Source organism: Ostrinia furnacalis, unplaced genomic scaffold (genome assembly GCF_004193835.3).
Source record: "Ostrinia furnacalis isolate ACB-3 unplaced genomic scaffold, ASM419383v2 OfSCF7574, whole genome shotgun sequence".
Lineage (NCBI taxonomy): Eukaryota > Metazoa > Arthropoda > Insecta > Lepidoptera > Crambidae > Ostrinia > Ostrinia furnacalis.
The window spans coordinates 306,618-450,796 of record NW_021137813.1 but is presented as its reverse complement, the minus strand read 5'-3'; the positions used below and the strand labels follow the sequence as shown (position 1 = coordinate 450,796).

Here is a 144,179-nt window from a genome sequence, read left to right as displayed (position 1 = left end):
GGTATTTAATAAACATAGATTTCAATGTCCTCTTTACGAATTTCAACTTTGCGACCTCGTATGGTTGCCGCAGGCTCCGCCATATTGAAAAATTTATTGAGAATCAAGAAAATCATTCGTAAATTAATACAATGGGTGGGTCTGGCGGAATAAAGTGCTTGTAAGCGCTTATAAGCGAAATGGCGATCGCAAAGCGGTAAGCGCTTTCACTGCTGAAAAAATGAATGAAACACGTCACTATTGAAGTTAGCAAATGTTAGTTAACGTCCTAGAGATTGCCATTTTTCTTATGAGCACTTTTTTTCGCCAAACGCACCTATTCACGCCCGTATTCACAAACATTAATATGAGGTTTCACAGTGCGCGTGGACGCACAGGGTGACACACGAACCAACGTTGCGCGTTCGATTTGCTGTTTCACTTAAGCAAGTATCATTTGTGAATACGGGCGTAAGTATTGTTGTTATGTGACCCTCTGTGAGAGAGACAGACAATTTACGACTTCCAGGCATTCATCCGATCCAAAGACAATCAGTACTACATTGTAGAGCTTTATGGTGCACAGATCTAACTGTCGGCAGTTAAACCGCCGTAAACGCGGCAATGCGTGTCCTTTTACGGTTTGAATTCACTTTACACACTTGAGATGTGAAGGATTTATGTTTTGGGAAACACCGTGTGATTTTAGAGCAGTGTCGTGGAAATCCCATCCCAACTAATATTATAAATGCGAAAGTCTGTCTGTCTGTTACGCTTTCCCGCTTAATCCTCGCAACCGATTTTGATGAAATTTGGCATAGAGATAGTTTGAGTCCCGGGAAAGAACATAGGATAGTTTTTATCCCGGTTTTTGAAACAGGGACGCGCGCGATAAAGTTTTTCTAAAGTTAGTAATTTATATAAAGAGAAGAAAGTAATTTGATATAAAATGTAGGTACAAGGAAGTTTTGGTTTTAGTAAAATAATAGGTACTTGTTGTAAGTTAGGTTATGATCTAGCAAACATACTAAAAATATTCACTCAGAAATTTTCAAGTCCAGATTGAGATTACATAGCTAAATACTTACATGCCTATGGGCTGATTAAATTGCATGGTAAACACAGAATTCAATAGCAAGATGCAAGTTAAAATTTAGTTGTTAAAGTTTAGTTGTTGCAACATGTGTTTTCATGCAATTTAATCACTTAAATGAAAATAAGACTTGCTTACTTACTTTACAACTTAATACGTTCAGCCTTATTGAAAAGTTTGTATAACATATTATTAGTTAGTAAAATTATTAGTGGTTAATTGAGGCAAAGGTTTTGGTTTTCCTTAATAAGCTAACTCATATTGCCTTTCATGATACATGTCAAACAATTGAAACAATAGAGTTGTAACTACCCATTTAATTTGTAGCTGTTTCGTTTAGTTCGGGGCTAAATTTACACGGTCGGTCAGGCAAATGAACGTGACTGAATTGTCAATATTTCATTTCATCCCGTGTTGGTATTCCAAAATGTAAGCTACAAATTAGTTCCTATTTCAAATTTAAAGTCAACAATCTTTTTGGCAGCTTAAGGCCCAATTCAACCAAACTTTTATTCGAGAATAACTCCTGCCCCCCTAGACAAAACGCACTTTTTGATCGAATCGAAAATCGAATCCGTCAAAACTCCATACAAAAAAGGGGCTTTTCGACCACTTTTTGACTGGTTTGCGATTAAAATTTGCACTTTGTCTAGGCCCACTGGTATCTGGCACATTGACAGTTTCAGTATGGGAAATAATAATAATGTCATTGTGTCAAAACTGACGATTTATTCTGAGATTATTATTATTTACTCTTGTTTGGTCGAATCCACCCTAAAGAAGATAATACAAGACCTCAAACTTTCGTATAAAAAATAAAGAATTTCATAATTTAAGAACCATTTTAACGTAAATCGAATAGTTGCAAGCACGATTCAGCTAGTTTACTACGTCGTAGTCATTGTACTACGGCCATGCTACGGCGTAGCTACGACCGCGACGTCTCGTAGCTTCGTAGCTACATTTCAAAGTCATTTGCTACGGTTTGTTGCACTTACGAGTCTCAAGTACTAAAGTTTTTTTAAATATTCTAATGGTCTAACTTTGCATTTCTACGATCAACAATACCTCTTTCTTTATTTGTTTTATTTTTATGATTGTTTTTTAAACTTAGCCAATTGTTATTGTAAATGTTAAGCTTATTTTTTTTTAATAAGGCTGGGTTGCACCATTTTACATTAACTAATAACAAACGTCAAAAATCTGTCAAACTTCATACAAAAACACCGGTTATGGTTATAGTTATGGTTAAAGTAACCCAGCCTAAGTCGATCCAATTTTAGTGGCAAATGTAATGTAACACAAATCTTTACATAAAATTAATTGGATTTAATCCAAACGGACGAAATGTGGCGATTCGTCGTTCCAAATCATGTAAAATTAACATACAAATCCCAAAACGTTCAAATTAACATGTATACAAATACCTTGAGGCACGGGCATAATTGAATCGAAATCCAAACCCTTTGATCGATATCCGTTTACAATTCACATAAAGGGCAATACACACACGCGTAACGTAAAACGGAATAGCAGCATGCTTGTTACCGGCATGTGCAAGTAACTGGCCCAATTTGGATACAGTTACAAGTAATTTTGGTCCTTGCATGCCTGTGTGCTTACCATGGGTTTACATTATAGGTCTCGCTCAAGACGATGACCTCTGTTTGCTGAGCCACACGCATCACGATATGCAATCCAAAATTGATGACCTACATCGAGAGGCGGGCATCACGGGGCTCAAAATTAACTGCCGGAAGACCCAAGAGATGCGATCTGGAGTGAGGAATTGCACACCATTACGGATTGGTGCAGAGGATGTGGAAAGTGTCCACAATTTTACCTACCTCGGGAGCGTCGTGTCAGAGACTGGAGGTACCGAAGAGGACATCACTTCGCGCATTGCCAAGGCTAGAGCCACCTTCGCACAACTTCGCCCCGTATGGCAGTCACGGAAACTGACCCGAAGGGTCAAGATCAAAATTTTCGGGTCCAACGTTAAATCCGTGCTGCTCTATGGGTGTGAAACGTGGAAGGTCACCAAGGTCATCTCGCACCAGCTGCAGGTCTTCGTCAACCGCTGCCTTCGCCGAATTCTCGGCATATACTGAGAAAATCTCCAACGTCGAGCTATTGGAACGCTGCCACGAAATTCCGATCGACCAGCAGATCAAGCGCCGCAAGTGGAACTGGGTTGGCCACACTCTCCGAAGGGACCCCGATCACATCCCCAAGCAGGCTCTGGATTGGACCCCCAAGGAAAACGCAAGCGTGGTCGCCCCAAGCAAACTTGGCGGCGCACTGTGGCAGACGAGGCGAAGAAGATCGGCAAGACTTGGAGCGAGATCAAACACATAGCTCAAGACCGAACGCGATGGAGGACTGTTGTGGACGCCCTCTGCCCCATCTAGGGGACATAGGACCATAAGTCAAGTAAGTCAAGTCTCGCTCAACTCATTGCCTGAGGAATGAGAGCGGCACGGGAGTGTGACATTGACATTATGACGTGGCACAGTATACAAATCTGAAGCACATTTGAAGTCTCGCTGAAATTTAACGTCGCAAAAATACTTTCCCGCGCCTCTCCCATACCTCAGGCACTGACTGAGTTAAGCGACCTATAGACAAATAAACACTTTCAATTTCTATAGTTGTGCTCGCTAGCGATTGCGTAAAAATTACATGAAATGTATGACGGAATTTACAACGCCCCTAGCGGTTACTTTCATGAACTAGGGTCGTATAGATTATTTGACGCACTCGTTAGCGATGACGTTTAACGTTAAGTCATAGAAAAGCTTGTGTGCAGCTACAGCCCCCTTAGACAAAACGCACTTTTTGATCGAATCGAAAATCGAATCCGTCAAAACTCCATACAAAAAAGGGACTTTTCGACCACTTTTCGACTGGTTTGCGATTATAATTTGCACTTTGTCTAAACCCACATGCATATGTATCGCCGCCTTAATAGACATGTTGACACCACAGTCAATTGACGTACTTTTTAAAACTGTCAAAACGAAACTCTCCCATAGATTTTGTATGGCACTACAAGCAATTGACGTCACTTTTTTCTTTCAACTCAATTAAACTACTTTTTTCAATTACAATGCGACCAAAAATCGTAATTTACAGGTAATTTAAAATAAATTAAGTTTTTAAGACCAGAATGAAGGGTGTTTTTAAAACAGTTGCGGTTTCGAATATTGGGGTTTGGTGTCAAACTGTCTATTGCTTGTATAATCTCTGAAAACGTATAGCAAACAAATCTCTCGCATTGGAACAAAATAAATACATGTATCCAGATCTTCGGGCTTCGGCTTCGGGCAGCATCCAGAGGCTTCGGGAATCTCGCACTCTCGAAAAAGGTTAAAATCGTTCACTCGTCGTAACGTATTTAACTTTGGTAATCCGGATGTGTTCCTGCCGAAAGTAGGGGTGACAATTTTTTCTCATCAAAAACTGTGCTATTTAAAAACTGTGTCATAGTACAATCTAGCTTTTTTCACGTAGATTTCGATAAAAAATCATTTTTATTGAAAGAAATTAAGAAAGAAGGAAAAAATTACATGCACTATTAATACACATATTGAAAATGTTGGTACCAAATTGGGCTGTATTCAAATAGCCAAAATGGCTAGTCATTATCTAATAGAATGCTACATAACATAACGCTATATATTTCACAGAACACATAAAAGCTTTAAATCCTACTTACTTTATATTTATTATGCCAAAAGTTCCCATTAGTTATGTATTTCAACGTATTTAATGTACGAGTAAATATTCCTTATCACAGGCCTAATTTGATATTTCTTATTTTATCTGATCAAGTCTGTCTGTGTGTGAAACGTTGTAAAACACACTAATTTTGGGACAGTTCAAATACGAGGTCTTTACGACAAACCGACAACAGATGAAACTCGTAATTTTTCCCCCAAAGGTCACAAAGCGCGTTATATTTAGCATTTTTATGTGACTCATCATATCCCATAAACATGCGTACCGGGACAATAATACCTTTGAATGTTAAATATGTTTCGTATTAACGATGATGAATGTATAAATATCTGAGTGAAAAGGGTAACGTTGTTTTTATGTTATTTTATGTTTTTAATCATTGTGTTGGTGTTTACGGCGTAAATAAATTGATGTATTTTGAGACAGATTAACGAATTTCAATCTTATGTAATTTTAGGCTACAGTTTAAATTATTTGTAAAGGTTCGGCCAAACCAACGCGACCACACGCGATCAGCCGGCGTGCAGCGATGGCGACCAGACTTAAATGCATTGATCGCCATCGCTGCACGCCGACTGATCTNAGCGATGGCATTTGATCGCGTTGCTTTGGCAGATCCTTAAATAATTGATCTTATAAATCATTTGAGAATTTTACTTATATTCGAGAACTTAAAAAAATCATAAATCATTAACTTTGCGTACCTACTTACTTACTACATTCATAATTAAAAAGCTTAGCGTTAGCCATCAGCCTTTGCTATAATTTTAGTAGTTTCTTTAATAAAGGTTTTTTTATAAAAGTTATCAGTCAATATCGACTAGTTAATCAGTATATTTTTCCTGGTATTTATCGAATCAAATAAAAAATAGACCTCACAGACGCAGTCGCGGCCGAAGCCTGGTTTCGAAAGAAATTTGGCATCCCTAGCCGAGAGAATCGGTCGAGCACCCGCAAGCGTTATCTTCTCGCTCATTCCCACTTTCCGCCAAGTGAAATTTTATTTTCCTAACTTTGTTTCATAAGCCAGGGCCATATAATCATCGGCATAGAAAACGAGCCGTCCAGAACGTATCTCGAAGAAATAAAGCCTATTACTGCCTACACAGCACTTACTGACGACTGTATACTTGATACTTTGATACGTCAGCTTTTCTACGGTTCATTCGTTTACAATTAAAACATGATGATTAATTTGTTAAATGTCGTGTTAGATCTAATAAGGATGTATGTTGTAAAAGGTTTGAACTTTCCACAACAATTTGGCGTATAACACATTATACCCTTGTCACAATCAAACTTTGTTAATCCGTCTTTGCTGCAGAGACTTCAGATATTATTAGTTTGTACTCGTGAGCCTCAAAAATGAATGATAGTGGAAACGGTTGCTGGAAACCAAATGATACAAAAGTGCGATTGAATTGTCATAAAATAAGATCAATGTTGGGACTTTACTCTCGTCCGTTGTTGCATAAGCAAAAGGAAAGCTCAATGGTTAAAGAGCAATTTAGTCGACATTAAACTTTTTTGTATTATTTAAATGAAAGAACTTCAGGTAAATCGCAAATAACCGTTATAATATTGTTCTTAATCGTTAATTACATATTCGAAAATTTAATAACTTGAAATCAAAATCAAAATCAAAATTATCTTTATTTGTTTAGACTACTTAAATTAGTACTTGCAAATCGTCAAATGCTCTTTTAGGGAGCCTATACATCTCTCATTCTTTTTTTGTCCTACGTTACGTTTCACAAATTTTAATAACCTTGGTGATTAAAATTTGTGAAACGTAACGTAGGAGTTTAATACGGCTTCCAAACAATTGACAATTTAACGTGATGTAATTAAACCGCTTACTCAAGTTCATCGACCCCTCATAGAGACTATCTAACAATCGCCATACCTTTGAAAGCGATTCGCCATCTAATCGTCATGAGCAAACTAATAGCCGAGCTTAATTTTCCGACCTGGACACGTTTACTAATTAACAGCCAGTTGGTGCCGTGCCAGATGCACGATTATCCGGAGATAACTATAGGTGGGCGTATTTAAACTAGAAATTGGCATTTATGGCATTCGGGTAGAGTGAATTTAACGTATTATTTGGAAGAAAGTCTGCTACATTTTCGCGAGAAGCGAAGTTGGAGCGAATATTTACAATAAGTGACTGAAAACGGTCAAGAAAAATATTCGATATTCGAATTCAACTAATTTTGAGGAGACTATTCCCTCTTCTTGTTGATTTAACCTTTAATAGTGCCAGCTTATTCAGCACCGAGAGAAATTTAACTATCATTAGACCCAAAATATTGTACCTTTCTTTCTTTCAAAACACACATCTCACATATTAGAAGACAGAAAGAGTTCGAAGAGCTATAAATGGCGATGAAAAGCCAAAAGTAAAAATAGACTTCGCACAATTCATGTTTCCCTCGAAATTAAAAATAAATGGCATTTCTGTATTCGTCATAGAATAGTTATACGAGTAGTTTGTAAAATACCCAGGCCAATTACAAGTCATGATTGTGGTTGGTCGTTTAAGAGCATAGAGCTAGAGAGTCCATACTTTTCATAAACATTGAAATAATTTTAATGTAACCAAGTTGCCGTCTTTTCAATTCGCACGTTCTCTCATTTCGTTTTATTTTCCTTAATATCCCACAACTCGCCTTAAGTATCCAAAAGTGAAAAGTCGCAAACAAAACAATAATTCAACGAATTACCCTATCACATCATAAAATCGCAGAAATGTACCGCGATAAAACAACTTTTAAACATTAAACGAGAAACTTTTTAAGTACCTACGTTCGACTAAATTAAAATACGGGATACTTTATTTTTTGTTTGAAACTTTTGCTAGAAGTTTTTCTCTTCATCTCAATATATCTTGCTGACTTTATGTTTCCAGTTGAAGACAATATTATTTCCACGTGTAGGTAGAGCCTAATAATCCTTAATGGCCCTATTTTTTAAGAACCTTACAAGGTGACCTATTATTTTATTCTTCTTGCGCATTAAATGAAAACGTTCATATTTTATTTGGTTATATTAATGTATAATCTTATTTACATGTTAAAAAACCGGCCAAGTGCGTGTCGGACTCACGCACAAAGGGTTCCGTACCATTGATTTATGAAATTGAAATATATTTTTTTTAATTTGAGTTATTTGTATAAAAGATTACGCGGTAATAAGCGGTTTACAATTTACGAGGTATTAAAAAAAAAACTACCTAGATCTCGTTCAAAACAATTTTCGTTGGTAGTTTTTATAATAATGTACATCAGGGGGGACCACCTTTTTTCCACTTTGTAAGCGTCTGTCACGCAAACTATTCGGTTTAGAAAAAAAGTATTTTAGAAACCTCGATATCATTTTTGACACGTATGTGTTTGATGAAAAAAAAATTGGATTTTCAGTTCTAAGTATGGGGAGCCCCCAATATTTATTTCTATTTTTTTATTTTTGCATCAAAATCTTAATGCGGTTCACAGAATACATCTACCTACCAAGTTTCAACTGTATAGCTCTTATAGTTTCGGAAAAAAATGGCTGTGACATACAGACGGACAGACAGACAGACGAATCTATAAGGGTTCCGTTTTTTGCCATTTGGCTACGCAACCCTAAAAAACAAAGTACGCACGAAACACTATCAGCCGAAACTATACAGATTTTTGGCAACTCTTTTAGTTCCGAACAATACCAAATACCACAGAATAAATACTTATGGTAACTAACCCTTTGTGATAAAGTATATGTACTGGTATCTAAAACTCACATTTTACTTTTACAACAGATTTCATTTAGGATTACTGATATCTATACTTATAATAAATCGGTAGAGAGGTCAATTCTGTACATGAAATATATTTTCAAAATAACTATCAGGGGGTGATTAGTGATCGATACTGATGCCAAAAATGCAATCAGTAAATTTTTTGTCTGTCTGTCTGTCTGTCTGTCTGTATGTTCCTTATAGAAACAAAATCTACTCGACGGATTTTAACGAAACTTGGTACAATTATTCTTCATACTCCTGGGCAGGTTATAGTATACTTAGGAATTCTCACGGGAACGGGAGTTAGCGGGAAAATACATTTGTATGAAAAAATCTAAACCGCGTAAGATAGATGAAGGGGGTAAAACGGGATCCACGCGTACGAAGTCGCGGGCGGCTGCTAGTAATAAATATAAGTCTACATAAGATTTACTATACTTTTACAAACAGCATTTAAAACAGAACGATATTTTTGTAATTTAGGAGACAGAATACCAATCCTAATCCTATCACCTTTTAGGTAAATGCGGCTGAGCCCAAAATTATAGCCGAAACTGAAACAGTCATTAATGTTACAAAGTGTCCGAACCCTTCGGCGATCTTTCATTGATCGCCTAAAAGCCTTTAGTTTCAACTTGAAATGCGAAGTGAATTTTAATTAATTCTCAAAATACACTGTAGACTGGAGAAACCCTAGGACGCTTTCTGAGAAAAAAATCTCTTTGAAATTGCGTTATTTTACACTAATAAAATATAGTTCAAACCACCGAAGGAATTTTCCTGAAATTCGGCAAGCAGGTAGTTATTATGATATACGCATCTATTAAGAAAGTATTTCCTAAGTCACCCCCTAGCAGGATAAAATTTGAGTCAACGTGAGTGAAACCGCGGGCAAAAGCTAGTCTAAAAGAGTCGAGCGCGTTTTAATTTTCAACAAAAATGCGTACGCTCATCGATGATCCATAAATTACGAAGCTTAAATGTACGCTTTTTATTTATCGTCCGTAAAATGTAGTGATAAAATAAATACAATACACTGAAAATTTTTGGCTTACAATGAGGGAGGGAAAGGCAAAAAAACAAGGTGAAGTTTCCACCTCTACAGTATCCAGTATCTGTTGTAAATTAAACGTGGCACTAGCAATTACGTTACACAGTTATATTTGCGTTTATTGCTATTCCGTTTATGATTTTCGTATTTATGGATGGACGCGTACTCTTCTGCCAGAGCATGTTGTTTTCGTAGTATGTAGTATTTTGGCGCCCAACGTGGCAGACTTACGTCAGAAGGCATAAATACAATTTGAATAAAAAGAGACTCTTCTAACAAAAATTAAGGTTCATGACTGCCGCATCCATTAATTCTTGACAAGTTCCAATTTTTTAGTTAGATCTTAAGAGAAAAAAAAATCATCTGCAAATCCTTGGGAAATAAACAAACATTTCCCACCCATAAGGAAGGTTATTTGTAAGCACGAACCACCAAGCCCGGCGACCATCGCTAGCAGATATTGCAGTAACATTGCCGATAGATGGCGTTGGGTGTAACTTGACTCGCGATTCGATTTTTTCCAGATTTACTAATACCACAGAATAATAAGTACTACGTACAGAAGTTTTACTTCGCGAAGGTATTTAAAAAAATGTATGCTCAATGTCATTAACAATATGGTGTAATTTAGCCTGTCTCAAGAGTCAAACACAATTTTGTTGACAAACGTCAGTGATCGGCACTGCGCCGAAGCTATAGGGCTGACTTCGGTAAAATGATGTGACGTGAGGTGCCAAACTGCGGAAAATGGCGGAGAAAATACATGATTTAGCATGAATTATCATGAATAATATTAACGACTCATTTACCTCTCAGTGTCTTGAGGCAACTTAAAAAAGTACATTCTGTGTTTTTATTATTATTTAGGCAGTTACATACTGCACAGTATTTAGTACACCATTTTCTTTATTTTCTTCCATCATACACAAGAATACGCATGCGTGTGTCAATGTTCGCTCGTATGTGAGGCCTTGTCGAATAGTATCCTGTAGGTGGGCACTCGTGCGTGTTTTGTTTTCGATGTAAACTCACGGAGATGAACAGGCCTGGAGATCCAAACAATTCGAGGTGCTTTTTTCTTTCTTTTCTAATTTTTGAAAGCACTTCTCTCATCCTTGTGGATGTGAGTGGTGCCAGCAGTGCCTAGACGAGTTCCATAACTCATTCTTAGGGACGTACATAGGGATGGTTAGGGCGTCTGTTCACGAGCCAAGGCATCAAGCCGAACCGAATAGAAACAGAAACGTCAACACACGCCCTTATGATTTCCTATAATATTACGATAACGCGAACGTAATATAATAATTTCATGCGACTATTACTGATAAAAAAAATTGATATAGGTTTTTTTGGATTGGAAAAATCGTCATAATTATACAGTACTAGCGGTCGCCCGCGACTTCGTACACTTGGACCCCGGTTTACACCCTCAGAAGTGGAGTTTCGTAAAATCCGTTCTTAGCGGATGTCTACACCCTATAAGGAACCTAAACCTGCCAAATTTCAAGTTTGGAGGTGTTACTGTTTCTGAGATTTCGTGATTAATCAGTTAGTGGTATTTCGCTTTTATTTAAATTATGACTATCGTAATGTTTCCATCGTTTCGATAGAGTGAATCTTTCAGTTAACAGAACAGAAAACTATAGCTCCTTAGGGAATAAACTATAGACCAGTTTACTTTAAACTCGCCCGAAGATAGCCTGAACTGTATTACTTATATTGCACACTTTAAAAGTAGCTGCAAAACGAAGAGCTACGTGGACTTTCTTAAACGTCAGTAGGTTTTAGAAAATGTTAAAGTCTGGTGCAGACTGTTTATCAGCTTACCTGTGAAATAGAGGATTGTACAGACACTGTCTAGTACTAGCCTAATGCTGCCAGTATATTTTAAACTAGCGGCCGCCCGTGACTTCGTACGCGTGTATCCCGTTTTATACCGCCTTCATCTATCTTACACGGTTTAGATTTTTTCATACAAATGTTTTTTTCCCGCTAATTCCCGTTCACGTGGGAATTCCTAAGTATACTATAACCTGCCCACAGGAGTACGAAGAATAATTGTACCCAGTTTCGTTAAAATGCGTCGAGTAGTTTTTGTTTCTATAAGGACCATACAGACGGACAGATAGATAGACAGACAGACAGACAAAAATTTTACTTATTGCATTTTTGGCATCAGTATCGATCACTAATCACCCCCTGATAGTTATTTTGAAAATATATTTCATGTACAGAATTGACCTCTCTACAAATTTATTATAAGTATGACATGTAACTGTAACTGTGTAAATGTACAGAATTGACCTCTCTACAAATTTATTATAAGTATAGACTAGGTGATCGCTATAGTAATTAGCCAATGCATAGTTATTGGCCAACTTGCCTAAAATGAAAAGAAACAAGCCTAATGGAAGTTATTAAGAGAGGAAAAGAGACAAATATTTTTTCTGAGCAATAAGCAGTCCAATGCAGTAAATATTTTTGTCTCTTAACAATCCAATATGCCAGTAACTATGTACAGGCCAATTACTATAGCAATCACCTATGTCGTGTTAAAAATAAAGTTTTAAACCAATTAAAAAGTTAATTTGTACATCAAACGGAGTAGGTATATCGTACATCGTATTTAAGAGTCCCCGCAGACCAGACTTTTTATCGCCTGATAAATTGATCGATTTGGACAATGGACATATTGTTTAAATATTAAATAACTAACCGATCAAACTATCGGCCGACGAAAAGTCTTTAGTCTGCTGGGACTCTTAAATACCGCATTCCTATTCACCCTATATTATTAGACCTTATAATAACTCAATGGCGTTTCTAAGTACACTAACTAACCCGTTTGATGTCTGACAATGAGCATATTAAGGGGTTAAAGCTTATATTTTCTACGAACACAATTTCAAAGTTCTAGTTTCCTACTAACAATAGCAAGTAATACTCTTATGTTTCTGTTCTCATGTTGATTTTGGGTCCTCGGGTAAAGGAAGAATAATTAGTAGGTTTAAAACTTTAAAGTATTCATCAATATCATCATGATAAACNTGATAAACTCTTATCGCGTTTTTAGACGACAAATCTATGGACTTATAAGATTTTAAACTTTCGTGTTCCATTTCGACTAAAATAGAAAAACACGGATCTTAACGCGAGGTTTGTTAATGAGTTACATTATGTACTCATAGTATACATAGCAGCTGAAACGTCAAGTAAGTACATAATGTAACTAATTAAAAAATTTCGCGTTAAGACCCGTGTCTTTCTATTGTAAATCTATGGACTTATCGCGCAAAATAGATATCTCAAACTCCATCAAATAAATTATTCAAATCGAGTTTTATTATATCTTTTTGCTTGAAAACAAGGCATACATTTAACATGGTTGGATGCTACGAAAATTCACATTGTGGGTGAAAGTAAGTACTTGAAATAATAGAGATGAAACGGCGTAATTTATACAAATAACAATACCTAACGTATCTCAATAATAATGTTTTTATTCGGCGGCGCCACCCGGCGCGGTAGGCTTTGGAACTACCCATCCGTGGGGATTCTATTCACGAGTTTTTCTTTCCGAGAAAACTCTAATATACCTTTTTAGATTAATTAGCCGTTCTCGAGAAATGATGATTAATAATTCCCATGAAATGTTTTCTACTTATGTACAAATCTCAGCAGAAAAATAAAAACGGCGCATTGTTTTCACCCGACTGTGCCAGAAAGAGGGTTAGTTTTTAAGCTGCATATTTTTACCAACCTATGTCCCACAACTGAGCAAACGTTTCACCAAGATCCTTCCAATTAATAACTTTTTAATACAAATAATTTATAATTGATGTTACTTATGTCAGCCATGGGTCTTTATCGAATGGAAATTTTTTGTACTCATTGTCTATAACACACAATGGGAAATAAATCTCCCAAATGCGACAACGGTGGAACGGTTAATAATGCCTAATGTCTACAATTAATTACTAAATTGTAATTCGCACAAAGTTATCAAAACATTTTCGTTAGTTAATTACGTAACTTATTTACGTGAGTAAAACTTATCCCCCTTATTAATAAAAAGTTACACCTAGGATGAACCTTGGATTAAAATGTCATTTCCATACTAAATGACAATTTAAGCCAGAGTTCAACTACTTAGGGTGTAACTGTTATCAATAAGGCCCTATGAGTGTAAAGGCGGCCTAAGAAATTGCGCTCGGCGGCCGTTGCCGCTATTTCATAAGTTTCAGCCAAATGAAATAATTAGGACTAAAAATTTTAGGCATACCGAAGGACACCCGCCAGCCATTATCCTAAATTGTAATTCCGTCTATGTAACCTCTCATAGTCACAATAAACATCAATTTTATAGGTGAGTTTAATCAGCTTACTAATACATTTTTGAAGCACTTCTCTCATCCTAAAAGATGTTAACAGTGCATAGAAGCATAATAATAAGGTTAGGCTGAGTTGCACCACCTAACTTTGACCATAACTATATCGTTATCCGGTGTTATTTGTATGAAGTGTCAAACTCAAGAAGATTTTTGACGTTTGTCAAAGTTAAAGTAAGATGGTGCAACCCAGCCTTAAGCCTTGATCACACGTACCGAGTAGTCGGGCGAGACAGTGCTCTCGGCCGAGTACTAGGTGCGTATGAACATAGCGCCTTTTGAGACAATATAAATGACAGAACCTGGCAACACTCAAACTGTTACCAATTAAAAAGCTGCGAAGCCGTGAATGTTGCATGAAAGATCTACCTATAAGTCCTCAAAAGAGAAAGAAGTGGGAGCACTTTGTGAACAAAGACTCCGCTCGATGTCTCAATGGCGTACAACTCAGCCCTGGTTCAATCTATTAGAGTTGTACTTTTTAGGGTTCCGTACCCAAACCCCCTTATTAATAAAAGTTACACCCTAGTTGAACACCGGGTTAAGTTGTCATTTAGTATGGAAATGTTAATTTAATCCAGTGTTCATCCTAGATGTATTTTATTAATAAGGGGGAAAGGGTAAAAACGAGATACTAGGCTGAGTAGCGCCACCTAACTTTAACGGTAACTATAACGATAACCGGTGCTTTTTGTATGGAGTTTGACAGATTTTTGACGTTTGTTAGGCGGTTATCACACTGCGCCGCGCTCCGCCGCGGAGCGCTTCATTTCATATAAAAAATAACGCGCGCAGACGCGTTGTCAGTGTGAAGTGCCGCGCGTGTTTTCTATACAAACTGAGGTACTTGCATACAATGATTAAATTTGTCGTCCCACGTTCCGCGGCGGAGCGCGGCGCAGTGTGATAACCGCCTTAAAGTAAGATGGCTAAGAAGCCTTAGACCCGGTTTTCACCAAGGCGGAGCGGAGGAGAGCGGAGAAGTGTCGGGCCGTAAAATTTTTCTATAGAATTTGACAGCGGTGGTGGCGCGACGTGGAGCGGAGCTATGCGGAATGAAGCGGAGAAGTGGAAATAATGAAATCTGATTGGTTAATCAACACACGTGACACTTCTCTGGTACGCTTCGCTTTGGTGGAAACCGGCCTTAGACTTCGCTGTCTGTCTGTGACAGGAACTTGACTCTGTGTCTCATGAACCGTGATAGCTAGACAGTTGAAATTTTTATAGAAGATGCAGGCATTTGTTGCTGCCATAACAACAAATATAAAACAGAATAAAATAAATATTTAAAAGGGACGCTCATACAACAACAAAAGCGTAATACAGAACCCTTCGTGCGCGAGTCAGACTCACACTTGGCCGGTTTTTATTTTATTAGTAGGTACGTGTCTAGTCCTACGTGACGAAAAGTCTAAGTCTATTACTTATTTTACAGTCTAGAACGCAATTTAGTTATTAGCTTGTGTTGACTTTACAGAGGTTAGCTTAAAGTTTTGGAACACTGCCAGTTGTATGTGTTATAGATATGAAATTACAGAATAGACAATAGTTTTCTCTTAATTGTCTTTGTACTTTTTTTTTATAATTGTATTTTTATATTGCACTTTGTTTTTTTTTAAGTTGTCAAATAAATAATTTTTCTTTCTTTCTTTCTAGTTGTTCGAATAGAAGAATAAATACTGTAAACATATCATATAATTTTGGCACGCAACATGGCATGAAGAAATCCTGTAAACTGCAAGGGATTACAGAAAGTATACATTTTCTAGACTCTAGAATCTGGAAATTGGAATACTTAAACGTTTACTAATGGCGAATTCCATCCAACTTTGTAAGATCAATGAATTTTCAATCCAATGACTTTCGAGAAACAATTTCAATAAAAAAACTTTTCAATTAACCAAATTACCGATTAGCAATTTCACTATGTAGCCGAAAGAATGTATCTGTTGTAGAATAATGTCTCCAATGTTTTTAGAATAAACAAGTTAGACCTGAAATTTTTAATAGCTGCTGCTATAGGTATTTTAAAAGCCAATTCATTTTATGGCGTATTTTAATAGATATATACTAAATCCGATAATAATTAGTAATATAAAGTTTAGAACCTAATTTCCAGTATTAAATAGGTAGGTACTTACTCTAGTCTGCGATGAAAAACACAGACGAAGTTAAATGTATAATGTAAGAGCTACTTAGTTAAGAGACGATAGTTTCAAGTTTATTCATCAAGATTTAGTTGTTCTGGCTGGCATAGCAATGACATTTGGTCGAACTACCCTTACATTCCAATTTGTACCAGTCTCACACTTGTGACTGCCACAAATTGTGGTTATGTCATTCGTCGTGCTTCTAGATTGCGACTTGAACGTGGCCTCTCTACCTTAAGTGAAAAAATAAGTAGCTAGTGCCCGTTTCCACCATCAATCCCTAATTTTTAAGTGGCCCCTATGATAACAAATGACAGGATTTTTTTTTACATAGGGGTCACTTAAAAATTAGGGATTGATGGTGAAAACGGGCATAAGACTCATAGGAAAATCTGCGGAAAACTAAGTCCAGCGCTTAACTTCAGATCTCCTTCAGTGCGCCTACCATGAGTTTACGTTAGGTGTGCTCGCTAGCGAGTACGTCAAAAAAATCTATGAAGATTTAATTTCTTGAAAGTAGCCGCTAGGGGCGCTGCGCAATATGTCATACATTTAATGTCCCTTTTTTACGCAGTCGCTAGCGAACACACCTAACGCCTAACGTAAACTCATGGTAAGCACACTGATTTATAAAGCCTGGTCCGTGAGCACGTAGAATTTTGTCCAATGACCCCAAGCTACCCATCCTTATCGCTCGCGCGTAATTTATTATGTTGCTGTTGCGCTCGCACACTCACTGCGGACGCCCGTCGCACAGTCGCGACAGCAATATAATTACGCGCGAGCGATAAGGATGGGTAGCTTGGGGTCATTGGACAAAACTCTACGTGCTCACGGACCAGGCTTTAGACTCTGTCACGTCATAAAATGACATTGTGAACCCTCCCGCGTCACTTTTATACCTCAGGCACTGACTGAGTTAGCGAAAGACCTATAAATAGATATATTCTCAGAATTATTCTCCTCATGTTTTGTAAACATCTTTTATGTACTTTGTTAAACAAAGCCTATATAACTCGAACTTTAACAAAGTAAATATGTGACATTAGCACTAAGATATTCAAAGGTTACACAGTTACGGTAGTTACAGGTAGATTTACTTTGGTTTAGTTATTTTATACACCAATATTGTAAGGGGGAAAGATTTGATTATTTTTTGTATTGAATAAGCTCTGGAACTACTACACCGATTTGAAAAACTCTTACAACATTAAAATCATACATTATTTCTGATAAACATATGCGGTACAAAGTTCGCCGGGTCAGCTTAGCTTATAAACACGATAAAACAATCTGCCCAAAATGGCGCGATATCTTCTCTCTCATTCATACTCTCAAGTTATGACAGAAAAGAAGGAGGCGGATAGAAAATGTCATTACAGCTTTTCCAAGTCGGCCCCTGAAATGATGAAACCAAACAAATACTGGGGAGAAGTTAATAAATAAACTTGCCTAAGTCGTAACTCAATGAGGCTGGCTCAGATATCCGCGGGGATCATATCCTTGGCTAACTATTATCGAAGAAAACTGCTAAAGCTATGTTTTCAATTTATACCAGCGTTTGGAGACTTTTTATTTTTGGTTTTTGCTTTAACTCTAGAAACGTTACACTTCGAAATATTCTAGTAATTTTCACTAATCGTATCTTTGTATTAATTTTGACTGATTGGTAATTTTTTTTATAAGGCGGAACCAATTTTGACTGATTGTTTGCCGTCAAAAGTGGTTTTGACCAAAAAGCTGTTTTGACTAACGCCCTTGATCAAAACCACTTTTGACTGATTTTTGCAGCTAAAAGTGGTTTTGACTGAATAAAAGTTTTGACTGTACCTAACATACACAGGTTTCCTTTTTCCACTCAAAGTTTATAGTTCACTTCTAAATAGCAAAAAGTTTAGCTACAAAAATTTTCGAGCACAGTTTTTAGGTTACAGGCTTAAAACAACCTGAAATAACTAGAATTATTTTGTTCATCGTTCGCCCATCGCTTATCCCAACTGAAAGAAAGAAAGAAAGAAAGAAAGATATATTTATTACAGTGGACATCACACAAATAAGGGCAATTACATAGACATGACAGTGGCACATAATAATAAAAGAAGAAAAAATAAAAACAAGAGTAAACTGAGCAGTGCCACCCATTCACCAACCAGATGCCCACTGCAACGGGACCCCACTCAGCATATGCCGTGGCCCACGGTGACGAAGGCCACGGCGCTGGTTTTCAGTGTGCCCCATGCCGAGTGAGGGTCACGGACCATTGGTAAAATAAAATAAAAAATAAAAAAGCTGCACAAAATTGTCTAGATAAACATACATAAATAGTAATATTAGTGCACAGATAAATACAAAAGGCGGGAAATCGGTAAGGATGATATGACTACGTTTATTAAGAATACTAATGAAAAGAATACTAATAAAAAGATAAAACTGTTTGTATAGGTGTGTGTGTAGTAATTGTGTTAATGTGTAATATTCGTAAAGAGTGACATTGTTACGCGTTGTTGAGTGTCTCGACGCCCGCAAAACCGGTTTGTGCAATCGAATGATTGATTGCGCGCGATTCGACAATTTAGTTCATCCCATATTGTTCCGAGCGTTACACGCGCACCTACAAACAAAAAATAAATAAAAAAATAAAAAGTAAATAAATTCCAGCAGTATTGGTCGTCTAAACATATAATTCAATTTCAATTAGTGTCAAATATATAGTTATGATGTCATTAGAAATAAAATAATAATCATGAAACAAGTATTTAATATGGTGTTACAATGGTGTTACAAATAGCATGTCCGGAGAGAAAAAATTTCAATTTCAACTGAACACAGGAAGCTTTTATGTTACTTTTTAGGTTAAAAGCTAAAAACCTGAAATCTATATATTATAAAAGAAAGTCGTGTTAGTTACTCCACTTATAACTCAAGAACGGCTGAACCAATTTAGCTGAAAATTGTCAGGGAGGTAGTTTAGAGCCAGGAGAAGGACATAGGATACTTTTTATCCCGTTCGAAATTAAAAAAAAGTCTGCTTATTTATTGCCATTAAGGCGGAACTAAGTTCGCCGGGTCAGCTAGTAACTAATATAAATGTTCATCGTTCATCGAGTTATGTGTGACGCTGACAGCAGGCGAGTGTAGAGAGTGTGAGACATTCGCTGGCGAGCACACCTAACGTACGTAAACTCATGGTAGGTACACTGATATGTTTCAGCCCCCTTAGACAAAACGCACTTTTTGATCGAATCAAAAATCGAATCTGACAAAACTCCCTACAAAAAAGGGGCATTTCGACCACTTTTTGACTGGTTTGCGATTATAATTTGCACTTTGTCTAGACTCACTGATTTATTTTTATTTATTTGGAAACTCAACAGCTTGGTCGACAATTTACATGTTATAGAGTAGTACATTATATGTATAACTCTAGCCAATTACAGAGTCTCACAGCTAATTTAAGTGTGTAGGAACAACAGAATAAATAATGTAATTTGTTATTTTAGGTTAGAAAAATACACAATAATGCAAATAAAAAAAGCACAAAATAAAGCAAGATGTGCTAGCTGGCGCATGGCGAGGATAGAAAGCTTCTAGACAACAGGAAATAGAAAGACGAAGGTGTGATGTTTGGATTTCAGAATAAAAGGATAAAAAAAATTTAAAAAGAACGAAAACCGGCCAAGTGCGAGTCGGGCTCGCGCACAAAGGGTTCCGTAGCAGCAAATATAATAAACTTATTATGTCAATTTAATCAACCTATCTCAAAAACNGAAGCAGGTTCTCGAGAAAACTAGAATAATTTGTTTGTTACATAAAAATAAATTCTGATATTGATACTTTATTCTAAAACCTTTTTTATCATTCAAGTAGGTCAGACTAGTGGTATGTTATGAATAATTCATTTTTAATTGTGTAAAAACTTTTTAACAGATCCTACTTACTATTTATTACATCGATTTTAAAGAACAGAAACATCACAGTGACAAATGTCGCGATGATCGCTGATCGCTGCGTGCAGACGCTGCATAGATCGCCGCGACCAATGACAGGACGCGTTGATGTGAACACATCGCTACAAATTCATACACGCTGTCTGGTCGCCATCGCCATCGTCATCGTGCACGCCGGCTGCACGCGTTGGTCTGGTCTTACCTTAACGCCCTTGATCAAAACCACTTTTGACTGATTTTTGCAGCTAAAAGTGGTTTTGACTGAATAAAAGTTTTGACTGTACCTAACATACACACACAGGTTTCCTTTTTCCACTCAAAGTTTATAGTTCACTTCAAAATAGCAAAAAGTTTAGCTACAAAAATTTTCGAGCACAGTTTTTAGGTTACAGGCTTAAAACAACCTGAAATAACTAGAATTATTTTGTTCATCGTTCGCCCATCGCTTATCCCAACTGAACACAGGAAGCTTTTATGTTACTTTTTAGGTTAAAAGCTAAAAACCTGAAATAACTAATATAAATGTTCATCGTTCATCGAGTCACGTCTGACGCTGACAGCAGCCCGTAAAGCTGATGCTAGGATTATACAGCCCACAGGATAGAAGAAAAAGTCTGTAAAACTCTACAGATTGTATCCATATTGTTACTATAGGTCTACCTTAGGTCGATTAGCCGGTGGTGGAGGCCTGGTGTGCTGTAGCACAGGGTATCCTAGTACGGACACCAGTCTCTACGAAATACTTATTTTTGTTCCTTGTTGTTATAATTTACCCGTTACAAAATGTTACTTTATTTTGTAAAGAGAGAAATAAAGTTATTATTTATTTATTACTAGCTGACCCGGCGAACTTTGTTCCGCCTTAATGGCAATAAATAAGCAGACGTTTTTTTTATTTCGAACGGGATAAAAAGTATCCTATGTCCTTCTCCTGGCTCTAAACTACCTCCCTGACAATTTTCAGCTAAATCGCTTCAGCCGTTCTTGAGTTATAAGTGGAGTAACTAACACGACTTTCTTTTATATATATAGATTATTATTATTTATTTATTACCTTCCCTGGATGGATTTATTGGCGGTCAAGCTGTAGATCCTGGCTACACAGTAGTCGCAGTGGTGGGAACGAGAGGTGGGAAACAGTCTTTCATAGGTCTGCTGCTTAACTCAATCAGTGCCTGAGGTATGGGAGCGCGCGGGAAGGTGTTTTGACACGTCAAACGTCAGCCAGACTTCAGATAATAATATGTTTCAGCCCCCCTAGACAAAACGCACTTTTTGATCGAATCAGAAATCGAATCTGTCAAAACTCCATACAAAAAAGGGGCATTTCGACCACTTTTCGACTGGTTTGCGATTATAATTTGCACTTTGTCTAGACCCACTGATTTATTTATTTATTTGGAAACTCAACAGCTTGGTCGACAATTTACATGTTATAGAGTAGTACATTATATAACTCTAGCCAATTACAGAGTCTCACAGCTAATTTAAGTGTGTAGGAACAACAGAATAAATAATGTAATTTGTTATTTTAGGTTAGAAAAATACACAATAATGCAAATAAAAAAAAGCACAAAATAAAACAAGATGTGCTAGCTGGCGCATGGCGAGGGTTACCTACGTAAGTGCGACAAACGTTACATCGAATTTTGTTTCTTCGAAAACCTTTCTGCGAAGTTATTATACTGCGACGCCTTGTTATATCGATGCCTTGTTACTGCGATGTTACGTTACATCGAAAAACTTTACTGCGAACGATTTTACTGCGAAGCCTTCTTTATTTGACTTAGCAGATAGATAAAAAAATGAAATTACATACATACATACANTAGTTTCCGAGTAAATCGGCTGTGACAGACGGACAGACGGACAGACGGACAGACGGACAGACGGACAGACGGACAGACGGACAGACGGACATGACGAAACTATAAGGGTTCCGTTTTTGCCATTTTGGCTACGGAACCCTAAAAATGATATGCATGCTTTTGACGTCAATATGTCAATGTCACCCCTCCCGTTCCGCTCCCATACCTCAGGTACTGACTGAGTTAAGGATAGACCTACAACTTCTCGTGGCTTTGCTCACGTGAGTTTTGGTCAGCCACAAAAAATATTTTGGCGCACGCGAACCCAATCAATGGCAATAAGTGGTGACTGAGTTTGTTCCGGCGTTTCTTCTCAGCACTTGCCATATGTTTGTCTCGAAGCGCTGGTAGGGCCCAAAAGATAAGGAGACATGTAAAGTGCCCCATAAGGGCTACCTTTTCTTTTTTTATTATTTTCTATTGACGTTCATAAGTGCCACTTGTGGTCTAAACTGAATAAATATTTTTTGATTTTGATTTTTTGATTTTGAATCAAAACATATTTCAGTATCATTCCCTGTTTCATCTGTGTTAAGGTTTATTTTAGAGCCAAAGTTAGCTTTTGTTCTTCTCCTAAATTCCATGTAACTCTATTCCAAAATTCATAAGAGTCTTGTAATGAAAATATAACAGAATATGAAATTGTTCGCATTTCTAATAATAGTAGTACGGATGAAATACCCAAGCCTGAAAAACTATGTAGGTGTNATGTAACGTTTGTCGCACTCACGTAGGTAACCCGCATGGCGAGGATAGAAAGCTTCTAGACAACAGGAAATAGAAAGACGAAGGTGTGATGTTTGGATTTCAGAATAAAAGGAAAAAAAAATAAAAAAAATTGATATGTATGCTTTTGACGTCAATATGTCAATGTCACCCCTCCCGTGCCGCTCCCATACCTCAGGCACTCACTGAGTTAAGGCTAGACCTATAGCTTCCCGTATTGCTCACGTGGGTTTTGGTCAGCCACAGAAATTATTTAGGCGCACGCGTCTCCCGATCAAAACTTGTTTCAGTGTCATTCCTTATTTCATCTACGTTAAGGTTTAGTTTAGAGCCAAAGTTAGCTTCTCTTCTTCTCCTAAACTTAGCTCTATTCCAAAATTTACCAAGATTCTTTCAGTCATTATGAAAGTATGACAGAGAGAGTTGTTCGCATTTCTATTATTAGTACGGATGAAATACCCAAGCCTGAAAAACTATGTGGGTGCGTAATCCGTCTAGAAAAAGATATTTATTATTTTTATAATTAGTGTGGGACGAGACTTGCGATACTTTAACCCCCACTCTTCGTTATTGATTGGAATTACGTAGGTTCAATCTCTTCTGAAAATGGCGCAAAAAGTTAATAATATAGGGGAAAAGATTTAAAAGGTAGAGGCGAGGTCTACACTACGAGTAGGCGTTACTATTTTAATATGCAGGGTGGCCCAAAAATAGCGTGCCAATTTTAAGGAGATGATAGATAAATGGATAAAAATCTATACAAAAAAAACGTTTGTAAAAATATCACCATTTCAGAGATACGATTTTTTTAAATATTTTTTTTAGTCCCCAATTTTGAGGAACAAGGGATTGTTGTTCCTGTGTGTACAAATGAGCAATTTTCCAAGGAAGAGTAAGTCTTTCTCATCTTCTTCAGTTTGGCACGCTCTTTTTGAGAAACCCTGTATAAATCAAAAAGATCGTATCCATATTAACTTATTCCAACAAAATATCCAACTAACAAATTCACAGTGGCAAATGTGGCGAGGTTTGCCAACTTTTCACAAAATGGTAACACTCAACGAGTCATAAATCTAACATTCGAAACAGCTTCTTTACTAGCACTTTATAAAAATTAAAACAGTGTCATAACATAAACATAAATAATATTCTATTCTATTCTATTCTATAACAATATTTCATCAGCACTTTACATAAAACAGACACTGTTAAAACTAAACACTGTTTTGTCTCCCTATTTCTTATTCACATTGACATTTGATTTAATCACTGTTGTTTAGGAAAAAGAAAACGTTTTTGATCAAGTTTATTTTTTAAGATACCTAGGTAGGCATATTTTTATATTTTCGTCCATGAAAAAGGGTACCGAAAATCTGTCATCTTATTTTCAGTGCCTATTTTGAATTCAAATGGGTACCTTTTACAAGATTTACCAAAGGAAATTGTTCCATCTTTTCTACATATTTCTGGCGGTTTGATGATAAAGGATTACTTCAAATGAACACATCCCGTGTTGCCTCGAAGCGACCGAGAAGCTTTATCATAGCCCAAATTGAACGCCCATCACATTAATGATGGGTCAAAGTGCTAAATCATATAAATAGCGCAGATGTGCAGAAAGGGTGAAGCTGGAGTAGAATTTTAAATAATAATAATAATAATAAAGCTTAAAAGATGGCGATGAAGAGATTGGTAGTTCAGGGCCAGGTGGAAGGCAAGAGAGTATGCGGTCGATCCCCAACCCGCTTGATAGATGCCATCACAAAGGCCACTGAGTCCACTATGGTCCAGTGTACTCGCGACGCCACTAACCTTCAGAAATGGAAGCACATCGCCAGGAGAGCTACCCTCGGAGATGACAACGAACACCCCACCGTGTTACTCGTCAGCGCAACCACGACCACTCTGACAAGAGTGCCCGACTAAGAAGAAAGTAACATAGCACATAGTTTCAAGTAAAAATAACATTTTCATACAAATAGTTTAGTTAGAACCTGCACACATGTAAGACACAAGATTAATGAAAAAAATAATATGTATGCAACTCTTTAAAGAGTCAGCCTGCTAAAAACTCAAACCTGAAAATAAGACTTGTAATTTACTTGGTAGGCTTACGCTCTAAAGGCGACGCTGTTTTAAGTAAGTAACTACTCGTATACCTACATTGGTCTGGCTGACTTGTTCGCTCTATGGTACAAGAGTCAAGACGTAATTGGTAAGAATGCAATTAGTTGTGTGCCTTTATGGTGAACAATAAAAAGGGGCCAAGCTAATACTATGTTTATTAGACAGCCGGGGATTACGCGTCTCGGAAGGGCCAATTGCCTTGAATATTCTTTTAACTCTAAATTTAGAGAGTTTAAGGGCCTATTATATTTTCCCTTTTCTTTTTAAGCAACCTCTAAAAATATCTGTTAATTCAGGCGTTATGTTTCAGGCGTTATTCAAGAATAATATCGTACATACAATACATAACTCATAAAATCGGTGGTCGAAAGTAGTGAGATTATTAAATTTTACATTATAGGAAAGAAAAGGTAGGTTAGACGGTAGGAAAGGTAGGACACACACGGCCACACTGTTAACTATCCATTTCCGTTTTTGCTCTCGCTGTTATCAAATGGTGATTCTTTGCGATAGAACGAGACGACATGATAGACAATGGATAGTTAACACTGTTGCCGATGGTACATACTCGTCTTGTAGGTACTTATGTAGGAAATTTTCCTGATTGTAGGATCAAGAAATGGCATAATTATATTTATTGGCCGTATCATTTAATTATTCTATTCTTGCTTGATCAACGTTCAATGAAACACGTCCTGAACACAATCCAGCCCAATAATTTCTCTAACCTACTTCCATTTCTGATCGGAATAGGCAGCGCCTGCTCAAATATATTTGCAAAGTTAATGATTCGGTAAATGTACTTTACAAATGTAAGGCGCTCGACTCGCGGTGTAATTAAGCAGTCCTGAGTGTTTGTGTAGGATCATTAGATCGCGTTACAGTTAATTGAGGTGAACGCGAGTACAAGAGCTGTGTAATGTCAAAATGTAAGCTAGTGACAGAAGAGGAAATTACAAAATAATATCGCGTTGTAAAGCACACTGTGAATGAAAACATTGCTGTTGAATTTAACTTAGGAACCTGCTCTAGCTTGTACTACAATTTAATACATACATAATAATATAATGAAGAAATAAAAAAAAATATAACATTTTATTGCTATTTTAAAATGCAAAGCTTCATCTTTGGATGGTTAAAAAATCTTAAAATTATAATTCCCATCTCCTACTTCTTTCACAGTAAAATTAAATCCAAAAGTACCGAAATGGTGCGATTTAATATCTATTATAGATTTAGATAAACAAATAAAAACAATACTCTCTAGCGCAAAGTAAGAAATTGCGGCTATAAGATTTCAAAACAAACTCTACAGGGGTCGAGTTGCCATCTACAAAAAGAAGTCCCGACAAAGCCAACAACTTAGTCCCCAAAATTGATCGTTATTTAGGAAGGTGTGTCCGAGATTGTTTTTCCCAGCTATGACAAAAAGCCAGATAAAATCCGGATGGAAGGCCAATACCCTGAATGGGGGGAAGTGGGAACTCAGCAGTCGTGTCGCTTTAATGGGCTGGACTTAATTTTGTCTGGCAATTCCCGTCACTGACAGCCCGAATGGGTGAGGATTATTTTTGCCATTTCAGNTAACTTTTATCGCCATAATTTTCCTATAATGTTAATCTATTCTGACGTATAAACAATAATACTGTAAAGTTTAATCAAAATCCGTTCAGTAGTTTTTCTATGAAATAGTAACAAACACTCTACTCACAAACTTTCAATTTACTATAAGTTGGATAAGATAGTGTTTGTCCCACTGATTGATTTTATTTATATGACGAAACACGTCCCATATCCAATCCCAGTGACCCTTTCAGAAGATCAAACTGTGGGACCCCATAAAGGACTCGTAACCACTCGGACCTTCCATGTTTAGTACCTTTCCGCACCTTTTAGTACCTTTGTGTAGTACCTTTTGGTATTATCGGCCGATACGGGAACCATAGTGTATTAGAAGTAAGTTTTAAAGTTAGGGTTGGGAGTCGGTTTACTTAGTCCGTGATTTCGCATACGTAAACAGTTAGATAAATACTTAAACTAGCGGTCGCCCGCGACTTCGTCGTTCTTCGTCTTGGATCCCGTTTCCGATCCCGTAAGGGGGTACCCTTAGGGGCTGAATATTGCAAAATCCCGTCTTAGTGAGCACCTAAGTTCTTAAAGGATCCCCCATGCAAAATTTGAGACTCTTAGTACTTTTAGTGTCTGAGATTTCGTGATGAGTGAGTGAGTTAGTGACCTTTAGGTGCCTTTAGCTAGGGCTTCTCTAACTCGTCTGACGAACGTGGGTTTGGAGAGTGTAGGCCAAATCCTGCACTTAACTCTGGTATAGAGAGTAGAGACTAGAAAAACTACCGCAGTAGAGACTAGAAAAACTACCTGGTGATAAAATGTTGTTGTTACTGTTATTGGCTATACAATCAGTATTTATTAATTAATAACTAATAATATCTAAGTATAGTAGTTGGTTTCTATAAATAAACATTAATAAGTTCTTGAGATGCCACAGTTTGGCTATACAGTAAGGACCTACCTAACTACACTCAAAATACTCAATTCATACATGATCATGCATAATAAAATAAATGATAATGTAACGGAAATTCCGTCACAAAACTGAATACTCCGATCTAACTTCTGAAATAAGTAGTAACGTAAGTAATCTTACAAGTTACATTCAAATTAAGTGCCAGAGCGCGGTTAACCATTCAAGAGTCTGCTTGAATCTACATTTTGAAACTGTTGAATCGCGACGTTCTATTTAAAGGGAATGACGTAAGTTACATGAGGTTACACGAGCTCTCTAGTTGAGACTAGTTTAAGGGCGGAATATGAACTTAGTTGACTTGTCAAATAGTTGATTTGACTAGTCACTTGACCATTGACCAGGCGTGAAGCTAGAAAAAGCTATGTGTGTAATTGCGTTAACGCACTCAAACATCACCGCGTTCATATGAGTAGGTAGTTCCATCCAATCAGCGTTTTGGAGAACTAATGCAGTTTTAAAATAGGCATACTTCTTTTTACCTGACTGCGGCGGAAGGAGGGTTATGTTTTTAAATAAAAATGTCGACTAGTCTAAACGAAATGACTAAACTAGTCACCGTATTTTAGTAGGAACCTACATCTCTACTACGAGTATTAACGTATGTAAAGGCAGGGCATTAACCTAATTGAAGTACATTAAATACAAAATTTAAGATTTATTTAAACCTCTACGGATACGAGTAGTTACTTTCTTTCCACTATTGGCAACTGGATTTGATCGATACCTACTCATCTGTGATTCGTTATGGTAATTATATCATGAAATTGTATACCAATTATGAACCACACATGGTTTCCCAGTATCACCGGTTATCCATTACTATTCCCATTTGTCAAGTGCTGTACCAGCTATCAGCCACCTACGACTTCAGCGAAATGCACTATCGCATATAAGTATGTATCTAACCCCACTAGAACCACAATATAGGGGTAGAAAAATTTCACTAGAATCCGCTTCTAAATATGTCGAGCGTGCAGTATCTTACTTTGGCTCATACGGACGACGGCACTTCTTGCTGAAACCTACAAAAGCTACTGCTCTAGCTAGAGTTCCAAACAATCCGAATTACAAGAAAGGAAATCTTAGAATTTAAGTCCGTTTTTCTCAAGGATACGAGGTCTCAAGTTTAAAAGATTTATACTTGACTTCAGTCGTTAAGTTCTGGAGTGGAGGATACGCACCGGAAAGCGCAGCGTGGGACGTCCACCGACAAAGTGGACCAAAGACCTCATAAAGGTAGCAGGAAGGCGCTGGGTGCAGAATGCTACCAACCAGTCAGTGAGGAAATCATTGGAGAAGGCCTATGTTTAGCAGTGGACAATGCTGTGTGGCTGAAATGATGATGGTGTAAGACACTTGAAAATTGTAAATAAATAAAGCTCTGCAATCAAAAGATACAGCTATACATGAAAGGCACATTAATCAAAACCTTTACAATTATATTTCTCGTCGAGTTACCAAACAATCCATACCCTTGAACTTAGATTGCTTATTGAGAAGTGCCTTAATTTAATATTTTCCGTCCAAAACAAGGCGATTTGTCTAGGTTTTCTCTAACGACGTTGAAAAACATGGAGTAAGCCAATTACTCGCTATATGACGAGTCTGGAACTTGATTACTTGTTATTTGCCATAACTATGTGTTCCTATTTGACCTTTGTTACCTGGTTAAGGCTACGTTCACCATCACTGAGTAGAGGAAAGACATGTTGCCTTAAGTCACCATGTAGCATCGAAACCCTGACACTGACAAGACTTTGATTTGATTTCCACCAAGGTGGAGCGGAGAGCAGACGATAGGAAATATGTATTTTGAATAACCAATCAGATTTCATTATTTCCACATCTTCTCTCGTCTTGTCTCCTCTCCATTTTTAAATCTTCTCTGCTCCGCTTTGGTGGATAACCTGCCAGCTTCATCACTCCACTTCGACTTGGTGGAAACCTGGCCTTTGACACTAAATTACTTCTTTATTCAGTCCTAGATTCTGTCCTGTATTGGTCTAAACGAATTTCAGCCAAATAAAATAGCCTCCATCATGCTTGAAATTGAATACGGACCTTAGGCCTGTTTTAAGACACGTTTAAACTTGATTCAAACTCAAACAGAAGAGTCATTATAATTTGAAAGATTCGTAGTGAAAAAATATTCTTCTCAATGAACCTAAAATTAAACTTTTCAAGACCCCTAGGCTTTTCCTCTTCGTTTCTCGTTAACTTACTCATAATATCATTTCAACTTAATATCAATTCATTTTATTTGATTAATGAGATTCATAATCATTAAAAATGTGCGCCCTAGCATGATCGGAAAATGCTCGACGAAACCAGTCTCAAGTATTTACTTACATACACACCCTTACTCGATTTAATGCTTTAAATATTTTACACCTGTTTTCTTNCATTTCAGTTCTATCAGTGTTTTATTAACCTTGATTTAATTACTTGTCGAAGATATCCGATGCTGAAATTACGAGCTAAATCGTTTAGTCACTTTTACTACTCGTTTTAAGTAACCATTAAAAACTTAATAAAATTTTTGACCGCATTATTCTAGCTTTAAAGAAAAAGCTTTAACTCGCATCATCGCCCACATTAAATTGAATTTGTCACTGAAAAACCGACTTACTTTACTTATCGCCATAATTTTCCTATAATGTTATTATATTCTGACGTATAAACAATAATACTGTAAAGTTTAATCAAAATCCGTTCAGTAGTTTTTCTATGAAATAGTAACAAACACTCTACTCACAAACTTTCAATTTACTATAAGTTGGATAAGATAGTGTTTGTCCCACTGATTGATTTTATTTATATGACGAAACACGTCCCATATCCAATCCCAGTGACCCTTTCAGAAGATCAAACTGTGGGACCCCATAAAGAACTCGTAACCACTCGGACCTTCCATGTTTAGTACCTTTCCGCACCTTTTAGTACCTTTGTGTAGTACCTTTTGGTATTATCGGCCGATACGGGGACCATAGTGTATTAGAAGTAGGTTTCAACTTTAGGTTGGGAGTCGGCTTACTTAGTCCGTAATTTCGCATACCTAAACAGTTAGATAATTAAACTAGCGGCCGCCCACATCGTCGTTCTTCGTCTTGGATCCCGTTTTACCCCCTTATTGGCTGAATTTTGCAAAATCCCGTCTATGTTCCAAAAGGAACCCCCATGCAAAATTTGAGACTCCTAGTACCTTTAGTTTCTGAGATTTCGCGATGAGTGAGTGAGAGAGTCAGTGACCTTTAGCTTTTATATTTTAAAAGAATAGATTCCTAGCTAGGGCTATCCTAACCCGTCTGACCAACGTGGGTGTCGAGAGTGTCCAAAACCTGCATTTGACTCTGGTAAATTAGAAAGAGTCGTCCCACAGTAGAGACCAGAAAAAATACCTTATGATACTGTTGTTGTTGCTGTTATGGGCATCAATATACAATCAGTCATTATGATTAATAATTAATATTATCCATTTAAAGTTGTTGGTTTCCATAAATAAATAAATAAGTTCTTGAGTTGCCAGTTGGCTTGGTATTAAGGGCCTACCTTACTACACTCAAAAATACTCAATTAATACATGATCATGCATAATAAAATAAATGTTAATGTAATGGAAATTCCGTCGCAAAACTGAATACTCCGATCTAACTTCTGAAATAAGTAGTAACGTAAGTAATCTTACAAGTTACATTCAAATTAAGTGCCAGAGCTCGGTTAACCATTCAAGAGTCTGCTTGAATCTACATTTTAGAACTCTTGAATCGCGACGTTCTATTTAAAGGGAATGACGTAAGTTACATGAGGTTACACGAGCTCTGTAGTTGAGACTAGTTTATGGGCGGACTATGAACTTATTTGACTTGTCAAATAGTTGATTTGACTAGTCACTTGACCATTGACCAGGCGTGAAGCTAGAAAAAGGTATATGATTGTGTTATCGCACTCTAAACATAACCGTTCTTATGAGTGGGTTATTTATATTTATCTTTTCTATTAAAATGCATTAGCATTTTTGAGAACATAATATTGCAGTTTTCAATATAGAGATGGTCCTTAGAAATATCGACTGACTGGTCGATGGTTGAAATAATACCTACAAAACTGACTAGAGTAACTAGTCTCCACGTGTTAGTACCTACATCTCTACTACGAGTATAAAGTATGTAAAGCCAGGGCATTAACCTAATTGAAGTACATTATACAAGATTTAAGATATTTAAACCTCTACAAATACGAGTAATTATACTTTGCACTATTGGCAACTGGATTTGATCGATACCTACTCATCTGTGATTCGTTATGGTAATTATATCATGAAATTGTATACCAATATTATGAAACACCCACGGTTTCCCAGTATCACCGGCTATCCATTACTATTCCCATTTGTCAAGTGCCCTTCCAGCTATCAGCCACCTACGACTTCAGCGAAATGCACTATCGCATATAACTATGTATCTAACCCCACTAGAACCACAATATAGGGGTAGAAAAATTTCACTAGAATCCGCTTCTAAATATGTCGAGCGTGCAGTATCTTACTTTGGCTCATACGGACGACGGCACTTCTTGCTGAAACCTACAAAAGCTACTGCTCTAGCTAGAGTTCCAAACAATCCGAATTACAAGAAAGGAAATCTTAGAATTTAAGTCCGTTTTTCTCAAGGATACGAGGTCTCAAGTTTAAAAGATACAATAGTCAGACTTCAGTCGTTAAGTTTTGGACTGGAGGCCACGTACCGGAAAGCGCAGCGTGGGACGTCCACCGACAATGTGGACCGAAGACCTCATAAAGGTAGCAGGAAGGCGCTGGATGCAGGTTGCTACCAACCGGTTAGTGAGGAAATCATTGGAGAAGACCTATGTTTAGCAGTGGACATCCTGTGGCTAAAATAAGGATGATGATGATGATGATGAATCGTAAGACACTTGGAAATTGTAAATACCTAAAGCTGTGCAATCAAAAGATCTATCCAAATAAGGCACATTAATCAAAATCTTAACAATTATATTTCTAGTCGAGTTACCAAACAATCCATACCCTTGAACTTAGATTACTTATTGAGAAGTGCCTTAATTTAATATTTTCCGTCCAAAACAAGGTGATTTGTCTAGGTTTTCTCTAACGACGTTGAAAAACATGGAGTAAGCCAATTACTCGCTATATGACGAGTCTGGAACTTGATTAGGTACTTGTTATATGCCATAACTATGTGTACCTATTTGACCTTTGTTACCTGGTTAAGGCTTCGTTCACCATCAGTACCATCACTGAGTAGAGTAAAGACATGTTGCCTTAAGTCACCATGTAGCATCGAAACCGTGACACTGACAAGACTTTGGTTTGATTTCCACCAAGGTGAAGCGGAGCGGAGACAATAGGAAATGTGTTTTAAATAACCAATCAGATTTCATTATTTCCACATCTTCTCTCGTCTTGTCTCCTCTCCATTTTTTATTCTTCTCCGCTCCGCTTTGGTGGAAATAACCTGCCAGCTTCATCGCTCCACTCCGACTTGGTGGAAACCTGGCCTTTGACACTAAATTACTTCTTTATTCAGTCCTAGATTCTGTCCTGTATTGGTCTAAACGAATTTCAGCCAAATAAAAAAGCCTTTATCATGTTTGAAATTGTATACGGACCTTAGGCCTGTTTTTATCACGTAAACTTGATTTAAACTCAAACAGAAGAGTCATAATAATTTTAAAGATTCGTAGTAAAAATCTTCTCAATGAACCTAAAATTAAACTTTTCAAGACCTATTTTTCCATCTTCGTTTCTCGTTAACTTACTCATAATATCACTTCAACTTAATATCAGTTCAATTTAATTTGAATGAGGTTCATAATCATTAAAAATGTGCGCCCTAGCATGATCAGAAAATGCTCGGCGAAACCAGTCTCAAGTATTTACTTACATACTCGATTTAATGCTTAAATATTTTACACCTGTTTTCTATAGATCATTGTACCCTTTATTCTTATCATTAAAACACAAATCGCCCAATAACAAAAGAAGCTTGTCTGCTCAAAGTGGTAGCCAGTTTAACCAAGGGATTTTGAGCAGGGTTTGAATCCATATCCCTTGCTAAAGTTCCCGTATGCTTGATCAAGACTTTCACATCCCACTATTCCCTGCATGTGCAGACGCATTAAGATCTAGAGCTAATGTACCATCGAGCGTGACCGTACTCGCAAAGAATTCGCCGCTCGTCGGATAATGGAGCTTGATTTATCCCCCCTTTCATGAAATTCAATTAATTGTGAAAGAGACAGCCGATATGTAGTGTGCAATTAAATGCTCCATCTTTCTTTGTAATGAACACCTTAGATTGCCAGCAAAGACTTATTGATTTGAACTGACTTAGCCGTATTGCGTTGAGCAATAAGAGATAAAGACCGAAATAAATCTCAAATATCGATTTCAAATGACGTAATCGTATATCTGTGTCAAAATGTGAATCATAATCTCAACTAGAGAAAAAATATTTTAAAATATAGGTGTATAACAGCTTTCCGCAGTATTAAAGTTTTGTGTTTATTAGCACCAACGCAACGCTCAAAGCTGGATAGTATTAAATTTATTCCTGCGGTTTTTAATTATTTTAGTTTATTATTTACTTAACTAAACTGTAGGTAACAATAAGGTTTAATAAATATAGTGTATAGAAGAGCGGACCCTCCTTACACAGGAATTTTTTTCTTAAAATGGAGGTTCCAATAATAGTTAATTAATTAAGAAAAACCTTGTAAACAAAATATTTTTTGTTATTGTTTTGATTCTAATTACAAGTGTGAACCTTATCGTGAAGGTTCATAGAGCGATAGGAAAGTAATGAAACATCGATGGAGCGTGACTGTACTGAAGAATTTTCCGCGCGTTCGACGATGGGTAGAATTAATCCGCCCTTTCAAAAGTCAATACTGCGAGGGCAGACAATAGTCCTTAAATTAATACTTTCACCATAGCTGGTTGCTGTCAGATATAGGAATCAGGAAAAAAAAATTTACTGTTGACCAAAAAGGTCGGCAAACATTCCTCCAAGCCCAGGGCAAAAGAAACATAACTCAGATTTTAGAGAACGTATTAGGCATAAACAACAGAACAATAAATGTATTACAAAGTATTGTTATTCCCAAATTAGGTGGCAAACAATACGTTATAATAAAAATACTAAAAAATACTTAGTTGCTACATAAAATCTCGTTCAAGAACTTCCTGTAACTCCTCGTACCTCCAATATGCAAATCCAAAGCTGGAACATTTCTTTCAACGCAAGCAATTTTATTAAAACTACATTTAAATTTGCATAGCATAAAAACTCTCACAATGGGCGAAACTACTGCAGGTAGGCTACACTTTACTTAGGAAACTACGAACGACTAACTCTTACGAATTCCACATCAATTCAGTAGGGGAATCCCCGCTCCATGCATTATTTTGTCGAAGTAGATCGTTAATTTGCATCCAAGAACGAAGGGCTGTGTTAAGTTCAAATGAAAATAGTTACGTAATACTTATTTACATCTTAGCTCGCGTATCTATCTATGTATTATCGTGATCGGAAACGCCTACATTCTGACGCCCACGTGTCTCACTGAAAATAGACAATATTTATGTAGCCAGAGTGTTGGCGGCGATCGTACTTTGTCTTTAACACAAAAACTAAGTATTTTCATTTAAAATAGTCTATTGAACTTTAAACTGTACAAATCTATAGATTCGTAACGTCAGTAGGTGCCCACGGGCCCACCTACTGAAAATCAGTTTCAGGGCTGTACACGTGTATGTTTCGATTTTTACAGAGTGGGCGCCTTTTTGGCACGACACTGGGTCCCTAATTGTTGTCTGTCTATGTTTATTGTCTATTTTTATTTATATAGATTGTATTTTGTTTATTGTATTTATTTTTGTCAATATTTTTTCTATTCTAGAATCTAATATAGTCCAATTAAGCCGTGTCAGATGTCTCTAGCGACTCATTAAGTCTGTCTGACACCAAAATTGTGATGTAAGTATGACCAATGACACACAAACAACCCACGGCCATGTGATAGAAGAATAGTTTGACTTGCACTGAGACTACTATGGCAAACAATGAGAAGCATTAATCTGGACTACTCCCACTGCTCACACCGCTGCAGCGCTGCAATTCCTGTGTAGCCAGGATCTACAGCTTGACCGCCAATAAAAACCCAACTAGTAAAGGTCAAGTTTGAGGGGGAAGTTAAACTGTCATGGAACCTTTAAGTTGTAAGATGTGAGTCATTATCATCCTTTAGTTTACTATCATCATCATCATTTCAGTCATAAGCCTCCACTGCTGAAGATAGTCCTCCCCAATGATTTCAAGCGGCCTGCATCCTGAGACTTCCGGCAACCTTTATAGACTTAAAGGTCACCATCCTGTAAGCTAAGTTTAGTCTAAGAAATTCGATTTTACAAGATCTGTAATTAATGAGAGACAGCTTAGGTAAATACATTATTATCTTTTAATTAAGATGTTAAAAACATAATTATTTGCATATAATATAGAGATATCTAGCTCTATCTGTCTCTCTCTTCACACAGAAGCCATGGCTTAGCAAGTCTCTACCACCATTAGAGATATTATCCACGTGGATTTGAACTTTATATCTTTGCTGCAAGGTTCATAACGGCATTGTCATTTGTTTTACCACCAAATGACAACGCCACATAGACAGGGTGATCGTACCACGAATTGCAAGTGATTTCATCTACCATTCTGAGTGTGAACTCTATCGAAATCTGACAAGTTTTAAGGATTACTTGATTTCCCAACAGTTTAACTATTATTAGCATCTTTACTGNCTTTACTAGACCTACTGCTATACGATCGTGGTATAATAAAAACAGTTAACAAATAAGTAAGTAATCAATTTAATGGTCAATCTCATAAAATCTCGTATGAATGAAACTCGCAGAAGGAAATTACGTAACGATATTACTTATCTTATTATGTATTAGTTGTATTCAAGGGTATTTTTTTATTTAGAGGCAGGTTAGGTAACTATAACTTTCATTCAAATTCTGTGGGCACATTAACTAGTAGTTAATTAAGGGTATCAATTCAAAAAGAATTGAAAAAGAACAAAAGAAAGTGACAATTTTTGCATGATGGACATTTTCAGATCGCAAAAACAATCTGAACAATGCATTGCAACCTCCTTCAAAAAGTTCCAAATTTAAAACAAACAAACTTTTTAAATGACCTTCAAAAACGTTCCTGAAAAAAGTTAAACTCACCTTATGAAAATACCCCATCAATCTCTCAATCGCACTTCTTATCCCAGCACCGTCACTCACATATTTGAATTAATTTACACAGTTTGGCGTCTTAAAAACTTGCACGAGTTAATGACAAATATAATTTCAATACAAAGTCGCGACATTTAATTTTTCACTAAAACTAAAAATTATCTATGGCACTTTTACTTTTTAAATTTTTAATCTGCGGTTGGCGATTCCAAATTTGAATTTCGCGATGGCGGGAGTGTGCCGGGAGCCCGCGCGGTTCCCTCCGCTTGTTCCAAACATTTTATCACACTGAATGTTGGTGAAATCTGCCATTAGGGACGTCCCGCAAATCGACTGTGCTGCACGTATTATTTTTATTGCTAAGCGAGATGGAGTCGTTATCAGTGCATTGTAATCTATGCTCAGCTTGTAGTTATTACCCAAGTTTTCTAATCTTAGCAACGCTCTCTTGTAAAAAGAACACCATGTTCTTTCTCTATCGAATGAAGTGAAAACAGCACGGTGTTAAAAGTTATAAACTAGATAGAGATATCTCCATCGGATTCAGATGGGTTAGTGTCCTCCGAACATCCTTTTCTTATACTTAGTAAAATCAGCCAGCAATCTTCTATCCAGACTGGAAATAGCCATTTTCTTCATTTAGTGCGGTTATAAAAAACCTGTTCTGCCTGCGTGTTGAAAGGATTTTTTATTTTAGTGGATTTATTTGGTTTTGTGTATTTATTTCTACTAAGAACACCGAATAAATATACTTCTCTTTGCCTGTTATGTTTTACTAAAACAGTTAAGTTAAGTGTTAAGTGTAATTTAGAACTCATGTTGAAGCAATTCTTCTACTTACTTCTCTGTACTCATTTCAACAATTATCACATCGATAGTTACGATAAAAAGTAGGCAAAACGTCAAAATCTATCGACATCGAGATTTGCCACGGCGCCTCACTAAGCCAGCCCGCCACGCATCGTCCGTACGGCCAACAACATTGGTCGGCGTCACGCATGCGCGGAACGTGTTTTTCACGCAAACTTAAAATCTTCACTTGACTGGTACTCTTGTAGATACATCTGTGTTAGAAATAAATCTTGTGGGGGACCGAGCATTTGTGAAGTCTTGCGAAAAACATCCAAGATATCCAATGTGTAGTCAGCAATATTGGTCTGCATTCCGAATTTGCGAGATTGACGGAGTTTGCATTATTGCATTTTCCATTTTTTGCGGACAGTTTTAAAAAACGGATAGTCAAAAGAATAATGGAAGTGGTTGAAGAAGTGGAACTGTAAAGTTGTATATTCGAACCTGACTGTAAGCCATTGTCAAGTTACACCACTACATAGTATAAAACAAAGTCGCTTTTCGCTGTCTGTCCCTATGTACTCGTATGCTTAGATCTTTAGAACTACACAACCAATTTTGATGCGGTTTTTAGAGTGACTCAAGAGGAAGGTTTATAGGTTTAAAACATACATATTACAGAAGAGAAAAGCCGGGAAATTCCATTGCAACCAAGAGAAGCCAGGGCTGGCCGCTAGTAGTTTAAATTACTAGTCAATGGATGCTACGAGACTACGACACTACGACGCTACGAATAATCGCCTGACTACGAACGCTACACCAAGTCAAGTGGTGGTAGGGCAAGCTATATTTGAGACGTGTATAAGTGCCCTGGAAAGGGCCTATGTACTGAAAAACTATTTGAATTTTAATTTGACAAGCTAAGCCATAGCATCATACTCGTAATAGGGATGACTTTGCTGCAAAACGTAATAGATATTCCGATGACCTATCGTAGCTGTACCTACCTATCTACGAGTATACTTTACTAATATTAATAAGCTGAAGACTTTGTTTGCTTGACCGCATTAATCTCAGTAACTACTGGCAATTTTTAAAATTATTTTTGTGTTGTATAGCCTATTTTATCAAGGAAGGCTATATGGCTAAACATCACCCTACAGCCAATAGGGGCGGAGTAGTAAAGAAAAATGTTGCAAAAACGGGAAATATTATTCAAACTTTTTACGCGTACGAAGTCGCGGGCAAAGCTAATCTATGTATAAGACAGAGTTAATTCTCATCTTAACTTATAAAAATATCTCTAAAGTTAAAAGTCAACATAACGTTGACAGACAAGGAGCAACGTCGGCATGATATTTCTGCATTTACATAACTTGGGAGTGAAAATACCTTAGGCTAAATTCTCCTAAGTAAGCAACAGAAACCGTCTAATAGCCCGGTTTTATATTCTGCTCAAACTCAAAGAAAAGTGGTTGTCTGATTGGGTATTACAGTGCATTTTAAATGTTATTATAGTCACACAGAATATTTTATGCTTTAAGCTCCAATTTGAGATTTGAAACCTTTCAGTTGCAAACGTTTATTGATAAATTTATATTTTTATAGGACAGGAGGCAACGAGCAGACGGATCACCTGATTGGTTAGTGATTACCCCGGGGAAGTTAATTAAACTATTTAGGTATTTGATTTCATTTATTACCATCGACGTAATTCAAATTAAAATTGAATTTATGAATTTTCATCTTATTTTCCACATAACCTCCTGAGACCCCCGGTGTCACTCGTGACACTCGAGTATATATTTTTTTAACAGCGCCATTTATTGGTATTTATGAAAATTAATAAAAGTGTGTGAAACGTTGGAATATGTCACATATCCAAAAAATTGCTATGCCTCGTACGAAAGGGTTTTTGATTTTGTAAACATTAATTGAAATTTTGAATTCGCGCGACCTCCGACATGACACATTCCAGGAAAAGAAAATATTATTTAAAATAAGTTTTTTGCTATTGTTTTGTGTTTTCTGTGTGCTACGGCAATATATCTCTCAGATTGTGTGATAAAACTATTAAAATGTTTCTATTGTAATAAGTATTTTCGTCAATTAATTCGAGTGTCACTGGTGACACTTTGGGCACTCGTGACTTGAAATATGGTCCTTTTTAGGATTGTCTGATGGTAACGTAAAGTCAATGCTATGCAACTTTGATGAGACAGATGATGAAAAAATTGATGCTCCATCCTCAGATCAGACCCTGGATATCATCCAAGACCAGAGTACTTGTCAATACCAATCAAATGATNCCAGTGGTGCAGGCCGGTGGTGCAAAGGGTACAAAAGGGATTGGGTATTACAGTGCATTTTAAATGTTATTATAGTCACACAGAATATTTTATGCTTTAAGCTCCAATTTGAGATTTGAAACCTTTCAGTTGCAAACGTTTATTGATAAATTTATATTTTTATAGGACAGGAGGCAACGAGCAGACGGATCACCTGATTGGTTAGTGATCTTCTTCTTTTCGTGTCGACAACAAACCTACACAGTGTCAGCCCAAAACTCCGCTTGGTTAGTGATTACCCCGGGGAAGTTAATTAAACTATTTAGGTATTTGATTTCATTTATTACCATCGACGTAATTCAAATTAAAATTGAATTTATGAATTTTCATCTTATTTTCCACATAAGTAGGTAACTTGTCGATTGATTGTCAATTCTTTCCTAAAAGTTTATTTTGACCCGCTTCATGAAGTAAGTGATACGATTTAACTGAAATTTTAAACGCTAAAGTAATAAGTACTTCTGGGAGGCATTTTTTTGTCTTTGGCACTTAATTTAAGCGCTCGCAGTTTGCTGAACTTCAGCGAAAAAAGCTCTGAGCTCAAACGGCGGTTGGTTGCAGTCTGCTATAGGATACTGGTGAGTCTACATTACTTAAGGCTGATTTAAACGTGTTAAGTTGATAAGTAGGTAATTAAATTATAACTTAATTTTAAATGATCAAATTGCATTAAACACGAATTAAATTCTGAGTTTACATGCAATTTTATCACTTAAAATTAAGTTAAAGTTTAGTTACCTACTTAACTACTTAATAAACGTGTAAATCGGCTATACTTGAGTGACAATACGAAGTGAATTCATAGCTAGCTATGTATGATATGATAAAGCGCAAAGAAGGTTTATAGAAAAAAACTTATTCAAAACTGATAAGTAAGTATTTGCTAGAAACTTGTTTTCAATTGCAAACGGGAAACAATCCAGAGTGAATGGAAATAGAATGGGAACGTGACTAAGATTTGTAACATAGGTAGAGGCACTCGAAGTCAGCCGAAGTTGCCGAAGCGGAGCCCTCCGAACAAGTGCACTCTTGAACGACCTCATTGCATCGCAGGAACTCTGGAGACTGCTGGATGAACTCTGAAGGAGTTACTATGTATGAATTTTTATCCTCAGATAGGTAGGTACTTGTAACTACTGGTTTCTGAATCAGATTTGTAGCTTAAGAGCTCTTCTACATAATATTTATGAAAGGAAAACAAAATTCAGTCCAAAATCCTTATAAATAAGTACAGATCAGATCGGTATCTACATGAAATTGATTTTAATTTTAAACTAAAATGGCAACCACTTGGCACAGGTTTCGTACCTAGAGTCTAGGTTATTTGATGTATGTATTATAATGAACTTAATATGAAAAGTAGGGCCTTAGTCATAGTTTTCTAACTGGCCGATTCAATGACTAAGCGACTGATAGATCAATTCATTATTATCTACTTAGGTACTGGGTTTTGCCAGCAGCTTTGTGCGATTTCGATCTGTCACAGTCATCATGGCGCGCGTGACTTTCCAAAAATGTGACAAAAACTATCTTGTTGTTTTTCTTACTCTCAAAATATTTCTATATATTATTAGTTTCGTTAGAGAAAGGAGGTAGGGATTAGTAGGGATTATATCATTGAACTCCTAACAAGATGGAGTGGTTTTTCCATTGCTTTCATTTGCCTTAATCAATGGGGGATGGGATTGGCAGGTAGATAACTAAGTAAGTATTTTCACCGAAGCGAGCATTCCTAAAGAAAGTTTCAGAAGATAGAACATTCCAGTTCCCTGCGTAGGTAGATTACTAAGTAGTAAAAAAGATCGAACGATTCGCTGCTGCTTCTATTATGATTATGAAAGTTTTATTGCGTCACTACCTGTAATAACCTGGAGGAAAACCGATCCTTAGCTTCGAAGTTGAACTCGTCCTATTAAGATTCATTTCGTTGTCGTTGTAAGTCCAAAGACATCTAGATCGTTTCATCTACGAAGACGCGCCCCACCATTCTTCCGCTAATGTTTGAGTGTTATCGGTACACGCTACATTATCCATGAGTTTACACGCACACTACAATAATGACGCTCGGATTGCTCGGATCAAACTCCCCGCATCCAGCGCTTCCCTCGACCAAAAATTGGTGGGGCGCGTCTTCGTGGATGAAACGAACTATACCACGTATGTATACCTACATGTAGCGGAATTTTCGTATGTTCGAAAGGGGGCGCGTCTCAAATAAGTTTGGGAATCAATGCTTTAGACAATCTAAATACCTAAACGGAACTTAAAGGCATGTACTCGTATTCATTAGGCATCATTTGTTGATAAACACTGTTTATAAACTGTTCATAAACAATGTTTCATAAATGTTTCATCATCTCCGTAAACAGTTTATTAACAGTCCATAAACATAGGTGATGAAACATTGTTTATGATATATGTTGCCGTGCTCCCCGCTATGAGTGGAGAGCAAGTGTGGACGGCACAGTTTCAGAAATCTGTGTTTATGGTAAACTTGTTTCACACTAGTCATAAACAGTTTATCATCAAATGTTGCCTAATGAATACATGGCTTAAACGGTAAGTTTCTACGAGTTCTTAAAACCAATTTTATTTCTCGCAAATCGATCTCAATCCGGGTATATGACCTGGGCATGATAGAATTAGCTGTTTACTCTTATGCCTTCGATTCGATGCTTCCGACGAGCAAAATGTGCCAATATTTACTTATCCGACTAAGGGAGTTTGCGACAGTCTACCCGCATTTAGTGCCCGTAGGTCCTACTAACTAGGTATTTGATAGAGGTGCTTTATTTAAGGCAGTAGGTACGTATTAGAAAGACATAAATGCGCCTATGTCATGAAATAGGTCATTAAGTATTGCATTTAGGCCCCGTGCAGGTAGTTAGCTACTAAATACCTACTAAGGTAGAAGGTAGATAAGTAGAGCCTTTATAGGTGCTTTTTATAGCAGTATGTGCCTTAGCAAGATGTAAATGTACCTATGTAACTAAGTAAATAGGTCAATTAAGTATCTTACATAGAACTTTAAGAATATTTTATTATCAACATAGAATTGTGTCTTTTAACGTTTTCCTTTTTGACACTGAAATGGCAAAGAACGTTTCCACCGGGAGCCCACAAATCGTAAACAAGAGGGATGCCACCTCCTGAAAGTGACAAGCGCGTAAAATTTGATTAACGACTCAAACAACCTCACAAAATCTGCGCTTGTTTTGTACAAAAATGCTTACAAAACGAGGTTTTATTTGGTGTCGGTGATGTGTATACCTACTGTATTCTTATAGTTTCTATCTGGATGTACTTATTTTGTAGCTTAAGAACACGTCCCGAAGGCGCAATCGCACATTCGATTCTATTAAGGTGCATAAGAATAGGTATTTACAACAACAGCTTCTCAAGCTAAACACTGCGTCTTATGTCCCTACCTAAGTAAGTACCTACTTGTAATAGGGGCAATTTTGCCAGATGTATAGTGTTGTGTCTGTACTTACTTGCACTTACCTACATCAATTTATCCTCCACAATCACGGGAAACTACGTCGTAGTCAAATCTGAAAATATTGCTATAAGATAGGACAAGTTTCGCCACCTAGGTACTCGGTACATTCTAAGTTGTAACTAAGTATCATGTCTTGTCTTTCAAGTATTGTTATGGCGCCACATAGGCGCGTGTGAGAAATACCGGGGCTTATGAGATTAGCTGAAGGGGAAAATAGATGTTACTAAGCGGCAATCAGAGAAAACACGCAGAAATCACATCGATCTAGTGATTAAACAGTCCTAAAGTATCTACTTAATTACTTAGTATGTAATAAATAGAGATAATCATCTCCAAGGGGCCAACTTTCATCGTGCCTTCCGAAGTACGAAGTTGGACACAAAATAATTTCAAAATGGCCTATTCACTGGCCGGCTCCCCGACAGGTCTCAACGGGTTAACTAACTTCGATCGAATTGCATAATTTATTACTTGGACGGCCACCTGGCCTGGTGGTTAACCTAAAGTACTACAAGACCAGCTGCGATTGCAGACGAATCCAGTTGAAAATGATCACATCTGAGCAACAATTGGCCAGAATGAAAGTGTGACGTAACATTACAAGGATTACCTAAGGGTGGCCCCGCGAAACTAATGCAGTCTAATTTTAACTAAGAAACAATGATTGCTCAAGCCCTAACTGCCCAAATATTTCGTAGTTATTACACATTAGCTGAACTTTTTCCTCTGTGTCATTGTGCATGACTTGGGTATGTGTAGGTACTAAGGTACCTAATATTTTCATCTGACTTCAACCCAGGCAATCCCAGAAGGCTACCCTCTGCAATGATGCTGGAAATTGATGAATCTGCGCAAGTTGATTTGCCATGCTCCTGCATCCCGTAAGCATGAGCGGTAGTCTGTGTACCTACCATGAGTTTACGTTAGGTGTATTCGCTAGCGAGTACGTCAAAAATCTCTATGAAGATTTTGTTTCTTGAAAGTAGCCGCTAGGGGCGCTGCACAATATGTCATACAATTAAATGTCATTTTTTTACGCAGTCGCTAGCGAGCACACCTAACGTAAACTCATGGTAAGCACACTGACTCCATGCTGTCTCTACATAGAGGGTTAATATCTGACATCTGTGGTACTGGTAGGCAAATGGGTAGGGGACACGGGACTCGTAACTCCTGTGTAGCCAGGATCTACAGCTTGACCGCCAATAAAAACCTAATCAGTGAATGTCAAGTTTGTCCCGGGGGAAAATTGCATTGGACCCGCAACGAAATTAATCAGAAGAACATAGGAGGAGTTCGAAGTTAAGGTTCGACTTCCCTCCATTGCAAAGTATTTAGGGGAGAGTGCTTTGAGATTGAGACACATGAATTATTAAAACTGTAGTTACATATAAACGGACGATAGCGCCTTCAACAGGCCGCGAAGTGATCGCCAAACAAATGGCACAAGCTGGAAGCGACGTCGCGCGATAAATTCCCCTTCAGCGATTTGATTTACGGCGCAAAGCTCACAAAACACACGCCCGCTGTGCTAACATGCTTATAAAATGTTTTATGGATCTTTTACTACTATCATTACATACGTAAACTACCTTACTACTTACCTGATACTTCTTACCATTTCGTAAAAAGGCAGATCTTCTAAAATTGTTTAGAGCTTTTTCAGGTGAGACGTTTTGAGACGGACGTTTGTCGTCCGTTTGCAGGACCGTTGAAATAGCCCTTATACTTACTCATACACTGCTGAACCACGCTGAACATAGGCAACCCGACGATTCCGTAATCACCGATCGGTAGCGGCCTGTATACAGCGCCTTCCTGCTACCGAGATCGTCGGTCCACATTGTCCAGCAGTGAACGTCTTATATGGCTGAAATGATGATGATGATACTCAAACATCCAAACGGCGAATTACAGCCAACAGATTAATACTTAACCACTGTAAACTATAATAATCACCCTGGATACAAAGCCTATCTCTCTACCTTCGACGGTTTGGTCCGTAGGCTGCCGAAGGCGAAGTAGCAAACATAACACATTTTTTTCCGCAACCTTCTCAGAAAAGTTTTAATCTATGGCTCCGAACTTTTATTTACTTTGTTCCATCTGGCGCCTCTTTAGACTCTCTTTGTCTGCAAGTTATTGAACCTATTTCAATTTCAAGTTATTATCCACCACGTTGGGCGCCATTTTCAAGAATGTTTTTTAAGACTTTATTTTCCCCATCAACATTAATGTCTATAAGGAAATCATTCAAAATGACCCCAGTGGCAAATCTGCCGTCCGTCCAGAGGGTCCTTAAAATAAAACTAAGTAGATAATTGAAATTGTTGTCATTTATTAATATCAATTAAAACATCTATAGCATAATTATGTTGTTATAGGTATAGGTATAGCATATTTTTTTAATATTGGCAACGACTGGCGTCAATTCTTTGTTCAACAAAGGCTTAAAAATTTACTTGCTAAGGAATTTCGATACATTATTTTTCATAAAATTTATTTTTTAACTACATAGATCAAACAAGGAAAGAATAATGGTATTTTTTTCTCTAAAAAATCTATTTCTTGTTTATTATATTTATTTCTAGCCAGATCGTTTTAAATCTACCTCTATACATTACATTATGTTTATACTCAACTAATAAAAAACATAGATCTCAAGTAACGGACAATAGAAAATTATCATCGACTTAAAAAGTAACAAAATGAGATTAAAATAGAGACCTCTATCACGGAACTTAGTTAAATTGGACCCAGGGTCTCAAATATGGCCATAGCTGTACCTGTATAAAAACCTAAAAGAATTCCTTAATCGTTTAAATCTCATAATATCATAATGAATTAGGAATGTTCTAAAATACTATTCATTGTTTACCCGAAATAAACACTGTATACCTGATGAAACGTTCAGTTTCATTCCTTACGCTAAGCGATATGTGTAGCAGATCTTTTTTCAACTACGATTAATAGACAATAACACAAGTTCATTTAGAAGACATTTCTTCTAGCAATATAATACCTGTATTTACAAAAAAAAATTATAATTGATTTGAATGAATGCAAGCGCCATATTTTAGCGCAAGAAATTACATAACTAGTTAAAAGAATAAACAAACTGTACCAAATAACATCAAAGTGCCGGAATTTTTATTTAGAAATCGATTACTTCTATTAACAAAAAATACAGTTCTAAATTACTAGTTGATATGTCTAATGGATCTTGACAGGTAGCGTTGGGTGATTAAATTTTTTTCCTCCTCTTTTCTGGCGTCGTTTGGAAGATGGCTTCGTCAGCGCGGATGAGACGATTGACAGCGCGGCTCAACGACACATCTGTCACCAGAAAGCAGACAAATAATCAACTAAACTCAACCGACATTACTTTGATTTACATCGACGATATTATTATATTTTTCTCAAACTATTCAACTCATTAGTTCTAATAACTTTTAGCCAGCAAAACGTTTAATAAAATATCTAAGAGTATTGCTCTAACATAAAGATTTAAATATACGATCACGTAAGCAGATTGTGTAAATTTAATCACCCATTGCAAGCTTGTTAGTTAAGATGAACGGTTATAAAATGAAACAATAAAATAAATTTTTGGAAAATTCTTTTTAATGTGATAGAATTTTAACAGTCCACTTACATTTTACTAGATTTTGTAAAACAGTAAAATATACACAAAAAGATAATTTTCAGTTCGAAATAAACGCTCGAAAAGTTTTAATATTTCAGAGATCATGTCAAACGGTTTGACTATTAATTTGTTTTAGTTTATAAATTATTACTTTCTTAGGCAGTGTTTGAGCAGTTTTAGTTTTGAGAATCCATACATTATTTATTTTAAGTTTATCAATTTATCTGCCACTTTTAATCTTAGCCTTTTTGTGCATATTTTACTTAAGTTTGTATAACTATTTACATATTCATAGCAGCTATTATGAAATTGTACTTATGAAAAGGCATCCTTATTATAAAACGTTCCAAAAATACTAAAATCATTATCAAGATATCCAAAGTTTTTAAAACTATTAAAAATGAAAAGCATAAATTATGAATCGAAAAAATACTGAAACAGAAACAAACAGTCAAATTATAAAGCATTGCTATTGCATACTTCTAAATTATTTTTTTAAATAGCAAAGAACTTAAGTCTTTCAAACCTAAGATAATTAAACGTATAACTTGATAGCAAATATTGTATTATAATTTTTTATTCCTAAGGAAACACGACATATTTCGGATATTTTTTTACAGACTCATTTGCTATCAAACTATAATAATAAAATCATTTCTACACTTGCAATTATCTAATTCCAAAGGCAACCTTATAATATAGACCTACACAATAACAAAAGGTACCTTAACCCTTAAGTACTGCGGTATATTATTGTACTGTTGCCTCAAGTCAATTAATACTAAATAAATTATCAGTACCATAACCCATTACAATTTTAAATAACACATTTATTAAAATCAGTTCACGAGCACGTATTTCAATAAATATTATTTTATAATGAGCAATATTTTGCCAGTCTTGTCAGCGTTAATAATAAAACTAACATTAACGCTTCGTACTCTAAAAACGACGTTCAAAATTTGATTGAACCTCAAGAATATGCCTGTGATAATTAAACACAACTCTGTTTCTAGCGCAGTCGGGTAAAAAAGATGGCAAGTTCTCTTAAAACCTTTTTTTCTCTTTTCTTTTGGCTACTTGAAGCTTGTTTAATTGAAGCAGAACTGTAGAAATAAGCGCACTCGTGAACTGCCATATTTGCACCTCTCAAGCCTATTTAATTTATTATTATAATTTTACTTAACTTTGTTTTTTTTTTCTTAAGATACGTCAAAAAGTAAGACTTGCATTTAGACGATAACACAAATTAAAACAAAGCTTCATTAATTTAAAGCGCTGACAAAGATTTAAAACCATAAGAATGGGGACTAGATTTTATAAGTCGCATAATTAAAATACTATAGTAAAATAATGTTAAAACGGATGCAAAATCATTCATAACTGATAATAATAAAATTAGGTTGCAAGACATTATTCATGAAAAATTACATAAAATCTTACATGTTAAGTAATTATCTTTCAATTCCGTCCCAATGCTGCTTGCATTTAATATTTGAATTTTTAATAAATATTAATAATTTAATATGAACACATTCAAAATTCTCGCAAAGAATAGACAAATATATTTGCCCTTTAAATTAATCAGTGGGCCTGATTCAACTATAGAGGGAAACCAAAATATTAAAATGATCATATTAAAGCATTTTTTCTGCGTATTTTCAACCTCTTCAGAAAATTTCTCTTCTCATTATTTTTTGAAGGAAAAAATTGATACATTTAAAAGAACAGAATCAGGTCCATTGTGATGTGGTAGATTACTATTGTAAACTAACGGCAGGCTACAACCAAAGGTAAAGTAACGTCTTCAAATTCGCGTTGTCTCATGCAAAAATACAACACGATTCAAATATTTGTGTATTGCTCAATCTTTTTTCTTGTGACGAAGATTAATCTTTTATACTGTTAAAAATATTTGTTGAAGAACAAAGTTTGATATTGACCTGTATTTTGATTATGGAAGAATTCGTTTGGTTTGGAAGAATATTGGTGACTGTTAGTGCGTGTGAGTGTCAATGAATGTTTCGTATAATAATATGTGTTGTGTAGTATGCCCGGTTTCCAATAAAGCGGAGCGGAGCGGAGAAGAGAGATGTGTCTGGCGGACGAATTTTTCTATAGAATTTGACAGAGGCGGCGACGCGCGGTACGGAGCGAATAGGAGATGTGGAAATAATCTGATTGGTTATTCAAAACACTTCTCCGCTCCGCTCCGCTTTGGTGGAAACCGGGCCTTAGTCTCTCGTGACTGTGTACAAGTGTAAAACCGCAGATGAATAACTGCACCTTAGACGTCAGTCAGTATAATAGGTTAGTTTCCTAAAAAATAATCTAGTCCGCCAATTAAATTATTAAAAAATATTGGGCACGTATTTTTTTAATTGTCAATCAAACAAGTAATTAGGAAGTTATGATGCGTTAAGTTTCGCGTGACGTCACTAGGCACTCCTCTAGAGACCATGGGCCTCTTACGACGTTTGACGCGCTTTATCTCTTTAAATCATTATTTTGAAATAGCAAAAAATACGTGTCGAGTATTTTTTGATAAGTTAACTGACGGACTAATTCAAACTTGTTTTTTTATTCAGAAAACATCCCTATTGTATGTGTTTGTGTGTGAGTTTGTGTGGTTACCAACCGGGCGTGGTGTTGGCGAATATTGGACACAATCAAACAAGTTGTAAGGGATTTATTTTTTGATAAGTTAACTGACGGACTAATTCAAACTTGCTTTTTTATTCAGAAAACATCCCTATTGTATGTGTTTGTGTGCGAGTTTGTGTGGTTACCAACCGGGCGTGGTGTTGGCGAATATTGGACACAATCAAACAAGTTGTAAGGGATGTATTTTTTGATAAGTTAACTGACGGACTAATTCCAACTTTTTTTTTTAACATCCCTATCGTATGTGTTTGTGTGTGAGCGTGTGTGGTTACCAACCGGGCGTGGTGTTGGCGAGGCGTCGCATGCGGCGCGTGTTGCGGTCCTGATCGCGGATCTTTTTCTCCATTTCCGCGTTAGTGAGTGTCTCGAGGTGTGGCGCCCACTGCTCCGCCTCGGACGGCTGGCGGTACGGCGTCTGAGAGATGTTTGTTGGACATCAATTATTTAATTGCTAAGCCTAAATGGGTAACATGATGTACTGGATAATATGATAACCACATCTTGTAAACATTCATGAAATGCAATAAATACATTTTGACTTTGACTTTGACTTCGGTTAGAGTATAGAATAAATTATAGGGCTGGCGTGCAGAGGTTCACCCTGACAAAAGTCAATTTAGGTGTAGTCCTCGTCAACTTAGGTTACTTCTCTACTTTTCGTTACCTCCTTGCACGAAAAATTGAAACTTATCAATATAAAGAAACATTCGTCGTCCTTGAGCACTGTCAGTTGGCTAGAACAGCGGTTCCCGAATGGTGGTCCGCCGAACCCTGGGGTTCCGTGGAAAATATTATGCCNATTATCCCACGTTTCGTGACCGACGTTGTTCGCTCGCACCGACTTGTTTACGCACAAGGGAGGGGCGGGCGTGCGGGCGGAGTAGTACGGGGGTTCCGCTAGGAAAAGTATAATCAATTAGGGTTCCTTGGCAAAAAAAAATTGGGAAACCCTGGGCTAGAATTCGTTTCGGGGTTTTGCCCGTCGATCTACTATTAAAAGTTCATGATGCATCTATATGTAGATAATGAAACAAAACAGTATGATATCACCTCAAATTCGAAGCTGGTCTTCCGTGGAAAAATATACAAAATGAAGGATGTACCTCAATGACAGGCAGCGGGGCTTCGCTGAATGCGTAGGTGCGCTGGTGCCAGCCCAGGTGCCCGCGGGCGCTGTACGCGATGACGTCACGAGCTCCTTGCAGCTTCATAGCGAGCTGTTCTGGAATGTTCTGAAGGATGTACCTCAATGACAGGCAGCGGGGCTTCGCTGAAGGCGTAGGTGCGCTGGTGCCAGCCCAGGTGCCCGCGGACGCTGCACGCGATGAAGTCACGAGCTCCTTGCAGCTTCATAGCGAGCTGTTCGAGAATGTTCTGAAGGATGTACCTCAATGACAGGCAGCGAGGCTTCGCTGAAGGCGTAGGTGCGCTGGTGCCAGCCCAGCTGCCCGCGGACGCTGTACGCGATGACGTCACGAGCTCCTGGCAGCTTCATAGCGAGCTGTTCTGGAATGTTCTGAAGGATGTACCTCAATGACAGGCAGCGGGGCTTCGCTGAATGCGTAGGTGCGCTGGTGCCAGCCCAGCTGCCCGCGGACGCTGTACGCGATGCCTGTCACAAACTCTCCGCCCAGTCCAAGCTCAGCACACAGTTTCATAGCGAATTGCTCTGGGTTGTTTTCTTTCTCCGACATATCCCATTCCACCTGAAGGATGCAAAGATTACTTATGCAAAATTAGGTTAGATTAGTATTTAAAATGTGGTTAACCACATTTTATACATTTTGCGCAAGTTGACCTTATTTTGAACATTTTGTCACAGAAATTTCAAGTTTTGGTATTGATCCTGTGAAAACGATGTTCGGATTTTTTACTTTCCAGATTTTTTACTCAAAAGGCTTCAACTCAATATAATACTGTAATGATTCAATTTCGAAAAAAATGAAAAAATTGTGTCCAATATTTTTTATTATGTCTGATGGACATTTGAAAGTTTTATTTAATAAACAATAATTTTATAATATATTGACATAAAATGAATTGACTAAATAGAATTTCGATTTCATTACCCAGTCATCATCCAATTTGGCTGAAACAAACAAACAAATAACATAAATAAGTTAGACAGGTACTTACTTGATCAACCAAAGATGTATTCCCAACGTGTATGTTAAGTTTAATAACCACTCTCTGATCAGACTGCTCCTCGAGGATCGCTGGTGGTTCGCTCGGGAACGCTTCTATTTGCTGCCTGATGGACGTGGCTATGGCCGGGATGAACGTAGATGTGTTCAGCTCCAAGTCATCACACAACACCTCGGCAAACTGTTCGGGAGTTATTATTGACTCTGGAAGGAACATAGCAAATATAAATTAAGATAAATTTTAATGTTTTTGGAGACATGTATGTTTTTAACAGAATTCTTATTTTTTTTGTGAGGAATTTTGATGTTGTTTAATTTCTCATAGCAATTAATTTCCTAAGTCAAAATCTATTCATTTTTTTTTCTTATTCAACTACAGAAAGAAACAAGACTCAAGATGTAGCTAAAGTGTCAAATTGGTCACTTAGGACAATCAACACAATCTTATAGGAAAAAAATGAGAGCAGGAAATAATTTAATTTAACTACAGATACAAAATACTCATGCATACCATTTTTATTCCAAGTGAAAGTGTCTCTGAGCTTTTGTCCCTCAATCTCCATGTCCAATCTGATGGGTACAAGAATCTGCTTCTGCGATGAGTTCTCCAGCATCGCTGTCATGTCGGTGTCGTCAAAACACAGCGGGAATGTGCGCACCTGAAATAGACTATGACTTAACACTTGGTTTCGTAAAGTCAGTATTCAGTAAGCAAAACATTTCAGAGATGATTTTACTAACTCATAAACAAGAATAAGCGATTTCTTGCTACTCTCAATTTTAATTGTGACGATAATCATGTTTGATAAAAAAGTTCGTCCTACATAGCTTATTATAATGGATTAAAAATATGAATGTTAACAACAAAAAATTTCAAATTTTCACAAGTTTTACATAAAATAAGTCCTGTTTTTCATTGTATACCTTTTTATTATGGACTCTAGTCCTGCTAATAGGCGTTGCTTGAGGCACAGCGTCCAAGTGTGAGGAGTTGGGCATGACGGGCAGCCACGCTGGGTTGTGCGGCTTCTTGCTCTTACTCTCTCGGGGAGTGGCCAGCTCTTGGCTGACCGATACTGCTTTATATCTAAAAAATTTCATTAATAAGCAGATGTTATTTTTCTAAATCTGTAACAGAGGATGCAGATTGCAGCCTCAACAGTGAATTTTAGTGTATAAAAAAGATACTAACTTGTCATCATTGCCCTCAATAACGTCCTCAACTTCGGAAGCTTTGAGCAGCGACACCGAACTAGAAAGGACATGGGAACCCAAGCCATTGTCAACTAATCGTTTCCTCTCATCATTCGTCAGGGTCCTCCTGACCATGCCAGGGTACTTCTTGTAGAGGGACCCACGGAATAACCGCAGGTAATTACCAACCTAAAATGTAGAATCATCATAAATTTCACCGCACACGAAGCACACAACAAGCAAACCGTAAACGTGTAATCACCTCCGATCCAACACAGTAAAATTCTCCACCTTCCTCTATTTGAAAACTAATCGGCTTATCGCCGTAAGTTCTGAGAGCCATTTTTGCTTAGTTTAATTTATCTACTTTCTGTAAATACAATCTAATTTGAGAAATAATTCATTACAAAATCGCACAACACAAAATGGTTGAATTTTTTTAACTGTCAAAAATAGCGTCTTCGAGTTGTCAAAGTTTTTTTTTTAAACAAAAGTTTAGACCTTGGAACAATATCACTTTATCCTGAACTCACTGGAGAGCTCACAGAAAAATCAGGAAGGCAACATGATAAAACGAATTGTCATCTCCGTGATTTGAAAGTAGACCCCCAATCAATTCGTGTCGTTCATTCATATCAAAACCATTCAGTCACAGATATGGATAGATGCAGCATGTGTCAAAAATTGTATGAAGCCATGAAGCTACAGATAAAAATGGAGGGCAAAGTTGGGAACAAAACTTGAGTCAAATACCTACTTATATCNGCTGCACGAGCTCAACCCTTGCTGGGGCGACGACAAGCTTTACCAGGTCGCCAGGGACGTGAACATTGCTATGTAGGTACCAGCACATCGTGTATCACGAGCTGATGCGCGCTGTGATCGGTGAGTGGTTGTTGTTTATGGAATATGTTTCATCCATCAGTAATAATCCCGTCCAGTAATAATAATTATGTCAGTGACCTTGAAAGAGTAACTTACTAGGAGCCCTGGGCACTTAAGGATCAAGGGGGGTCTTATAATCTGGCAAAAGGTCTTTTGAGCAGACAGGGGCCCCTTCCGTCGTGGGGCCCTGGGCACGTGCCCAAAGTGCCCAGTGGGAAAGAGGGGCCTGTGTAAACATATTTGTAGGCAAAACAATTTGCTACAAATTAGTTATGACATAGCGAATTTTTTGTAAGACGCTTAAAAAAGTGTTTTCACCCCTTTTTTCAAGATGGCGGTTGGGGGACAAGAGTGCTGAGTGGCGATCCCAAAAACTTGACCACATTGACCCACACATGTCCCAAAAATAAAATTGCGTTCTCTAATAAATGCAATACTCGGAAAATTGCCGGAAAATGATGGGAGTTTTATTTTGCTTTTTTTATGTATTACAGTGTTTAATTCTCACAATTTCATTCACGCAAGTGACTTACGGGTCTATTCCCACCTCTCGTTCCCACCACTGCAACTCCTGTGTAGCCAGGATCTACAGCTTGACCGCCACAAAAGCCCAACCAATGAAGGTCAAGTTTGTCCCGGGGGAAAGTTAAACTGTCATTGGACCCGCAACGAAATTAATCAGAAGAACANGACCGACAGTAAAATATTTTTACCCTTAAAAGTTATCGCCATTTTTAACGAAAAAAAACACAAAAACGGGAATATCTCGCAACTTTGGTTTTGTCAGTTATTTAATTCTGCCACGACGGTGACGATATGAATGTTAACAACAAAAAATTTTTTAAACTTAAGTCCTGCTTTTAGGTTTTACATAAAATAAGTCCTGTTTTTCATTGTATACCTTTTTATTATGGACTCTAGTCCTACTAATAGGAGTTGCTTGAGGCACAGCGTCCAAGTGTGAGGAGTTGGGCATGACGGGCAGCCACGCTGGATTGTGCGGCTTCTTGCTCTTACTCTCTCGGGGAGTGGCCAGCTCTTGGCTGACCGATACTGCTTTATATCTAAAACAATTCATTAATAAGCAGATTTTATTTTTCTAAATCTGTAACAGAGGATGCAGATTGCAGCCTCAACAATGAATTTTAGTGTATAAAAAAGATACTAACTTGTCATCATTGCCCTCAATAACGTCCTCAACTTCGGAAGCTTTGAGCAGCGACACCGAACTAGAAAGGACATGGGAACCCAAGCCATTGTCAACTAATCGTTTCCTCTCATCATTCGTCAGGGTCCTCCTGACCATGCCAGGGTACTTCTTGTAGAGGGACCCACGGAATAACCGCAGGTAATTGCCAACCTAAAATGTAGAATCATCATAAATTTCACCGCACACGAAGCACACAACAAGCAAACCGTAAACGTGTAATCACCTCCGATCCAACACAGTAAAATTCTCCACCTTCCTCTATTTGAAAACTAATCGGCTTATCGCCGTAAGTTCTAAGAGCCATTTTTACTTAATTTAATTTATCTACTTTCTGTAAATACAATCTAATTTTAGAAATAATTCATTACAAAATCGCACAACACAAAATGGTTGTTGAGTGAATTTTTTGAACTGTCAAAAATAGCGTCTTCGAGACTTCGAGTTGTCAAAGATTTTTTTTTAAACAAAAGTTTAGACCTTGGAACAATATCAATTTGTCCTGAGCTCAGCGGAGCTCACAGAAAAATCAGAAAGTCAACATGATAAAACGAACTATCATCTCCGTGATTTGAGAGTAGACCCCCAATTAATTAATAGTGAAAATTGTTCATTCTTATCAAACCATTCAGTCAATCTCATTCGTTTCTATTTCTTTCTTCACTCGGTCTCGTTTATCATTCATTTCATTCAGTCGCAAAACTACCGTCGTTGGGGAAGGTTGTCGCTCGCAGTCGTTGTAGCCAACGGCAAGTGCCTAACAAATAAAAATCATGTCTGCAAGGCCGGGAGGTTTTAAAAATCCATTCTCAAGACCATGGATGACCGAAACTGGCGCAGCGGCTGCGGCTGGGGGTTCAGGATCAGTGGGTTTGAAAGGTGTTGTGGCCGGCGGAATAACTGGTGGCATTGAAATTTGTATCACATTCCCCACCGAATACGTAAAAACACAGCTCCAATTAGACGAGAAAGGTTAGTAAATAAGAGAGATATTCAATTAATCACACTTTCATTCAGCTATAGATCGCTAGCGGCAAGGAAAAACCGCCGATCCCATTTGTACTATTTTTATTTTGCTAAAAATACGGATGTTTTACGTCATTCTTGGTTTACTTCGATTCGGATTGATTTGATCTTTGGTCATAACTATTTCCTTGAGTTATATTCCGGTTTGCAAATGTTTACCTGTTTGAATGAAGCCATTATAATGGAGGTTATTTGCGATGTCGTAATTTTGTAGTAGCTACGCAAAACGCGATAAAAATTCGATAGAACTACAGTAAGTAGTGGACTTTGGTCACCTTGAAGTGTTACACGAGGAGACAATACATGCGTTACGATAGTCAAGTCGGCATAAAGCTGTAGTTGTTTACTTTTAGTTTGTCAGCTATTTTATTTGGGTAACCTGAGCCAGAGCCTTGAGCTGTCTATTTACTAGATCATTAACTTAATTATACAATAAAATCCATATTACAATTAACTAGCTAACAAAAATGCTACTTTAACAAGTTACACAAATTATATTTTACTTTGCATTCTAATAAGAATCCTATTACACAAATAATATTTTACTATTTCACTAAGAAAATATATTGGTTAGGTCAAACATTAATTTAACAAATGTAGCTCAAAGATCAAAAACATGTTTTGATATCCTTTAGCTTAACTATGTCATGATAAGCCTTATCATGTCAATATCATGCAATATTACACCCAAGGCAACAGTACTTTTGGTAAGATTAACTTGTCTATTCACACACTGCAGACATATAGATTAAAAAATATTGTTCTTTAAAAATATGTTGTCATCAATTTATTTTTGAGATTTGTAACTCTTTTTTGTGTGTGCTAATGTTATTTTAATTGTCCTAGAGATAACTAAAATTGTCATACACAGATAAGTATTAGACTTGCTTCATTGAGCAGTGTAGTTCTAATAATTATTAATATTTCCCAAGTTTAATAATGAGTGTGATTATGTGCTATCTCCTACAGCACAATCATTTGTAGTAATGAGTCCATTGAATGCAAATAATACACAGAATAATAATGTGCAGTTTCCATTATATTGGTAAAACATTTATAACAAGTGAAAATTATCTTTTCATTGAGTCAATGAAAAATATTAAAACTTTCTGTACAATCAAAATAGGAAAAGTAGATTGCTATTTTTTCTAATTTTAGATGTTGCATCCACGTTATATCTTATCACTGCATTATCAAACATGTCTGCAGTGCTCTGTCTGCATCTTATCACTATCTCTATGCAAATTCATCAAACCTCATTTTGACATAATTTTTCAGGTGGCACTAAACAATACACGGGCATCGTCGACTGTGTTAAAAAGACTGTCAAAGGGCATGGATTCTTCGGACTCTACAGAGGCCTTAGTGTGCTCCTCTATGGGTCCATACCCAAGTCTGCTGTCAGGTAAGAATCATCTTACAATATGAGAAGACTTGGCTCAGTAGGTCCGCATTCCACACACAACTAGAAGCGCCATTTACGTCTTTCTGTATTAAGTAAACCTCCCAAGGAGAGATAAAGGCCGATTCACACATATCAGTGAAGTCACAGTTCAGGCTCAGTATCGGCACAGTGCGAAATATTCTTTCATACAGTTTCTATGAACACATCCCCACTTGTCAGTGTGAGTGACGACACAGTGCTCTCAGTGTCAGTGCCTACACCGGCAATCACGGACGTATTGGTTGACGACGATATTTTTTGTCGGATCACGGACGCCGCCGTCGCATCAAAAACAAAATAACTTACTTCATAGTTTCTGAACAAGTATATTGAAACAGCTCTCTGACATTTTAAAATATTCAAAATATTTCACTGGCGCAACACTGTAGCACTGATACTGAACTGAGCGGACACTGTGACGGAACTGTGGCTTCACTGATATGTGTGAATCGAGCTTAAGTTAGGTGGAAGTTACAGCTTGAATGCAATCTTAAATGTCCTACTCATCATGATGTACAAAAGAGAAGAATTTAATACACTTCATAAACTAACAGTTCTAAATTAGATATGGCATTTCTGACTAGGAAAATATAGCTCCTAACTCATCAGTTTCTTCGAAATGCATAGGCACATGTTACCCTATGGTGATCTCTCAATCAAGATGTCTAAACTTGTCTCATTGATATCAAACAACATCCGTATTTGCGGCTCCGTTTTATTCGTTTTCTCACCCCAAAATACAGTAAGTAATCAAAAGCGGGACTGACCGATACTACGCACGCTTCTCTTCCTAGTTCCTCTCTTACGCCGTTTCCGTATTCACTAGTTCACAATGAGTGAATGAGTCTATCGCTGGAAGTGAGAGAGATGGATGGATGGATAATACGGGAACTGCATGGTTCTGCTGTAGTTCTGCACCTCAGAGTCGAAAGTAGGTATGCAGCATTTTTTCATGTTGTAAGTTTCGGTGCCCGGCAGTAATGTTTCACAGGAAAAATTCGTATAGTCGGACTTTACATTTTTGTTCCAAATAATTTAAGTTACTATTTAATTCATGGTTATGCCTCTCCGGCGGGGAATCGAACCCCGGTCTCCCGCGTGACAGGCGAAGATAGTGACTAACCACTATACTTACATACTATTTTATTTTCACAAGTTTTTCTCTCATACACTGCCCATGACCTGAATAACCGTCTACGTATTCCATTGGACGCAGTGTTACTTACAAGTCACAGTAGGTACGTACTGTTATGTAACGCGTGGAAACACTGCAGCTAAACGAAGTATCCGTTGCACGTCTCACGTTTCTGTAAAGTGGAACGTGGCAATAATGACTGATAACAGTTCATCATTCCGTCCAGGGCCGTACCCAGGGTCACAAGGGGCCACCAACCCCTCTAAGAATTATCAGAAAATAAATTCGGTCAAATAGGTAGTTGAGAATTCCAGTATCATCATCCTTTCTACTTCTTCGTGGCATTCAGATGCAGAAGTAGAAGCCAGATTCCAGAAAATACGTTTTTCGATAATCACACGCTTGTACATAATGTATGTAAATTAGTTACTGTTTNTAAACCTTAAACCGACGTCAACAGTTACCTAATATAATATTTTAAACTATTATGTTGCATTTTTACTATAAAATTATCACTTCACGGGATTTATTGCAACAATATCTATTTTAACGGTAAATAAAATATTTACCCTCCCGACGTTTAGTTACAAATTACAAGTTACAAATTAGTTACCATTCTGATAAGGTGTAAAAGTCAGTAACGCTTGCTTACCTTGGCAAGTGATTATTTAGTAGAAGTATAATGTAATGATGCGTAGGTAGACCATTTACCATGCGTTATGCGTTTCGATGTGCCTAACATTAGACATGATTTTATGAGACTTAGTGTCGTAGCGAAGCGATAAAGAAATAGAATTTATCGTAAATGTTACATTATCTAGCTTGAAGCTAAAATATGCTTACAATCGATACCATTAGGTATCTGGTACTTATTTAAACATTAAGAATCCAGATTCCAGATCTAGATCATCCCACGCGTAACTAAAATCAACTTTTTTCATTTCCTTGTAACCTCGAGCAACGTAAATAAAAACGACATAATTTACTGACGTCTTTGAAATGCACTGGAAAATTCAGATGTGTTTGCGCTTGTACTGTCGACAGCGTATCAGACAACATGTCTGTTCCAAATGATACTTATTACAACGTCATAAGAAGCCACAGTGTTTTTGATATCCTAATATGTAGTCTGTACATGAATCCTGACAATCCAAACGCCCCCAAAGTAGGTCTGTGGGAAACCCCACACAACCCACGAGCTTTGACGCATAAATTCGATCCTATAGGGAAAAGGTATTTTCATAGAGTCCTGTCTTTTTCAATGTTAGTTCGTTAGTTAGGGATTAGGTACTGTTAGGATTCCATAAAGGGCGTTGCATTTTCTTTTCATGTGTCCCTATAGCTTCAGTCACCACGCAGGAATCATTTTCGGCGTTTGTAGTTTTACGGAGATAGCCGTTATTAATTGAAAGATTATATTATGTAAGTGTATTCATTATGAATTGACAGATTAAGAGCGATAAAGCGTGCCAATTAAAAAAACTGAATATTTATGATATTGTTAGGAACAATTTCTAAATATCAAAATGCTGAAGATATCCGGTTTAGGTGATTATTTTCAAGTTCAAGCAGTACATTAGCAACTTAATGTAGTTTTAGTGAGTGCCACTTTGCTTATCTTTAGTCTGCTGAGGTGCTATCGACTGTGCTTACGAGTACACTCAGCACAGCAGTAAACTCATGAGATGAAATGACTATGAATTTTGCTGTCATCTTTACATAATAATATGATTGCCAATACAATATTTTCGTGTAAATAAAAAGCGCACATGGACTTTGAACCGAGTTATTTAAAAAACAAATAAGTGTTTTCATTGTCAAATTGTGTGCTCTTACGTATGCATATCATTGAACACGCCAAGCGAACCTACACGTAATGCCAACAGCTTGTCTCTTTTTGGAAAATGGAGCCAAAAAAAATTACTACAGTATTTTAGAATATGATGACAGCAAGTAAGATAAAAATATACAGGTATTTTGGCGCCGAAATGCGTTGCGGACACAGCCATTCTTTCTTCAATTTGCATAATATTACATTTACATAACTTACTATGACAGTCTAGAAGTTTCGTCTTCCAGTCAATATACATTTTTATTACATTTGAAAAGCCACAAGATTTGTTTTTCAATCGATATCTTATCCGCAATCATAAGTTCATAACACAACGCTCAACGTTATCTACTCGATTTTCACATAACAACAAAGCTTATTTCGTAATTTTGGTCTAAATAATTCGCAAATCAGTAATTTATCTATTGCTGCTGCGTTTTAGAAAGACGTCGTTTTATAATTAAATGCCATTCTAAAAGGAAAATCAGCGAGAATTTAATATTTACCTGGTTAAACCGATATAAAAATACGGATCCGTTTAAAATTTTGTAGCGTGCCCTGGGCTGATAAAATTAGCCTCTAATTCTTTAATTCATGGATATACGAGTAGCTTGATTTGATTGATAGTAGTTCTATCGTTAGATGCCATCTCCGCGGTGTAGTGTACCCATTCAAAGTAGACTATCTATCAGAATATACATCTATTGATATCACACGTCGTTACTTTTATCGATTTCCACACACACACAGAAATAACACTTGTAGAGGTTCATAGTTTGACCTAATTGAAAAAGATATTTCCCTACTTCATGCCCGATTGAGCCACGTCAAACGACTTTTAAGCAGTATGTAGACCAGTACCTGTAGTCCATGTCCATGTCATGTTCATTTTAGACAATTGCGATTAGTCTACAAATTATTTACCGTTTTGGAGGTAACTTGAGACGTAATGATGCGATCGTGAAAGAGCAAATGAAAGAAGTTAGAAGCCCAGTTTCCCTGGACAAAGTTACAAACGTGACGGTTGTAGTAATTCCGAAATAGCTTTGCTCCGGTTACTTGTATGTTACTTCACTCTGTAAAGCGATTTCAAAATCTTAACTGTTATGTATGGTACTTTGTTTACACGGATAGGATTTTACTTCAACTACATTAAGAAGCTTGATATTATTTCAGATTTGGTGTGTTCGAACAAGCGAAACTGTACATGGTAAACGACAATGGCACCCTATCCACGACTGGCAAGCTGGCGTGCGGTCTCGCCGCTGGTGTAGCGGAGGCGATCTTCGCGGTCACTCCCATGGAAACCGTGAAGGTCAAGTTCATCAACGACATGCGTCTGGAGAAGCCACGGTTCAAGGGCTTCTTCCACGGCGTCAGGACCATCGTGAGGGAAGAAGGTGAGTGGGGAAACTGGACTTTATCTATGGAATTAATCATTTCTCCACCATCGACAGGTCATTTAGTCTCCATTGCAGGAAAACGAACCCTGACCACCCTAGTGCCATAGGCAAATAGAGGATTTACCTTACCATTCAATGACCCGCCTAACCAGTCGAAATTATTTCAAGTTATCTCCTTTCGGGAGATGCTGACTGTTCTGATTTTATGCCACACCATATTTGTATACTTGGTAATGTGTCAAAAAGTAGCGAAGTGCCGATGAGATATGTAAGTAAAATAAGTCCGAGTACGTGTAAATTAGTTACCTAATTTGCATGTTATAATGTCAATAACGGAAACTTTTCACCAACTCCAACACTAATTTCATCTGCCCTGTCATAAACCTCCTACACAAATTAGAGCTGACCAATAATGCAAATGTTCAATGTCGTCTTTTAATTTTGGTACATTCTACCGTGAAACCATGACGGAGAAGTCTTTTCAATGCGTACTATAAATACACGATCAATTTACCACATTAGCAAGGTCCCAACCAACAACGAAGTTAAATTGATTATCTAAATGTTACCGGCATTTTTTATTAGTTTTGCGATATGTGATATCTACATGTCTGCGAATTTTGTATTACTATTACTTATTCTGTGATTAAGTGTCATCATCATATCACTAGGGTATGTTCACACCTTAGTCAGCCTTGTAAGTGTACAAGATTGTTAAGCTTCAGCCAAACCAACGCGTGCAGATCGCGTCGGCGATGGCGATCATAGGCCAATGACAGGACGCGCGACCTTTCATTGGCGCAGTGATCACAAACTTAAGTTTATTGGGGCGAATCCACATTTTACTAAATTTCCTCTGGTAGTGGTGGGGTAGTAGGTAGAGTACTCGTATCAGATCATTACGTTTTCATTACATTAAACTTATAACCGGCGTGTAATTATATCATGATCGTCTGGTTATTATCTCGTGCGACCCCTTCAAAGTCATGCCTTCGTGTGGACGCGGCCATGACACTGATATCGCAGCTACTGATCACGCGTGTGCCACTGGTAGAAATGCTCACTGACAACGAAGGTCAACGCAATGAGTGTTTTATTTGCTGCATAGAAAGAATATTAAGATAGCGCGCAGCCGAAAATATACCGTCAGACATGATTATTATCTCGAAAATGGCAAATAAATATGAGTTTCAAGAGTTAACTCGATAAAAACCTAATCAGAATATCATATCTAAACTGACGTTGATAAATTTGTTTGTCCGATAAGAGAAATGAGTTGCTGAGGGCTCGCTCTTCATATATTTTGGGCAACCGATTGACTAATTTTTTAATTACTTATTAATTTACTTTTAGGCGCACTTTGTTAGCTAATGGCCACTAATGATGACTTTACGTGGCGCCAAGATTTATCTACACACAGAAATGTTTGACTCTAGTGTATGCAAATGTAACCACTGTTTATTAGACACGACACATCACGCACATAAGCTTTAAAAAAAACATTACATAAACGTACTTAGCCTAGGCACAGACCACAGATTTTTAGTTGACCGATAGTTGGGCCCGGTTTTAATTTGTGTGAAGAATCGGCCGATACCAAATCGGTGTAATGTGCGCACTTGCATACATGCCCATACTGATCAACTGCCCGACGAAAAATCGAAGGTCTGCGCCTAGGCTTAAACTGATTGCTGCAACAAGCGTAGTCTTTAAATCTGGTACGTGATCATTTTACCAAAGGGCGTATATTCACACAGCTAATAGTGTACTACATTTGATCCAAGGTTTAAATTGACTTATGCCTTTCATTTCAGGTGTTGGAGGAGTGTACAAAGGTGTCACGGCGACGGTCATGAAGCAGGGCAGTAATCAGGCGATCAGGTTCTTCGTGATGGAATCTCTCAGAGACTGGTACAAGGGAGGAGACAGGGACAAGCACGTGCCCAAATACATCGTCGCGTTGTTTGGTGGTGTTGCAGGTGAGTTGATAGAATATTATTTTAAATATGTCTACCGATCAAGTGATATTCATCTCATTACGAAATTCATTGAGAGAATCATGCTTGCGATACATCTCACAACAGATTGGCTATCAATACTCATTGAAACAAATGGTTACTTACTAAACGTGAGGCTACATACCAGCCTTAGTAATTAATTATAGTAATTGCATTCGTCACTGACCTATTTGATTTATGCATGTGACATTACACGATTCTATTGTCAATTTTGTGTCCCATTTCAATCTGATAGTAATGAAACTAATCCAACTTCAGGTGCCGCCTCCGTCTTCGGAAATACCCCGATCGACGTCGTCAAAACAAGGATGCAAGGGCTCGAAGCGGCCAAGTACAAGAACACATGGGACTGCTTCATCAAGACATGGAAGGCTGAAGGTCCACTAGCCTTCTACAAAGGTACCGTGCCTCGTCTCAGCCGTGTAGTATTCGATGTAGCCATTACCTTCACGATCTACGACAGCATCATGGATGTATTTAACATGGTCTGGAAGTAATATTATAAATATCCCAGGAGGATTTCAGGATGTATGTGTCCAAGGAAATGGAACAACTGATTTGATCAGAGTTTTTTAGCCCCAACTTTAGGACCAAATAGTTGTGATTCTAATTTCTATATGTTGTACTTTTCAACAAATTTTATTTCAAAATATTTGTTATAAAGTTGAACCATTCACTTGGACACGAATAACCCTCCTTTATTGTAATTGTTCGGTAGGTATCGGCCTACACTTATCGTAGCCAAGCGGAGGCCCCGGGGCCTGTGCGTATCTGTGATTATCTGCCACTAGTAAAACTCTTTGGTATTTAGTCTACTGGCCTCTAATGTGCTGCACTATATTCGTCGTTGTTANTGGCACGACTTTGTCTAGATTTCATTACTTTTTAGAGATAAACAAGCAGCTCCATCGAGACTTGGCTAGTTTTTTACAGAATGTTTTTGATGGGATTTCTTTTTCAAAACTTCCTTGTACGATTTTTCATTATTGTCTAATGATTCATTTTTTTCTGTGCCCATTAATTTTTTTTTGTTATTCTTAAAAATAACGATTACTTAGGCTGAGTTGCACCACCTTATTTTGACCGTAACTTTATAGATAACCGCTGTTTTTGTATGGAGTTTGACAGATTTTTGACGTTTGTCAAAGTTAAAGTAAGATGGTGCAACCCAGCCTTAGTAATCTATGAAACTAGCAGTCAGTAAAATACAGTTCATCAGTTTATTATGCTGTGTCTTTTAGAGGCACAAAACCCACAAAATGCCTCTTTATATTAGAACATTTCACATGGTTTTAAATTTTAATAAACTTTTTTTGTCTTAACCAATCCCATTATAATGAATGGAAACCACGTTTACTTTTTAACTATAAATCTTAACATAAATAAACAAGTTCGAATTAAACTGTCTCAGGAAGTTAAAATAACTAACAGTCGCCGTAAGACTATTGTGCGTACGCGCATGAATCAAACCCTTTTACTTTTTGCCTTTGTCGTAGCCCAAATAATGAGGCCAACACACTTTGGGGTGATATTTTTGTTTTAGTTGTAAGTGCTGTTTATTATAATCAGTAATCTTTGATTTTGCACAATATTTTTGGGTATTTGTATTATTAAAAAACTCGAGTCCATAACCACCTACCTATTTATCTGTCTATGAAAAGTTCATAGGTACTTTTTTAAATTAAGTAATTTTTCAGTATTCAGGGAAAAATACACAAAACACAGAAAGAGGTATGTTCTGTGGAAAAATAGATAGGAATCCAAACTTAGTGAAAACATTTATTTTTTAAAGATTATTGGCAATTTGTATTTTGCCCAAATTACTAATAGTTCCGTAACGGAAATTCCGTTAGCCCCTCGAGGTAAGCTAAATAAGCTTGTGTTACGAGTGGGCTCATTACAATAGTCGAGCGGCGGTGGGATTCGAACCCGCGTTCCTCGGATCTCGAGTCGGCCACTCCGTTCGGCTATCGTGGCTATCAAATATTATCTAATTACAGTTATCGTACCTAAAAAGTATAAATATACCAATACGCTGAGGCCCACAGCGCAGCAATCATTTGTTTTTTTTTTAATGCAGAACAAGCCAGGTTAACATTTAACCGCAATCGCAACTGTTGTTAAGTGAGTGAGATATTGATATTGTGTAATAATATTGTTGCACGTTTTTTATCCAAAACGAGGAAGCTCTTGGCCTGTATCTCACGTTTTAATAAATTGTTGAGCTGGCCTTTCTCGTTGAGCTACGTTCGATCAGGTATAATAATTCCTGTGTTATCCTGCTCGGATCAAACATACGTTCTGATCGTTCTTCCTTTATTGATATTCATTCTATTCAAATGAGAATTTGCAATTAAAACGTTTTATTTTTTACTGGAAGGATATGAGTAAAAGATAAAATGTATTGGAATGGATCACAATATTACTGCTGTTGTACTGTACAATTTATTTGTTAAAGCTGACAAATTTGACTGCGTTTCTTTTGCCATTTCTTTTCAGTGTTCATCATTTTTTTACTACTAAAGCCCGTATTTACAAACGATGCTTGCTTAAGTGAAGCAGCAAATCGAACGTACAGCGTTGAATAGAGTTCTGTGTTTGGTTAATGTGTCACCCTGTGCGTCCACGCGCACTGTGAGACCTCATAGTAATGTTGTGAATAAAACCCGTCGGTGTCCACCGAATCAAACGGAGCCGCGAGTTGTTGTCCTAGCTCGGACATTCGTCCGCAGCTCCGTCTCAGGCTAAAGTCTTCTACAGCGAGCCAATCCGGCTTCGAGGGATCCCCCATTCCCCTACACCGATGGTTTTTATACAGGTTTTCTCCTCGTGGTCCTGGTGTACCAGAATCCCGGCCCGCCACAGCGGGTTACGGTCTACTCTATGCCGCTACTTGACTGAGCTGACTATCTCTACTGATCATAGGAGCACCGAGAACGTCTCAACACAGGAGTGCCAAGTATACTAATAAATACAATTACGGTGCATTGCATTGTATCTTAAGGTTTAATCATATAGAAATGGCGAACATCACTACATGATTAACTTATTAACCCTCCAGTATACTCAAGATGGCTGCCAGTACATTTTCAACTTATCTGTGAACAGAACTCCAATTCCTACATGAAACAACCATATCATTTCCATTCTTATCTCAGTAAGCACTCTGCAAAGAGTCAAACTAAAACCCAGAGCCAATAACTGACATCTGACTTTGATGACGTCATTAGATTACAAATGGCCGCCGTCGCTCCGTTTTACGCGCCATTCGAAATACATTAATTCACGCGTTTTATTGTCAGTATTATGTGGAACGTAGGGTTGCCAGGTCCAAAAACACAAAAGCCGGACTCTGTGCTTCATTTGGCCGGACATGGCACCGACAATTAGTGTCATTAATATCACGAGTGAGTACTATCATCATCGGTTGTCTACATCCTGATGCGTGAGCTTGATATTATTCTGTAGATCGACTTTCGTCTGGCACGTACACACACACGGCACAACGGCACACACACACAAAAGCCGGACAGGTCAATGTTTGGCCGGACAACACCGTAAAAAGCCAAACATATCCGGCTTAAGCCGGACACCTGGCAACCCTAGTTGAACGGGATGGGGCAACGTTATGAGATCGGTATTCTGGTGTTTGGTTGCATTTCATTGATTTTAGGGGAATTTTATTACTTTATTAAGTCGAGGCCTTTGATTATTTTGATTTATGGAGACCTTGGCCTTTGATTTTATGTTGTGGTTTGGCGCAGTGGTTGACCATAGTTCAGAGGTTCGATTCCTGTGCAAATCCAAATTAAGTCTGCGAGCATTTACCCATTTTGTTGGTGATCGAATAATTTTTCCATTATAGTCGTTTTAGGAAACCATTTCACTCACAATTTTACTTTCAACAGCTCGTGTAGTATCATCATCGTCATCATTTCAGCCACAGAACGTCCACCGCTGAACATAGGCCTCCCGCAATGACTTCCAGATTGGCCGGTTGCTAGCGGCCTGCATCCAGTGCCTTCCTGCTACCTTCACGAGGTTGCTGGTCCACCTTTTCAGATCCTACGCTGCGGTCACCCGTCGACCGTGGTCGTCTAGTGTAGATACTTAAACCTTTAACAGACATAATAAGTCCAAATGTATCATTGTTTTTGGACCTTAAGAGAACGAAATAAAGTTCAAAATATGGCGGGAACTATATTCCCACTGCCTTATAAAGGGTTAAAAGTCTTGGCAGAGGATACTGTAATTTCAAAAGATAGCTAATCCTTGAATCGTTCGCAAAAGATAAGTTATTTATCACCGCTAAACCACAGGCCGCGGTCCCTGCGGCGCCTGCGCATCTCACAGACCGCGAATTACCGTAAATCATGTGAAACGCACAGCATCGGTCTGCGGTAGCATCGAATACACCCTTTTTATCGATTACTCGTTAAGAAGATGACTGTAGAATAAATGATGCAAAGGAGAAACACGCTCGTATTCACAAACATTATTATGAGGTCTCACAGTGCGCGTGGACCAGCGTTGCCAGTTTTTTTTTTCGCCAAGTCGGGACTTTGGTACTTTTTTAGTGAAAATAGCGGGATTCTTCCGTCAGAAGCGGGACATAGTAAAAAAACGTAAGTATACAGTGTGAGTCACGATAAAGTGCACATATAAATTAAGGTGAAACTAGACCTATTTTTATCGACAAAAAAGAGGTCAAATTTTTTTAAAGTTTTTTTTTAATTTTTTATAGAACTTTTTTTCTTCCAATTACTTATTGTAAAGAAAACGTAATAACTTTTATACTAAGAGGTAGATCCTGATAAAATAAAAACAGTAATAATGCTAATGAGTATTGCTACCTTTAAAATTAAATACAAAGTGGCTCTAAAAGAAAGACAATTGGCAGCAGAGAGCTTAATTAGTGGATATTCCAAATTATTGCCCCTTAAGGATTTTTTCAAATAGTCTACACACTACACACACACACACACACACACAAACACACAGACACCCACACACACAAACACACACACACACNAATTTTATGGGATTGGGAAAGAAGTACCGAGTTTGAAGCGTTCATGAGCAGACATTGCAGTTGAATATTCAAGTTCTGAATTTGATTATTGATGAATAATAAAATAAATTCTTCTAGCTCGATTGATGGTTTCATTTAATTTATTTAAATCAGATTACCTATAATAATATTTTTTCGTTAATTTATGAAAATATCAAATTAGCCCGTAATTCTGAATCCTGATACATAAAAGTTAGCCTATTAATTTAACACAGGTACGACTGTACTCAGTGTTGCACTATCAAATGCAATTGACGCGCCTCTATGCCAGGGTTTTTATGTTCCTGGTCAGGCTATACGAAGTTTTTCTGAAATTCATGCTTGCGATTCATCTCACAACAGATTGGCTCTCAATGCTCAATGGAAAAATGGTTACCTACTAAACTTGAGGCTTCATACCTACCAGACTTAGTAATTAGTTACTGTATCAATTATAGTAATTGCATTCGTCACTGACTTGTTTGATATGCTTATGCATATCTACTTCAATCTGATTCTAATTCTATTAAAACTAATCCAACTTCAGGTGCCGCCTCCGTCTTCGGAAACACTCCGATCGACGTTGTCAAAACAAGGATGCAAGGGCTCGAAGCGGCCAAGTACAAGAACACATGGGATTGCTTCATCAAGACGTGGAAGGCTGAAGGTCCACTAGCCTTCTACAAAGGTACCGTGCCGCGTCTCAGCCGAGTAGTATTCGATGTAGCCATTACTTTTACGATCTATGACAGCATCATGGATGTATTTAACATGGTCTGGAAGTAATATAATAGATCCCAGGAGGATTTCAGGATGTATGTGTCCAAGGAAATGGAACAACTGATTTGATCTGAGTTTTTAAGCCCCAACTTTAGGACCAAATAGTTGTGATTCTAATTTCTATATGATGTACTTTTCAACAAATTTTAACACAGATTTATCAAAATATTTGTTATAAAGTTGAACCATTCACTTGGACACGAATAACCCTCCTTTATTGTAATTGTTTGGTAGGTATCGGCCTACACTTATCGTAGCCAAGCGGAGGCCCGGGGCCTGTGCGTATCTGTGATTGTCTGCCACTAGTTAAAACTCTTTGGTATTTAGTCTACTGGCCTCTTATGTGCTGCACTATATTCGTCGTTGTTATTTTCGCGCCAANGGGGCCTGTGCGTATCTGTGATTATCTGCCACTAGTAAAACTCTTTGGTATTTAGTCTACTGGCCTCTAATGTGCTGCACTATATTCGTCGTTGTTATTTTCGTCTTTATAGGCATCGTGTCTTGAGAACCAATACGATCAGTGCTAAAATGACTAAAAAATCATAAATAGTCGACGTACTCGTATAAATAGAGGTCAGTGACCCCCACGCTTGTTATGCGGGCCCCAAATTATATTCCTGAATACGCCCCTGTCTTTTTACATTTTATACTATAGGACATAATGTAAATGTACAAAGTAAGCTTCAGTCAATGTCACCGTAGTCGTAAGTAGAACTGTTTTAAACTTTTAAGTGTTTGATACATCGAAAGTATATTTTTGTAGAACAGTTGTGGATGAAATGTAATGTATTGTTTTTGTGTTGTTAAGAATGTTTCGATCACTTTTTAATATCAATTTTTTATTTGCTGCTTTTGCAGTTGGAGTGATTTTGAAAAGTATTTCTGTTTTTCTATTTCTACAAATTTATTGGTCACAAATTGTTTATGTTTTTGGATTTACGTTTAATTTTTGACAGTACAAGGTACTTTGCTTTGATTCTTCAGAAGAATATTATTGACATGAACAAATGTTATTTACAATGAAATGGCTCTCGCAATCATCATTTGTAAATAAATATTTATTTTGTTATTCTAAGGTTACGTGATTCTCTCAGTTTGCCTAATTAGTTCTTAGTACAAACTATTATTATTTCAAACATGTTTTTGAACGGAACCAAATATGTCACTGTTATTTTTCATTTTATGAAAACTGTGATTTGTGATAAAGAGTGAATACTATGAAATACTGGACGCAAATGTAATCCTTGTTGTTTTTACAATAAGGTTAATATTTATTTGTAACTTCTGTAAAGAAATGGTACATTGTGTAATTTGCTACTAGTCTAGATGGAGATAGCAAGAGCAATGAGATAGTTTAGTAAGCACAATTCAATACTAATTAACGTCTATCTAATCTTAAGTTAATTAGGTACAACATACAAAAAAATCTATCATTAGTGTTGATAATTGTTTACTAAATACCAAATAAACGGTCACAATTAACTTGCCTCCAAATAAGCGGTACCATTTCATGCATTTCAAATGAAACGGGCATATTTTACGTTATTACTGTGCATTTCGTTTTGTACTCCTCTTATAAAGATCCCATAAGCCCTTTGCTAAGCCAAGGTCTTATCATTCCACTATTTATACCTCAGAATCTACGACATTTGTTACATTTATTTGCTGCAATTTTATTTTTGATATTTTCTGTTTCGCATTGAATATGGACATGATTTATATTTATTGTTTTTGATTTAATAAAATGGTGGTTATAAAAGTATTTTGTTTTCTTCAACAAGACCTCTAAAGACCACTAAACCCTCTTAGTACCCTTCCAAATAAAAGCAAGTTGTTGTAACAAAACAAATTTTATTTGTACCCAAATATACATAACAATGCATTTGTATAAAAATATCACAATTATTACGTAATTATACTTTGTATATTACAGTTATTATTATGCTTTCAAGTTATAATTAATCTACCATTATCATATTCCCACTAGTAAGTTAGTATTTGTCTACCTACATAATGTGTTTACACAATGTGTAAACTCAATTTTAAACATCTGTTTAAAAGGGATAATGTGTGCACTTGGCAAATATGCTACCAGGAACACATCTGTGATCGATATTAAAACTATCTACTGTATCCATTTCTTTGTCAGTTAGTTCGAAATCGAATATATTCAAGTTTTCTTCAATACGAGACTTGGTAAATGATTTCGGCATTACAGGTATGCCGCGTTGGATCTGAAACAAAACAAAACTTTATTCGGAAATCGCGTTACTTCACTTTTCTAAACATACAAATAGAAAAAAAGAAAAGACATCACAATAAGTAAACACCAAAGACGAATGAAACTGCGCAGTGTCACAGACAGCCACGGATCTACGATTTTTTCTAACCGAGGCCAAATATTATTGTGGCGCCTATCCCACCGTTAGAGCAAAGTTCGCCGCGATTTGCAAGTAGATGTGTTCTAAAACCAAGTAGGCGGCGCCCCCCTGCCCTTGGGCCCCCTAGATCCGTCCCTGGCCACATAACCAAGCTGTCAAAAATCACAAACTGATTAATTTACATAATAAATACTTACCAAGTACCGCAAAGCGATTTGCGCCCGCGTCTTTCCATACTTCTGGGCCAGCTCGCCAAGCTTTGGGTCAGTTTTGATGGCGTCTTTCCCAATGAACTCCGGCCTCGCTTCAGAGATGAGTCCGAGCGGCGTATAGGCCACAGGCACTACGGAGCGCTCTTTGCAAAAGTTTACTAGCTTATGCTGAGTAAGGGTTGGATTTATCTGGAAGAAAAAAAAAGATTGTCCATGAAATTAATAAGGGTGGCGATATTAACTCAAAATGTGACTGCTAAAAATTCAATGACACATTTTTAAAACCTTCAGCTATTTCAGTGGTAGGTAAGTATTTGAGTAAAATCAATTTTGGTGTGGTAATATTGTTATACTTCAGCAAGAAAATTAATGCGCACCTTAAAATATTGAGTCTATAAATTAGATAGAACATTTTAAAATCTGAATAAAAATAAATAAAATATAAGAAAGTTTATTATTACTGAAAATTACAACAAGCCAACTTAAAGAAATTTAGTGTTTTCAGTATTCAAATTAATTTTCTGGTGCTCACCTCAAACTGATTGACTACAGGCTTTATCTTGGCACTCTTCAGCAGCCTTTCCAGCTGTTCTTCGTTAAAGTTAGACACCCCTATGGACTTCGCCAGGCCCTGCGCCACAGCCTGCTCCATTCCTCTCCACGTTTCAGAGTGATCTATTGCTGTGTCCTCTCCTTGACTCTTATGTATAAAAAAATGGATGTAGTTATTGATAGACCAAAAGATAAAAAAAAATAATAGAAATCTATATATATAAAAGAAAGTCGTGTTAGTTACTCCACTTATAACTCAAGAACGGCTGAACCGATTTAGCTGAAAATTGTCAGGGAGGTAGTTTAGAGCCAGGAGAAGGACATAGGATACGTTTTATCCCGTTCGAAATAAAAAAAAGTCTGCTTATTTATTGCCATTAAGGCGGAACAAAGTTCGCCGGGTCAGCTAGTTATTTAATAGAACTGAATCACGATTAGATACAAAATAAAGGAGGCTTATTCCAAATAAGCTTTGATTATAAGTATTATTTTAATTTTTTGATCCTTTTAGTGGCAAACTATGCAGAGGCCTATTTCCAGTAAAGATTGATGATTCCAGTAAATATTGGGTTTCTTACCAATTAATTACCTTATTTTAATTGGGAATTTGTGATTTTTTACTGGTTTTTGATATGCTAGGCGACACTATTACCATAAGAGATATGTAGTAGTCCAGAATTTATGTATAAATGGGTACTCACATTCACAGAAACAGGCCAGTGGACCAGATACAGATCAACATAGTCCAGTTTTAGTTTGTTCAGTGACTCTTTGAGAGCCGGTATCACATCAGCCTCTGCATGCGAATCATTCCAGAGCTGAAAAGTAAAAGCATATAATAGTGTTATTAGTTTTGACTATTCATCAGATTTTTAGTCCTTGAGCCTATTAGAAACTTATCTGTGAGATAAACAGACTCTTGACTACAAAGATCTTAGATAGTTAAAGGATAAGGATAGGACAAGTTAATCTGGTAATAGTTAATTTGTAACGTAAGAAGTATAAAATAATTTAGGTATATTAGTACAATTTATTGCAGTTATTGTATGCGAAAACATATAATAAATTGGTGTAAAGCTTTATACTCAGATGGTTAATAAGTCAATTAGCACTGTTTGTTTTCTGAATAAAATAAAATAAAATAAATAAAAAAATTACATGTTACACAACTTGTTATCACAAAATTCATCAGGAACAGCTATCAATCATAGCTGGGCATTAACTCGTTAATCCGTTAATCGTTAATTAACGAAGTTAACATTTCTATTAACGGATTAACTTTTAAGTTAACTTTAAAAAAATGTTAACGGACTCGTTAACTTCCGTTAAATTATCCTAAGTCCGTTAATCGTTAATCCAGTAAGTACCTACTATTTACCAAAAAGATACAGCAGGCACGCTGAAAAACACTAGAATAAAAATTAGCCAAGTGCGTGTCGTGCCACGCGCAGTGTAGGGTTCCGTAGTTGTCCGTCATTAACACAATAATATATTTCAGAAGCAAGCAATTACTTCATCTTAAGTCACTTTTAATATGTCTTCTAAGGAATTTTCACTAGTTAAGGAATTTTATAATACATTAGTTAAATGACTATTACTCTTAATCTAACTGATGTATTTTAACCGCTACAGTTTTCCTTGAAAGTTCATGAAAAGTAGTATCGATACGAATTTTTCTAGATTTTTAAAGCCAACAGTTTAGTTTTAAGAGGGGGGGGACGCCCTACTTGAACAAAAATTGGCACTTTAAACTTAAATATTTTGCAAACCGATCCCAAAAATGAAAAATAGTACCATTAAGCTGGTCTGATGATGGAGTCAGGAGGTGGCCATAGGAACTCCTAAATGAAATGGCGGCATCGCATCGAATTTGGGTTCGTTGGATTTGTCTTTTCGAGCAATTTAGTACGAGATGATGTGCAGGGTCCTGATGATGGACTCAGGAGGTGGCCATAGGAATTCCTAAACAAAACCGCGGAAACTTATCGAGTTTGGGTTTGTTGGATTTGTTTTTTCGAGCACTTCGGTGCTAAATTGTATTGTAATTGAACAAAGGCTCTGAGATTGAGATACTATAGACTAAGAGCTGGTGAACGCCAGACCTACGTCATTTTATAAAAGCTGAAAGTTCGTCAGCGTATGCTCCCAATATAGGTTAGAATGTTGGTGGATTATGAAGTTTGGGTCATCGTTGCTTTGGCAGCTATCCTAAAAAAATGTCTGGCAAGGAGTTGGAACTGTCAAAACTGTGTGGCTGATGTCGAAACAATTTCTAATCATTGCCCAAATATCTATCTATACAGGGTGTTAGGTAAATGGGTATATGAGCCGACACTAGCCCATGTTAACATGGTCATATAAATGGTATGGTGAAGTCAGAAAATTGATATCTTCATTTTTATTATTTTATTTTTAATACAAATCGTATTTTGTAAAATTTATTTTGTATGAAAATTAAAAAAATTAAAATGATGATATCAAATTTCTGANTGGGTATATGAGCCGACACTAGCCCATGTTAACATGGTCATATAAATGGTATGGTGAAGTCAGAAAATTGATATCTTCATTTTTATTATTTTATTTTTAATACAAATCGTATTTTGTAAAATTTATTTTGTATGAAAATTAAAAAAATTAAAATGATGATATCAAATTTCTGACTTCACCATACCATTTATATGCCCATGTTAACATGGGCTAGTGTCGGCTCATATACCCATTTACCTAACACCCTGTATATATAAAAGAAAGTCGTGTTAGTTACTCCACTTAATATAACTCAAGAACGGCTGAACCGATTTAGCTGAAAATTGTCAGGGAGGTAGTTTAGACCCAGGAGAAGGACATAGGATACTTTTTATCCCGTTCGACAGCATTCCCGTGTGACTTGACATGAAATGTCAGTCACTATAAAACGTATTATAACAAAAAAGAATCAGACTTGGAATAACAAACCACGCGGGCGAAGCCGCGGGCGGAAAGCTAGTATATATAGTATAAAAGAAAGTCGTGTTAGTTATTCCACTTATAACTCAAGAACGGCTGAACCGATTTAGCTGAAAATTGTCAGGGAGGTAGTTTAGAGCCAGGAGAAGGACATAGGACTTTTTATCCCGTTCGGAATTTTTAAAAAAAGTCTGCTTATTTATTGCCATTAAGGCGGAACAAAGTTCGCCGGGTCAGCTAGTATGATTTTATGGTATAACGTAAGTAGAATTACAGTCTATTGAATATATAGAAAAAGCCACCGTAAAAGTTAGGCTTACGTTATACCATAAAATTTAAAGCTGATTTGCTTTCGAAATTATTTGAACCTTGCTTGTGTTAACGGATTAACGATTAACGTTAACTTCCGTTAAATCTTGCTGAATGTAACGTTTTAACGTTTAACGAAGTTAATTTTTTTATTAACGGTTTAACGATTAACGAAGTTAACTATTTGATTAACGGTGCCCAGCTATGCTATCAATTAACATTATAATTAAAAGGATTGAAGGTGAGTGGCAATAAGTTGTAGTAATTATAAGTGTCATTTAATCTGAATTTAACTAACTCACCTTAGTTGTTACAAAAAGTTCCTGTCTAGTCACCACTCCTTGTTTGATTTTATTGGCAATAGCTTGTCCAACCTCCACCTCATTTTTGTAGCATGACGCTGTATCTATGTGCCGGTAGCCTGCGTCTATCGCGCATTCAACTGCTTGGCAGAACTGCCCAGGATCGGCTTTACGCTGTAAATGCAATAGTAAGTAATGATGTGTATTTTTAATTAGAAGAATGATTCTGTGTTATTCCAATTTGGCCTTAATTTAATATTTGTGAATTGATTACTTCTAAACTGCACGCAGAAAGCGCCTTTTTGCACTTACACACTCGTGTAAGATAAAACTAAGTCATACTCGGTACCTAATGAAAATTTGAAATTCCTTTACTTTACCTACTAATAATGTAGTTCAAAGGTCAGGTGTGGATTACATGAAACTTAACAAACTTACAGCATACGTCCCAAGTCCAATCATAGGCATTTCATGCCCACTGGAAAGTTTTACAGTAGTAACTTTGGAGACCATTCTGTAAAAGCAACCTAGAAAAAATTTGATTGTAATATTAAAAGTGTTTACTTTTAAGAATATGATATTGTTTTATTACAAGACCAAGTCAACCTTTATTTATATACGATAAAAAAGTCCCCCAAACGAACGATAAAAGTAACCTACAAAATAGCGAAAAAATCAAAACAAAAATGACATGGATGACATTACACGGCCGGCACAATGTCAACCAAAGATAATGTCACAAAGCTATAGAGTACATTCATCAATCATGTTTTAATAGAAAAACTTTCACCGCTGCTTTGATGCTCCTTCCTTAAAAGATTGCGCGTTTGCTGTGTGGTGCCTTGTGTTGCATCATAAAGCAACGTTTTTTAAACGTCGCCATTCTTTTACATCGCAAATTAAGTGAGCTATTTAAGTGAGCTACGCCTACATTCAGTAGCAATGCTGTTAATAAAAAAAAAAGAATTGTAGTGTAGTGTTTGACAGTTCTGAAATTTAAAAAGTTTACGTTTGAAAGTCGTTACTGCAAGGAAACGATTGCGTTGTTTTGTAAAATATTGCAAGAACTGAATTATTTTCTGGTTTTCAATGCAATAAAACGATATTTTGCAGTGCCCTACTAATTATCAATCTACCGTTGTGTCTGTACTAACCGCACGCGGTAGTTTTTGTACAGCCCCACTCTCGCGTTCTCGCCGCGTTTTATCGAAAAGCTAACAAAATTCCGTACTACAAAATGGATGATTTTCTCAAAATTGAGAAGATCGGTGAAGGTACTTACGGTGTTGTTTACAAGGGGAAAAATAAAATAACCGGCCAGTTTGTGGCTATGAAGAAAATTCGTTTGGAGTCTGAAGATGAAGGCATTCCGTCCACTGCTATTCGGTAGGTGTGGTTGGTGGTTTCCCAACATAAATATCAGTATCATTTTCCGTATTAATTAGGCATCAACTTGTACAGAAAATAATATTGGATTTCTGTAATGTTTTGCTTGATTTCTAACCTATACATAATTGTTTACGCGTGCTTTCTTTCAGCGAGATCTCACTCTTGAAAGAGCTAAACCACCCAAATATAGTGAAGCTGGAGGATGTGCTGATGGAAGAGTCGCGACTATACCTCATTTTCGAGTTCCTCTCTATGGACCTGAAGAAATATATGGACTCTCTTGGAAATGGAAAAGTGAGTGACATTTTTGTTGTGATTACTTATGTGTACCAAAGAAACAGTGGTATATTTAGTTCTACATAATGCTGTAATGTTGCACCACATTACATGAGTGAGGGAGTTCTCAGAGTAGCTTTTTCTACTTGTAATTTAAGTCTGCGTTTGACCCTAATCTTACTTCATTCATTCATAGTGATATCTTAATATTTACACAGGACAGAGGAGAATAGGCATAAAGCTGCAGATGTTATAATGGTGATGCTGATAGAAATTCTGTTTTGGAGATACTGCTATGACTTCCAATGAAAATAACAACAAATTATATTATAGATGTTAGCTGATGCCAACAAGATTCATGATAAATTATTGAGATAAAATGTTTTGCAAATACAATCTTTCAAGACAAACTTCTGAAATATCATCTGTTTTACTTCTAATTACAAACCATGATTAACCTTTTGTCTGCATAAAATATGTTACAAATACAGGCACAACACAATTACTTTCAGATTGTCTGGCATTCAGCGAGTTAACAGTTAAAGTGTTCTTTATCTTTGTCTGTCAATGAACAACAACAATTCTATGTCCTCTAGTTTATGGACCCGGCGGTGGTGAAAAGCTACCTGTACCAGATCAACAGCGCCATCTTGTACTGCCACCAGCGCCGCATTCTGCACCGAGACCTCAAGCCACAGAACCTGCTCATCGACAAGACTGGCATCATTAAGGTATTTGATTCAGTTAATTTGTGTGAATACTGTAATTGGTTTTGCCATTCTATTTAGAAAATGTAAGCATAGTTTAGTTTAGCTGGGCATTTTACACTCTTAGCTTACTTATTGGAACCTCTGTAAGACTTGTGTTTTTCTTTCAACCAACCCAGATTACTCCAAAAAGGTTGCAGTCTTTTTTATGAGAGCTATAACATCACTTGTGGCAGACTTTATGAGCTTCCATAGTCTGGATAGCATGCGGACATTTTGTTATTTGGTTCAGTTTGAAACTTATTGTAGGGTAAATAAGTATTTGATTAGTTTAGTAGTTACTAGTAGACTGATTATAATACTGTAATTAGCGGGAAAAGTATCCCGCCCAATGCTACTTAAAATTAGGGCTTGTTTCAGTGCATTAGCTTCTGTTCTCTGTTGTATTTTGTCACTTGTTATTACAATCCAACCTGTTAAAAGCTGCTGGCTGATTGCAGATGGCAAAAGAGAAAAAAAAACTTATTTTTCTTATTTTCATTAAGGTCCTTTCCTTATTCTGACGACTGGTGACTTGATGAGACATGTCTGTCCTTGTTCCCCAGGTGGCGGACTTCGGGCTGGGGCGCGCGTTCGGCGTGCCGGTTCGCGTTTACACGCACGAGGTCGTCACGCTGTGGTACCGCGCGCCCGAGGTGCTGCTCGGCAGCCAGAGGTACGTAACATTTTATGTCAATGTAACTATGTGGCCGTTCTGCATTTATATGGGACTATTCCCACCTCTCGTTCTCACTTCTACAACTCCTGTGTAGCCAGAAAACTACTGTTATATTGATTATACCATTGTCGTATGTAGGCTAATTTTTAGGCGGAGCCGAACCTGGATTACAAACGGTCATTTTCGAATCGATAGCCCAAAATCCCAACGGCCCTCCGGCCCTGCTATACATATATGTATACATGCATGATTGATACCTACCTTTTATTTAAACTGTATGGTGTGTTATTTTCTGGATTGGTAGTCTCATCATCAGCATTAAGACTTTTTGTCTCTCTACTCATGTTTGTGATTTATAAATAAAGTTTAATGTTCTTAAGTAAAAATAATTATGTTCAATGTGTGATAAAAAGTATATACCTAATACCGAAATCTAGGTCAGTAAACTAGTGCCAGTCTTTTTAAATAAAAACATCGCGATCGCTGTATACCTACATTTTTTTTATTTTGTTCTATTCAGAAAACAAACAGCTTACAAAGCCTATAGTTTTCACCTCTATGTAACCACTGAATTACTTGGATAACACATTCTGTTTGCCCTCAGGTATTCCTGCCCGATCGACATCTGGTCTGTGGGCTGCATTTTCTCGGAGATGTCGTCCAAGAAACCCCTTTTCCAGGGAGACTCGGAGATTGACCAACTCTTCCGAATCTTCAGGTAATTTTGACACATTTAGAATATATTTTTTCAAGAGAGCGTATCTTCACCTTAAAGGCCAGCAACGCACCTGTAACGCCCCTGGGTCTGTGGGTGTCTATGGGCGACGGTAATCACTTACCATCAGGTGATCCGTCTGCTGGTTTGCCTCCTGTCACATAAAAAAAAAGTTATTAAACATTTTGATCGAGATGCGACACTTATGGCTAAAAAAAAAGTTATGATATATCTGTTGTTGGTAATTTTTGTTCTTTACTGATAAAAACTGTGTTGTGTATTGCAGGATGCTTCGCACTCCTACTGAAGAGATCTGGCCCGGTGTCTCTTCCCTACCTGACTACAAGCCTACCTTCCCCAATTGGAACACCTTTAATTTGCACAACCACGTAAGTTTGTCTCTTAGTGCTGTCTATCCTTGTCACTCGAACTAGCTAGAGTAAGAGAAAGAATGCAGTTGTGTTTGTTATTGTAGTAATGAAGTAAAGATACAGTCTATTTCGCTCCTCATCTGTAGGTTCACATCTAACGCCCGTATTCACAAACATTACTACGAGGTCTCACAGTGCGCGTGGACGCACAGGCACAGGGTGACACACGAACCAATCACAGAGCTCTATTCATCGCTGTGCGTTCGATTTGCTGCTTCACTTAAGCAAGCATTGTTTGTGAATATGGGCGTAAATCTTAACATAATGATACTTACGTAAGAACTATTTGTGAATCCTCTTTTGACAAATTTAAATTGGCCAGTCTGTGTATTGATATTGCTGTTTGTTTTCTTAATTAATCGATATCAATTTACTGTTCCAGGTCCAAAACCTAGACGAAGTGGGCATGGACTTGCTCCAAAAGATGCTTGTCTATGACCCGGTGAAGCGCATCTCCGCCAAAGACGCGCGCCGCCACCGCTACTTCCGTGACGTCAAGCTACCGCCCGGCCTCACGCTACACTCGGCCTACATACGCTACACGGGACACGAGAACGATACAGACAACGCGCAGTGCGTGTAGAGGTAACTTTAGTTATATTTTAGGTGATATTAGACATCCAGATTGGACCTTGATGTTATGTTCTTAAGGTCGACGTTGTCACAGCAATGTTGTGACCTCAGACTCTTGATATCTTGATATTTAGTCCGTAACGGTCAACGTTTCTTTCAATGTGTTGACGTCAGCCGCAATGGGCTTGATTCTGAGACTACTGAAAAGTATCCTTTATTATCTCTTATTCTTGCCTTTTTCTTTCAATAAGCCACATGAGGATCTGTCTATGAAAACAACTACGCTACATACTTTAAAGCATAATGTGTGTAACAACATGCATTCTACCAGTATTTGTATTGGCCTTAATGCATGCACTGACTTAAGAATCGAGCCCATTGATGGATTCTTTAGGATTGTCCACTTGAATAAGCTTTATGCTGATAATTCCATAGTTATTGGGATGGGTGTGAGTTCTGTTAATTCTATTTATCAGATGAATGCTCAGAACTCATAAAGTACCATGTTAATGGCTATGGTCATGTGTGTGAGAGAAAATTGATAGACATCTGAATTTTATGCCTTAATAACTAAGCAATATGTAGATGTAAAATAGTATATTTTGTGCTAAATGTCTTTTATGTTAAGAGAGGTCAGTACGCCTGCTATTGCTTCACTTCACACGATCTGTTCGTCATTGTAATTGACAATATAAATTTCTTGTCTCATTATTATAACTTTCTAATTCAAGTGGATTATGCTTACGACCTAGGGACTATGTTAAAATTTTATTTATAGTATAATTTTGATTTGTCTGTGTTGACATTTTCTATTGGGCCATGCGATTCTATGGCCCGTGACACACTACGACTTTTGCAGCGTTATAAACATACACGTGGAAATAAAATATTAGCGTTTGTTTTCTATCGACCTGATGCATACAAAGTTCTCTGTTACACATGACAAACACTGCAATACTAATGAGCACTATGCCTGGATCTACCAACGATTCTATCTATTTATTTATAATTTTCAAATTAGTTTGAGATGCGACTCTTAACGCTAAAAATTAAATAACTATGATTCTATCTATACTTACTGCCTATTGTAAAACTGAAGAGTTGTTTATTTGGTTGAACACTCTGAACTCGGAACAAATGGTTCGAACATGCTAGTTATACCACTTGGCATGTCAGGGGTCAGGCCCTCCCTAAAAATAACCTTATGCCAATGGGTTCGAATAATTTCAAATATTTTATTTTATTAAAAACACTGCAATAAGTCGCGATGTGTAAAAGGCCTTCTACTTCATTACCAAAATTAGATCATTTTTTTTATATTTATGTATTTACTTTCTCGAATCTTCTAAATAAAATACTGTTGTTACACATGATGACAGATATGAATGATAAGTTAATATGAAAGTTGTATTATCTTGGGTGCTGAATTACAGGAAAATAAAATTAATATACCTATGTGACAGAATCAAAATATAGTATTTTCCCCCTGCCGTCTGGATAAAAATAAAATCATATTTAATTATTGTATTACATAACATCATATAAGCTTTTCAGGGAATATGATTGTATTATCGAATGATTCGTATGTCGTATGATGATCGTATCGTAACTCGTGGCCTTAGGAACGATTGTATTGTAAATACTTTGGGGTGGTAATTTATAGTTTGGTAACTCTTTTGTACAAAAGATAACGCATCTTATTGTTGTATGGATATTTGGGAATCTAAAGGCACAGTTACACATGCTCATTACGTCATTACTAGCACGAAGCATGCCACTGTTGAGCAATTGTTACTAAATAGCATGCTCATTTGGAGCACGCTTGTTTCAAGAATGTTATAAAGCATGACATTTTATGAGCATGTGTAACTTTACCTTTATGTATTGTTTGATTGGTTTTCGAACTACAATGTTCATGAATTATTTCCATTGATTGAATTGAACAAATAAGTAATTATAGTAGGCCTAAGACTTGATTCATTCAGATTGACTGAATATGTTTAACCTTTCTTATCTTATTTTTTGCGTAACTTATCGTTTCGATATTTTTCGAGTCTCTCACGTTAAGGCTCATTTACACCCTTAGTAAAGCTCTTCAAAAATGTACTACCAGGTATATTAATTCGAAATTAAAGTCGGCGTAAGAGTGTAAATGAGCCTGAAATGTTTTATCTTATATTAAGTTTTTATACAAGTACACTTAATTTAATTTATCGCTAGGCTCTCGTGTCCGGCACGCGAGGTTTTATTTAGTTCGTTTCGCAGTGATCAATGATTGCAAATTGTAAATATCCTTGTGCCAAAACTAACCGCGTATGATATGGTTAATTTATTAGACAATGTTTAGTCCACGGCATGACAAACCAGAAAAAAAAATATTCTTAAAAAAATAGCAACAAAGAAATGTTTGATAAGTCAAAATGTAACCGCACATATCGCTAGCTGGTTTGTAATGGGTGCTTTTCCATCTAGTCAATGTACCGCGCTTCGTCAGAAAGAACATGATTTTTCAAATAACGAAGTCAGATATCGATAATTTTACTAGACTAGATTTTTACCCCTATGTTTGTGCTATGAATGTGCGTCAATTTTGCATATGGTACGTCAAACAGTGTCGCATCTTATTGAGTTGTAATAGATGCGACTTGGCGACTTAAATGTACAGCCCGGTCGAGTTAACTGCTTACGTGGCGGCTGTGACGTCACATCGACGCTCTGATATGGACGGGGCGAACGCAGGGAGGTGGGAGGGAGAGTCGCATTCCAGCGAGGTGCGCAGTTAGCGGTGTGCTGTTGCTGTTGCTTTACTTATTCTGTACTAAGTACATCAGGTGATAAGTCTGCTCGTTTGCCACCTGTCACAAAAAAAAAACCTATACGAAAGGCACGCCTGGTTAGGTGCAATCGTTGTGGTTCGTAAGGTCTACTCAGCTAAATACTGGGTTTGTATCAGAGTATTAAAGATGACAGTATGGTATTGCAATATTATTCGGGAAATCCTTTATGTGTGCTTTTAAATACAGTTGGTGTATGCGTCTCGTACTTGAAATAGTCAAATAAACAAATTGATCACTGTGTATTGTCTTTATGTCTTTAATGAATAATGAATTTATGTTTAAGATGCGAATGTTTGATTTAGGTATTCATTAATGTGTAAAAATATAACGATTATTTTAGTATGACTGCAGTTTTATTTCATTTCTCACAACTTGGTTAATATTAAATATCATCGACGACAGATTTTTTTTTTATAAATAATAATAAAGGTGTAAATAAAATGCGCAAATTATTTTAATATACTTTACATTTATTGCTTTTGTAAAAGTATACAATAAAATAACAAAGAAACATTAAAATCTAATGTACTGTTTACAATATTGTGCAGTTTTATTATGATTATTGCTTCGTGTAATCTTATAATAATGTTTACAATAATAAGATTAATAAGACACTATGTGATCATAAGAAATGTACAAATGAGTTGTGTAAAAAATGGCTGTAAATACTTAAAAATACAAAATTTTAATGAAAAAGTTTAAATCAAGTCTTACTATATTTATGTAACTATAACAATATGTAAACATCTTCAATTAAAAACTAGAAGACTATGAAATGAAAAACAAAAACTAAAAAACATAAGAGTTATAAAACTACATTATAAACATGTACGATACGTACATAAGCGGCCTGCGCGTGGAAATATGATGTATCATAGTGGTACTACTTTTTTTGTGTCATTTTTGATGATATTAGTGGTAATTGCTGCCACTTGTTTGTGAAGTGTTTTGGTGTCATTGAGAATGAAAAATAACGGTAAGTGCTTTTATATCTCTTGTTCGCAAATAGTGTGGTTACAGTGGCAACATTATGTAGCCGTTAACAGTAGCATGTCCGTGATGATTGAAGTTATGATAAGTGAAATGTAGTCTCGTATCGTTAATATCACTTGTTTATAGCTTTATAAATGATGTATCACTCTGTATCCTTTAATGTATCATGTAGCACTTCGTATCATCATGTATCACTCCGTATCATCGTGTATCACTCCGTATCATCGTGTATCACTCCGTATCATCATGTATCACTTCTGTATCACCCAGTATCACTGGTGTAAAGTTAATGGTGGATGGTGTAGACGGCAGAGTGAGGGTGTGGCTGCACATGAGTTCCAGGCGGCTGCAGGATGATGCGGTGCGCGACGCCGCCGAGGTCCTGCCCGCCCAGGCCAGACACGGCTACGGCTGGCTGCAGCTGTGAGCGACAACGGTAAGCGTTAAAATTATCTTTCTTTATCTACCTTCAATTGTTTGGTCACATGCAACTCTGATTCAAACAAAACTGAAAAACGAATGGCAAAGTTCAACCGAAGCAGTTCTGTTGTCCTGACGTCTCCCAGAATATTTGAAGTCCCGTTGTCTTAAATTTTTAATTATGAACCATTAATTCAATATAGCCCGACCAGGAACATAAAAACCCTCGCCATGTTGCGGAAAACTAATGGTACTAATTTCTTTTAATGGCAACAGTAACTGAAAACTTCATAGACATGTCATCTTGCATGTCAGTCTATTGCTGTCAAAGTGTAAACAAACTTTATTTTAAATGTGCGCAATTGATTTTGTGAATTAAATTGCTAAAATCTTTTTATAGTCGTGAAAGAAAAGTGGTTCACAATGTATTAAAGTATTGGTCGAAGAGAAATACTAAGGGTTCGGACAATATTTTCATTGAATAATGTTTCCGACAAAGGTTGTCAAATTGACTGACATGTTTATCGTATAGTACAGTCCACTATGAAAATTAGCTGTGGTTTGTTTCAACTACACATTTTAAATTTTTTTGTCACTTTCGTGTTGAATTTTATGGAATTGGGAAAGAAGTACCGAGTTTGAAGCGTTCATGAGCAGACATTGCAGTTGAATATTCATGTTCTGAATTTGATTACAACTGTCTACAGCATTTTTGCANTCCCCTAGTCAAAATCAATACTTAAATAACAATTTATTTCTAAATTACTAAACTGTATACAATAAAATTCTAAAATAATTACATTAAATAATAAACATGAAATATGTAATTGAATATAATACAGAATAAATTCTAAAACCATTCTAATATCTGCAACAATGTCCAGGAAGTAATCAAGTAAAGTATTTAATTTTAATAATGGGTTTTTAAATTCTACCAAAATTATTACAATAACTATTTATAAGCAACTAATAATCGTATAAAATACAATATTCAAAATCAAAAAATCAAAATCAAAAAATATTTATTACCCTTCACAATTTAGGTACACAATACAATAGAAACTAAGCCAAGGATTTCTAACCTAAAGTGCGAGGGACTGGTGCCTGAAATAGGTTTCAAAAGAGAAACCTGTGCTACGGGTCACCAGGCCTCACCCCCGGAACGAATATTATTCTAAAATCATTACACTTGTATAAAAAATACATTAAATACGTAACTTGATCTTGCTAAAACTTTGATTTTAGAAAAAAATCAAATAGTTAAATACATACATGTTGAAGGATCCATTGTAAATTGGTGATGATTAAAACTCAGACGTAATATAACACCACTTTATTTGAGTTGTTCACTCAACGGTGGTTTAACACTGAATGCCCCGTCACACCGATCTGCGCCACCCACTACTACTCCGACTGACGCAATCAAGTGACGTAACATCCGAGCCAAAGCACTATTTTTAAAAATAAATAAATTGATAACAATCACACTGCATACAAATGAATAATTATTTAAAAACATTATTAAAATACTTTAACTTAATATTAAATCTACTTTTTATATTTAATTAATACATTTGCAACTTTTTAAAACATTATAAAATCACTTTGAAATAAAATCAAAATACTTACGAATAAAAATACTAAAGTAACACATTATACAATGAAATTATTTAATAATATCACTGAGTATATTTAAAACAATAAAATAATTGATTTGTAATTTTATAATTATTGAATAGTGCACCTTGTACTTACTTCCGTTTCCCTTGCGTTATTAAAATAGCGATTCGAGTAAAGAAATAATTTTAATAATATTTAATTCTAAACTGTGATTAAATTAATCAATAATTAAACACACATTAGGAAGCTTTAAAAAAAAACATAAAATGCACTTGTAGCATGTTAAAAGTGTAATTAAATAAATTGAGAATCAACATGAACACAACGACTTGGAGTAAATTAATTATGATGTCATCTTCTGGAACAATTTAATAGTAGCGCTATCACGGCCATTCTGAGAAAACGCCCGTGCTCTGGGCGTTTATTCAAAATCATCTGTAAAGAAATACCATAATTGGTTCTGTGTGCTCTTTTGTTTGACACTAATTATAATGAGTGTTCTTTTGATTGGCACTAGCTTTTGCTCTTTTGGTTGGCACCAACGTGTGCTCTTTTGGTTGGCACTAACTTGTGCTCTTTTATTGGCACTGATTGATGCTCTTTTATTGGCACAAACTTATTTTTAATTGCTATCATGGTCATCATCTGATAAAGCTTCAAAAGCATGGGGTACTGGGATGAGTCTAATGTGTTCATGAGGAACAACTGAAATTTTTCGACTGCCATGTTTAAGGCTTTTAACTTCATATCTGTCATTGTCTAAAACTCTGACAATTTTGTAGGGACCTAAAAATTTTGGACCTAGTTTGTTGCTCGACCATTGGGTGTCTTTGCATAAAACAAAATCATCGACTTTAAAGGGGTGGACAGGGGCACATTTAGAATCAAAACGGACTTTACTTTTATTAGCTTGTTCGGTCATTCTGCTACTAGCTTCAGATCGAATGTAATCTCTATCAATATCATCTTCAGTGATGATAAGTTGTTGGATTGCAGGGGGTGAACATGTTTTACCAATAAGGAGTTCAAGAGGTGAGTGTCCTGTTGCTTTGGATTTAGTGGTATTAATACAAAGCTGTAATTCTNCCGATAGTAGTAATAAAAATGTATGAATAAAAAAATTATGAAAAATAAAATTATGAAGAGAGATTATTATGAACACAAATCGGTAGTAAGACAAAGAATAGGATTTAGAATTTTATGTGAGCCAATATGGAACCCTGTAATTCCCCTAATTTATGAAGCCAAGTTTTGTTCTGATTTTGAGAGACTACGCCTAAGTGGTCACGAATGGTGCGCATTAGTCTTTCAACTTGACCATTTGCCCTAGGGACGCCACGTGCTATAGCGTGATGTTCAATATTGCCAGATCGAAAAAAAGTTTGCACATCTTTAGACATAATAGCTGGTTCTCTATCAGAAATAATTCTATTTGGTGTGCCAAATAAGTTAACAATTTCTCGCAAGCTTTTTAAAATAAGATTCGTGCTTTTGTCACTTAAGGGATATATAATTACAAATTTAGTGAACGCATCTATTGCTACTAATGCGTAAGCTTTCTTGTCACATCCAGTTAAATTACCCATTAAATCAATGTGAATTGTGTGAAATGGGGTGGAAATTTTGTCGATTGGATGGAGATTAATTTGTTGTTTTCCAGAGATTCCTTTACCGATTTTACAATTAAGACAATGATCGCAAAAAGATCGAACTCGTTTTGACATATTAGGAAACCAAAATTGCTCTCTAATTTTGTCAAGTGTTCTCTCCCAGCCGGCATGCATGAGCGTTTCATGGTATCGATTAATTAAGTTAGAGACTAGAGAACTGGGGACAACAGTGCGTGTCACTGTTTTGCCTTTTTGATTTTGAATGGATATCATTAAGAGATTTTCTCTCATGCTGTATTTTTGATCGTGATCTTCTTTATTAATAATTGCGTCTCGAATTTTTTTAAGTTCGCTGTCGCGTTCTTGTTCGACTATAATCCAGGAAGGGTCTTTCGTTATGATATTTATAGTGGGATTTCTACTTAGATAGTCAACATGAGTCATTTGTTCACCCTTGCGATACTTTACGTCAAATTCAAAATTTTGAAGATAGGCCCACCATCTGTGAACTCGAGGGGTAAGGTCTTTTTTTGTACGGCTAGCTTTAAGAGCGTTGCAGTCTGTAATAACAGTGAACTGTCTGCCATAAAGAAAATGACGAAAATGTTTTATTGCTTTGACCACGGCTAAAGTTTCCAATTCGTATGAGTGATATCTAGAATCTGGTTCAGTAGTTCGCATACTCAAATAACTAATGACATTCCGTCTATCACCTTCGACTTGAATCAACATAGCTCCGTAGCCCAATGAACTGGCAACGGTATGGACTTCGATAGGAAGGTCAGGATTAAAAATACTTAGAATTGGCTCTGATTTCAAATAAGAAATTATTTTTTGTCGAACGTTTTCATGAGTGTCAGTCCATTCAAATTTGGAATCTTTTTTTGTGAGGTCATAGAGTGGGGACATAGTGCGAGAAAAGTCTGGGATAAATCGACGGAAATAACTAGCCAGTCCGTTAAATTGGCGTACTTGTTTTACACAATNAGAAAGTGGCAAAGCAATGTTTATTGATTGAAAACCACAAAAATATAACCTCAAACAGATTGCAATACCAATTATTTTGTAATGCTAAATTAATATTTTAACTATTTACGCCTATAAGTAAACAGTATTTTTGAAAACAGTACTCCCCTGCATAGAGAAAAGTAACTCCCCTGGTTTATACGGTGGCTCCGGTTAAATTTTGTACGTTGGTCGTAGCTGTCAATTTGGTCGCCGATTTAATCTCCTTATAATTATGTGTTTACACAAAGTCCAGTTTTGCAAACACTTGTACACGATATTTACACATTTATATCACTAATTAAGTGTATTTTGATACATTAATACGACTATTTTTATAATTTAACTTAAAATTAATCTAACAGCTGATCTAAGTACGTCTGACAGGCAGGGCTGCCAGACGAAAAAAAAATTTGGAGGGCTAGAATTTTTGAGGGCCTCAATTTTCCGTAGGCTCGGCTTAACGGTACCATTTTCGACAATATTACCAAGATATTCTATAGATTTCTTTAAAAATTTACATTTGGACCTGTTAATGGAAAATCCAGCATCTGATAATCTTTGGAGTACTAAATCTAATCGTTCTAGGCCTTCCTGCACAGATTCAGACGGTATTAGATGTCGTCAATATATACAAGGGCTATATTGTCTTTGTAATCACCAAGAGCATTATTTATTGCCCGCTGATAAACAGAGGGTGAATTACAAAGACCAAAGGGCATAGTCAAATATTCGTACTGCCCATCAGGGGTGACAAATGCTGTTTTCTCAATGGACTCTTCATTTATGGGAATTTGGTGAAAGCTGGATTCCATGTCTAAGTTAGTAAAGTATTTGGCTGACTCAAGTTTGTCTATCTGGTCTTGAATTAGCGGTAGTGAAAATGGTCACGCAAGGTGTTCGAATTTAATTCTCGAAAATCAACGCACAATCGGTCATCGCCATTTTTCTTTTTTACAAGAAGAATAGGGCTTGCAAAAGGAGAGCAACTATCTCTAACTATGCCTTTAACTTTTAGATCATCAATAATTTGTCTGACTTTTTCTCTTTCTATAGGTGCGAGCCGATATGGTCGCCTTTGAACAATACGAGTTGGATCTTTGAGCCGAATATTTAAAGAGCCTGTTTTTACCTTTCTAATTGGTGTTGTAACACCAAAGGTTGTGGAATGTTTCTCTAAGACTAGCTCTAACTCAGTAGTGTCAGTTAAATCAGTATCAAGTTTTGAATTAGTGAAATCAGTTTGTATGTGGCCAATGAAAAAGTCTCTACTTAAGTGAACACCATTGTTTGAAACCTCTATTTTGATTCCTGGTATACTCAAAGAATCAATTCCTAAAATGACATCATAAGGCAAGTTATCTACAACATGCAGATTGGCTTCAAATGTTACCTCATTAATTGTGACTGTAGCGTTAATGGTTTCATTGGAATTTATCAGTACACCACTAATACCACGCAATTGAATCGGATTAACTTTGCGGGTACCCGGTATGGAACCAGAAGATTTCTTTTTAATGAGGGAGCATTCGGCACCAGTATCAATAAGACATGACAAAGTTACATTACCGATTTGTACAGGCACGCAGTTTTGGTTCGATCTTCGAACAACGTTGACATCTGGTTGAAGTGATGTTGCAGAACTTGTCGGTTGTGCTGTCTTGTTCGTCATTTTTGACCAGCAGTTAATACTTGTGTGTCCCGGTCTCTTGCAGGTGTTGCAGACGAGTGACTTGCAGTCTTGAGTCTTGTGTCCAATCCGACCACACTTTTTGCATTTCAGTGGGGTTGATTGGGTGGTTTCTTGAAAATCAGTGCGAGGTCGTTTGTTTTCTATTGGGTCATACGTAGAAGTCGGTGGCGGCCTCTTACGGTAATTATTAAGAGTTGCTATAAGCTCAGCTTGTGATTTTGGCATTGCTCTTAACAATTCCGCTTGATAGAATTTCGGGCGAATTCCAGAAATTACAGCTTCAACCATGAGGTCGTTGGGTGCATTCGGTGATATTCTTTCGAAAAGTCTCCAAGCCTCAGTTACATACTCCGCATAATTCTTAGCATCGTTAGAAGTGTAGTCCCGAAACTTGGTAACGAAGAAGATGTGTCTTGTCTCGGCACCAAATTGACAGATCAATTCACTTTTTAGGTCAGTCCATTCCGGTAATTTGTGGGCATTGATGTCGGCCCAGGTTTTAGCACGTCCTTTGAGACATGACAAGGCTTTCATCAAAGCTATCTGTGGTGAATATCCTCGCAAATTAATTAAGGAGTCTACTTGCTTGCACCACTCTCCGATTGTAAGTTGATGGTCGTCTGGATCAAATTCCGCGAGGTAAATGTCTGATAAGTTTCGATAGCTTCGTGTAGAATGATTTGAGTTTTGACGTAATAGCATTTGTTCGAGAAGACTTACTTGTCGTCGTAGCAGCAGTAATTCTCCATCTTCATTATTAGTAGGTCTTCGTTCAGGTTGCTGAATAATCGGTGAATTTCGGTCCAGGATCATTTCATTACAACTGTCTACAGCATTTTTGCGCACGGGTTATGCATAGCTTATTTTTATTGCTTTATGACCTAGAAATAAGAATAACAACAAAAAATTGTTCTGAATTTGCTTTTATGTGTAAAAAATAGAAAAATTCATATCAATGAATGTATGAAACATGAACATAGAGATGATTCAATGTGTTGCCAAATATATTTTTTTCTTTCTTTCTTTCATTCTTTCTAATTATTAAAACATACCAAACATCCATTTAAGATTCATTCTCACAAGAGAAAATTTAAAATAGAGTCCAAATATTTATTAAAAATGAAAAGTTCTAATTTCCTGTTATGTTCCATAGAAGATTTTTCGCATAAAAATCTAACCCTATCATGCTTTCAATATATTGGCCTTGGTAACGTCGTCTCTCAAATCTTACTATATTTTGATGAAAGCGTGCCCCTTGTTCTTGCGAATAAGCCTCCATAATTATGTATAAATATATCCTAATGAGAATGGGACGTGCATCTTTAGAGACATTCTACTATGAAGATGGAAAATTCAAATCGCTATAACTTCTTAAAAAGCAAATATTTTCGATTTGTAATCGCACTTTTTTGTATAAAATTGCTTATATAATCAGAATATAATAAGTAAAATCCATGCGCAAAAAAAAAATTTTTTTTGTTGACCGGTGTTATTGATGAATAATATAATAAATCCTACCAGCTCGATTGATGGTTTCATTTAATGTATTTAAACCAGGTTACCTATAATAATATTTTTTCATTAATTTATGAAAATATCAAATTAGCCCGTAATCCTAAATCCTGATACATAAAGTTAGCCTATTAATTTAACACAGGTACGACTGTACTCAGTGTTGCACTATCAAATGCAATTGAAGCGCCTCTATGCCAGGGTTTTTATGTTCCTGGTCAGGCTATACATTATTTCAATGAGGGTTTTCGCGAATGAAAGATCCGCTAGATGGCAGGACGTGGATGTGGAGTCTTGACTGCTGCGTGATTGGTGGATTTTGACATATCTGTCAATGTCATGTCAAAAATAACCAATCATGCAGCATTTGGACCTCGCGTCTACGTATTGCCATCTGGCGGATTTTTCATTCGCGAAAACTCTCTGGCTTAAGGGATAGTTTCACTATAGTTAAACCAGAATAGGTCAAAGTTGATAAACTCACCTGCAATATGTTAGGCAGCATTGTTTGGCAAGACGACGTGGCTACGTGCAGTTGCTGTTGTTGCACTTGCTGCACTCCGACAGCCTAAAAACATTACATTCATAANATTCATAATTAGATAAAAATATTGCGAAAAATCTTAGTTTTTCAAAAATGTACAGGAGTAAAAAATATGCCCGTAAACTTTTATTAAGAAGATCCAATTTAAAAGAGAAACGTAACGCCAACGTTTGATAGTAAAATCTTATCAGATATTCTATTGATGAACTTACATGTATCTGGATAGGCTGATGCTGCGGGTGTATTTGTATCGTTTGGACTTGCAGCTGCTGAGGTTGTTGCTGTAAAATAAAAAATTTAGTGAAAACCAAAAACACCAAGCACCTCCATACAATGCTGAGTAGTTTAAAAAAACGTGATGGGTTGAAAGAAAAGCGACTCAAATTGAATGATGTCCTTTTAGAGAAAAAACAAGGACGTAGAGCTCACATAAAATATCCATTCTATTATTCTGCTGTTTTTTTTTAGAAATTTTCACAGCAAAAGTAGTTATGAATTTTGTATTTGACTTCTTAACCCATTTAGACCTACCGTACCCTATGTGGTACGGTATCTTTATGAAAATATTTTGAAGTACCAAACTGTTGTTATTTTGTAAAAACAATTGTGACAGTAAGCTTAAAGTGATTATTTTACATAAAAATATTTAAAAATACATTTTAACAAGTGGTTTTGGAATTATTTTAGAAATTCCTCGACAGAAAACAAAAAAAATATTTACAATGTATTCAAGAAGGCATATTTCATATTATTTATAGTAAAATATAATATTTATCAATTTTATTTCAAAAATAGAGTACAATAGGTATCATGACTACAAAAAAAATATTTTTCAGATTATTTTTATACTATTTTTTCTAGTCTAAAATAGGTGTACCGTATAAGGTACAGTAGGTTTATGCATAAGCAAATAATGCGAGAAAATATAATTTATTTTTTATTATTTTTCTTTGTTTATGCTATTGATGCTTCACTATATTGCCACAACCCTTGAAAAATTTGATAATTTCAGCAAACATAAAGCAATATTGATATTTTTTACTGTTGTCTTGTTAGATGACCACCAATGATGATCAGACTGATGAAGATTCAGGCGATAAAGATAGTGTTGATGTAAATAATTACCCTCAGAGTTTTCTGTGATGGATTTGCTAATTTTCCGTCATCGTATTGTTAAATGCGGTTTTTGATAGCAATAAACGTAACAAGTCAGAAGAAGCCAGGTCTTCTTCAGCTATCCTCACTAACTTCGAAGAAGGTAGAAAAAAATAACCAAATGTGGTTAGTGCCACAGAAAACGTCTTAGAAGGTATACCAAGTGTGATACTAGTGATTATGTTATTTCATTTTTATTTTATATCATACAAAAATAAATAAAAAACTTCTTTGAACAACTAGTATATTTTGCATGCTTAAAGACCTACTGTACCCTATATGGTACGGGCTTCCCACGGCCCCCTTTTTATGAATAATTTTTTTTAATATTTTTTTCATGATTTTTATGCTTTCCTTTGAAAGTTCTTGCTGAAAAATCCATTTTTATTTACAAAAATAATTATCGGTCTAAATGGGTTAATCTAGTAAAACATTTACCGTATTAACCTGCTGCTGGGTTTGCTGCAACTGTAGAGACTGCACCGACGATATGACTGGGTACGTGTGCTGAGCGTTCTGTAAAAAAAAGATAATTTAAAAACTATTTCTATTGGTTCTAAATCAGACCATCCAAAGGTCTTGGAATTAACAGTTTCTTTGGCCATATTGTGGGAAACATTTGATAACATTGCGAGTGAGTATTACATTTTTTGCTGTTTTTTGTCATATTGTGTGTTTAACTTTGCCATAATATTGTGCGAGACATGCATTAGTGAAAGTGACATTAACTGTTACCTTGGCCATATTGTGTGACATTAACAGTTACCTTGGCCATATTGTGTGTGACATTATCAGTAACTTGCCATATTATGTGTGACATTAACAGTCACCTTAGCCATTTCGTTTGAGACATTAAAATGTGTGACACGAACAGTTACCTGCACGATGCCCTGTTGCACGTGCTGCGCGTGTATCGGCACGTGGAGCTGCTGCACGCCGCCCACCTGCAGCACGGCCTGCTGTTGCAGCTGTTGCTGCACTTGCACCTGCTGTTGATGTTGCTGGTGCTGTTGTTGTTGCTGCTGTTGATGTTGTTGTTGCTGTACTTGCACTTGCTGCTGTTGTTGTTGCACTTGCTGCTGTTGTTGTTGTTGCTGCTGTAAATTAATATTTTATAGGGAATTGTATTCATACACATTCTTCAAAAAACTACGCCTTAATAGCCATTATAATTAACATCTTAGGATTCTATTGGTATGTGGGAAAAAAATACACCTGTAATTTTTTCCTTATGTCAATTATTCGACTATCAGGGCTCACCAACCCGTCTGGCCAGCGTGGGGAGTGCAGGTCAAATCATCTTTTTGCTGCTGGCAATTAGAGAGGATCTTTTTCCTGTAAATTAGACCCAGAACAGACTGTGAAACGCAACTGCAACGAAACTGCAAGTTTCAGATGATTCTGATGAATGAAACTGAAAGTTTAACTGGTCGCGTCATGTGTGGTCTCAACGGCTATGGCAGAAATTTAGATGCAACTCAAAAGTAACTAGCAATTGCAGTTTCGTTGCAGTTGCGTTTCACCGTCTGTTCTGGGCCTTAGTGGATATTAAATGACTGATGATGATGTATTTACCTGAACGTGAGTCATCATGTGTTTCTTCAGGCTGTGCAGGTACATGTATGTCTTGACGCAGATGCCGCACTTGTAACGCTTCTGCTGTATAGGCGACTCTTGTGTTTGAGGCTCTTGGGTCTGCGAGTCTTCCTGGTCCTCGCCGATGGTCACATTGGCCTGGGGTAACAAAAAGTTCATAATTTAAATAAGACGCCAGAAAAACCAGTAAGCTATTACAAAATGTTCTAGGCCTGCTGAGCTCTTTATTATAATCATCAGCTCATCCAGGTATTGGTAGACATTGTGATCTAAAGCTCAAGAGGCGTGCTGGAATTTGAAGGTGGACTAGTTCCACCTTATCAGGCTAGATGACCTTACCAGGGTATAATGATAGAAAATGAATAAGACGCTACTGGAAGGAAAGTTTCCACATTGGTAAGAGCAAAAAATTGTAATATGTGTCAGTATACACCCTGTTCAAACTTATTAACAACGCCGTAACAAGTGTCGTAAGGTAACATCGCACTAAAGCTTCAACTGACTCGGACTGTCATGGGTCGCGCGACCTGTCATTGGCCTATGATCGATGGCGATCTGCACGCGTTTATGTGGTTGAAGCTTATGGCGTTTTACATGGCTCGAAAATCATCTTGGCCATTGGGGCTACTAGCCAACAGTTTCCATATTCTCAGGCTTCTTTGTCTCTATCGTTCTGACTACGAGTGAAAGGGACAACTTACCTGGACATCCTGGACCGCTTCGTTGTCGTTTTTAGCAGCTGCAGCAACTTGAGTCTCCGAGCTGTTCTCAGAGTTGGTGGAAGCTTCCGAATCTGGCTTTACTTCGTGGGTCTTCATGTGCTTCTTGTATGAATTGGACTCTATGTAACCTGCAAAAATATTATTTTTTAACTACTCTCTAAGAAAAAACTGAGGAACTATGCATTCTTTGAGGAGGCCCCATACTAGAAATATTTGACGGCTGTTGTTTCGCTCTGGATACTTACTAAATGGATTTCAATTGCTTGTTTAGGTAGTTAATAACTGGGTAAGTTCTTGAGCTATTGAAGCGTTGTAGGAGGGTGTTCAGATGTGCGACATTTAGTTAAACCCAATAAAGAAAAGCGCTGTCTGCTTCTTGAGGAGCTGCAGCGAGCAGAATTCACGCGTGAACATTCGTTTCAGTACGCACCTTTCCCACACACGTTGCAGTGGTACTTTCTTTCGCCGGTATGATGTCTGCGATGCACAGCCAGGTATGACGCCGAACTGAACCGCTGCGAGCAGAGTTCGCACGCGAACAACTTCTCCCCGGTGTGTTTCGTCGAATGCACGCGCAGCTCCGAACGGGACGTGCAGCCTTTGTAGCAGACTGGGCAGACGAACCTGAAAATATTTATGTATGGATTGGTAAGTGATAATGTCTATGTTTTATTCTTATTCTTCTATTGTGGGTATTATACACACTGGTTGATTTTTTTTACAGTCTCGATATTTTCACTAAGTTCCAAAAAAATCTGCTGTTTCTTACAAATTGATCAACCTGTATTGAACTTTTGTATTATACAGCTGTTTTTTTGCGATTTCAGAGTTGGTCCCATAGTAAAAGTTATATATATTTATTGGTAAAACATCCTATAAAAATATCGAGACGGAAAAAACATTCAGTAGAAACATTTTATACTCGTAGGTAGAGCGCTTAACCCCACGTTGGGCGCCATTTTTCTTACAATCCTTCGAATTACTGCAGTTAAGTGCATTTAAGACTAAAACGACATGATGGATGATGATAAGAACTTACTTCTTATGTCCAGTATGAGTGACCATATGGTTATTCCTAGCCGAAGAAGTGGTGAACCGCGCCGAGCAAAGCTTACAGCTATAGGGCTTCTCTCCCGTGTGCGTGCGCCGATGGTAGATCAGGGCTGATTGCTGCGCGAACTTACGCTCGCAGAACTGACACTCGAAGGGCCGCTCGCCTGGGGACAAGCAAATGATTTCTTTTTTTAGCTAGGTACGTACAGTTTTAGTTAAATAAGATTTATTCTAAGACTAAGGGAGACGTCATGTTGATCGATTGGTAGCGGCCTGCGTCCAGCTCTTCCCTGCTACCTTTATGATGTCGTCGGTCCACCTTGTGGGTAGACGTCTCACGCTGTGTTTTCCGGTACGCTTCTCCATTCCAGATCCTTGCTGCCCCATCGGCCGTCAGTTCTGCGTACCTACTATGTGCCCTGCCCACTGCCACTTCAGCTTGCTAATCCGTCGGGCTATGTCAGCGACTTTAGTTCGTTTACGGATCTCCTCATTTCTGATTCGATCTCGTAAAGAAACACCGAGCATAGCCCTCTCCATAGTACGCTGTGCAACTATGAGCTTCTGTATAAGGCCTGTAGTGAGGGACCACGTTTCCGCAGGCCGCTCCAATCAATCAACATGGAAAGCATTGGGGGAGGCCTATGTTCAGCAGTGGACGTCCTATGGCTGAAATGATGATGAATGGGGACATATTATTCGAACATCAGGCAACCCCAACCTGCCTGGCCAGCGTAGAGTGTTGTAGGCCAAATCCTCTTAGCCTTAGGAAAATTGGAGAGTTGTCCTCCTGTAGTGACCCGATTTTCTTCTTTGCCTGGCCCATTACCATTTTATTTGGGCCTCCGTATCATGTACGTCTCCAGGCGGCTCGGTCCTGCTGAGTCATCTCACTGTTGCTTTGGGCTTCTTTAAGGTCCTTATTTACTATGGAAATCCGTGATTCGGGATCTTCCTCATACTCGGGGTTTAGTTTCAATGTCTAGCACTCCTATAGTGACCCGATGATGATGAAATAGTACTTGCCGTTATCAAGTAATTAAAATAATGAGTAGCCCGGTCCGTCAGCACGTAGAATTTTGTCCAATGACCCCTGGCTACCCATCCTTATCGCTCGCGCGTAATTATATTGCTGTCGCGACTGTGCGACGGGCACCCGCAGTGAGTGTGCGAGCGCGATAGCAACATAATTACGCGCGAGCGATAAGGATGGGTAGCTTGATCATTGGACAAAATTCTAAGTGCTCACAGACCAGACTATAGTAAGTAATTACCTGTGTGGACACGCATGTGTGCGTTCAGCNCGACAGCCTAAAAACATTACATTCATAAATAAAAATATTTCGAAATCTCGATATTTCAAAAAATACCGTCAGCTACTCCGAAACACTGTTTACGTAGTTTCGGGTCTACTATCTGTAACCGTCGCTTAGGCATCTCGCTTTGCGTGAGAGGGAGTATCACATTCAAAACTTTGAATAACGTTTTTCGGAGTAACTAGTCGAAGATCCAATTTGAAAAAAAAAAGCGTAACAGGCGATCGTTGTTTGCCACTAAAATCTTATTGAGGATTCCATTAACCAACTTACATGGATCTGAATAGGCTGATGCTGCGGGTGTATTTGAATCGTTTGGACTTGCAACTGCTGAGGTTGTTGCTGTAAAAAAGAGAATTTTAATAAAAACACAGATATACACTAAACTATGTACACACACATCCATAAATGTGCTCGATACTTTAAGTGTGATGGGTTAATTAAAAAACGACTCAAATTGGATGATGTCCCTTACTTTAGGAAAAACACAAGGACACACAAAATATCTATAGTCTATTAATTCTACTGTTTCTTTTAGAAATTTTCACCGCTAAAGAAGTTATAAGTATGTATTATACTACTTGGCTTCTTAATCTAGTAAAACATTTACCGTATTAACCTGCTGCTGGGTTTGCTGCAACTGTAGAGACTGCACCGACGATATCACAGGGTATGTGTGCTGAGCGTTCTGTAAAAAAAAAACATAATTTAAAAACTATTTCTATTTGTTCTTTGGCCATATTGTGGGAAACATTTGATAACATTGCGAGTGAGTATTACATTTTTTGCTGTTTTTTGGGCATATTGTGTGTGACGTTAACGTTTAACTTTGCCTTAATATTGTTGACATGCATTAGTGAAAGTGACATTAACTGATACCTTGGCCATATTGTGTGTGACATTATCAGTAACTTGTCATGTTATGTGTGACATTAACAGTCACCTTGGTCATATTGTGTGTTACATTAACAGTTACTTTGGCCATGTTATGACTGACATTATCAGTAACTTGCCATGTTATGTGTGACATTAACAGTTACTTTGGCCATATTGTGTGTGACATTATCAGTAACTTGCCATATTATGTGTGACATTAACAGTCACCTTAGCCATTTTGTTTGAGACATTAAAATGTGTGACACGAACAGTTACCTGCACGATGCCCTGTTGCACGTGCTGCGCGTGTATCGGCACGTGGAGCTGCTGCACGCCGCCCACCTGCAGCACGGCCTGCTGTTGCAGCTGTTGCTGCACTTGCACCTGCTGTTGATGTTGCTGGTGTTGTTGTTGTTGTTGTTGTTGCTGTTGATGTTGTTGTTGCACTTGTTGTTGTTGTTGTTGTTGTTGCACTTGCTGCTGTTGTTGTTGCACTTGCTGCTGCTGTTGTTGTTGCTGCTGTAAATTAATATTGTATAGGGAATTGTATTCATACACATTCTTCAAAGAACTACGCCTTAATAGCCATTATAATTAACTACATCGACGTGAAGCGCGATGACTTGAAGGCCCATCCATCTGCCGCCATTCACTATAACTATGTTGGCGGCGTGCTCAGATGCCCTTTTTGCCAGATTTTACCGCGAAAATAGGCTTCGGGCACACCAGCGCCGCCAAGACAGCTAAGAGACGAAGTGGTCGCCATGGCCGAAATCGGTCGTATGGATCATCATCATCATCATCAATTAACCACATCTTAGGATTCTATTGGTATGTGGGGAAAAAATACACCTGTAATTTTTTCCTTATGTCAATATTATGCGACTATCAGGGCTCACCAACCCGTCTGGCCAGCGTGGGGAGTGCAGGTCAAATCCTCTATTTGCTGCTGGCAATTAGAGAGGATCTTTTTCCTGTAAATTAGACCCAGAACAGACTGTGAAACGCAACTGCAACGAAACTGCAAGTTTCAGATGATTCTGATGAATAAAACTGAAAGTTTCAAACTGGTCGCGTCATGTGTGGTCTCAACGGACGCTATGGCAGAAACTTAGATGCAACTCAAAAATAACTAGCAGTTGCAGTTTCGTTGCAGTTGCGTTTCGCCGTCTGTTCTGGGCCTTTGTGGAATTTAGTGGATATTAAATGACTGATGATGATGTAATTACCTGAACGTGAGTCATCATGTGTTTCTTCAGGCTATGCAGGTACATGTAAGTCTTGACGCAGATGCCGCACTTGTAACGCTTCTGCTGTATAGGCGACTCTTGTGTTTGAGGCTCTTGGGTCTGCGAGTCTTCCTGGTCCTCGCCGATGGTCACATTGGCCTGGGGTAACAAAAAGTTCATAATTTAAATAAGACGCAAGAAAAACCAGTAAGCTATTACAAAATGTTCTAGGCCTGCTGAGCTCTTTATTATAATCATCAGCTTATCCAGGTATTGGTAGACATTTTGAGCTAAAGTTCAAGAGGCGTGCTTGAATTTGAAGGTGGAACTAGCTAGATGACCTTATCAGGGCATAATGATAGAAAATGAATAAGACGCTACTGGAAGGAAGTTTCCACATAGATAGGTAAGAGCAAAAAATTGTAATATGTGTCAGTATACACCCTGTTCAAACTTATTAACAACGCCGTAACAAGTGTCGTAAGGTAACATCGCACTAAAGCTTCAACTGACTCGGACTGTCATGAGTCGCGCAACCTGTCATTGGCCTATGATCGATGGCGATCTGCACGCGTTGACGTGGTTGAAGCTTATGGCGTTTTACATGGCTCGAAAATCATCTTTTGGCCATTGGGGCTACTAGCCAACAGTTTCCATATTCTCAGGCTTCTTTGTCTCTATCGTTCTGACTACGAGTGAAAGGGACAACTTACCTGGACATCCTGGACCGCTTCGTTGTCGTTTTTAGCAGCAGCAGCAACTTGAGTCTCCGAGCTGTTCTCAGAGTTGGTCGAAGCTTCTGAATCTGGCTTTACTTCGTGGGTCTTCATGTGCTTCTTGTATGAATTGGACTCTATGTAACCTGTAAAAAAATATATTCAATACAGTTGCAAGTAATTGAAAGAAGAACGACATTTGCATTTTCTGATGAGCAGTGCTATGTCTTTATCTATTCAGAATTTCAGACGTTGTGCCATGTAGAGTTATGTACATGATATTGTGATGTTCACTTAAAAAAAAATAAGCTAGTTTTAACCGACTTCAACAAAAGGAGGAGGTTGTCAATTCGGTTGGTTTTTTTACATAAGATAAGCAGGGGGAAAACAATTCGCGCGAACAGCGCTCGTTGCGAACTACGTTCGCTTTAGTACATACCTTTACCGCACACGTTGCAGTGGTACTTTCTTTCGCCGGTATGATGTCTGCGATGCACAGCCAGATATGACGCCGAACTGAACCGCTGCGAGCAGAGTTCGCACGCGAATAACTTCTCGCCGGTGTGTTTCGTCGAATGCACGCGCAGCTCCGAGCGGGACGTGCAGCCTTTGTAGCAGACTGGACAAACGAACCTGAGAATAATTTATTGGATTGGTAAGTGATCATAGTTTATTCTTATTCTTCTATTGTGGGTGTTGTACTGTTTGATTGATTTTTAAACAAGTAGGTGCAATGGTTCAATGAATACTGGTTGATTTTTTTACAGTCAGTTCATACATTTTGATCAACCTGTATTGAACTTTTGTATTATACACAGGGTTCGAAAATATCCGATATTTATTATAAATATCAAAATATCGGATATTTATGATATATATCCGATATATATCAACTTTGATATTATCAATTTTGTATGAAAGCCATAGTATTATTTTATTGTATTATTCATGAATACTATTGCATATGTGTTACATAAACATGTTTTTAATGTTTTTAAAACTTAAAATCAGACAAATAAAGCAAAAACATAAAATATCTTTGAAATATGGCAAAATCACCTAAAAAAATAAAAATCTTATGTCAAAAAGTACAAATACAGTAAGAAATTTTAAAAGTTGATATATATCATCAAAACCGGCTTGATATATATCCGATATATATCTTGATATATATCGTTTGACGTTTGATATATATCCTCGAACCCTGATTATACAGCTGATTTTTTTGTGATTTCAGAGTAGGTCCCAAAGTAAAAATTGTTTATAATCATTGGTAAAACATCCTCTAAAAATATCGAGACGGAAAAAAACATTCAGTAGAAACATTTAATTTTTATACTCGTAGGTAGATCGTGTAACCCCATGTTGGGCGCCATTTTGCTTATCCTCGTTCGAATTACTGCTAAGACTAAAACGACATGATGACGATAAGAACTTACTTTTTATGTCCAGTATGAGTGACCATATGGTTGTTCCTAGCCGAAGACGTGGTGAAGCGCGCCGAGCAAAGCTTGCAGCTATAGGGCTTCTCTCCCGTGTGCGTGCGCCGATGGTAGATCAAGGCTGATTGCTGCGCGAACTTACGCTCGCAGAACTGACACTCGAAGGGACGCTCGCCTGGGGACAAGCAAATGATTTCTTTTAAAGCCTGGTCCGTGAACACGTGGAATTTTGTCCAACGACCCCAAGCTACCCATCCTTATCGCTCGCGCGTAATTAGGTATATTGCTGTCGCGACTGTGCGACGGGCGCCCGCAGTGAGTGTGCGAGCGCGACAGCAACATAATTACGTGCGAGCGATAAGGATGAGTAGCTTGGGGTCATTGGACAAAATTCTACGTGCTCACGGACCAGGCTTTAGCTACGTACAGTTTTAGTTAAAAGATTTATTCTAAGACTTAAGGGAGACATTATGGGAACATCAGGCAACCCCAACCTGCCTGGCCGGCGTAGAGTGTGTGGTAAGACTTTGCCTTAGGAAAATTTAAGAGTTGCCCTCCTGTAGTGACCCGATTTTCTTCTTTGCCTGGCCCATTCCCTTTTTATTTGGGGTCGGCCCTCCGTATCAAGCGTCTCCAGGCTGCTCGGTCCTGGGTCATCTCACTGTTGACCTGGGCTTCTTTGAGGTCCTTATTTACTACGGAAATCGGGATCTTCCTCGTCCTAGGGGTTTAGTTTTGATGTCTAGCACTCCTGTAGTGACCCGATGATGATGAAAAAGTACTTATTTGACGTAATCAAGTAATTAAAATAATGAGTAGCCCGGTCCGTGAGCACGTAGAATTTTGTCCAATGACCCCTAGCTACCCATCCTTATCGCTCGCGCGTAATTATATTGCTGTCGCGACTGTGCGACTGGCACCCGCAGTGAGTGTTTGAGCGCGATAGCAACATAATTACGCGCGAGCGATAAGGATGGGTAGCTTGATCATTGGACAAAATTCTACATGCTCACAGACCAGACTATAGTAAGTAATTACCTGTGTGGACACGCATGTGTGCGTTCAGTTTGGAGACCTCGTAGAATGCCTTGTTGCAGACCGAGCACACGTGGTTCCGTATCCCGCGGTGTTTCTTCATGTGCTGGCATAAGGTCGAGTGGCGGCGGAAGGTCTTGTTGCACTCCGAACATTTCAGGGGCTTCTCACCCGTGTGCAGGCGGAAGTGGACCTAATGGGTAGAGAATAAGGTTTAGGTTTGAAGTTTCTATTTTCTGAACCACCAAGAAAGAAATGGAACGTTTCTTTACCCATGTGGCCAAGAGTTATAATTTTTAAATAATTGAAGCTACCTCTTTAGCTAAACCTTTTTAACTTATGACAGATGAGTATGTCAACATTTTCGTCAACATGTCAAAATCAGATTGACGTAAGTTNGTATAGTTCCAAAATACTGGACTGTCCTGTCGATGACATTGACAGTGGGGCGCCACCGTCGATACCGGATCGCTGGTTCAGATTTTTGCCATGTTGGAAACCATATAGTTGAGCGATGGTAGCGCCCCCCTGTCATTGAGTTTGGTGGGACAGTTCAGCGTGGGTCAGCTATAAGTTATTTTGAACATTTTTTGCAAATCACACAAATAATTTTAAAATATCAATATGGGTTTCGATTACTACGGTATATTAGGCGTGAAACGCTCCTGCACCCAACTAGAGATCAAGAAAGCCTATCGGCGCCTTGCCTTAAAATACAACCCTGAGAAACACGACAACGACGAAAATATGAAGCGAATATTTGCTCTGATCGGAGAAGCTTATGAAGTACTAGTAGACCACAAAAGGCGAGCGGTCTACGACCAGTATGGAGAGGAAGGAATGAAGAAAGGAATCCCAGGACCTACAGAATACATCCAACCCTACACCTACCATGGAGAACCTTTAAGAACGTTCCATGAATTCTTTGGCACGACGAACCCTTACGCAGACCTACTGGATTACTATGAAAATCCTCCACCGATGTTCGATTCCCCCCTAGGAAAAGGTTACAAAGAAAAAGACGCTACCATTCTTAGACCTTTAGCCTTATCTCTTGAAGAAATCTACAAAGGAGGTTTGAAAAAGATGAAGATTCAACGCCTTGTTTTCACTGATGAAACATGCTCAGAATTGAAGCTAAGAGAGAAAGTCCTATCCATTCCCATAAAGCCAGGAATTTACCCGAATACGGAGGTTCGTTTTAAAGAGGAAGGCGATCAGGGCCCTACTAGGATTCCAGCAGACGTTATATTCATTACAGAAGACCGACCGCATGAGACATACATTAGATCTGGCTTGAGCGATTTGTTGACGACTAGAAATGTGACTTTGGAAGAAGCTCTGTGTGGTTTGACTATCACGTTGAGGACTTTAGATGAAAGGATCTTGAGAATCAAGGTGTCTGATGTCATAACACCGACCTACGAGAAGATTATAGAGGATGAGGGTTTGCCAGTTCCCGCTTGTCCTACGAAAGCAAAGGGTAACCTCATAATAAGGTTCAAGGTGGAATTCCCAGAGTATTTGTCGAAACGCGCTAAGAAGGCGTTTGCTGATGCGTTCAGGGTTAAGGAAGAAGAGGAAGAGAAGTTCCAGAAATTGAAGTGTGGAACATTGTCGACTCCGTCTATTTACGATTAGATTAATTAAATCTTATAATATCGATTTTTAGCAAGAATACATAATTGAGAAAAAAATACAATAGTAATTTTAATTTAATTAATTGACAACTACTAAGGATGTGTGTTTCGACTATGTAATCTGCAGTGAAGGTAGCACCTCTGCGGCTCCAATATTGATTCAAAGAGTTTTAATACTTGTTGATCTAGAATAGATGATTAGGGTTAAAGGTTAAAATCTATACAACTGACCTTCAAATCTGTAGGGTTGTAGAAGCTCTTATTGCACATCGAACACACATAGGGCCTTTCTCCTCTATGCCGCGCCATATGAGACCTTAAAGCGTAGCCGCTAAAGAATCTTTTTTCACACACAGTGCACTGATGCGTTTTCTGTTCGAAGTGAGTTTGTCGATGGCGATAGAGCAGCGTCTTGGTGGCGAACGTTCGCTGGCAGACCGAACATGTGGGTTGTTTCGGCGGCCGCTGCTCGTGAGTTCTCATATGCATCTTCAACATTCCTGGACCCTGGAAACAAAGTGCTAGTTATTATTCTAATTTTATCAAAATTAAGTCAGTGTGGCTAAAAAACTGGTTAATAGACCATTGGAAGACTACGAGTATATAGTCTGGTCTGCGAGCACGTAGAATTTTGTCCAATGACCCCAAGCTACCCATCCTTATCGCTCGCGCGTAATTATGTTGCTATCGCGCTCGCACACTCACTGCGGGCGCCCGTCGCACAGTCGCGACAGCAATATAAAATTACGCGCGAGCGATAAGGATGGGTAGCTTGGGGTCATTGGACAAAATTCTACGTGCTCACAGACCGGGCTTTACCTCTTTAAAGTAACTGCCAAAGCAACTAATATATGCTATGAAAGTTTATCTCTTATTTCTGATTGCGGGTCCTATAAATCTCCCAAATTCTTTATGGTACAGATAGATAGTACACATGCCGCTCTAAAAACAAGCAAGATGAAACCTAATTACGTACCTTGAAGGTCCTATCGCAAATGGGGCACATGGGCGGCTTCTTGCAGTTGGCCTTGATCCAATTAGAGTGCGATCGCATGTGCTGCTTCAGCCAACGAGCGTGCTTGAACTCCTTATGACAGAGGTTGCAAACATGGCGGCCCGGTGCCACCGATGACGTAGCTTGGAAGACCACCATTTGCATGTACGATTCTTCGTCCGAGTTGAGGAGCTCGTCTTCTTTCTGGACTGGAGCTGGTTGCTCTGGCTGAAAGGAATATTAAGACTAATCAAGGACGTGTCGTGTTCTCTGAAGAATAGGCTCTTAACGGCTACTCCTTGAAAATGATCAAATTCGGTCGAAGTCTGGTGAAAAAACGGTCAACAGATGCTATGTAGATACCTATAGTAACCAAAGTACCTTATGGCATTAAGTTCGCCTAATGTTAATATTTTTGGCATTGAAGTATACCTAAATAAATAAATAAAATAAGTACTCGTATAGTACTAAATATTTTGTCGACAGTGGAACAAATTGGTCAATCTGAAATGAATTACAAAGCTACCGAAATCTGGAGGAAATTGAGGTTGAACTAGTTTTTGTTACACGAAAATTCTTTATTTCACTATCGTTCAGCCTTTATTTTGAATAGGAAAACTTACCATGAACACTTTATCACTGAACGCGTCCTTTTCTTCCTGCACGACCGTCTCTTCGGTGCTGAAGAAGTTTTCCAAGATCTGGCTGTCGGAATTGATGATCGGCACTTCCATGTACTGCATAAAGGGCTCTGTGCAGGTCAGATTCAGCATCTTTTCTTTCTGAAAGGAACAAGGGTTTTACATTATTATACGAAAATTTTAGATCTTTAGAATGACTATGCGCTCATTGCACCTCTCGTTATAACTCCTGCAAGACTGCATAGTCTGGTATGAATGATATTAAAACCCAACTATCCAGGGTAGGGTTGCCAGGTCCAAAATCACAAAAGCCGGACTTTGTGCTTCATTTGGCCGGACATTTTACCCTAAAAGCCGGCAATTAGTGTCAGCTCATGAGTGAGTACTATAACATCATTCGCCTGGCGCGGTAACTAAATAAAAAGCCTAACAAAAGCCGGACAGGCCGGACAAGGCAATATTTGGCCGGACAAGTCCCTAAAAAGCCAAACACGTCCGGCTAAAGCCGGACGCCTGGCAACCCTCGTTTCAGCCGAAAGACGTCCACTGCTGGACAAAGGCCTCCCCCAAGGATTTCCACAAAGACCGGTCCTGCGCCGCTTGCATCCAGGTACTTCCCCACAGTCCCTAAAAAGCCAAACACGTCCGGCTAAAGCCGGACGCCTGGCAACCCTAATCCAGGGAAAATTTAATAGAGAAAAAATACTCGTAACCCTCGAAAAAGGTGGACTCTTTTCGATACAATATGCGCAAGTAGTATTTAATTGTTCTATAAGTTTTTGATCAATCTTTCGGTTAGATGAATTTTCTCATTCAAGTTTAAACCATTGAACCGAATTTTTATTCAGAATATTGGAAGGAGAACACCACGTCACACGTGTTAAATACTTTCTGTAAGAGACCGAATGTCACGCACGCGGGTGAAGGCGCGGGCAAAAGTTAGTCAAAGAGAAAACCCACCTCCTGTCTCTCAAGCTTGAGCGCTTCTTCAGCCATAGCCTTGGCCTGTTCCCGCAGCGTGACGTCATTCCTCTCCACCAGTTCCTTGAAGGCGTGGCAGCGGGAGATCTGGTGCACGCACTGGAGACACAGCTGGTTGGGCAGACCGTCGCCCATCGATACCTGGTGGCCAAGAAAATGTGAACTTGGAGGCTATACTAGCAAGTCATGATCGAAATATGTATTATGTATTTATGTAAGAGATGCTAAGGAAAAGTCTCACTGTGGAAAATGAGGCAATCATCCTGCCTATTAATCGATTGTTTGTTAAGTATATATGAATTATCTTAGTGACTTCTTCATTTGGATAAGAAAAAATATCTAACTACCTATACTTCCTACTATATTAACCGTTTTACCAATCTCCATGATCAGAAAGCTTTCTGATCATTCTGATGATGTATTCTACTATAATAATTCCGTACACCGTAAGTTATGGCAACATAAATGTGTCTTACGTACTTTTATTACTCTATTATTATTTAAGGTGTTTTAACGCGTTGATGTCTTTTCCACTGTTTTGGTATTATTTAGCTGTCTCTTTCTATCTTATAAATTACTTGAACTCTAAGCTAAGCATTACTAATTAAATTAACTACCTATCCCTTTTCAGACTTGTACCTACTCCATACGAACTTTCGTAACTTTCATCCTCTATTTCATACCCCTTGGTACGAAATTATTACAGAGATGTCGCTCTCTACAACCTTTTTTTTTTTCTACATAAACGTTAGTTAGATGGTATGTAGGTGGATATGATACCTACTTAATGCAATGGAGTTTCTTAGAAGATTTTGCAAATCTTGCGCGCTATTTATGTTGGGTGTTGACTGATTGGGTCTCATAACCTTACTTCGTATGTAGTGCATTTTCATATTGCTTTCATATCCACATAACTTAGTATGTATAGTAAGTCGTTCAGTTTAGATAATTATGTTTTAAAAAGTTAATTAAATGTTTCCCGCTATTTCTCTGTTTAAAGTAAAGGACGACTGTATACAATATTTAATATATTTTTGTTACTATCTCCGTCAGTCATCGATTGTACGAAAGTTCGTGCATACATCCGGCATCCCGTTCACACTGCAGCGCCCCACATACGACAGACAGAGATAGCAGTGATTTCACAATTTTGAACATACGCATTGCGTCGAGAATTCTCAAAATCTGATGAATTCTAAACAAAGATGACGCGATGGGAGTCTCTCACTATCGACACGCATCACACGCCGTTCCCGTAGGTGCGAGAGAGACAACAATACATTCCCAAAATAATTTCGATTATAGGAACTCACCTGCACTTTAGATATGCCCATCAGCATGGTAGCTGTGAGTTGCTCGAAGAGCGGTCTCATGTCCTTTTTTATCTGCAAACAAGCCCGACATATTTTGTCGAACTTCAAAACCTGCGTTCGAGGGGCAGCCATTTTGATCTGCAGCTATCTTATTCACTTCGTCCTTGTTTTTAGTCAATCCACATTTACGAGAATCGAAATAAAATTACTACCACGTCACATGTTTACGAAAACTAAATGACACCAAGTTGTTTTTTGTTTGAGCAGTTTAAAGGCATTTAGAATACGTATTTAACACTAAAATACAGCAATAATAACACCACTGTACGCTTACGAAAGCAAAGAAAGAAAGAATGCGATGGGTGGGGTGTGACCCGTGTTCACTGCAGAGTAGAGCGAGCGAATGCGATGGCGTGAGGTAGCAAATTATACGAGTGCGACAGAGATAGATAACTGTTGAATGTGTTCAATACAAGTTAGCTCAATACCAAATGAAAGAGTTGGCATGACGTTCTCAAGACGCAATTATTCATGAAATATCAAAACAAACTTCGCGCTAAATACTAGATGCATTAATTTGTTTCTTTTAATCTCAACTTTACTTAATAAATTGGGAGGAAAAATAATCGGCCATTGATCGGAATTAAATTAACCATGAAAAGAGACAGTCGCACTTAATTACAAGTTAATTGTTGGTTTTTTATTACAACTTAGGTATTACAACAGCAATAGTTAACTTTTAAAACCAATATTTATTTTAAAAAAAATCTCTTTTTAACGCCACGAACACAGAACTCTACATTTTCGCTTCGTTCATTTGTTTGATAGAGAAAGTTACATGACGATATCCACGCTTTGCATAATTTCATTGTAGGTAAATAAAGGCTTACTTTTGAATACGAGTATTTAATTAAGCTCTAGTTATGTGCTATACGTCTCTTGCTATCACTACGATTTATCTTGATTGCGTTTAAAAGTGATACCACCGGACTAATACCTCTACAACTTTAGGAACCACGTAATTAAGTAGAGAGTAGATATGGCGATTAGTATTATGTACTTAAATATTCGGTATAAATTACTAATCACGTACTTATAAGAATAATATTTATTTATTTTAACATAAATTAATTAGAAATAGAGCAATATCGGCTCATCTCACACTTGTATGGTCGTGGGTTCATGCGTTCATGTCCTTATGTCCTACTACATGATGATACATTATAAAGCTTCAATTAACAACTTTTACTAATTAATACTATAAACATAAAGCTGGTAAAGCGTCTGGTCTCGTGGACTTTTAAGCGGGAAAGTTCAGCATTAGCAGTTTGTTTTATTTCCTAGTTTTCAGACAAGGACAACTAATTCATGTGGATTATTTTGGATTAAGTAAAAACCATTAATTAAGTGTTCGTGAGCCTGTATAACAATGTAGACAAACAATACAGTGCAACAAACAACACTTAAAATTCTCCCAAGTCGTCCGTGCCTCAATGTCTCAGTGGTTTCAGTAAAAAGATTTACTGAAACTGATGGGCATGGGGAGGACGGGGAGGTTGTCATGTTGTCATTATTTATTTAATTAGTTTATAGAAGGTTTAGAGACAATATTTTTTTAACAACAATAGCCTTTTCATAAAACTTGTCTGTGTGATGTAACGCCTTTGTCTTTTCCTACAAAAATAAATGGTAATTTAACATTTATGGCCTGTCAATAGTGTCAAATTCAATGCTGTCATTTTATTTTTATTTTGTGCTTGGTGGTTTATCGAAAGAAATGTAAATTTTATTCTTGTTTTGAGAAAAAGATAAAGTAAATTAACGATTCGCGATCCAGTATTTTCGTTAAAGGCATCAACATGTCGTCTATTACAGGATCTTCATGGGAAGGTGTGTATCTTTTGTGTGTAAAAAGTAAGAAGTACCGGTTGAGTTAAGATATGACGTAGCAAACTCAAACCGTTCCCTAATGTATTTATCTAAACATCATAATATAATCCCATTACTTCGCCGTAACCCGTTTACTCATTTAAATCCTAAGAGCACATGTAATAAATCAACAGCATTTGCTTCTAAATTACAAAGCCTAGTGCCAAGACTGCATTAGTAATAGTCATGATGATCACTATCTTATTTATTGATAGTGTTACCACACAAAATAGTTTGTTACCCCTGTCCAAGTAAACTTAGCTGGGAATTTGGCTCAAGAAAATAATTAATGCTAGAAAAGACAATGTTTTAGGCTTTGTTATTATTTAAAAATTACCCTTGTGGAATATAACTAATACCCATATCAAGGAGTTGCTGTTTTTGAAATGATAAACACTACCTATAAAATATCCTTACAGAGATGCGGAAGCAAGCTCGAATGCTGGAAAATGACATAGACGTGAAGCTTGTAGCGTTCAGCAAATTGGGAATGAGCAGTGGCTCATCAGGTCTGAGCTCGGAAAGTGCACCACTTATCAGTAGTGAAGATATGTTCGATACTATGTCTATGGAGTTACAACAGTTGCTGAATAAGGTAAATCAGTAACTTTAGTAACATAAATCTGATTTAGAATGGATAGATTTTTTTTTTATTGTAGCTAAATATGGTGGGGACCTTTAGATCTCTAGTGGTAAAACCTTGAGCTTTTATTAAGTTGTTTAAGGTTTACTAACTAGTATGAGAGGAGATGCTTGTAACATCTACAGTAAAACAGCTTGGAAATGTATTAGGAATTAAAGTTATATTTTTTTCTATTGTCTTACAGCTTTCATCAATAAATGACAAAATGGCAGAAATGGCACCTGGAGGTGCTGCCACTATGCACACAATAAAGAGACATAGAGAAATTCTAATGGTAAGTAATAATGCATGTGTTTATGTTCTTTTGCAATAATAAGACTTCTTATGGATATTGTTTTATTTGCCTAATATAAATTCTTATAAGAGCAGTAAGCAAAGCAAGGGCAGCAGCACTCTCTGATTAACATTAATCTTTTAAACTGCGATCTTCAACCTGCCTACCAAGCGTGGAGATTATGGCAAAACCGTCCACTAATGTGGAGGAGGCTCACGAAGGCGATGATGATGATGATGATAAGAACAGTTCTCAATAGCTGTTATTCCTTTTTTTTTCTCTTATATCCGTGGTCCCAGTGTCAATCTGTAGGGAACTACAATAATCCACTCCTGTCTGTTTGCACTGTTTGTCATGTGCAGGGTGGAGTCCAGTAACTCCATTGTCCTCAGTGGTCATGGTTTCTCAACTGTCCTGGAATCTACTAAGGAGTAAGGGGTCATACACTAGCTCTTTGCAGTCTGCTAAATAGGAAGCCTTCAATGGTCATGAGTTGTTGGGCTGATGTGTTTGGATGATTTGAAAGTCTATCCTTGTAGCGGAGTGTGTGGTTTTTTATTACCTCTCTGACTGTGGGCAATGGCAAGTCCTGATAGACGAGCCTGTTGCTGATATACCACGGGATTTGGTAAATCTACACTAATATTATAAAGAGGAAAACTTTGTTTGTTTGTTTGGTTGTAATGAATATGCTCAAAAACTACTGGACCGTTTTTAAAAATTCTTTCACCATTCGAAAGCTACATTATCCACGAGTAACATAGGCTAAATTTTATTTTGGAAAAAAATAGGGTTCCGTAAAATATGTAGATAATGTAGTCCACGCGCGCGAAGCCGCGGGCGGAAAGCTAGTCAAACATATAGCTGTTATTCTGGCATAGTTTTATGTAATTAAATCATACAAGAATTATAACACACATGCACTGTAGGACTATCAACAAGAGTTCTCTAAGACCTCCGCTCGTGTGTCGGCGCGGCGCTCGCGCGAGGAGCTGCTCCGCGGCAGCAGCCCGCCGCCCGGCGCCGCCTCCGGCCTCAACCGCCGCGACCAGTACGCCAAGGAGGCCAACCACCTGCACAGGTGAGGCTGCCTGTCCTTACAGCGGAGCGAGCCACAATGACTACAGCAGGAGGCCAACCACTTGCACAGGTGAGGCTGCCTGTCCTTACAGCGGAGCGAGCCACAATGACTACAGCAGGAGGCCAACCACTTGCACAGGTGAGGCTGCCTGTCCTTACAGCGGAGCGAGCCACAATGACTACAGCAGGAGGCCAACCACTTGCACAGGTGAGGCTGCCTGTCCTTACAGCGGAGCGAGCCACAATGACTACAGCAGGAGGCCAACCACTTGCACAGGTGAGGCTGCCTGTCCTTACAGCGGAGCGAGTCACAATGACTACAGCAGGAGGCCAACCACTTGCACAGGTATGCCTGGAAAAGAAAAACATTAAACTTGATTTTCAATCGAGCAAAGGGACTTAAAGTGACATTATAATGTAGTACATGAGTATGTGTGCCATAATTATTCAGGTAAAGTAAAAGAGCCTACCCGTGGATGTCATAAGAGGCAAATAATAGGAGAATATGCAAACATCAGGCCTCCCCAACCCATCTAGCTAGTGGGGGAAGTGCAGAATTAATCCTCCCTATTCACTCTGGTATATTACAGAAGGTCGTCCTTACAATGGAGACTAAATAACCATCATGAGTACTTACAGTTCCAGTTCAGCGTGGTGTTGCTACAGCTATGTTCGAAGAACTAACCACTATCAAAGTTGTATCACTTAAAGACTAATATCTATCTGTTCCAGCTCTCACATCCTCGTGGACGAGCAGATCAATATAGCTATGGAGGCGCGCGAGCACCTCACGTCGCAGCGGCAGACCTTCAAGCGCATGCAGACGAGGTTCAACGACATCACTAACAGGTCAGCTTTCATTCATTTACTTTAAATATGATAATGATGATGAATTTCCGAACACAAACGAGTGCCAATTTCCATAATAGTGTATATGAAGCAAAATTAGCCGATTGTCTCTTTCCATCGATGTGCAATATTTACCGCCGGCANTTGTAGCGTTTAGCAAATTGGGAATGAGCAGTGGCTCATCAGGCCTGAGCTCGGAGAGTGCACCACTTATCAGTAGTGAAGATATGTTCGATACTATGTCTATGGAGTTACAACAGTTGCTGAATAAGGTAAATCAGTCACTTTAGTAACATAAATCTGATTTAGAATGGATAGATTTTTTTTTTATTGTAGCTAAATATGGTGGTGACCTTTAGATCTCTAGTGGTAAAACCTTGAGCTTTTATTAAGTTGTTTAAGGTTTACTAACTAGTATGAGAGGAGATGCTTGTAACATCTACAGTAAAACAGCTTGGAAATGTATTAGGAATTAAAGTTAATATTTTTTTCTATTGTCTTACAGCTTTCATCAATAAATGACAAAATGGCAGAAATGGCACCTGGAGGTGCTGCCACTATGCACACAATAAAGAGACATAGAGAAATTCTAATGGTAAGAAATAATGCATGTGTTTAAATGTTCTTTTGCAATAATAAGACTTCTTATGGATATTGTTTTATTTGCCTAATATAAATTCTTATAAGAGCAGTAAGCAAAGCAAGGGCAGCAGCACTCTCTGATTAACATTAATCTTTTAAACTGCGATCTTCAACCTGCCTACCAAGCGTGGAGATTATGGCGAAACCGTCCACTAATGTGGAGGAGTCTCATGATGGCGATGATGATGATGATAAGAGCAGTTCTCAATAGCTGTTATTCTTTTTTTTTCTCTTATATCCGTGGTCCCAGTGGCAATCTGTAGGGAACTACAATAATCCACTCCTGTGTCCGTTTGCACTGTTCTTTGTCATGTGAAGGGTGGAGTACAGTGACTCTATTGTCCTTAGTGACGGTATTGTTTCTCAACGGTCTTCAGGCGCGGATCCACCGTTGTGGGCATGTCCACAACCCTAATTTGCTTGTTTTATTTATGATCTATTGATAAGATCGATAGGCTGATGATAAAAACGGCTGACTGATGAACCTTTAAAAATCGAGCGTGATTGAGCGTGAGTGAGTTCGTACTCCAATCCAACTCTCACTTTGCAAATTTTTAGTGGCAGTGCCCACAACCTTTTTTGAGGGCTGGATCCGCGCCTGACGGTCCTGGAATCTATTAAGGAGACCCCTGACACTAGCTCTTTGCAGTCTGTTGAATAGGAAGCTTTCAATGGTCACGAGTTGTTGGACTGATGTGTTTGGATGATTTGAAGGTCTATCCTTGTAGCGGAGTGTGTGGTTTTTTATTACCTCTCTGACTGTGGGCAATGGCAAGTCCTGATAGATGAGCCTGTTGCTGATATACCACGGGATTTGGTAAATCTACACTAATATTATAAAGAGGAAAACTTTGTTTGTTTGTTCATTTGGTTGTAATGAATAGGCTCAAAAACTACTGGACCGTTTTTAAAAATTCTTTCACCATTCGAAAGCTACATTATCCACGAGTAACATAGACAAAATTTTATTTTGGAAAAAAATAGGGTTCCGTAAAATATGTAGATAATGTAGTCCACGCGGGCGGAAAGCTAGTCAAATATATAGCTGTTATTCTGGCATTGTTTTATGTAACTAAATCATACAAGAATTATAACACACATGCACTGTAGGACTATCAACAAGAGTTCTCCAAGACCTCCGCTCGTGTGTCGGCGCGGCGCTCGCGCGAGGAGCTGCTCCGCGGCAGCAGCCCGCCGCCCGGCGCCGCCTCCGGCCTCAACCGCCGCGACCAGTACGCCAAGGAGGCCAACCACTTGCACAGGTAAGTGTGCAGGGCCGTCTTTAAACTATTGGGGGCCCTTTTTGTTTAAAAAAGAAATCTCAATATAACTTTTTAGCGATTACATACAACATAACAATACTGTATTAATTAAATAAGAGCTGGCAACGCGAACGCTAAGCACTTGATCTTAATAAAGAAGGAGCTAGTCTGAACTCTGAAAATGATTAAAACAGATTTACTGACTGTGGTCACAGAAATCCACTTGTGTTCTATTTTAAATGTAATAAAGCATGTGTATCGTAAGTGCCAAAATGCTGATCAAAACTGAATAAATTTTACGTCATGCTCATTGACAACTGTTGGATTGTATAGGCTAGCTCTTTGTCAAAGTCTGAAAGATTTATCTCTGTTCCAGCTCGCACATTCTCGTGGACGAGCAGATCAATATAGCCATGGAGGCGCGCGAGCACCTCACGTCGCAGCGGCAGACCTTCAAGCGCATGCAGACGAGGTTCAACGACATCACTAACAGGTCAGCTTTCATTCATTTACTTTAAATATGATAATCATGATGAATTATGGCATTTCCAAACACAAACGAGTGCCAATTTCCATAATAGTGTACACAGGTAATAATAGTGTATACAGGGTGGAAACGATAAGTGATCTCACTCGATTATTTCTAAACTATACAAGATATCGAAAAACTGGTTACTGATCCTGAAAGTGCTTCACGAGCTCTATCAAACGGTACCAATAATAGATTAGATAATAAACTGGATCTATCCGAAAATTCAATGTTTCCGGCTTCCATACATTTGGTACAGTCTTAAATATGAAGCAAAATTAGCCGATTGTCTCTTTCCATCGATGTGCAATATTTACCGCCGGCAGTGTAGACTCCTTTGTATATGGAAAGGGGTATAATTGTGTTTGATATGCCTTGCGCACATTGTTTTATTTTTCCTGATAAACCCTTTAGCTGTATAAGTGAAGAGTGAGTTCAAAACAATCCGCAGGAGAACCAAAGTGACCGACATAGCTCGCAGAATTGCTAAAATCAAGTGGCAGTGGGCGGGGCACATAGCTCGTAGAGACGATGGCCGTTGGGGCAGAAAAGTTCTCGAGTGGCGACCACGGGCTGGAAGACGTAGCGTGGGCAGGCCTCCTACTAGGTGGACCGACGATCCTAATTGGAGGAGGAGGCCTTTGTCCAACAGGTGGACGTCATTTGGCTGAAACGAACGAACGAGTTCTAAACAATAGTCACATTGTAGCATTCACAAGAAAAACTACGTCTTGTTAAATGCAAACTTAATTATAGGTGAAAACAACATGCATTGGAGGTTGAAGAACTGACAATAATTAATATGGTGTAATGAAGCCCCTATGTTTATGTAAATGTTTTTCAATAACTAATTAATTTTGTTCTTAGATTCCCGATGCTGAATAGCCTGATGTTCCGAATAAACGCCCGCAAACGGCGCGACTCGCTGATCGTCGGCATAGTGGTGGCAGTTTGTACTTTCTTGCTCCTTCTATACGCCTTCCACTAGATGTGAAGTAGGTTTACACTGGTCAGTTGCGACAAGAGGTCCTTTTATAAAGGAGAATTTTGAATGTTGGATTTTAAACTTCATTTTAAGGGTCCGTACGTCAATAGTAAATGGCACTCTCAAAACCCTTTTTCTCAAGGACCAAGACGAATATTTTTCGTTATACCACATTTTTGACATTACAAACTTAATTTTGGAGTTAGCTAGTATTGAAAAAATATCTTTTGACTGATTAAGTCAAGGCTGCAAGACAAGCCTGGAACAGAGTGGTTAGTGCACATATCCAACTCGCGCTTGACCGATTTTTTGTTAATATGTTGCCCGTGCATGTGGCCTATTTGTGTCCAATAATTTGAATTTTTTTGCTGATCCAGAAAAATCATTTTGGGTTGGTCAAACGGCAGAAGTGTTTGCATATTAATTACTAGTGTGTCATGGTTAAGTTCATTTGACATAATTTTGAGTCATAGACAACCCAAGGGAAAAATACATTCCTCGCGAATTTCATGAATGCAAAAACACTCAATAATTTTAAAATAATTTGCATTTTTACTTATAATTTGATAGGTGTTTAACTGTGAAATGGTCGTTTTGGTAAAATACTTTTTCAATACCTATGATATATTAACATTTTTTCGTACAAATGAAGCAATTTCAAGCTAACAGCAACTTAAAGAAACAAAATGATAGAAAAATGGCTCTTGCTTGAATGTTTTCAACTGTAAGAATAATCGCAGTTTCATCTTTAAACACCAAGTAATGAACTTAATTTGTTAAAAGTTTCAATGTTAAGTTGGTAGGTATAGTTATAATATAAGTTTTATTTAATCACGGTGAAAGACTTGGTAGAATGTGATAGAACGAATTACGACGAGAAAAATTGTTATGGAATAAAAATAAATTAGCTCAAAAAATTAACAATTTTGTTTGATCGAGTAGTTGATACCGCCAATCAATTAAAGTCCTTTTATAAATTACTTTATTACATGGACCTTGGTCACCAGTGGCGCCAGCTGGTAAGAAAAATTATTGTGGTTTCAGGGGTAATCTTAAATACATATTTGCAAAACCTTGAAATTATTTATATTGATGGTGTCAACTACTTATTCAATGGATTTGACGGTATTTTGTGAAAATATGCAAAAGGTTCTAATTTATACGTTTCACTATTTCTAGCTTGAGGCACATCTGCAAGTTATGTATTTTTAATTCTCAGTTTGTCTCACTCTTGGCAGTACAGTATGCCAGAAAAATGAGGGAGAGAGATGCAATAATAACGATAGATTAAACCACCCGGAGACCATTTTTTTGAAACGAATTCATTTCGCATACGAATCTAATGTAATCGTATGCGATTTGTGCTATTTCGTTTGCATAGGATGGGATTTCAACAACAAACCTAGATTGAAGAGGAACATTTTAATTAAGATATTATGTTATGTGATAAAGATATAAAAATAAATAATAATATTGTGACTGTCCTCTCCTCTTACCTGTATTTATGTAATATAATTCTATCTAATTTACTTATTGTAAAGGAACTTGTAAATACTTATATCTGCTATTTACCAAAATAAAAATCTTATTTATTTACAAAAATGTTTTATTTAAGCGTATGGTAGATACATAGTATCGTAAAATCAGACTGAACTTATGCTAAAGGTGGTATTTTTATCAGTACCTTGATTTCAATATTCAAAATGAACAATTCATGCAATTTTCAAATGTCCAAAAGTGATATGCCAATATTTTGATAAAAAATATTTTTAAAATATGTTAAAATACAACATATTATACGTATATTTCGTATAAGTTTAGATTTTTCAGATATCAGCATAAAAATTTAAGTAAACTGGTACACATTAAAAAGTATAAAATGTTTTTTAACTTTAAAAATCTAACAGTAGGTAGTACTGATGTACGTTTACTTCACTCTGTAAAGTTAAAAATAAAGAAGTTACTTAGTGTAAAACAAAATATTCAAAATGCTTGACAATTTAAAAACTTAAAATGAGACGTTAAACATATAACTCTCTTTCCCACAACAGATTCAAGTGTACCTTATAGTAAGGTTTAGCTTTTGCTGACTAGACGGACTATAATCATAATGGGAAATTATCACATGCCCTTTTGAACCTTATTGTCTAGTCTTAAGAGCTAATCTAGTTTAATTGCTGTTTAATGATAAAGCCTAAAGGTTTGAATCCGTCACCAGCAATGCACGACAGTGAAACGCGTAACTTTTTAGGAGTGGAAAATATTGTATTAAATTTAAATAGCCCATTGGTAAATCTGCCTTTGGATTTTATGCTCTCTCGTCTCTACTGCGTGTTGTCGCTGGTATCGGAGTCAAACCTCATTCAAAACCCAGAAGATAATTAAGTACTTGAAATACTGGACGATGATTATGATCAGATAAAAAAGCCTAAAATATTATAAGACTGTAAAAAAATATTTAGGAACTACGCTTAAAATTGTTCATGACTGTACATTTAATTTCGTAATGACGACATGCAGAACAATGTCGTATTGTAGTTTTTTGGCATATTATGTTAGCATGCAGCTATGATAGTTTTCAAAAGCTAAAACCAAACTAAAATTAACTTTTTTTTTAGTTACCTACTTCAATTACCTATACTCCGTTTACATAATAAAAATATACATTGAGTAATTTCACACATTAGACAGCCATGAGGTTTTTTAGTACAAACTATTTTGTCCTTAAACTATGTCCATGACGCAGTTATCACATAAACAGCCTAAATACATTCTGACAGATACTAGAAACTGAACCAGAGTAAGAGAATCCACGCCCCCGTTCTGTTTTTACAACTTATAAGTATACGCTTTACGCTGTATGTCCCTGTATGCTTAGATCTTTAAAACTACGTAACGGATTTTGATGCGGTTTAAAGAAATAATATCAATTTCTCACTCAGCTTCTGTACTATCTGATCTACCATTGCAAGTTTTACTTATATTCACAACTTAATGGTCACATTAATAGTTTTTGATTCAATTGACGGAACACGTTGGTAAAATGCGTCTAAAATTATAAAAAAATGAACCAAAAAGATAATATTAAAAACAAGACAACTCAGCCTTAGTGTTCACAAATGACGTCGGAGGCATCAATGACTAATTATTTTGTTGGTGATATGTATTTGATGCCTCCGACTGCATTTGTGAACCTAAGGCTGAGTTGTCTTGTTTTTATTCTTTTTAGTTCATTTTTACGCATTTATTTATATAATAATAATTTCATTTTAATCTTTAGTTAAATAACGTACATTTTTGTAAGCTACTTAAAAAGCCCTTTATTTTGATATGTTATGATATGCCACTCGATATGTTTTGAGAAAAAAAAATATCTTTTCAAAGNAACTTGACATGCCACGCTAGACGTAAACGCTCTTAATGCGCCTAAAATCACCATTTAGATTTTTTCTAATTTAATATAGCCAGTGTCACTTTCACAAGACGAATTAAATGACACCTCTCACGCTAAAATCGGTCAAGCCGTTTAGGCTGTAGGCCGTGCCAAAGAAATATACATATAATCGAAAAACTTCTTCTGGCGCAGTCGGATAAAAATACTATTCGGCTTTTATCTAGGATCGCTCCTGATTCAGATCTGAAGTTCCATAATTCACTTATCTGTCAATCATCATCATCGTCATCATCATCATCATCATCACTTCCGTGAACATTGAGGATATGACTCCTAAGGCTGCATTTCTGAGAGAAGCTTCTGGAACAAGTGTTGCATTTGAAAGGTTTTTCACCAGTGTGGGTGCGGAAATGTTTCTCCAGGTCCCCTTTGATCGCGAACCTTTTCCCACAGGCTTCGAGCGGACACACAATAGTCTTGTTGTGCATGCGTTTGTGTAGGTAATACTTTTTCCATGATTCAAATGATTTTGAGCATTCCTGAAACAGAATGGCAATGTTAATGCTATAATTAATAATAATAATAAATTCGCTATCAATTTTGATTCGATAAAATCGCTGTACAGTTTGCCGTTTCATAGAAAGTTAAGCTATATGGAATTTTAAATTATAATTACTAGCTTTTGCCCGCGGCTTCACCCGCGTGAAATTTAGTTTGTCGCAGATCGTCATAATTATAGCCTATATATCATAGTTTCATCAAAATCCGTTCAGTAGTTTTTTCGTGAAAGAGTAACAAACATAACTTTCACATTTATATTGTTATACATTTATTAGGAATAGGATTATGTAGTTGATAGGTACTCTTAAAATACTTACAGTACAGTCAAATGCTATGACACTGCTACTAGTAGTGCTGTCAAGTTTAGCTCTTTTGGATGTAGATTTTCTTTTTTCTCTTGATTCATTGTGCTCTGAATTAAATTGAGGTATGCTGGATGATATCTGTAAAAAATAGAACGCATAATAAAAATAAGGTGCTCAAAATAAACATACCTGTCTATATTTTTTCTGATATTGCAATACCTGTAGAGTAATCATTAATAGATACAAAATTCAAAATGGTAAGTTTTAAAACCTTAATCCACTGACAATTCTGGCTCAGTAATTATTAGACATATTAAAACTTATGTTGTTATTTGTTTTCCTTTGTAACCATCCATAGAAGCAGGTATTCAACCATCAACAAAACAAACAAACAGTCTAGATAATGTAAATATATCTAAAAATACAGATTAGAGAACAGGTAAGAAGATATAGCAGTCAGTAACTTACAAAGAAAAGCATACGGGCCAGTAGTGGCGTAAGGAGGGGCGGTCCGCCCAGGGTGCCAAGCATCAGGGGGTGACACAAGTCGTGCAGATTAGTTACCCCAAAATGGGGGGTACCAGGGGGTGCCTTAGGACTTATGACGGGGGGATGGAGGGTGATCGCCCCGGGTGCCAACCCATGCATGCTACGCCGCCACTGATACTGGCAGCAAAAAGTATAAATCCACCACTGGACAGATGATCAGTGGAAGTTGAAGATGGCCTATAAAATTCCTGGTACTTAGAGTTACTGATTCTAATAATTAACTTTCAACAAAAATCAGTAACTAAGTATTATGAAAATTTAAACAGCACCCATAACACAAGCATATTAAAGTTGATTACTTTGGGGCTAGCTGGCGCTGTGTGTAATTGTTCAAAGATTTATTATTATTAACCAGATCAAAGTGAAACTAAATAACTCTTACCACAGTTCTTTCAAATAAATCTTTTCTTACAGTTATTGCATGCTTGTTTGAAGTATTCTGAAAACCAAGGAGTGGGTTACTAATATAACAGAACAACAGGACTCCATAACTTGTTATTGATCCATACTAAATTATTCCTCACGTATTGTGTAGAGCCAGAATATTGATCACACTGTCAATGTGCTATAATAAGTCTATGGTCTTACCATACAAACTCATTACATGGAAGTTTAACAGTCACTTTGTTAGAAAAGATTAAATTAATTTTTAATACAAACAAGAAAAAGATGCAGCCACTCCAGAGAACCTAAAGAAATACAAATCATTTTAATTTTACAACTTACATCATTATTCTTAGCTGAAGTTTGATCTTGCGTAGTGCTTGAAAGACTGTTATTTGAAGCAGTTATAATATTTTCATTGCTTTTATCAATCTGAAAGAGAGAAAATAATGAAATATTGAAGTCAGAAAATAATAATGTAGCTACAATAAAATGGTACCTAAGTGAGGTAATATTGGAATACATAATAATTATAAACTTGTAACACTAGTCTTTAGTAATGCTCACACATGAAAGTATGTATAGTCAAGTTTAAATAAATGACTTACTTTATTTCACTTAAAAAGTAACAGAACTGTCTGAAAAGGCTACTGCTAAATTGACAATAAAGGCCTGATACACACGATAGTTCAAGTGGTTCTTCTTACTTTATCACCATCGTCAGAATCATCATGGAAGAGTGTCCTTAGATGTTCGTTTGTTTGGGTCGCAATTTCTCTGAGTTGTTTGGCACTGGATATCACTTTGGAACATTTTTCACATATTTTTTGAGGAAGGTTGTCTGTTGGATGGACCTGGAAAACAATGTCAGGTATAAATCTAACCTATGAGTGAAGTGAATTCCGATTTATCACTGAAATCACTGCTGCACTGCTCAGTGCTCACACTTGTGGGTATGGAGCACTGACCAGTGCTCGCAGTGCTATCGGAACATGCTCATAATCTATAAAAAACGTGATTCTTACTCACTTTGACTCCAGTACACAAATAAATGTCTTGCGGAAGTTCATCTTTAGCAAATATGTTGTATGCGCCAGGTTCATCTAGACAAAGCCTGCATTTTTGGAAGAACAATATAAATGACTCCATGTCTACAAGCCACACTTGATTTGAAAACTTAAAATAATAACAGAAAACAGGCAAATAGCATTTTTTGCAAACAACAGCAAAAATCATGCCAACTGTCAATGTCAACTAAAATGACAACTTTGAGAACTTTGACAGATTGTTCTCTTTTACACAGTTTACGGCTATGAAGATTTCAATTCAGCCATTTAACTTTTAGTTAAAAAATACAATAAAGTACGAAGCACACTTATCACTTCGGAAAGGGATCATAATCATAAAAACAGCGCGAGTTTTTCAGTATTTTTTGTATGAAACTCCCTAATGCAAATAATACACACTTATCGGAGTCGTAACGTAATCACATCGCTTCGGGACAAGCTCACAAACCATGCTGCATTTCACCGTCCGCATCCCAGCGCGCTTGCGGCTCGCTGTCTGTGAGCTTGTGCGCGCGAGCTTGCGGCCGCTCTCCAAACCACATAACTGTGCTCCAAACCCAAGCTTTTTCACGCCTCTCCCGCGTGCCCGTAATGCCCGCGTAGGTTTTTGAAGAACTATCATAGACGGATAAAAATAAATTAAAAACTTTTTTGTAATAACGATGACTTTCTTTCATAGCTTTCTTTCATTTCGCGACCAAATGCCAGTTTGTTGTCATCATCAGTCAAAACAGTTAAAAAATAGTAAAATTGCTTTAAAAATAATAATATTCTTCTAGTCTGAACATTTTAAACTAGCATCATTTTATTTCAGTTTAGTGAGGATTTCAAAGTGTTAAAACAACAATAAATAAAATTGTAACATGACTGGCAAGGTAAGCCTTATTACGGTAAGATCAGTAAAGCCTGTTTTCCACTGCCACTGCGAGCGGAATAATGAATCCGTTTCCTCGTATTTAGAAAGATCGTTAATTCCGGCCAGCACATCAGAAGTGTTACCTCTGGGCCGCACACATCACGGTAACCCAAAGATTCACGCTATCGCAATGTGTGTAGCCAAGTATTCGCATATAAGCGTTTATCACACTGCGCCGTGATTTCATATTATAAAAAATCCCGCGCGCAGACGCGTTGTCAGTGTGTTGTGCCGCGCGAGTTTTCTATACAAACTGAGGTTCTTGCATACAATGATTAAATCTGTCGTACCGCGTACCGCGGCGGAGGAGCGCGGCACAGTGTGATAACTGCCATACTTCGGTGTTTTTGCATAATAATAGCAGCCGCTTAGTGTTAGCAACTTTTGGCGGCGAGTATACCGACTTAACGTGCGGTGGGAACCATGACTTTGATGACTTGACTTATTAAAAAAAGTATGCTTCGAAATTAACAGCTGTATGGAAGCTTCTTTCATAGCACCAGCTTTGTTCCTTGTATAGAAAGGCAATTAAAGTTCTCCGAAGTATGATAGAACTGAACTTATTTTTAGTAGTCCTACCTACAGTTAACCTCAAAGTCAGTCACTCAAACCTTGCTTTTATTAAAAACTAGCTTTCCGCCCGCTGCTTCGCCCGGGTGGAATTTTGTTTGTCACAGAAAAACAATATCGCGCGCATATTTGCTCACCGTTCAGACCTACCCTGGACTACGACAAACATTTTAAAACCAAAATCACCTCAATCGGCCCAGCCGTTCTCGAGTTTTAATCAGACTAACGAACAACAATTCATTTTTATTTATATAGATAGATAGATGATCAAAATCAGATTAATAGTAGCCATATCCAATATGCTGTCGACAATAAGTTCTTCGTGAATCTACATTTAGCAAAGCGAAATAGCCGAAATATGTTCTGTTTTTATTTTGAAATATTATGGTCTTATGGAAATCTATTAACCAATCGAAAGATTAACTGTTCCTCCTGAGAGTTCTCCCAAGATTTTTTACTACGACTCAATAAAGAAATAAAAATTAGCCGCGCAATGCCACGGTATTTTCCTATAGTTAAATCACAATCAAAGAATGTTTCCACGCTGTTGCCATGGCGAACCCGTGTATACAAACCGGGCCAATCGATTGATAAGACTTGTTACCACAATATTAAAATAAGCTTTCAAAGTAAACAAGTCAATTACAAATGATACAATTTAATCGCGGAAATAGGAAATAACGGAATCCTATAGCATTTTATAATATTTCAAGGATTACTAATACAATCGCGCACTTTTAATTTACTTTCTTCGAAGGTTTTTTAAAAATAGTAACAGAAAACATTTCCGTATGCTGTTCGCGAATAATATTGTACATTTGCACGGGTTCTGCATACATTAATATTTATATGTGAAACTAGCAATTTGATTAATTATGTAGATTACCAATTTATAAGAAAATTACTTAATCATTGATCGATATCGTAGCTCAGGTGCTCTCGACGACTGCACTCATTTTATCACACAATTTAATTACATGACGTCATTATTAAAAATATTCTGTGACGTCAATCATCAAATGCACTCGAAATTAATTAATTGTCTCGTAACTTCCAAATATCCGGCCACATAATCATGCTTCTTTTATCTTTTTAATTGAAAACAGGCAACGGTTTAATTTAAAAGCTATTAATAAGCCGAGCTTTTTCTGAAATGTGTATAATTTTACTAATAGCTTACGAAAATTCTTTAATTCGGTTGAACGTCGAATTCGGCTTTTAGCTAACGAAAGTATTAAAAAAGTTTATTTATTTCTAAAGAATTTTGACACAAAGTCACAAAGAGCATTTATTTTGCATTTGAATAAACATTCATTTTTAATTCAAAACCTAAAGCCGCTAAAAATACCACCAGCTTTAATTTAATGATGACAGGACTTTTCTATAAAACCATAAACTGTGGTTCGCTACGAGCTTGCTACGATGCTACGACGCAGTAGCGCCCGGATAGCGTAGACCGTAGCCCGGTAGTAGCGAGCGAGGGGCTCGCGTAGCACGACGCTCGTTCTTTTTTCAGTGGGTGTAGCAAACTTCGGAGGTGGAACTTTTTTCAGTGTTTTTTTTTCTGTGCTTGGTTTTTGACTGCATTCGCGCCAAAATGTTAGTGAAGAAAATTAATGAAGCGGCCGTTATGAGCTCTTCCCGTTTTACGTTCCTCTAAATTTTAAAACTTTAAGGTAAGTCATGTGTGTCATTAATATTCTAAAATTAATTTAATAAATTGTAAAATTATTGATAGTATCATCATTTTTTATGATTTTTTAAGCAAAAGTTTGTATTTTAAGGTAAACTTTTACGAGAAATGAATTATTATGGCTAATCGCTTTTTCACAACTTAATTTAATAGTCAAAGCACTGGTTTACAAACTACAAATTTTTTAGCCGTAAAATTACCAAGACAGCATCAAACTGAAAATATTGTAAATTTTTAAATTGCATTGAATTGAAATGAAAAGCTAGTATTAAGCGGTAATTATTACCATAAACACCCAGCACCTCGGTTAATTTGAACATAATTCTTAAAAGGTAAGGCCAAACTTGGCATTTATTACCTTGATAGCGCTTAGGCACGTTTCTTCGAAATCCATGACTAACTCATTAATGTAGGCAGGCTGTCAACAGCTGAACATTAATTTACTCATCTCTATTTTATTTGAAAACGCCAAGATGCAAGACAATGTCAAAGATGGGGGTTCAGACAAAACAATCATCAAATCATNAGGAACTCTATAATAAAACGACTTAAATGCATCGAATTTGTGCTCGTTCGTTTTGTATTGATGAGTATTTTAATTCTATATAGTAATCAGGGTCTAATGATGGAGCTGGAAGGTAATTCGCAATAAAACGACACAATCGCATCAAGTTTGGGTTTGGTTCAATTTTAATTTCTGTGAGGGGTCTGGGTGTTAGTTAATATGTATAATAAGTTTGTATTTATAAAAAAAAATGTATTTAAGTATGTTTATATCCGTTTTCTAGTGAGCGGACACTGTGAATGTACGTCACGCGGGGTCACGTGACCGTCGGCGGGACTCAATATTTAAGCGAACTTTGAATGCCTATAAAACCATAACTATTGGGTATTTTTGAATGAAATAAAAACTAATGTATTTGTATATGTAAAAGCTTAACTGTAACATAGGTTTCAAGTGATTTTGCATACCTAGTAACATTCTCAATTACTGACGACTGAATGAAAGAAATTGGTGCGTAACTATTCATCTGATATTAAACGTTTAGTAATAAAGGGGTAGGTCAGGTAAATGGCAAATCCACCAGCGGTCGCTCGATGACACTTAGACAAATAGTTTTATAAAACGTCAACTACGTTGGTTAGGTATTTGTATTGTAGATACTTATACAAATGAACGTATAAAATGAGTTTATTTTTAAAAGTATAGGTACAGCGTGGAAACGATAAGTGATTTTACTTGATTTTTAACTATACAAGATATCGAGAAACTGTTTACTGTTCCTGTAAGTGCTTCATGAGCTCTTTAAAACAATAACAATAAATAGGTCAAAGAATAAATTGGATCTATGCGAAAATTCAATGTTTCCGAATTTCATACTAAATGTATGCCGTCAGCCATACCTACCATATTAGAAGTGTTAATTTTTTAAATTTAAATTTTTAATTCAGTAACTAATATATAATTATCAAACAACAAACTCGTAAATTGCATTCTTATTTAAATTATTTACGGAAAACATGATTTTAGGTTTAACTTGCTACAATATCATCAAGAGATACTAATGAATAAATACTAAATAAACAGATAAAGGGGACGGCATTAAGGCACTCAGAATTTTCAGAAACCATTGATTTCGTGTTTGTTTGTAACTGTATTAAATGTATGAAAGCTGGAAATATAGGTTTTTTGAATAGATTCAGTTCGTTCTTAAACATATTATATTGATGCCGTTTGCTAGGTCTTATGAAGCACTTTTTCAGTAAGTAACCATTTGTTCGACATCTTGTATACCTACTATAAGAAATATTCGAGTGAGATCACTAATCTGCCACGAAATGTTGGAATAACTTACCGCCGCCAATTCGAAACTCCAAATCAAATGCTACTTTCAAACGTAATTTAAAGAAATTTCTATTAGGGCTGATTTTTCAATCGTCAGATAAATTTTAACTGAAGAATAATCTTGTCATTTTGACATATTTCTCATACTAAATCTGTCAATGTGTCAAACTTATTCTTTAGTTAAAAGTTATCCAACGATTGAAAAATCTGCCCTTAGACGAACAAATGTCTATTGCCTGAGTAGTTGTTCTGCATCTCTTCCCTTTATTACACAAACATAACTTTTTGACACATCTAGCACTTTCTGTTGACACACACACAAGCCACATACACCCAACACACACACCTAACACATACACCTAACACACACACACACCTAACACACACAGCAAGCACACATACCTTCAAATTTATGTAATCGTTGAAGCTTTGTATAAGTTTATATAATTTTAAAATAAAAATGCCAATGTTTATGGCGTCCAATGTGACGCTCTTTTAAAAAAGTGGCCTCCGCAGAATAACAGCGTCCTGTTCTGGGTCTACCTCAGAGCAGGACACAATGCTGAGCGGATGCCATTTTGGTCCACAAATGTGCAAGTACTGTAAACTGTTTACTGTAACTTACTATAATTTAATATGTTGGGCCAAATAAAATATTTTCTTTCTTTCTTTCTTTATCGATTATTTTCGTCATCCTTACTTGTATTAAATTTAATTAAAATACACTAAGGCTGAGATGCACCACCTAACTTTGACCCTAACTGACACTAACCGGTGTTTTATGTTAGACAGATTTTTGACATCCAAAATTTTGATGTCAATGTTAAAGTAAGACGGTGCAACACGGCCTAACAAATGTATCGTAGACAGTACTTTTTATTTTCTTCATAAATCTTTCTTTTCTTTGTAAAGCTATCTACAAGCTTTTATTTTCTTTGACATCTGGAGTTGTAAAATCTTGCAACTTAAAATTTACTTACTTCCCGTTTTCCCATTGAGCTGAAATTTTGCATGTTTATGTATTTTTAATTCTCAGTTTGTCTCACTTTTGGCAGTACAGTATGCCAGAAAAATGAGGGAGAGAGATGCAATAATAACGATAGATTAAACCACCCGGAGACCATTTTTTTGAAACGAATTCATTTCGCATACGAATCTAATGTAATCGTATGCGATTTGTGCTATTTCGTTTGCATAGGATGGGATTTCAACAACAAACCTAGATTGAAGAGGAACATTTTAATTAAGATATTATGTTATGTGATAAAGATATAAAAATAAATAATAATATTGTGACTGTCCTCTCCTCTTACCTGTATTTATGTAATATAATTATATCTAATTTACTTATTGTAAAGGAACTTGTAAATACTTATATCTGCTATTTACCAAAATAAAAATCTTATTTATTTACAAAAATGTTTTATTTAATAGTATGTAGAATTGTAGATACATAGTATCGTAAAATCAGACTGAACTTATGCTAAAGGTGGTATTTTTATCAGTACCTTGATTTCAATATTCAAAATGAACAATTCATGCAATTTTCAAATGTCCAAAAGTGATAAGACAGTATTTTGATAAAACATATTTTTAAAATATGTTAAAATACAACATATTATACCTTTTTCGTATAAGTTTAGATTTTTCAGATGTCAGCATAAAATTTTAAGTAAACTGGTACACATTAAAAAGTATAAAATGTTTTTTAACTTTAAAAATCTAACAGTAGGTAGTACTGATGTACGTTTACTTCACTCTGTAAAGTTAAAAATAAAGAAGTTACTTAGTGTAAAACAAAATAGTCATAATGCTTGATAATTTAAAAACTTAAAATGAGACGTTGGACACCATTGAATAGAGTTGGCCAAGCTATTTTAAAATTCGACGTTAAAAATATAACTCTTTCCCAATGCTATACCACAACAGATTCAAGTGTACATAGTAAGGTTTAAGCTTTTGCTGACTAGACAGACTATAATCATAATGGGAAATTATCACATGCCCTTTTGAACCTTATTGCCTAGTCTTAAGAGCTAATCCAGTTAAATTCCTGTTTAATGATAAAGCCTAAGGCCCAGAACAGACGGTGAAACGCAACTGCAACTTTCTGATGAATGAAACTGAAAGTTTCAAACTGGTCGCGTCATGTGTGGTCTCTCAACGGACGCTATGGCAGAAACTTAGATGCAACTCAAAAGTAACTAGCAGTTGCAGTTTCGTTGCAGTTGCGTTTCACCGTCTGTTCTGGGCCTAAAGGTTTGAATCCGTCACCAGCAATGCACGAGAGTGAAACGCGTAACTTTTTAGGAGTGGAAAATATTGCATTATATTTAAATACTAGCCCATTGGTAAATCTGCCACTGGATTTTATGCTCTCTCGTCTCTACTGCGTGTTGTCGCTGGTATCGGAGTCAAACCTCATTCAAAACCCAGAAGATGATTAAGTACTTTAAATACTGGACGGTGATTATGATCAGATAAAAAAAAGCCTAAAATAATATGACTGTAAAAAAATATTTAGGAACTACGCTTAAAATTGTTCATGACTGTACATTTAATTTCGTAATGACGACATGCAGAACAATGTCGTATTGTAGTTTTTTGGCATATTATGTTAGCATGCAGCTATGATAGTTTTCAAAAGCTAAAACCAAACTAATATTAACTTTTTTTTTAGTTACCTACTTCAATTACCTATACTCCGTTTACATAATAAAAATATACATTGAGTAATTTCACACATTAGACAGCCATGAGGTTTTTTAGTACAAACTATATTTTGTCCTTAAACTATGTCCATGACGCAGTTATCACATAAACAGCCTAAATACATTCTGACAGATACTAGAAACTGAACCAGAGTAAGAGAATCCACGCCCCCGTTCTGTTTTTACAACTTATAAGTATACGCTTTACGCTGTATGTCCCTGTATGCTTAGATCTTTAAAACTACGTAACGGATTTTGATGCGGTTTAAAGAAATAATATCAATTTCTCACTAAGCTTCTGTATCTGATCTACCATTGCAAGTTTTACTTATATTCACAACTTAATGGTCACATTAATAGTTTTTGATTCAATTGACGGAACACGTTGGTAAAATGCGTCTAAAATTATAAAAAAATGAACCAAAAAGATAATTAAAAACAAGACAACTCAGCCCTAGTGTTCACAAATGACGTCGGAGGCATCAATGACTAATTATTTTGTTGGTGATATGTATTTGATGCCTCCGACTGCATTTGTGAACCTAAGGCTGAGTTGTCTTGTTTTTATTATCTTTTTAGTTCATTTTTACGCATTTATTCAATAATAATTTCATTTTAATCTTTAGTTAAATAACGTACATTTTTGTAAGCTACTTAAAAAGCCCTTTATTTTGATATGTTATGATATGTCACTCGATATGTTTTGAGAAAAAAAAATATCTTTTCAAAGATTAATGCGCCTAAAATCACCATTTAGATTTTTTCTAATTTAATATAGCCAGTGTCACTTTCACAAGACGAATTAAATGACACCTCTCACGCTAAAATCGGTCAAGCCGTTTAGGCTGTAGGCCGTGCCAAAGAAATATATATAATCGAAAAACTTCTTCTGGCGCAGTCGGATAAAAATACTATTCGGCTTTTATCTAGGATCGCTCCTGATTCAGATCTGAAGTTCCATAAATCACTTATCTGTCAATCATCATCATCGTCATCATCATCATCATCATCACTTCCGTGAACATTGAGGATATGACTCCTAAGGCTGCATTTCTGAGAGAAGCTTCTGGAACAAGTGTTGCATTTGAAAGGCTTTTCACCAGTGTGGGTGCGGAAATGTTTCTCCAGGTCCCCTTTGATCGCGAACTTTTTCCCACAGGCTTCGAGCGGACACACAATAGTTTTATTGTGCATACGTTTGTGTAGGTAATACTTTTTCCATGATTCAAACGATTTTGAGCATTCCTGAAACAGAATTGCAATGTTAATGCTATAATTGATACAATCCCAACTAATATTATAAATGCGAAAGTAACTCTGTCTGTCTGTCTGTTACGCTTTCCCGCTTAAACCTCGCAACCGATTTTGATGAAATTTGGCATAGAGATAGTTTGAGTCCCGGGAAAGAACATAGGATAGTTTTTATCCCGGTTTTTGAAACAGGGACGCGCGCGATAAAGTTTTTCTGTGACAGACAAAATTCCACGCGGGCGAAGCCGCGGGCGGAAAGCTAGTAATTTAATATTCGTTATCAATTTTGATTCGATAAAATCGCTGTACGGTTTGCTGTTTCATAGAAAGTTAGGCTATATGGAATTTTAAATTATAATTACTAGCTTTTGCCCGCGGCTTCACCCGCGTGAAATTTAGTTTGTCGCAGATCATCATAATTATAGCCTATAAGTTATTCTGGGCTATGAACAATAATACTGTAAAGTTTCATTAAAATCCGTTCAGTAGTTTTTGCGTGAAGTTAGATTAGTAGGATTATGTAGTTGATAGGTACTCTTAAAATACTTACAGTACAATCAAATGCTATGACACTGCTACTAGTAGTGCTGTCAAGTTTAGCTCTTTTGGATGTAGATTTTCTTTTTTCTCTTGATTCGTTGTGCTCTGAATTAAATTGAGGTATGCTCGATGATATCTGTAAAAAATAGAACGCATAATAAAAATAAGGTGCTCAAAATAAACATACCAGTCTATATTTTTTCTGAAATTGCAATACCCGTAGAGTAATCATTAATAGATAAAAAAATTCAAAATGGTTAGTTTTAAAACCTTAATCCACTGACAATTCTGGCTCAGTAATTATTAGACATATTAAAACTTATGTTGATATTTGTTTTCCTTTGTAACCATCCATAGAAGCAGGTATTCAACCATCGACAAAACAAACGAACAGTCTAGACAATGTAAATATATCTAAAAATACAGATTAGAGAACAGGTAAGAAGATATAGCAGTCAGTAACTTACTAAGAATAGCATACTGGCAGCAAAAAGTGCTGCACAGATGATCAGTGGAAGTTTATGGTGGCCTATAAAATTCCTACTACAGTTACTGATTCAAATAATTAACATTCAACAAAAATCAGTAACTAAGTAGGTATTATGAAAATTTAAACAGCACCCATAACACAAGCATATAAGTTGCTTACTTTGGGGCTAGCTGTCCAAAGATTTATTATTATTTATTTAAACAGATTAAAGTGAAACTAAATAAGTTTACATTAAGTATCTCTTACCACAGTTCTTTCAAATAAATCTTTTCTTACAGTTATTGCATGCTTGTTTGAAGTATTCTGAAAACCAAGGAGTGGGTTACTAATATAACAGAACAACAGGACTTCATAACTTGTTATTGACCCATACTAAATTATTCCTCACATATTGTGTAGAGCCAGAATATTGATCACACTGTCAATGTGCTATAATAAGTCTATGGTCTTACCATACAAACTCATTACATGGAAGTTTAACAGTCACTTTGTTAGAAAAGATTAAATTATTTTTTAATACAAACAAGAAAAAGATACAGCCACTCCAGAGAACCTAAAGAAATACAAATCATTGTTTTAATTTTACAACTTACATCATCATTCTTAGCTGAAGTTTGATCTTGCGTAGTGCTTGACAGACTGTTATTTGAAGCAGTTATAATATTTTCATTGCTTTTATCAATCTGAAAGAGAGAAAACAATGAAATATTGAAGTCAGAAAATAATAATGTAGCAACAATAAAATGGTACCTAAGTGAGGTAATATTGGAATACATAATAATTATAAACTTGTAACACTAGTCTTTAGTAATGCTCACACATGAAAGTATGTATAGTCAAGTTTAAAGATAAATAAATGACTTACTTTATTTCACTTAAAAAGTAACAGAACTGTCTGAAAAGGCTACTGCTAAATTGACAATAAAGGCCTGATACACACGATAGTTCAAGTGGTTCTTACTTTATCACCATCGTCAGAATCATCATGGAAGAGTGTCCTTAGATGTTCGTTTGTTTGGGTCGCAGTTTCTCTGAGTTGTTTGGCACTGGATATCACTTTGGAACATTTTTCACATATTTTTTGAGGAAGGTTGTCTGTTGGATGGACCTGAAACAATGTCAGGTATAATTCTAACCTATGAGTGACCTAAAGTGAATTCCGATTTATCACTGAAATCACTGCTGCACTGCTCAGTGCTCACACTTGTGGGTATGGAGCACTGACCAGTGCTCGCAGTGCTATCGGAACATGCTCATAATCTATAAAAAACGTGATTCTTACTCACTTTGACTCCAGTACACAAATAAATGTCTTGCGGAAGTTCATCTTTAGCAAATATGTTGTATGCGCCAGGTTCATCTAGACAAAGCCTGCATTTTTGGAAGAACAATATAAATGACTCCATGTCTATAAGCCACACTTGATTTGAAAACTTAAAATAATAACAGAAAACAGGCAAATAGCATTTTTTGCAAACAACAGCAAACATCATGCCAACTGTCAATGTCAACTAAAATGACAACTTTGAGAACTTTGACAGATTGTTCTCTTTTACACAGTTTACGGCTATGAAGATTTCAATTTAGCCATTTAACTTTTAGTTAAAAAAACAATAAAGGACGAAGCACACTTATCACTTCGGTAAGGGATCATAACCATAAAAACAGCGCGAGTTTTTCAGGACAAGCTCACAAACCATGCTGCATTTCGTCGTCCGCATCCCCGCACGCTTGCGGCTCGCTGTCTGTGAGCTTATGCGTGCGAGCTTGCGGCCGTTCTCCAAACCACATAACTGTGCTCCGAACCCAAGCTTTTTCACGCCTCCCGCGTGCCCGCAGTGTTCGCGTAGGTTTTTGAAGAACTATCATAGACGGATAAAAATAAATTAAAAACTTTTTTGTAATAATGATGACTTTCTTTCATAGCTTTCTTTCATTTCGCGACCAAATGCCAGTTTGTTGTCATCATCAGTCAAAACAGTTAAAAAATAGTAAAATTGCTTTAAAAATAATAATATTCTTCTAGTCTGAACATTTTAAATTAGCATCATTTTATTTCAGTTTAGTGAGGATTTCAAAGTGTTATAAACAACAATAAATAAAATTGTAACATGACTGGCAAGGTAAGCCTTAGTACGGTAAGATCAGTAAAGCCTGTTTTCCACTGCCACTGCGAGCGGAATAATGAATCCGTTTCCTCGTATTTAGAAAGATCGTTAATTCCGGCCAGCACATCAGAAGTGTTACCTCTGGGCCGCACACATCACGATAACCCAAAGATTAAGCGCTATCGCAATGTGTGTAGCCAAGTATTCGCATATTATATGTTTTTGCATAATAATAGCAGCCGCTTAGTGTTAGCAACTTTTAGCGGCAAGTATACCGACTTAACGTGCGGTGGGAACCATGACTTTGATGACTTGACTTATTAAAAAAGTATGCTTCGAAATTAACAGCTGTATGGAAGCTTCTTTCACAGCACCAGCTTTGTTCCTTGTATAAAAAGGCAATTAAAGTTCTCCGAAGTATGATAGAACTGAACTTATTTTTAGTAGTCCTACCTACAGTTAACCTCAAAGTCAGTCACTCAAACCTTGCTTTTATTAAAAATGATCAAAATCAGATTAATAGTAGCCATATCCAATATGCTATCGACAATAAGTTCTTCATGAACCTACATTTAGCAAAGCGAAATACACTCGACATCAAATAAATCGCACTTCCCGCGACAAGCACTTTCAAACGTATACATCCCCACTTCCCACCAATATTGGTAACATTTGAAAGCCTAGTTCTAAACTTCATTTCATTAAAGGAAAGGTTTTACCCCAAAAAAATGTGTCCTTAGAATGATCCAGTCTCTTCTTAAAGAAACAGATGGTATCGCAGTGTCAAGTGACAGTCACAGACGACACTGTAATAGCGGATGTATGCGCACTAGAAACAACTGGTGTAGTTTACGCTTGAGTAAACTTTTATGGCTATAAAACTATTAAATTGGGATTAATCGCTATCCATCTGTTAAAGAGGACACGTGAGATCATTATAATTTTGGTTTTTTAACCACAAAAATTGGTCTAATTGGTCCCAGAAGTGAGCCCCAAGTGAGGCCTTTTATCAAGTCATATTTAAGTATGTTACCTGTTAATTGTTTATAAAAAAATTAAATGTGTTTTTCTTTAAGTTTATTTATTGGGCTTTCAAATAACACTAATATTGTTGGGGCACCATAATAAATTGTGTCAGAAGAAAATCCTAAATTAAAAAATTTATTTGATGTTGAGTGTATGTTCTGTTTTTATTTTGAAATGTTATGTCTTATGGAAATCCAATAACCATTCGTAAGGTCAACAACTGTTCCTCATGAGAGTTCTCCCAATATTTTTTACTATGACCCAACAAAGAAATAAAAATAAGCCGCGCAATGCCACGGTATTTTCCTATAGTTAAATCACAATCAAAGAATGTTTCCACGCTGTTGCCATGGCAAACTCGTGTATACAAACCGGGCCAATCGATTGATAAGACTTGTTACCACAATATTAAAAATAAGCTTTCAAAGTAAACAAGTCAATTACATATTATACATTTAATCGCGGAAATAGGAAATAACGAAATCCTATAGCATTTTATAATATTTCAAGGATTACTAATACAATCGCGCACTTTTAATTTACTTTCTTCGAAGGTTTTTTAAAAATAGTAACAGAAAACATTTCCGTATGCTGTTCGCGAATAATATTATACATTTGCACGGGTTCTGCATACATTAATATTTATATGTGAAACTAGCAATTTGATTAATTATGTAGATTACCAATTTATAAGAAAATTACTTAATCATTGATCGATATCGTAGCTCAGGTGCTCTCGACGACTGCACTCATTTTATCACACAATTTAATTACATGACGTCATTATTAAAAATATTCTGTGACGTCAATCATCAAATGCACTCGAAATTAATTAATTGTCTCGTAACTTCCAAATATCCGGCCACATAATCATGCTTCTTTTATCTTTTTAATTGAAAACAGGCAACGGTTTAATTTAAAAGCTATTAATAAGCCGAGCTTTTTCTGGAATGTGTATAATTTTACTAATAACTTACAAAAATTATTTAATTCGGTTAAACGTAAGCTTTTAGCTAACAAAAGTAGTAAAAAAGTTTATTTAATTATTTCTAAAGAATTTTGACACAAAGTCACAAAGAGCATTTATTTTGCATTTGAATAAACATTCATTTTTAATTCAAAACCTAAAGCCGCTAAAAATACCACCAGCTTTAATTTAATGATGACAGGACTTTTCTATGAAACCATAAACTGTGGTTCGCTACGAGCTTGCTACGATGCTACGACGCAGTAGCGCCCGGATAGCACCGTAGACCGTAGCCCGGTAGTAGCGAGCGAGGGGCTCGCGTAGCACGACGCTCGTTCTTTTTTCAGTGGGTGTAGCAAACTTCGGAGGTGGAACTTTTTTCAGTGTTTTTTTTCTGTGCTTGTTTTTTGACTGCGTTCGCGCCAAAATGTTAGTGAAGAAAATTAATAAAGCGACCGTTATGAACTCTTCCCGTTTTACGTTCCTTAAAATTTTATAACTTTAAGGTAAGTCATACGTGTAATCTATATATATAAAAATGAAACCCGTTTCGCGTTGTCACGGCATCACGTGTGAACGGCTGAACCGATTTCGATAATTCTTTTTTTTAAATGTTTGTGGAAGTCCAAGGATGGTTCTTACGGAAAAAAATATTAAGAAAATCTCTACGCTAAGGCGGTACGAAGTTCGCCGGGTCAGCTAGTAATTAATATTTTAACATTAATAAATCAATAAATTGTAAAATTTTTGACGGTATCATCATTTTTTTATGTTTAGCAAAAGTACGTCTTTTAAAGTAAACTTTTACTATAGAATTAAAATTATTAAGGCTAATCGTTTTTTCACGACACCAAATCTAGTTAACTAATTGAAACATAATAAGTCGGGTGGGTTTTTACAACTGAAGTCAAATCACTGGTTTACAAACTACAAATTTTTAGCCGTAAAATTACGAAGACAGCATCAAACGGAAAATATTGTTAATTATAATATTGCCTTCGAAATGAAAAGCTAGTATTAAGCGGTAATTACCATAAACACCCAGCACCACAGTTAATTTGAACATAATTCTTAAAAAGTAAGGCCAAACTTGGCTTTTATTATCTTGATAGCGTGCTTAGGCACGTTTCTTCGAAATTCATGACTAAGTAACCCATTAGTGTAGGCAGATTGTCAACAGCTGATCATTAATTTAGTTACTCATCGTTATTTCATTTTAAAATACCAAGATGTAAGACAATGTCAAAGTGGTTCGGACAAAACAATCATTAAATCGCAAGAAAAAGCACAAAGAAAATAGTTTTTGCATAAAATCTAATCAATGTGGTTTCTATTGCTCTTTTTGTGATCCAATGACGGTTTTTATTACTTAATTAATCACCTTGCCTATTTGAAATTTTTGATTTAAAACATCTAACATTGTTAAAATTACACTTGGCATTTAAAGTATTTTTTTTACTTTCTCTTGTCTCTATGACCTCACCATCATCTGAAGTAAATAATCCCAAAAATAAGATCCTTTGGCATAGTGCCATACTAAGACAGGTTTCATGTCTACTTGTTTGTAACATTCATGGCGCCTCCTTATCTGGAACAATCCAATTACGACACAGACAATTTACTAAATTGACATAACCCACTTTTCTACTGTCAGGTTAAAGCACTTTGTTTTAGCAGGCAATGTAGTTAGACAATAAGTATAGTGACGCCCGTATACATAAACATTACTATGAAGTCTCATAGTGCGCGTGGACGTACAACACGAACCAATCACAGAGCTCTATTCAACGCTGTGCGTTCGTTTTCACGTCACTTAAGGCTTGGTATTTCTTCTAAAGTAGGTATTTCGCGCTGTCAAAATCTGCGCGCGCAATTCTTCGCCGAAAACAGCGCGTCAAAGAGCTCCCGCCACAATTTCCAGCTACACAGTATAGAAATACGCAGTTGGTTAGGTTAGGTTGACTTCCTTCCCTTCAAGCGTCACACTCACAACACTTTCTAATAGAAATCATATCCAAGTGATACAAATTAAAACACCTTTCAGACTTTTTGGGAATATATTCTAGAATCGAATAAATATAAAATATAACTGCAGAAGTAAACACTGTTCAAAGTGGCCGTGGCGTCGCCCGACCTTCTGGAAGTTCTGCGCCGGCTTAAAGAATTTCAAGATTATGTCACCCGACCTATCGGTAGGCCCTTGGGAGCTTGAGCGATTGGAATTTTTTTTTATGATAAGTTACTCTTAGTAGCGATTATTTAGAGCTTGGATAATAAATTTAATTATAGTTGTTGCAATTCACGAAGCTTTGCATGTGGTTAATAACATTAATCAGTATAGGTACGCATCAATTTTGTTCAGTCTCTTTGTTTATTAATAAATAAAAATATCATACTAAAATTGCAGAAACATATTTGTTTGTATTGGTCTGGGTGTTTTCTTTCTATAATATGTATGACGTATGTACGGGGTTCTGTACCTATCGAAAATTGCTATAAGCATCACACGCGGTTACCTGCGTACCTCTGTGCACTCATGGGAGTTTAAGCAGAGGTCCCTAGAGTTTGACTTTGAGCTTTGTTTATAGTCATTACGAAGCAGACTGATGGGAAACTGCACTGTCTTGAATTCGAAAGGGTAATTTGACGGTGTTTGGGGAATTCTAGGAATAAATACAGAGTCTCCTCATTGAGATTGAGACATTTCAATTTGAGATTTCACTTGACATTGAACACAATCTGAAATGGAGTTTTCAAACACTTGTAAAAATAAAAAGTAATTAAATCAAAGGCACTAAGTAGTATTGATATCAACTTCGAAGAAAATGACTGCCAAAATTACTTTCTACCCGTTCCACACGTCTTTCATGAATTATATTAAGGTATTGTTAAACTAAATTTCAAGTAGATTGAACCAAGGAATCACTTTGTCCCATACAAACTTTGCCCCCTTTTTTCACCCCCTTCATTTCATGACCCCATTTCGGAAAATCTTTTCTTATGAGATGCCTACGTCATAAAAAGAACACACCTTCCAACTTTCAGGTCTCTACGATATCCGTCAGTCATTTAGGACAAAGCATTTTTATTAGTTGTTCAAAACTCTATCGTTCCAGGTATGTCATTGACAGGAGGGCGCTACTATCTTAATGGGTTATTCATTAGTCCACTTGACATTTCAGAATCGTTTGACTTTAGATACCTAAGCGATTTGATATTCGGAGTCTTTTAATGAAATCAAGTTCTGAAATAACTTGAGGTGTTGTACCCGATCAAGCTTTTCATTGCAGGACAGTTAAATAGTTTTATTATTAGTTTCTTCTCTAAGTCTTAATTTGTCAGAGTAGGTAAAGGCTCCATGAGAGCAAAATTTAGCTTTATAATAGTTTTTAATTTTTTTCTTGAAATATTTGACGCCTTGTAATCTCTTGTAATCTCTCGTTAATATAGGTCCACACAAATAAAGAATGTTTGACTTCGACTTTAATAATTATGCTCTTACATAATTATAAATAAACTAGCTTTCCGCCCGCCGCTTCGCCCGCGTGGAATTTTTTGGTTTTTATATAACTTATTACACTCAGATATAATGTGGCTTTCTATTGGTGAAAGATTTTTTAAAATCAGTTCAGTAGATCCCGAGATTACCCCTTACAATTTAACAAATATACAAACACACAAACTTTACCTCTTTATAATATTAGATTATAGATAGGTAATTTGAAACCCTATTTTGTTTTATTCTTTTTTTTATTTTAAATATTTCACGATCCAAACTAATATTTACTGTAAGTAAATGCTAAATAGTAAATATTAGTTTGGATTGTGAAATATCCTACTAATATTATAAAGGCGAAAGTTTGGATGTCTGGATGTCATGATGTCTGGATGTTTGTTACTCTTTCACGCAAAAACTACTGAACGGATTTTGTTGAAACTTTACAGTATTATTGTTTATAACCCAGATTAACATTATGACGATATGTGGCAAATAAATTTCAATAAATAAATAAGACGTGTCTAAAAGCGCCATCTATCGTCATTGGTTAAAATCTACAGCACTGGACAAACTACGGTATGACGTTCGTAAATATTCATTCGGGGGAAACCGTGAAACGCCATCTATCAACATGGGTAAAATGAGGTAAAACATCATATTTAACTAATTTTTTATTATTTATTTGTGTCAGTGTGCTCTTCTAAAGAGTGAAGACGATTGTATGTAGGTACTATTAAAATGTAATTTTAACTCATTGGTTTTGTCTCATATTTGAGGAATGTATCATGAGTAGAGTCTTAGTTTAAAAGGATGCCAACGATTTAAATTTCAATAGGTAGACAAAATTTAGAATTCTTAATTATCAAAAATTTTAGCTTCCTCCAGTAACACTGGTATTATTATACTGTGACTCATCAAAGTCATCATTGTCAAAAATATTGACATATCGAGAACTGTCACGGCCAAAAAACTGGCACGCGTCCTTCCTCCGTAAGCGCCACCGCGCGACTGATTGAGATTGTCCAAGCCGTCATGGGCGATTTTTTCCACATTTTTTAACATAGTAACTAAATAAGACGCGAAATACTCATGAAGAATCTTAAAGAAAATAGCATGCAATTAAACAGTCACTTGTTTTTGCATAAAATCTAATCAATGTGGTTTCTATTGCCCTTTTTGTGATCCAATGACGGTTTTGATTACTTATTAATCACCTTGCATTAGAAATTTTTGATTTGAAACATCTAATATTGTTAAAATTACACTTGGCATTTACTTTTAAAGTATTTTTTTTACTTTCTCTTATCTTTATGACCTCACCATCAACTGAAGTAAATAATCCCAAAAAAAAAAAAGATTCTTTGGCATAGTGCCATACTAAGACACGTTTCATGTCTACTTGTTTGTAACATTCATGGCGCCTCCTTATCTGGAACAATCCAATTACGACACAAACAATTTACTAAATTGACATAACCCACTTTTCTACTGTCAGGTTAAAGCACTTTGTTTTAGCAGGCAATAGTTTAGAGTATAGTGACGCCCTTATTCACAAACATTACTATGAAGTCTCACAGTGCGCGTGGACGTACAACACGAACCAATCACAGAGCTCTATTCAACGCTGTGCGTTCGTTTTCACGTCACTTAAGCAAGCATCGTTTGTGAATACGGGCGTGAGATTTCACGTGCCTAAAATTTGAACCGTAGAGGTCAAAGCGACGCTAAACTGCATAGTGAAGCAGTTAAAAATCTAAGGAACAGCTTTTTAATTTGTTATGATTAACAGATCTTTTCCGGTTAACTTCCACAAGGTGGACCGACGACATCATAAAGGTAGCAGGAAAGCGCTGGATGCAGGCCGCTACCAACCGGGCATTGGGGGAGGCCTATGT

General features: G+C 37.0%; 8 protein-coding genes across 19 annotated transcripts; 3 read left to right on the top strand and 5 right to left on the bottom strand.

Annotated features, from left to right (window-relative positions):
* Positions 1-45,845: 45,845 nt before the first annotated feature.
* On the bottom strand, positions 45,846-55,473 carry Snr1 (SWI/SNF related, matrix associated, actin dependent regulator of chromatin, subfamily b, member 1). 3 transcript variants are annotated; one of them, XM_028321737.1, is made up of 8 exons: positions 55,294-55,473; positions 55,030-55,220; positions 54,762-54,924; positions 52,293-52,440; positions 51,774-51,985; positions 51,167-51,343; positions 49,914-50,052; positions 45,846-46,663 (listed from the first exon to the last, which is right to left on the bottom strand). In XM_028321737.1, exons 1-8 carry the CDS (start codon positions 55,372-55,374, stop codon positions 46,572-46,574), a joined length of 1,203 nt encoding a protein of 400 aa, XP_028177538.1. In that variant the 5' UTR covers positions 55,375-55,473; the 3' UTR covers positions 45,846-46,571. The 3 variants fall into 3 exon arrangements, with proteins under 3 accessions (XP_028177538.1, XP_028177537.1, XP_028177539.1); XM_028321736.1 differs by lacking the exons at positions 54,762-54,924; positions 55,030-55,220; positions 55,294-55,473 and adding exons at positions 52,706-52,868; positions 52,974-53,164; positions 53,238-53,407; XM_028321738.1 differs by lacking the exons at positions 45,846-46,663; positions 54,762-54,924; positions 55,030-55,220; positions 55,294-55,473 and adding exons at positions 52,706-52,868; positions 52,974-53,164; positions 53,238-53,407 and having other exon boundaries at positions 49,564-50,052.
* A 280-nt stretch (positions 55,474-55,753) lies between these two features.
* sea (mitochondrial citrate transporter scheggia) lies at positions 55,754-70,129 on the top strand. 2 transcript variants are annotated; one of them, XM_028321725.1, is made up of 5 exons: positions 55,754-56,039; positions 57,372-57,498; positions 61,680-61,903; positions 63,721-63,885; positions 69,522-70,129. In XM_028321725.1, the coding sequence occupies exons 1-5, from the start codon at positions 55,841-55,843 to the stop codon at positions 69,758-69,760; spliced, it is 954 nt and encodes a 317-aa protein (XP_028177526.1). In that variant the 5' UTR covers positions 55,754-55,840; the 3' UTR covers positions 69,761-70,129. The 2 variants fall into 2 exon arrangements, with proteins under 2 accessions (XP_028177526.1, XP_028177525.1); XM_028321724.1 differs by lacking the exon at positions 69,522-70,129 and adding an exon at positions 64,183-64,565 and having other exon boundaries at positions 55,755-56,039.
* A 1,520-nt stretch (positions 70,130-71,649) lies between these two features.
* Positions 71,650-77,168, bottom strand: LOC114365204 (aldo-keto reductase AKR2E4). The gene is made up of 7 exons (XM_028321726.1): positions 77,069-77,168; positions 76,901-76,989; positions 76,463-76,636; positions 73,604-73,720; positions 72,883-73,050; positions 72,336-72,539; positions 71,650-71,991 (listed from the first exon to the last, which is right to left on the bottom strand). Exons 2-7 carry the CDS (start codon positions 76,973-76,975, stop codon positions 71,812-71,814), a joined length of 918 nt encoding a protein of 305 aa, XP_028177527.1. The 5' UTR covers positions 76,976-76,989; positions 77,069-77,168; the 3' UTR covers positions 71,650-71,811.
* Positions 77,169-77,447: 279 nt separating this feature from the next.
* On the top strand, positions 77,448-84,446 carry Cdk1 (Cyclin-dependent kinase 1). The gene is made up of 7 exons (XM_028321739.1): positions 77,448-77,848; positions 78,001-78,145; positions 78,724-78,858; positions 79,440-79,549; positions 80,157-80,270; positions 80,554-80,656; positions 81,081-84,446. Exons 1-7 carry the CDS (start codon positions 77,700-77,702, stop codon positions 81,279-81,281), a joined length of 957 nt encoding a protein of 318 aa, XP_028177540.1. The 5' UTR covers positions 77,448-77,699; the 3' UTR covers positions 81,282-84,446.
* Positions 84,447-85,110: 664 nt separating this feature from the next.
* On the bottom strand, positions 85,111-110,581 carry LOC114365205 (zinc finger protein 2 homolog). Of its 8 annotated transcripts, none has more exons than XM_028321729.1 (15): positions 110,215-110,581; positions 108,881-109,042; positions 107,903-108,061; positions 107,262-107,507; positions 106,517-106,792; positions 104,649-104,838; positions 103,608-103,785; positions 102,608-102,801; positions 96,958-97,106; positions 96,236-96,394; positions 95,533-95,757; positions 95,099-95,176; positions 93,718-93,786; positions 93,446-93,529; positions 85,111-85,522 (listed from the first exon to the last, which is right to left on the bottom strand). In XM_028321729.1, exons 1-15 carry the CDS (start codon positions 110,344-110,346, stop codon positions 85,388-85,390), a joined length of 2,436 nt encoding a protein of 811 aa, XP_028177530.1. In that variant the 5' UTR covers positions 110,347-110,581; the 3' UTR covers positions 85,111-85,387. The 8 variants fall into 8 exon arrangements, with proteins under 8 accessions (XP_028177530.1, XP_028177529.1, XP_028177528.1 ...); XM_028321728.1 differs by lacking the exon at positions 102,608-102,801 and adding an exon at positions 97,409-97,602; XM_028321727.1 differs by lacking the exons at positions 102,608-102,801; positions 103,608-103,785 and adding exons at positions 97,409-97,602; positions 98,018-98,195.
* A 1,356-nt stretch (positions 110,582-111,937) lies between these two features.
* On the top strand, positions 111,938-118,544 carry Gos28 (golgi SNAP receptor complex member Gos28). 2 transcript variants are annotated; one of them, XM_028321743.1, is made up of 7 exons: positions 111,938-112,104; positions 112,563-112,610; positions 115,134-115,261; positions 115,495-115,584; positions 116,742-116,893; positions 117,270-117,386; positions 118,290-118,544. In XM_028321743.1, exons 1-7 carry the CDS (start codon positions 112,074-112,076, stop codon positions 118,408-118,410), a joined length of 687 nt encoding a protein of 228 aa, XP_028177544.1. In that variant the 5' UTR covers positions 111,938-112,073; the 3' UTR covers positions 118,411-118,544. The 2 variants fall into 2 exon arrangements, with proteins under 2 accessions (XP_028177544.1, XP_028177545.1); XM_028321744.1 differs by lacking the exons at positions 115,134-115,261; positions 115,495-115,584; positions 116,742-116,893; positions 117,270-117,386 and adding exons at positions 112,971-113,060; positions 113,990-114,141; positions 114,873-114,989 and having other exon boundaries at positions 112,563-112,738.
* A 3,286-nt stretch (positions 118,545-121,830) lies between these two features.
* Positions 121,831-124,831, bottom strand: LOC114365213 (zinc finger protein 845-like). Its single transcript, XM_028321748.1, has 6 exons — positions 124,630-124,831; positions 124,308-124,454; positions 123,943-124,032; positions 123,599-123,655; positions 122,680-122,805; positions 121,831-122,340 (listed from the first exon to the last, which is right to left on the bottom strand). Exons 1-6 carry the CDS (start codon positions 124,747-124,749, stop codon positions 122,071-122,073), a joined length of 810 nt encoding a protein of 269 aa, XP_028177549.1. The 5' UTR covers positions 124,750-124,831; the 3' UTR covers positions 121,831-122,070.
* An 8,242-nt stretch (positions 124,832-133,073) lies between these two features.
* On the bottom strand, positions 133,074-136,170 carry LOC114365212 (zinc finger protein 287-like). The gene is made up of 6 exons (XM_028321747.1): positions 135,971-136,170; positions 135,646-135,792; positions 135,278-135,367; positions 134,931-134,987; positions 134,205-134,330; positions 133,074-133,648 (listed from the first exon to the last, which is right to left on the bottom strand). The coding sequence occupies exons 1-6, from the start codon at positions 136,088-136,090 to the stop codon at positions 133,379-133,381; spliced, it is 810 nt and encodes a 269-aa protein (XP_028177548.1). The 5' UTR covers positions 136,091-136,170; the 3' UTR covers positions 133,074-133,378.
* Positions 136,171-144,179: the final 8,009 nt, after the last annotated feature.

Excerpts from the sequence above, each read along its gene's own strand:
- LOC114365204 (XM_028321726.1), bottom strand. The coding sequence starts at position 76,975 with ATGGTCTCCAAAGTTACTACTGTAAAACTTTCCAGTGGGCATGAAATG. Across the intron at positions 76,637-76,900 it reads TTGGACTTGGGACGTATGCT|CGTAAAGCCGATCCTGGGCA; the intron begins GTAAGTTTGTTA and ends TTGCATTTACAG. Across the intron at positions 73,051-73,603 it reads ACTGGCCTGTTTCTGTGAAT|AGTCAAGGAGAGGACACAGC; the intron begins GTGAGTACCCAT and ends TTTATACATAAG.
- Snr1 (XM_028321737.1), bottom strand. The coding sequence starts at position 55,374 with ATGGCTCTTAGAACTTACGGCGATAAGCCGATTAGTTTTCAAATAGAG. Across the intron at positions 52,441-54,761 it reads CTAGAGTCCATAATAAAAAG|GTGCGCACATTCCCGCTGTG; the intron begins GTATACAATGAA and ends AGTCTATTTCAG. Across the intron at positions 51,986-52,292 it reads TTTCACTTGGAATAAAAATG|AGTCAATAATAACTCCCGAA; the intron begins GTATGCATGAGT and ends TGTTCCTTCCAG.
- Gos28 (XM_028321743.1), top strand. The coding sequence starts at position 112,074 with ATGTCGTCTATTACAGGATCTTCATGGGAAG. Across the intron at positions 115,585-116,741 it reads GACATAGAGAAATTCTAATG|GACTATCAACAAGAGTTCTC; the intron begins GTAAGAAATAAT and ends CATGCACTGTAG. Across the intron at positions 117,387-118,289 it reads TTCAACGACATCACTAACAG|ATTCCCGATGCTGAATAGCC; the intron begins GTCAGCTTTCAT and ends TTTTGTTCTTAG.
- Cdk1 (XM_028321739.1), top strand. The coding sequence starts at position 77,700 with ATGGATGATTTTCTCAAAATTGAGAAGATCGGTGAAGGTACTTACGGT. Across the intron at positions 78,859-79,439 it reads ACAAGACTGGCATCATTAAG|GTGGCGGACTTCGGGCTGGG; the intron begins GTATTTGATTCA and ends CTTGTTCCCCAG. Across the intron at positions 80,271-80,553 it reads CAACTCTTCCGAATCTTCAG|GATGCTTCGCACTCCTACTG; the intron begins GTAATTTTGACA and ends TGTGTATTGCAG.
- LOC114365205 (XM_028321729.1), bottom strand. The coding sequence starts at position 110,346 with ATGGCTGCCCCTCGAACGCAGGTTTTGAAGTTCGACAAAATATGTCGG. Across the intron at positions 108,062-108,880 it reads TCAAGCTTGAGAGACAGGAG|AAAGAAAAGATGCTGAATCT; the intron begins GTGGGTTTTCTC and ends TGTTCCTTTCAG. Across the intron at positions 96,395-96,957 it reads AAGCGGTCCAGGATGTCCAG|GCCAATGTGACCATCGGCGA; the intron begins GTAAGTTGTCCC and ends TTGTTACCCCAG.
- LOC114365213 (XM_028321748.1), bottom strand. The coding sequence starts at position 124,749 with ATGGAGTCATTTATATTGTTCTTCCAAAAATGCAGGCTTTGTCTAGAT. Across the intron at positions 124,455-124,629 it reads ATTTGTGTACTGGAGTCAAA|GTCCATCCAACAGACAACCT; the intron begins GTGAGTAAGAAT and ends ATTGTTTTCCAG. Across the intron at positions 122,806-123,598 it reads ATTTATTTGAAAGAACTGTG|ATATCATCCAGCATACCTCA; the intron begins GTAAGAGTTATT and ends TATTTTTTACAG.
- sea (XM_028321725.1), top strand. The coding sequence starts at position 55,841 with ATGTCTGCAAGGCCGGGAGGTTTTAAAAATCCATTCTCAAGACCATGG. Across the intron at positions 61,904-63,720 it reads GACCATCGTGAGGGAAGAAG|GTGTTGGAGGAGTGTACAAA; the intron begins GTGAGTGGGGAA and ends CTTTCATTTCAG. Across the intron at positions 63,886-69,521 it reads GTTGTTTGGTGGTGTTGCAG|GTGCCGCCTCCGTCTTCGGA; the intron begins GTGAGTTGATAG and ends ATCCAACTTCAG.
- LOC114365212 (XM_028321747.1), bottom strand. The coding sequence starts at position 136,090 with ATGGAGTCATTTATATTGTTCTTCCAAAAATGCAGGCTTTGTCTAGAT. Across the intron at positions 135,368-135,645 it reads ATTCTGACGATGGTGATAAA|ATTGATAAAAGCAATGAAAA; the intron begins GTAAGAACCACT and ends TCTCTCTTTCAG. Across the intron at positions 134,988-135,277 it reads CTTCAGCTAAGAATGATGAT|AATACTTCAAACAAGCATGC; the intron begins GTAAGTTGTAAA and ends CTTGGTTTTCAG.